Source organism: Nicotiana tabacum, chromosome 11, assembly GCF_000715075.1.
Source record: "Nicotiana tabacum cultivar K326 chromosome 11, ASM71507v2, whole genome shotgun sequence".
Taxonomy (NCBI): domain Eukaryota; kingdom Viridiplantae; phylum Streptophyta; class Magnoliopsida; order Solanales; family Solanaceae; genus Nicotiana; species Nicotiana tabacum.
Window position 1 is genome coordinate 7271494 of NC_134090.1, and position 144179 is coordinate 7415672.

Sequence of the window (144179 nt, forward strand, 5' to 3'; positions counted from 1 at the left end):
CAGAGGTATTCAGAGTGGCGGGTCGATGATCTTACTGGGTTATATTTACGTATAACTCACTTCTTACCTGCATATCCATGCAGATACTATTGGTGAAGACGAAGCTAGTAGCCGACGAGTTCGCTAGAGTTGATTCAGTTATTGAGGTGAGCCGCCGCATTGTTCGTGGAGGCTGCCCAAAGAGTCTTTATCATTTATTCATATGAGGTCTTTTGTAATTCTCTTAGATGCTCCATGGTCTAGTGTGGGATTTGGGCTAGAATGTTAATCTTATATTTTGAGATATAATTGTTCGTAATAGTTATCAGATTATTTGGATACTCATTTAATTAATCAAATGCTGTAAATTAATGGCTAAGGTAAGAAAGTATGGTTCGCCCGGCAGGTGGTGTTAGCTGGGTGCCGGTCACGTCTAGGGGGTAGTTTGGGACATGGTACATAACTGGTAAAGTTGCCTGCATGTGACTAGAAGGTCACATATTCGAGCCGTGAAAACGACCTTACGTAGAAATGCATTCCCTCATACAAAGTTAGGCAAGATACTTATCTTTTTGAAATTAGGTCGATATTCCAAAATAGTCTTCTTGCTTGAATTGACATCCGGACGGCTCAAATATGTCCAAATTAATTGTATTACTTCATTAAAATTCATCAGAAACAATTTCGAATAATAAAATGTCGACTTAAAATTTTTCACATTAAAAAGTCAACCAAAAGTCAAGGCGGGACCCACCTCTCGAAACCCGACAAAATTTTCATGAAATCTGAGCACCCATTCCGATACGAGTTCAACCATACCAATTTTATCAAATTCCGATAATGAATCGATAAATATTGTGACTTACAATAGTTAAAATTTAGTTTCCAAATAGTATATAAATTTTATTTTAAAAAGTTTGACAATTTCATGTCCGAGTTTACATCGAAAGCTAGTCCGTTTGACCCTCCTGCTTTAAAAAGGTTTACATAAAATGAAACGGAAGGAGTATAACTCTTGCAATAAAAAAAAATCATAAAACAAAAACGAAATGAATGAAATTTATATTGACAGCAGCTGAAGAAACCATATTAATTGAAGTTCAATCTCTCTTTTTCCCCTAAGTTCTTATTTTCTATTGAGTAAAATTTCGAGTAAGCCTTGGATGAGTCCCTCGAAATCTTGATGCAAATAAATAAATTTTTGACATCAATTTTACTACATTTTCTTTTCAAAATTTCTGTTAGGTTGGTAAAAGACATGAAATGAGAAAATGAATCTCAATATTGTCACGACCCAAAAATTCCTCTAAAGAAGTCGTGATGGCACCTAGTCTCTAAATTAGGTAAGCCTAACATTTACTGTAATAATATGGGTATTTAATTTAAATTAAATTACTCTGAATAAATTACAATTCCCAAAACCGGTAGTACAATTAAAGGTGACTCCGAGGCCTGCAAACGCTGCAACAGGTTTACCTTGAGTCTCCACCACGACTATCCGTACAACCACTAACGATCAATTACCTGGATCTGTACAAAAAAAATGTACAAAAGAGTAGTATGAGCACACCACGACGATGCCCAGTAAGTATCAAGACTAACCTCGGTGGAGTAGTGACGAGGTACAGTAAAGACACTTACTAGTCTAATAACTTGTGCAATATAGCATACAAAAATAATAGAAAGCAATTAACAACGATGGAAACATTGTTCAACCAGTAACATAAATAGCATGGCAACAAGAACACCATAAATATTGCTCAACGAATAATGAATACAAGTGTAATGAATTAGTGAAGTCCCTCAAATATAAACTTTTCGACTATAAATCCTTCAAGTAATAATCTTCAAGATATAATACTTTCCAATAAATATGTTTCGAATATATTTCCTTCAAATAAACATCTTTCAAATATATTTCTTTCGAGTAAAGGTCACCTTGTGACGCCTCATTTCATAATCATAAATAATATAGGTCTCAGCCCACTTTCATATTTTCACGGCATCTCGTGCCCATATGTTTCTGTCTCACATTGCGCAACAACGTTCTCATGTTACTCAGTTCATAGGGTCCATAACCCAATACAATTAAGAATGTTCAAGGGGCCTCATTTACTTAATATAAAGTAGAGTACAACTTCCAACCCAATTAGGAAATCAACAAGAAAAGATGAAGTTATTTTTAGAAATCATTACCTTTAACACGAGAAATAAATAAATCAAAACATAATAGAAATTCCATTTTAAGTAAAAATACGACTTTAGATGTTTTAAGGAGATTTAATTATGAAGCCAATTGAATTAAAGGTATAACAATTATTGAAAATTTAAGTATTGAAAGCTTTATATAAACACGACGAAGTATTGAAAACACTATGGGTTACAATACAAAGGATCACAGCGATAAAGGAATCTGAACAGTTAAAATACTTGAATTGGTAACAACAAATAAACATAGCAGACAAAAAATGTACGGCATCACCCTTCATGCTTTTACTCTCGTTCTCACCATAAGAATCAATATTCACTTTCATTCTTTCTTGTTGCAAGCGTGCAACCCAATCCCATTATAAATGTTACCGTGGCGGCGTGCCACCCGATCCCATTTCATATATCTTGTTGCAGGCGTGCAACCCGCTCTCATTTCATATATCTTGTTGCAGGCGTGTAACCCGATCCCATTTCATATATCTTGTTGCAGGCGTGCAACCCGATCCCATTTCATATATCTTGTTAACACCAACCACAAAAGAATTCCGACAAGGAAAACAATAACATCCCGGCAAGGGAAACAACAAGTACATAATAAGAGTCACAGAAAAACTAAGAAGCACGATAATCTCAACAAACAACAAGACATATTAAGCACGTGATAACTACTCCGGTAACCCGAACAATTGGACATGTAACCTATTTGCACGAATTTATAGAGGAACTCACAATCAAGAAGTATCAAAACAATAAGAAAGACAATCACTTCAATTTAGGCAATTAAGGGTCAAGTAACACGTACGAATTAGAGAAAAACTAATAACATCATATGGAGCTTAGGGAGGCAATTTAAGCCATTGGGAAACCTAACCATAACGGGATAATTTCCACATGAACATAAAGACCTAATAATTCTAGAGGCAAATTTCCCACAATTAAGTCTGAGCACACACTCGTCACCTCGTATGCATGGACTACAATTAGCATAGAAAACTCAAATCCTAAGGGATAATCCCCCACACAAAGTTAGGTAAGATATTTACCTTAACGGAGTTAGTCCGATATTCCAAAATAGCATTCTTGCACGAAACGACCTCCGGACAGCTCTAATCTTTCTTGAGCTTTTCTTACCTTACTACAATGTTTCCGAAAATTCTAGCAACTTCAATCTATTTAGAATCATACAAAAGTGAACAATAATTAGGAGGATATTCGTGGGTTTACCTCATTTAGGCATTTCATCAAACACTATGTGTGCACATTTGACTACATCTCTTAACCATAGAATTAGTACATCCAACTACTAAAATTTACCAACAATTCATCCCACTATTATTCTTTAATAATTTATACTCCTTACATCACATGTGTGATCAACCATTCACACCCAACCAATAAAATTCCATCAAATAATCATCTTTAAATCCCTACCATGATCATGTATTTAAATTGGGAATTTATGGCTTTCAATCACCATACCATAAGTTGTAATACTTGATTCATACTCATAATTCCATAATAACTCCATATATGTAAGTCTAAGGGTAAAAGATTACCTCTTGTAGACCAAATCTTGAAAGACAACTTTTGGGTGTTTTTGAGATTTTGAAGAAATCCTATGAAATCCAATCAAAACTATGTTGTAACTAGTGATGGAGAAGTGAAATCACCATGAAAACACACTTAAAAACTCACCTTAGGTGTGCAATTGGATGCCTTGGCTGGATTGGGGATGGAGAGGATGCCCTAGTCTTGAAAAATGACTTAAATCCTCTCCTTTCCCATCCTTAGGTGTATTTAGAGGTCTTCTACTAGCGCGCCTGCACTAAGGCCGCGCTCGCGAGGCAGAAACTTCTGAATATGCGCGGCCAAACACCTGGACGCGCATATGATACAGGTCCAGTAAAATGGTCATAACTTTCTATATACACCTCCAAATGACGAACGGTTTGATGCGTTGGAAACTAGACTCATAGAGTTTTAATTTGATTGGTTGTGCATCACACAAACTCTTATATATATGTAGATATGCTCGTCCAAAGTGAGGTCTTGTGCGTACTCATTTGCAACTTTAGTCTATTATGAAATTTTCCAACTTGGCTTAGACTTAGAACTTTCCTTGGACCCCATATATCTTGTAGTACACTTGCTATAATATCCAATTGATATATATCATAGTAATAGACCTCTTCCACATATAAAATAATATAATCAGAACACGTCAACTTTCTTACTTCGCCAAAACGCGCCGAATTGTCCTATGGACTTCCAAATCCAATTTCGGACACATGTCTAAGTCCGAAATCACCATACGAAGCTATTGACATCATTAAAATTCCAATTTGAGGTCGTTTGCTCAAAAGTCAACTCTCCGGTAAACTCTTTTCATTTGTGCTTCAAAAATAAGATTTTAATTTTTCTTTAAATTTAACTCCGAATCTTACGAAAATCAAACTTGGCCATACATGCGGGTCATAATGTGTATTACAATGCTTCTCGGGGTCTTAAGCTGTTGAACGAGATGCAAATTCTTAAAACGAAAATTCGGGTCGTTACATTCTCCACCTCTTAACGTGCTAAGATTATTCTGAGGTTACCAAATTGATGTTTCTACTTTTACACATATACTCGTGGTTGATTCCACATTACCACATTCGAAATAAGTTCGACAATACCATTTCAATTGAGGCTATTTCTCTTACTCATAGTTGTAAACTTTAAGACCAAATTTCTTATACTCCCAACATTTTCAAAAAGATCTGATTTTCACATCATCATACGATCTTAGTCTCACCTAACTATAGCAACTCGTACCTACGCACGCATCAACTTTTTAATAGCACTTAACGGTTGTTACAAAATATGACAAAGTAATTATTGCTCTAGACTTAGCTACTGTTAGAAAAAGTAAACCTTCTGCTACTAAAGTTAAAGTAAAGATTGAATTTAGCAAACAACTACAACAGCAAACCCAGCCTTATCCTTATCATATAAAGGCAATGAGGATATTTCCGATAAACCCTCGGCTTAAGGAACAATAAATGAATTTAGCAAACTGGAAAACATTATAAACATAAATGTTAATATTTCATGGCACAAAAGATCTGACAACTTAAACTGCTAATAATTAAGACCTTACAATATGACAATTAGTTGCCAAGTTAATCATAGATATATAACGCTAAGTTAGAATACATATTATAATACAGAAAAAAGAGACGAATTACATAGGAAAACACCAACTTTCGATGCTTTCAAGAACCAAGTAGCCAAATCTGAAATTCTTGGGGTTAGCTTTTACATTAATTCCACCATATTAGTAGTAAACAGATACAAAAAATAGTCACATATTTGCTTTTAATTGTAATTTACTTTTCTCTTCCCTTCAACCTGAGTAGGGCAACCTGCCATATAAAAGAAAAAATAAAACCAGCTGGAAAACAACTTAAAAACGACAAAAAGTTATGAATTCAATATTCCTTAAAAATTATGGGGTTAATTTCCTTTTATAAGGGGGTGTTTACTATTTTTTTTTAAAAATGTTTTCCACATATATTTATGGTTTATGTTGAATATGACATGCAATTGAACTCCCTCCTAACACTGTAAGGGGTCGTTTGGTTCGATGACAAGTTATGCTATGATTAATTATGCTGGAATTAGTTGTGCAGGTTTTTTTTCCTATTGACTATTTGGTATGTTGTATTAATCTTGCGATTGTCATTTTTACAGCTTTATCCTAGGACAACTTATCCTAATTCCACCCTTTGATAAGTATAAGTTATTCCGATACTATTTTTAATCTTACAATAACTTATCGTAGAATTAGTAACAAAACAAAGGATAAGACATTACTAAATTATTATTCTAGAATTATTTTTATTTATCCATCATTACTAAATAACCAGTAAATCTAGCCTCCGAAGAATGTTTGTGTATGTGTAGGGTTTTTTTTTTTTGACAAAATCAATGTATAAAAGCCTATACGAGACGTAAACCAAAAATCCAAAAAAGACAATAAGTAACATGTTATAATCGATTAACTTGTACTGATAATTAAGAAAATCAGCTAGCTCATTTTTTCTTTCTCATTTCCTCAGTCGCATATTTCCAATAATATTTTATAATTATTGTTTTAATTTATTCTGTAAGTTTTTAACAAAATTTTATTAAAAAGAAAAATGATAAGTATAAGAAAAACTAACCCCAACTTGAGAGAAGTATCAGAACTGTCGTCATCTTGAGGAGGAGGGCCAGTAGAGTTACATGCATTAGTGACAGATTCAGATGATTGACCTTCCTCATTAATATACCCATTTTCTGATTCAACTGCTACTAATACTGCTGCTGGGTTGTTGTATCCATTATTTGATATCTCCATCACCTTCACATACACACATTTAATTTATCAGCAAATTAATATATACTTACTTGATTTCATGCTACGTTGCTCGAACTTTCCTAAAATGTAATCGCGCTTATATTAGATCCTCTAAAAAATGCAATACTTAAAGGAGGTTCTTGTCACGCGGGGCAGATCGCACTACCGTTATAGTTACGGGTTTGGCAGGAGGTTCCTATAATGACAGTTTTGCCCCTGGAACATAGGTTGCTCGGAGGTTTCTATAACGATACAAAGTTACTGAAAAGTCCGAGCAACCTATGCTCCAGGGGTGAAACTATTGTTATAGTTACTGATTCGGCAGGTTGTTCCTATAATGATAGTTTCGACCCTGGAACATAGGTTGCTCGGGGGTTTCTATAACGATACAAAGTTACTAAAGAGTCCGAGCAACCTATGCTCTAGGGGCGAAACTATTGTTATAGTTACGAGTTTGGCAGAAATCAATAACTTTGGCTCAAATTTTATATTTGCATTACAAAAATTAATATGTATACTTGATCTATGTTTGACTTATCTATACGTTTTGATAGAAACACAAATTCACGTGTTTGAAAAAACAAAGTGTTCATACCTGTTGCTTCAATCTTTCATTCTCTTCCATTAGTTGCATGCCCTGTGGTTTTTTGCAATATATCAGTACCTTTAACGAAAATTAAGTAAAATAATGAAAATTAAAGAGTTCAACTTTCTATTTAGACTTATAGTATAATATAAATAAATTTTTATACTCTATCACTGTCACTTAAATGATAACTAAAAATAATGTCCCTAAAACGTTGGATTATAGGTTAATATACATTGACAAGTTGTACAAAAGTTGAAGTATGTAGTTCAGTGATCCAGACCTTTTGCTGAAGCTGGTTGATCTCTGACATTATTTTATCACCCTGACAAATTAACAAAGCAAGTAGTGCGTAAGGTAACCATGATCATCTGTATAATTCGACGGATTTAACTTATATACACGGACAGTAACGTGACTTTAGACTGACCTTTCTCTCTATGACGCGGGTCAATCCAGCTTCGAGAGACCTCTCCAACTGCTGCAACTCTTCAATACTTAATCCTTGGAGTTCTTCTCCCCTCATTTGTCTGTTAATAGAGGAGATGACTAAATCTTTTGTGGATCAACTTTTCTTAGATGAAAATATTAAGTAAAATATATAGAGTTTCGAATATATACCTTAATCGATGACTTTTCTCAGATATTTCCTTGCTTAGTCTGGAGTAATTGCTGTTCTCTACTAGCTGCAAACAATACATTCACTCTTTAAGAAGAAGAAGAAGAAAAGGAGCAACCTCGTGCACAAAGCATCCCGCATTCACGCAGGTTCCGGAAAAGGGCCCAACCTAAGGAGTGTAACATAGACAACCTAACCTAATGCAAATATTAGAGGCTGCTTCCACGGTTCGAAGCAGACGACTTTACTACTGTTCCAAGGCTTCCCTTCTCGCTCTTTAAGGGCTCGTTTGGTCCGAGAGATAATTAATCCCGGGATTAAATTTGAAATGAGTTTATCCCATATTTGGTTGGGATATAATTGCGGTATAACTAATTCCGGGATTGTAGTGTTTATTTATTCTTATGGAAGGATGGAATAATTAATCTAGGATATATAATTAATCCCTGAATAACTTGTTTCCAACCAAACAACCCCTAAGAAACCATTTAATAAAATGCTTGCTAAAATAATGGACAAAGAAACTAACCTGCAGCTCAAGTGATGGATGGTCTAATTTTTCCAAATTCTTTGAATGCAAATCACACCTCTCAAGAATTTCCTTCATGCTTTTCGAAACAAAAGAAATTATAAGTTTTCATCAGATTGCGACCAAAGTAATAATCTAATCATATGATAAATTCCCTGAATGCTGAATAGGACATAGGGAACCACAATTTTGTGATTGAGGCATAGTTGATTAATCCAAGACATAAATGTGTTAATAGCATGTGAGTTGTGACGATTATAATACGACTCAAAAACTAGAATATAGGTTCTAAATTAATAATTTATACATATTAAATTAATTTCTCAAGTCAAAATATAAAATTTGAATCAAAGTTATCGAATTCAATTGAATCTGTATCTTACACACTAGCTTCGCTCCTTATCCAGACCCTAAATACATTTTCACTTATATGTAAAGATTGAATTTAATATAAAGAATGCACGCAAACAATAATCAAGTTGTATAATACTCCAACTCTTGTTAATTTCTTATTCCTCTAATAATGGTACATTATAGTATTAAGTTTCCCTTTTCTTATTTTTCACAAATTCATACAATATATTAACCACAGTATGTAATATCTATATTGCTCAAAGTTACACCAACTGGTCGTAGTTATAATATTAAACACGTACGAGTAGCTTCAAGGAAAAATCAAGTCTCACAGCAAAATGAAGTCCTGTAGCAAGTAATGGTACGTAGAACACGAAATAAAGCTACAACTTATTGAAGTCTATAATAGTAAATTCTGGATTTATAATGATCTTATAAGTGAACTTTAGTAGTAATTTATAATAGAGATTAGTGCTTCAACTTACTAGTTAACTTGGGGGTTGTTTGGTTCACATACAAGGTATAATGATGCATGCATTTAAAATAAGAGTATAACCAGTAATTATACTCTTATTATGTTAGAAAAATAATCTGATAACTCAAAAAGAGATATGCAAATTGTTGACTAGGTTCATTTTTGTTATATTATATTAATGGATCTTTATTATATTCTTAATTTGAATATATATAATATGTGTAATGGTAAATTTGAATAGCTTTAAATATAATATTTTATTAGCTTTAAATGGTTATTATTATTTATTATGGCTATCAAATCAATTAGTTTTTTGAATCTGACCATTTGAAACGTTTCATGCTTAATGGCCTTCAACTTTGGTTTTAGAACTATTCTTTCTTGACAGTCATATGTCCATTTTGGACTATATATATAAGTATATGTTTGTGTTCATTTTGAAGGTAGAAGAAAGAAAAACTTTTCTTCTATTGTGCTAGGTTGTTTTTGTTAATCTTTGTTGTTTCTGCTCCTAGTTTATTTCGAGGGGTAATGAGCATGCCCCTTCTTCGTTTAAGTACCCAAATTTTGTTTGTAGTAAAGATAAAATTAGTGTATTTTACCCGCATATTACAAATTGCGCTCTTACAGAGGGCTACTAGAGTTACAATCAATTACATGTTTCCATAAGGTTCAATATATTATACACCATAGAATAACCTCAAAGTGAAAGAAAATAGCAACTAAAATAGGAAAGGAAAAGGCTAAATAGACTTGGATCATATAGTAGCTATTGAAACCAAGAGCTCATCAAATTTGTTCCTTTTTGCCAATACCTTACTATAATCCAAATGGCAAAGCATAATATTCCTAAAATATGCTATTTTTATTTATCCGAGAGAAAAGTGGTTTGTCCTATCCACCATAAATAGTTTATATGATAAAACTTATTTTATATTTAGATAAGATATTGCCTTTCTGAAATAGATAAGATATGGTGGCCCTTTCCAAAACAAGATCCAGGTTTGATTCGTTTTTGCTTATAGCCCACTGCAAGTTGAGTCACTAAAAATAAATTTATCACATACCTCTCAACTACTCACTACTTACTACATCACTCATTTTGTGTTTATATATGTGTTTATGTTTTGAGTGTGAGTTGTAATTTATTTTATTTCCTTTTTTTCTTCATTAAACTATACTTTCTCCGTTTCAACTTACGTGAACCTATTTTCTTTTTAGTTTATTGCAAAAAGAATGACCCATTTTCATATTTGAAATAATATAGCTTTATATAATGATTTATAGCAAATATATATATATATATATCATTTACAGTACAAGTTAAATAGTATTCTCTCTTTTTTTAAGCTCGTTGCCCAGTTAAATAGGTTCATAACTTCCAATATTCATATCTTATTAGACAAAAAACTCAGTGTTTCCATTAATTATAAGCTCAAAAAAGAGTCAATAGCGCTAAATGAAAATTTCTTGAGGTGGGTTCTTTTTGACTAGCTGATAATATTTCAAGGGTTTATGTGCATTATCAATGTTAATATGTAACTTAACGAAAATGGTAACTAAACTTAAGCTTATATTATTGGTAATTGGTATATATATATAAAAGTTAAATCATAATTCTTGGGACTATGTTCTGATCAATGATATATTCCTTTCAGTCCATTAAGCATAACTAAAGACACCCTTTTTAAATCCCAATACAAAGTTTCATTCTTTCACCAAATTAAGTGGAAAAAATCCTATCTTATTCAACAAAAAAATCAATCTTTTCCCTTTATTTTTAGCTCAAAAAAGAGTCAATAGCACAAAATGGGAAGTTTCTTGAGGTGGGTTTCTTAGCTAGTAGATCATAATATCAAAAGAGTTTAACTTCTATGTATTAATGTCGATATGAAAAATATTTACATATTAATTAGGTCACTTATAAGCATGATAATCATAAATATGTAAATTTGTAAATGTCAACTAATGACACCCTTTTGAAATCTCAACAAAAAAAATTCATTCTTTCACCAAATTAAGTTTTTTTTTTTAAAAAAAAACCTAAAGCAAAAGATATAAATACCTGGAGCTAGAATACTCAAAGAGTTTTCCAGTAGATGAGAAAATAATGAGAGCAACATCAGCATCACAAAGAACAGAAAGTTCTTCAGCTTTCTTAAAAAGCCCTCTTCTTCTCTTTGAGAAGGTTACTTGTCTTGCTGTTGCGTTATCAATTTTCTTGATCTGAATTTTCTCTCTAGCCATTGTTGTTAATTATTGCTATTTTTGCTTTTCTTTCCAAAAATAGACAGAAAGAGCCTCTCGAGAGAGAGAGAGAGAATTAAGAGGGAACACAGAATAAACTAGAATACAAAGAAAGGTGTTTGTGGGTAAGAAGCCTATATGTGGGAGTTGTGAGTTGTGACCTAAACTATAGAGATGGACAAGGCTTTCTAATTATAGAGATTGTGTATAGAAAAAGGCTTTTTGAGCCGAGTGTGTTTCGGAAACAGCCTCTCTATTCTTCGGGTAGGGATAAGGTTTGTCTACACATTATCCTTTCCATACTCCACTATTTGGGATTTCACTTGATCGTTATTGTTGTTGTTGTTGTGTATAGAAAAAGAAACTTAATCTACATATACGCTGATAATATAAAATAATTTATTGTATTAGATAATCTATATACATTGATAGTATAAAATAATTTACAGTAGCAAATAATATACTTTATTTTAAAAATTATTAATTTCATTTTTTATTGATCGAGAGTAACATGTAGTTACCTTTTAGATAATTTGATCGTGTATTACTCCCTCCGGTCTATTTTAATTAAAAATTTATATTTTTTTGTGGTCCACAATATTGATTTTTTCATATATTAAGGAGAAATTAATTTCTTTTTTTCAAAGTTATTTTTGGAGTAAAGATTTTTGGAGTATCTGTTATATTTTTAATGAACAAATTAAAGAAATAATAAAGGTTAATATGATCAATTTCACTGTTAATTATTAATGTTAAAAGGTAAATTCTTTAATATGTGTGAAAACAGCTAAAAATAATAATTAAAATATACTGTCACTAGAATTAAAACTCATTTTCTATGAGTCTACCTCTATACATTAATGATAATTTTATATAACCATTCATAAAAGTAAAATTAATAAGTTAAAAAATAAGACAAATTAGCTTATATTTAAGGAGGAACAAAAGTTTTTGAGAAAGCTGGCAGTATATTTTTTGCCAAAATTAAGAGGGGGTAAGAGAACAAAAACCCTAGAGAGAAATATCAGAAGCTTTGGAGATAACAAAAACAGTCCTTATTTGGCCATTGATTTTGGTATTTCAGTTCCAGGTAATGAGAGAAAAGAGAAATAAATTAGGAAAGATAGGGATAGGCTGTAAAGAATTAAATGCTTTTTTTAAAACTTAGTCTGTTTTGTCAGGGTGTTTGGTTGGGTCATTGGTTATAGTGCTTTGGGTTTATTGTTTGTTTTTTGGAAACTTAAAAAAGAACTGTTGGGTAAAAGAGTCACCAATCAATGAAAGAATATGTCTTTATTGATTTTGATGATCTCAAAAATACATGTTTTACTAATTCAAGAAAATATTAAAGTATTCTGTAGGATAATATAAAGCAGTGAATTTTAACTTGTAATCCCTCCGATACACGATGAGTGATCATTTTATTTTTTTATTTTGATCCAAAATAAATATTTATTTACATAATCAAGAAAGAATTAATTTTATTTTTTCAAAATTTATCCTTATTTATATACTTCAATGTGTCAAGGTAATAATTAATTAAAGTTAATTTAGTGAATACATCTTTTTTTCTCTAGGAGCTCGTATTTCCTTAATAGGTGTACTAAAGGTAAAATGGTCATTTATTATGGATCAGAGAGAGCAATACTCTCTAAGGGGTCATTTGGTTGGAATACGATTTATACCGGTATAAGTTATGTTTGGACTAGTTATGCTGGAATTGTTGTTTATTCATTGTTTGTTATGTTGTATTTAGAATGACAATTGCATAATTTCTAAGAAGAAGGTATAAGTTATATCGGTGCTAATTAACACATCTTCTATAAGGTATAAGTTATCCCGGTGTTAAAATTAACACCGGGATAATTTATATCTAATTTGTTAACCAAATAAAGTATTAAGGTAATATTAAATTTTTATACCATCATTATATCTTCTTATACCTCATATCAAACGACCCCTAATAGGATAATTTGTAATAACATGTTAGTGACAAAATAAAAAAATATAATTCGGTATACAAAGTATCTCGTGTTTATATATGGTTCGGAGAAAGGTTGCACTTTAAAATATATGTTATAGATAATTTATTTTAATATAAGTATTAGTGGCTAATTCCACGTATCGAACATGCAATGACAAAATCTCTTTAGGAAAAAAGGTTTGTCGTGCAGGTTTTCACTGTTCAGCCAAGGGCCTCGTTTCTCTCCAACAACTTCTTAGAGACTTGCTTGTAAGGCTGATTTCTAGCCAACCAAGTAGTGGTATTTTATTTTCATATTTTTGGCTTATATTACAGTTCAGTCCTTTTTCCATTTTCTAAACTGTCTTTTTTCTCTCTTCGATAATTAGGAAAGAAGTCTAATGCCAGTAAAGATATTTAAGGCTAGTTAGATACGAGGGATAAGGGATAACTAATTTTAAAATTAAATTTGAGATAATTTTATTTTATTTTTGGTTAAAATAAAATTGCAATATATGAAATTATAGTATTATTTTTATCTCTATGAGAAGGTGAGATAATAATCTCTGAATAATTAATTCTGCGATAACTTATTTCCGAATCAGGAACCCTTAGGGTTGTTTGATATAATGGTGGGATATGCTATGGGGTTAGTTATTCCATTTTTTTATATGGGATAACTAATCCCACCATTTTAGTATAAAAGTTATCTCGGACTAACTAATACTCTAAATCAAATATAGAATAAAGTTAATCTCAATTTTTATTTTGGAATTATTTTCCTTATCCCATGTACCAAACGATCCCTTAGGGGTCGTTTGGTTGGAATACGATTTATACCGGTATAAGTTATATTGGGATAAGTTATGCTGTGATTAGTTATGCTGAGATTGTTGTTTATTCATTGTTTGTTATGTTGTATTAAGAATAATAATTGCATAATTTCTAAAAAGAAGATATAAGTTATACCGGTGTTAATACCCCACCTTCTATAAGATATAAGTTATCCCAGTGTTAAAATTAACGCCGAAATAACTTATACCTGATTTGCTAACCAAACAGAATATTAAGGTGGTATTAAATTTTTATACCATCCTTGTAGCTTGTTATAGCTCGTACCACACGACCCCTTAGTTATCAAAGTTAACCTACCTTGGCTACTTTTGTTGATTGTTTTTTGACAGGGGTCAGTGTGTAGAAATTTCCATAAACGAATCTGGTTTCGGAGAATCAATCTTATGGGTGTCATCTAACAGCTCAGAGATTTGAATATACTTATAGTCCCTTTGGCCAAACTGCAAATTCAACTTATTTTGAGAAGTGTTTTTTTTTAAAAGTGTTTTTTTCAAAAGTACTTTTAGTGAGAAACAGCTTGTGTTTGGCTAATTAGTTTGAAAAGTACTTCTGAGCAACAATTAGTGTTTGGCTAAGCTTTAAAAAACTGCTTCTAAGTGTATTTTTCTCAAAAAAATACTTTTGGAGAGAATCTACTTTTTTTTTGTTTCTCCAAAACTACTTCTGTTTCTTCTCAAAAGCATTTTTTTTCCTTCCAAAAGCTTGGTCAAACACCTCAATTTTTGGCCAAAAGTACTTTTGGAAAAAAAAAAATGGACCTATTGTATAGGACGTGATAGAATGAATCAGATCTCGCTACCATTAATTGGAAATCTTGGATTCAAACTTTAAGAGTGAAAAAAATTCTTAGTACGGAGCATTTTCCCTACGCGGCTCAAATCCGAATTAATTGTGCCATTAAAATATTTGTTTAGGATTCTTTGAGGTACCGTGCTCAATAGAAGAGCTGTCATTTTGTAACGAAACCAATATGACCATATTTATGTATATAATAATCTTTTCAAAAAGAAAATATCCTAGGGTGTCGACTAATAACAATCACAGATATAATAGATTGACGTCTTATATATATAGTGACGGATCCATCTTTATTTAAGAGGTAAAATTAACACTTTTTCGTTGAAAAATTACACAATATACTTAGATTTTAAAAAAAATATGTATATAAATTATATATATATAGGCTCCTCTTAATTAGTAAAATACAGTGCACACATAGATCATGTTATGCTAAACTAATTACCAAGTTTATGACGATGGGGTCCTGTTTCCTAACATTTCCCCTTCAACTACATCTAAGTCATATAAGGAAAGGGTGTACCTAATTAATCTCTTCTCCAATTGTTATGCTCTCATAAATCTGTCATTGTCCAGAAAAGACTAACAAAAAGCATTTTCATTCTAAGGTAAGTTTTAGCTAACTAGAAGCTTACCTCAAAGCTACAAAGAGGAAACAAAGTGGGAAACAACCTTCAATATATTGCCAAGAGGCAATCATGTACGACTTAAATATTCTTATCATTATCATTAATTCTCCACCTTTAGCTTTTTTCTCTTCATGACATAATTCGGGTATTCCCACCTTTTAACCGCTTAGGCTCGTTTGGTTGGAATATGATTTATATCGCGGTATAAATTATGTCGGTATAAATTATATTGGGATAAGTTATGCTAAGATTATTGTTTATTCATTGTTTGGTATGTTGTATTAAAAATGACAATTGTATAATTTCTAAGAAGAAGGTATAAGTTATAATTGTGCTAATTACCCTACCTTTTATAAGGTATAAGTTATCTCAGTGTTAAAATTAACACCGAAATAACTTATACCTAGTTTGTTAACCAAACAAAGTATTAAGGTAGTACTAAATTTTTATACCACCCTTATGACTTCTTATACCTCGTACCAAACAATAAATAAAGTAGAGAAAATGATAAAGAACTCCATCCTTGTTTTACCCTAAAAGTGTTTCTTTCTGTACTGTATTTTTGTTTTCTCTATTTTGTTTTGTCTTTATTTTCTAACAAAACTGTTTCACAAAGAATAATGCTAAACAAGAGAGTGCCACCGATACTGAAAGAAAAGTTTTGTAAAACAGTGGTTAGACCGGCCATGATGTATGAGGCTGATGTTGGCATGTTAAGTACTCACATATCCAGAAGATGAAAGTAGCATAAATGAGGATGTTGAGGTGGATGTGCGGGACACGCTAGGATGGATAAGATTAGGAATGACAATATTCGGGAGAAGGTGGGTGTGGATCCCATTGATGATAAGATACGAGAAGCGAGGCTCAGATAATTCGGGCATGTACAGAGAAGAAACATAGATGCTCCGGTTAGGAGGTGTGTGCGGTTGACTGTGGAGGGCACGAGAAGAGATAGATGGGGGCCAAAGAAGTATTGGGTGAGGTGATCAGGCAGGACATGGCGAGACTTCAGATTTTCGAGGACATGGCTGTTGATAGGAAGTTGTGGAGGTCGAGGATTAGGGTTGTAGGTTATGAGACATGTAAATCTTTCCTTATTTCGTACCTTCGTGAGGCTAGTTGCTGATAACTAGGGATTTTGACGTATTTTATACTCCTTCTTGCTTACGCTTTGATTATAAATTCATACAAAATAGTCTCAAAAGGCTCATAAGTTGTGCTTGATTGCAAGTTTGATCAATAAAGTGACAAAATGTCAAAGAGCAGCTCAAAAGGAGTGAAACTTGCACAAGTACCAAAGACAAGACAAACTCAGGAAAAACAGGCCTAGTGCGGTCGCACTACACTTTGTGCGGTCCGCTCTAGGGAGGTTCAGAGAGCTGGTACTTCAGGCATTAAGGCAGTGCGGCCGCAGAAGGTTTTGTCCGGTCCGCACTGAAGGCAATGTGGCCGCACTACCATTCTGTGAGGTCCGCAGAGCCAAGGTTCAGAAAGGGTGAAGTTGGAGATTTAAAGCTTGTGCGGTCCGGGGTCCAGTTTGTGCGGACCGCACTAGAAGCCTCCGCGGATGCGATTCATTCTATGCGGTCCGCGGAGCCTAAGTTCAGAGAGCCAAGTTTTCATATTCAAGAGCCTAGTGCGGCCACACACCATTTTGTGCGGTCGGCACTGACCCCGCAGGGGCATTTTTGTCCAATTTTTCCAGCTTAATATAAATAGAATCTTTGTCCATTTTTAGGGTATCAGACATTTTAGATTAGCTGCTGCGCTCGTGGGAACGTATCTTGTAGCCATTTTGGGCATTTTTACTTACTTTTTATCATTGAATCTTTGTATTTAGCTTAGCAATTAATTAATATGTGTTCATCTTCATCTATTTTTCTATTTTTCTCTTCAAGTATGAGTAGCTAGACCCATTAGCTAAGGTTGTGGCTCAAACCTAGTATGGGTAATTGATGGGTGTTGCAATTTAGGGCTAGATTGACTATGAGTGTTTGTCATTGGGGTCAATTTCATGGTTTAATTACTGAATTAGTGGTTGCAAACACTAGTTTGTGCTAAGTTGACTTGGGCTCTTCTTGAGAAAGAGAGCCTAAGTCTCTGAAATTGATCTAACAAGGAATTAGGATGGACTCAAGAGAATTGATAGTCTCAATTAAAGGGTTAAACCTCGAGAGAGTAATACCCGACTTGAACCCTAGTTGCTTGAGCAAATATACATACCCAATTGGTCTTGAGAAAGTCAATTGGACAAAATCATTCTTTCTACCGAGAGGTGTGAGAGTGGGTAATATCGAGCAACGGTTATAACATATTCCCCACTCATGTCAATCATGTCAATCGAGCATTAAGTGGTTGGATGTCGGTGTTGTGTACCCCATTTTTGATAGCTCATGGACTTCTCTGGTGCAATGTGTACCTAAAAAGGGTGGTATAAATGTGGTAACAAATGACAACAATGAACTTATTCTCACTCGGACAGTTACCGGATGGAGGGTATGTATGGACTACCGGAAGCTATACAAGGTGACCCGAAAGGATCATTTCCCATTGCCATTCCTTGACCAATTGCTTGATCGTCTTATGGGGCGTGCTTTTTATTGCTTTTTGGATGGATACTCGGGGTATAATCAAATCTTGATTGCTCCGGAAGATCGAAAAAAGACCGCATTCACTTGTTCGTATGGCACATTTGCTTTCTCTAGGATGTAGTTCGGGTTGTGTAATGCTCCGGCGACCTTCCAAAGATGCATGATGGCTATTTTCACCGACATGGTAGAAGATATCTTGGAGGTATTCATAGATGATTTCAGCGTGGTTGGAAGAGAGGGTATCTATTTAGGTTGAAATTGCGTATTGGTTCCAAATATCATACTATTAAAGAGTAGCGTGATAGCTTTTACCCGATTTGTGGGTCAGGATCGATTTCCACAGAGAGCTAGGAATGGAGTCGGGTGTCTATTTAGGTTGGAATTGTGTATTGGTTCCAAATATCACTTCCAATTATTTTTGTTTTTTTTAATAATCTACTATTATCAACTACTAATTATAATTGCAACTAGATTATGCTAAGCAAGAATTTCTATAAGTTGTATCTAATGGATAAAAAGCCATTAGGGTAGTGGCATCCTCCTAGGTGGTCAATTGACTGGTGATTGAACCTAAGACACGATTGACATGATTGGGGAGTATTCTATAACCATTGCACGATTTTATCCACTCTCACACCTCTCGGTAGAGAGAGTGATTTTGCCCAATTGACATCCTCAAGACCAATCGGGTAGGCAAATTTGCTCAGGCAACTAAGGTTCAAATCGGGTAATTACTCTCTCGAGGTTTAACGCTTTAATTGAGACTACCAAATCTCTTGAGTCCATCCCAATTCCTTGTTGGGTCAATTTTGGAGACTTAGGCTCTCTTTCTCAAGAAGAGCCCAAGTCAACTTAGCACAAATCAGTGTTTGCAACCACTAATTCATAAATTAAACCATAAAATTGACCCAAATAACAAACACCCATAGCCAATCTAGCCCTAAATCACAACTCCCATCAATTACCCACACTAGGGTTGAACCACAACCCTAGCTAATGGGTTTAGCTACTCATGCTTGAAGAGAGGAACAGAGAAATAAATGAAGATAAAGACATATTAATTAATTGCTAAGGTAAATACAAAGGTTCGATGATAAAAACTAAGTAAAAATGCCCAAAATGGCTAAGAAAAGTCTTCTCACGAGTGCAGCTAACGTCTGATAATATCAGATACCTTAAAAATAGAAAAAGGTTCTATTTATACTAAGCTGGAAAAATTGGACAAAAATGCCCCTGCAGGGTCAGTGCGGACCGCACAAAATGGTGTGCGGCCGCACTAGGCTCTTGACTCTGAAAATTCAACTCTCTGAACTCAGGCTCCACGGACCTCACAGAATGGACTGCGACCGCGGAGGCATCTAGTGCGGTCCGCACAAACATGACCACGGACCGCACAGGCTTGATCTTCAGAACTTGGCATCTCTCTGAACTTTGGTTCTGCGGACCGCACAGAATGGTAGTGCGATCGCGGTGCCTTTAGTGTGGGCCGCACACTATCTACTGCAGCCGCATTGCTTTAATGCTTTAAACTCTAACTCTTTGAATCTCCCTAGTGCAGACCGCACAAAGTGTAGTGCGGCCGCACTAGGCCTGTTTCTCCTGAGTTTTGTCTTGTATTTGGTACTTGTGCCGGTTTCACTCCTTTTGAGTCGATCCTTGACATCTCGTCACTTTGTTGATCAAACCTGCAACCAAGAATAACTTATGAGCCTTTTTGGACTATTTTGTATGAATTTATAATCAAAGCATAAGCAAGAAGGAGCATGAAATGCGTCAAAATCCCTAGTTATCAACTCCCCCAAACTATGTTTTTGCTTGTCTTCAAGCAAACAAACTAAGACCTACCCCTTAAGGGAAAATCCAAGAATTTTCAGCTATCCTAAAGTGACCTCAACTAGCATCAATTGGGACTAACAATTATCCTCAATACAAATGAATCACTAACAACTTTTAACTTTTGAAAAACCATGGATCAAGTGTGACACAAGAGAATCAAGAGTTGACTCAACACATCAAAGAACTCTCTCAATTTCATTGGTCATTGTGGAACCCAAACTCACACATCCTCAACTCTTCCTAAGCAAACCTCACCTTTTTAAATATTGATATACAAACCGAGATTAATGGAAATTCATTCATCTCTCTCAAGAAAAAATTGCAAGTCCGACTCTAAGTACCATATGCTTACCCCTTATGTAAGTATCCACTAATGTAAGTTTTATTCAACTCAAGATCCTATAGGGCTTTTGTGGAGTCATTGTGAAGGCTTTTGGTTCAGGGTAGGAAATGTTTTAATCTAAGTGGGTTCCATCTTCCTTTATGCACTTCTTTTGATTCATTTGGCACACATTTTCTTGACTCTTTGAGTCATCTCACTTCTTTCTAAGGGGTTAGAGAGACACGTTAACACTCTTTCTTATGCAATTCAAACCGTTTCTCCTTTTTCACCTTCCATACCTTTCACTCTTTGCTTTTCTTGAATCATTTTTTTATTCTTTTTCACATTGAATATTCTTTTTGTCTTTTGCTTTTCTTTATTTTTCATTGCCTTTCCTTTTCTTCATTTTTGTGTTTTTTACCACTTTGTTGCCATCCTCGTCTCTCCCCCCCAAACTTATACTTTTGTCGTGTGCTCAAGGAAAGATCGGGTGCCAAAAGAGGGTATCTTTTAGAACGGGTATAGGCTTGTATCATGGTTCTTGAAAGAAAAAGGTCTAAGGCTCAAAAGGGTTAACTAGGGATTATATTATTGGTAGACTATGGAATTTGTTCAAACTATCATTTGGATCAAGGAGAGCCTATAATCACGTCTCAAGTCAAAATTCACTTAGGATTTCGCCTCAACAAACATTCGGGGCAAGTTCTAGACCAATGGCCCGGGACTTGGATTTGCAATTCAATTTCTCACCACACGAGCTAAAGGATCGCTAAAGACATAGAGTTGGGGGCCCACAACAACCTTAGATACGATTTGAGCACACTATGATCCCGAAAAACCACTTGATGATTATCGGTCAACACAAGAGTCTCAAAGTCACGACTTTCACCATCCTAAACACAACATTTTGTCTTTGACCATGGGATCAAAGAGAAATGTGCTAGGCCCAAGTGAAACTTTGCTTGAGGTACCCTTAACTACATCTACTAAAATCAAAGACAAAAACGGACTCAAACCCTTAAGACGGTTGTCACGCTATCCATTATTGGGAAGAGCCACCCGGTTCACACAACACTCCACCTTTGGAAAGAACCATGACATTAAGAAAACCAAAGGCTTATTGAAAACGTCCAAAATAAACAAAAAGCTACGAACATAAATAAGAAGCTAAAAATGAAATTTTTTTGCGGAAAATAGAATGAATATATACAATAGGGAGTTTGAATATACAACGGGGGATGAATATATACAATATGATGTAACTTTATATACAGACCCAAGGAAAGATAAAAATAATGCGATAAAAGTAACTAAATATAAAATTATATACAGACCAAATGAAAAATCAAGAAAGCATAAAGTTATCAATATATACAGTGATCCATAAATGTGTAGGCTCCCCCCTCAAATAAAAGCTGGCATTGTCCCCAATGCTAACAAGTTTAAATAAGCACCAAAAATAATAGAAAAAGGATATAAAAAACTCTCTAAGCCGTGTCTGTCTGCATAGGATCATGGGTGGTCCCTGGGTCCTCTGTGTGCTCGGAAACCTCAGACTGGTTCCCGGTGGTCTGCTCTGCTGCCACTGGGACCTGGGCCTGGACCTCAGCAGGCTGTGGAATTGGTGCATCCTGTGGATGACTGGAGGAAGCCTCCGGTGGGTCCACCAACTGGAAGATGGCATCATCTGCTCTCGGGATCTTCCTCCTCTTCGGAGGCCTCTAGGTTTGCTCTGGCTGTGGATGAGCTGTTGGGACTGGATCATCAAGTAACAGGTCCAAAGGCAGCTGGTCTGCCTTCAATCTATCTACATCTGCCCGCAACTCCTTCACGGACTCCTTAGAGGCACATGTCTTTCTAAGTTTCTTGTGCTCCCGAGCAAGCTCCTTGAGAGGTCTGTTGTGTGAATCAACTGCCTTGGTCAGTGTCGCTTGAGTAGTGAGGATTTTCTTTTGGTTCTCAAGTATCTCTTTCAAAGCATCCTCTATCGACTAGGGCACCTGAGGGGCTGGAGGAGCCGACTGAGCCTCTATCGTGGTAGTTAATGTGGACAACTTGGATGAGGCAGTCTGCATCCAGTTGTTTATACTCGCAGGGCCTAGCTCAGCCGGTAGGCAGTGGTGGTATGGGCCTGGGTAGATGGGATCTCTAGGCCTGCTAATGTGGAAGGACCAGGATGAATGGCTGAAGATGTGGAAGGTCCGGGAGTCATGTCAGCAGAAATGGAGTTAGGCTTAGTAGGGTCCTCTACCACAACTGGCTCTTCAGACTGGCCAGTTGGGGCAGAAGTAGGGGCTTTGTAGTTCTTGTCCTTAGGGTTGTCATTCCCCTTCAAGCTATACCAAGAGAACGGGGTTGTCGCCTTGACCTTGATATCATATGGCCTCGGCTCCACATCTAGATCTGTGAAGTACTTAGTGAGGAAGCTGGGGAACGGGTAGTTCCGGTCATGCTCTGCTCCCACAATGGTGATAACTCTGGACATCACATTCCCCACGTTGATGGGGTACCCCACCATAATGGAAGCAACCAAAACAACCCGGTGGAGAGGAAGGGTTTGGCCACGGTCCATTCTGTGCGGTCCGCGGAGCCTGAGTTCAGAGAGACAAGTTTTCAAGTTCAAGAGCCTAGTGCGGCCACACACAATTTTGTGCGGTCCGCACTGACCCCGCAGGGGCATTTTTGTCCAGTTTTTTCAGCTTAGTATAAATAGAATCTTTGTCCATTTTTAGGGTATCAGACATTTTAGAATAGCTGTTGCGCTCGTGGGAACGTATCTTGTAGCCATTTTGGGCATTTTTACTTACTTTTTATCATTAAATCTTTGTATTTAGTTTAACAATTAATTAATATGTGTTCATCTTCATCTATTTCTCTGTTTTTCTCTTCAAATATGAGTAGCTAGACCCACTAGCTAGGGTTGTGGCTCAACCCTAGTGTGGGTAATTGATGGGTGTTGCAATTTAGGGCTAGATTGACTATGGGTGTTTGCTATTTAGGTCAATTTCATGGTTTAATTACTGAATTAGTGGTTGCAAACACTAGTTTGTGCTAAGTTGACTTGGGCTCTTCTTGAGAAAGAGAGCCTAAGTCGCCAAAATTGATCTAACAAGGAATTGGGATGGATTTAAGAGAACTGATAGTCCCAATTAAAGGGTTAAACCTCAAAAGAGTAATACTCGACTTGAACCCTAGTTGCTTGAGCAAATATGCATACTCAATTGGTTTTGAGAAAGTCAATTGGGCAAAATCATTCTTTTTTGAGAAAGTCAATTGGGCAAAATCATTCTTTCTACCGAGAGGTGTGAGAGTGGGTAATATCGAGCAACAGTTATAACATATTCCCCAATCATGTCAATCGTGTCTTAGACGCAACTACCCGTCAATTGGCCACCTAGGTGAAAGTCACTACCCTAGTGCCTTTTAGAATATTTGAACAACTTGTAATATTTTACTCTTAGCTTAATCTAGTTGTAATTATAATTTATAGTTTGATAATAGTAGAATTATAAAAAAAAACAAAATGAATAGAAGTGCAATTTGGAACCAATACGTAATCCCAACCTAAATAGATACTCAATTCCAATTCTAGCTCTCTGTGGAAATCGATCCCAACCCAAAATTGGGTAAAAGCTATTGCGACCCTCTCTCGCTACTTATTAGTGGTGCAGAGTTGGTTGCGATCCGTGGCAATGTGGTGTCTTATTGCTTTTTTGTTTCTTATAGTGCCGGGTCTATTTACTGTCTATCGCCTTTGTTTTGCATCTACCTTTTCTATCTTCTAGTTTCCATATTGTTGTTACTTTTTATACGAACTCTGGGGTGATACTGCTTTTGTCTTTGTCTTTTTGTCTTCTCGAGCTGAGGGTCTTTCGTAAACAGCCTCTCTACTCCATTGGGGTAGGGGGTAAGGTCTACGTATATACTACCGTCTCTAGACCCCACTAGTAAAATTTTACTGGGTCATTGTTGTTGTACTTTTGTTAGATATAGAGTTTAATTGTGATACACTAACATTGTAAAAGAACTTTTAAATAATGGTACTCGTGTTGATGTTTCGGGTACCATTATTGAGGACCTGGGTACTCGTGTTGAGGTTTCAAGTACTCATGTTGAGCACAAGTAGGTACCAAATATCATGCTAAGGTTTCGAGTATATGTGTTGAGGTACCAAGTATTCATATTGAGGTCTTAATTACTTGTGCTAAAGATCTAAGCAACCGTGTTGAGCACAAGTAGGTATCGAGTACTCATGCTAAGCAGAGGTAGCTATCGACTACTCGTGCTATGGGTATTTACTAGTGGATAATCTTACAACTTTCTCTTCCTCGTTATTTCTTTTTGGCAGAATGGCCTAAATGGCACCTATACTTGTGCCACTTTGTCATGCCGGTCCTCCTACTTCACTTGTTTTCATTCAGACACTTTAACTTGATCAAAGCTTATTATTTAAACCTCATCTGACCGTTGACCAAGCACATGTGATAAAATAATGGTTGAACTGGATAAAGTGGGTGTAATTCACACGGATAATGAGTGTGAATATGTACATGTTGAACCAGAAATAATTAAAATAAGAAGAAAAAATTATTAAAATAAGAATGAATAATAATTGTAGCAAAAATCCGTGATGATAATTTTTTCTTCTGTCTCTAAGCAAATTGATTAGGGCAAGGGAACAATCGGAGCCATAACTTGGCGGGGGGGCCCGGACGGTGACGACTTGCAACCGGTGTTTGCAGCCATGGTGGTGTTTCCAATCTCTTGCCTTGTCTTCAATATTATAGATTTGAGCCTCAATTGGAAGGTTATTTTCTTAAGTGCAAACCTACAAGCTTTTTTCCGTTAAATTTTGAAATTCGGAGATAAAAAACCTAGAAAGAAATAAGACAAAACAAAGAGTATTGGGATTTTCATTAGAAAGGTGGTTGGTCCTCCCTGTTACGCCATTGATTTTCATCTATTTTCAAAAAAAAAAAAAAAAAACCTTGTTTCTGACAAAAGCAGAAGCAGACAGGATTTAAGTGGGCTTTGGACATAAAAATCCCGGCAACGATGACGGAGAAAAGAGGAGAGCAGAAGTAGTTCATACTTTCTAAGCCTAACTAAGCGGGTAAGTGTAAAATGAGGGAAAAATTTGGGTTTGGGGGGATAATAATCATTTATTTTCCTATGTGGCCATAATAAATGACCTGGAGCCTACGTGATTCAATTTTCTTGACGTGGCGTACTACGTCTAGGAGATTGTATTACACACACTGACAGTCTCGTGTCATAAGCGTTTATTATACATGATTTGAAGGAGTGTAAGTATTTAATTAGCAAATTGTTAAGTTTGGGGACCGCCATGACAAAGTGGAACAAGTATAGGTGTCATTTAGGTCATTATGCCTTCATTTTTTACGCCAAACAGTATCGTTGGAAATCTCTCACACAATTGATATCGGTTAAATTCACCAATAAAATCTTATTTTCCGGAATTTATTTATTACAGGACAAAACTATGACGACGAAATTGAACACTGAAGTTACGGACAGGGGCCATTCCAGCAGGGCCCTAAAGATTTGGGGACTGAAATAGTAATTATTGCACTTTGTCACAAAGACAGCGAAAAATTGAGAGTATAAAGGAACTTCTCGTTTGTTATTATCTCGTATCTCATCTAATATCGTCGCACGTGGGTGTATATTATAAACGTATCAAAATCACCTGCCCGTGAGCTTTTTTTCACGTCACCAATCAACTTTTTTACCGCTTTTAACTGAATTTCCCCTTAGCAATTTCGTGACACTTCACTGACATTTTGTACCATTTTTTCTTTAATTGAGTACTCTCGCACAATTTATTTTCCCTTTTATAACAGCTTTTATCCTAATTTGTTTGATATTTTTAAACTTCTCAAAAGTTGATTTGACTAATTCCTAAAATTGAGACAGAAGAAATAATTAATTTTGTTAACCTAAATTTTTGTACCCTAAGGGTCGTTTGATACGCGAACTAAATTATCACACGATTATAATTCCAGGAATAATTTATACCACATGAGAGATGGGATAAAATAATCTCACAATTAATGGGACAAGGTAGGATAAGATGAAATATCCTGGATTAAGTATGAGATTAAATTTATACCTTATTTGGTTGGAGGTATAAACCAAACAATGTATAAATTTAATCCCATACTTAATCCAGAATATCCCATCGTATGCTACAATATCCCAGGGTCGTTTGGTATACTAGCTTTAGTGTACGTGCGTTGCACGTGTATTTCGCGTCAATGCTTAACATCAATCAATAAAATATATGTACAAGAAGAACAAGTAAATGAAATTATCAAATACTAAGTTTTAAAATGCCTACATTAAGATAATATTTTACAATAAATAACTTTGTACGTAGAAAAATATAGAGAGTTGTCATTTGTTTAAATGAATATCGAAAGAAAGAAAAATAAGTAATGACAACTCACTGAGAATATATTTTATCGCTAATGGTTCATCTTATTGTATAATGTTTGTATTTTTAACAATTACCTATAACCGATTTATATGATGAATTTTAAAAAGAATGACTTGGATTTTCTACACATTAGTAAAATCAAAGACTTTTCTGGTTAATTAGGATTTAATTATTTATTCTTAACATTAAAGAGAATAATTATTATTCTTAAGTGAATTTTCTTAATAATAATGTTTGATCATATTGAAATCTAGTTTTAGGATACGCGTAATGCGCGTGTATCCTATATCAATAAGTATATATATTTTAAAATTATATAAATATTATTAAATAATGTGTATGAGTTATAATATAAATTTTAAAAATATAAGTTCTTGAAAATGATGAATATTGATCTTATTTAGTCAACAAAATAGAAGATGACCTAGCTAAGCATGAAAACAATCAAGATAATTTTGATAACTTAGTGATCTATCATTTATCCTTCTTTTGTTTTAACTTAAAATGAAAATAATTGTCTAGGTAATATGTATTTTAGACAGAGCAACTAAAAAAATTATGACAAATAAATTATGTAGCTAAACAGTAAATATTAATTTCTAAGTAAACTTTAGCTATGGATTAGTGACAGATTATCAAAAGAAAATTTCCATTAGCTATGAGACGAATTCCATACCTAATTTCTATTTTTCTTAAAGTCAAATTATGTAACAAACTTTTTTTAACCCAAAAAAAGTCATTCATCTAGTTGAAGGAAATATGCATTATAGTAAATTAAGGTATTGCCTTAGAAATAAAGTGTTTTAATTCAGTATTTTCTGATATATATTTTTTTCTTACAGCTTTTAATATATGGTGAAGTAATTAACTTTTTTTCTAGAATAAAATAAATTTTCGATTATATAAGATCAAAAGATCTTTAAAATATAGAGTGAAAATTCATACTATATACTTTAAATGTAAATATTAATTTATTTAAAATTAAAATACTAAAGTCTTAATCGATTCATGGTCTTATAGTTAGTATATATCCTTAGTATCATCAACCAAATATACAAAAGAATAGATAATTAATTTTGATCTCCTTGCAGCAATCTTGTTAAATTTATTTATTATCACCATCTTCTAATCAACACGACCATTAAGAAGTTCTAACAAAATTGGAAACATTAATTTTTATTTAAAAAATAATAGAAGAAAAGAACGTGGTAAAAAATTAGTTAGTTTAAAAAAAGAAATAAAAGTAAAAATATTTCGAGTAATTAGGAGTTTTTATATAGTTCAAATAAGAAAAGGTTTAATAGTTAAAATTTTACTAATTTAAAAGTTTTAAATATTAAGAAATTTATTAAATAATAATTTTATAATGTATTTTCTGTAATCCAATGTAAACTTTATTTTTAAAAGTAAACTTATAAATCACCTAACTCTTTGTCCACGTGTGAAAAATTAGAATCAACACAACTGATATTCTCACGTAGGATACAGTATATTTCATATATTCACAACAAATTTATTACTATTATTTAATTTAGAATGAAAATTAAACAAAAGGAAGTCGACAAAATATTAGAATTCCAGTAATTGCTTAACGATTCTTATGTGTTAAAATTTGAAAACTTGGAAAGGATTTTCTTAACATTACCATGCAATGAAATAAAGGTTCTTATTGATTATTAAGGTCATAAATTCTAAAAAAAGTTAAAGTCATTTCTATCTAACTTTATTACCGAACATCTATTTTAGTCTAAATATGATTAAAATAATTTTGACAAAAGAAAAAAGAAATATACAAAAACTTACGGCTTGTTTGGATGGTTGTTACCCATTGTATCGTATTGTTACGTTAAATACGATATTTGTTTTGATTGTTACTTAAATTTTATTGTATTGTATCGTTAAATTTCTCGTTACATAACGACGAAATGTGTCACTTTATGTAACGACCAATTTGGTGTGGTCGCGTCGTTACCTTGTCTTTTTCTCTCAATGTCACCCTTCATTATTATTATACCTTGTCTTTTTCTCTCAATCTCACCCTTCATTATTATTAAATAGTTTTATTTTATCATTTACCCTACCTTGTTATATAATAATTTTACCTGTATCATAATTTTTCTTTATAATATTGTAAGTTTATTCTTCATATCGCTGGTGTGTGATATCATGAAACGATGGAAATAACACAATCTATCCAAACATTATATTTGTAAAACGATACAGTACAATACAATACAGTACGATACGATAAATTATAAAACGATATGTAACAGTAGATGATTTCCAAATGATTCCTATTTAACTAAAACGATCATAATTCGAAGGAACTTTAAAGAGGAAAAGTAGGATTCTTAGTTTTTACATCATTAGAACCGTGGCAAATTCATAATTACATAACAGACCACAAAACAAATTAATATTTGTATTTAATTTTCATATATCTGTTTATGAACATATTGCTATTTAAATTGAAGTTTACTTCAAAATGAAGACAAAAGCGTTAAAAAAAGAAGCTTTAATAACAATCTGTAATATTGAAAACCTTAGAAACGTGAAAGTATTGGATTTAAGGAAAATAGTTGCGCAATTAAATAAGGTAAAATCCTACTCAAATTTAAAGTCCTTAATATTAGAATTTCCTACGTGGAAAGATTTAGTAACTAAAATTTTAATAGATTTCAAAATACTAAATATTAGGACGATAATCAAATGACTATTTTGTCCAGTGTGAATTTTATTTTTAAATGATAAAAAAGGTGAACGACATTTCGCTAAGGGTCTTCATGCTTTTAATATAGTATAGATTAAACAAGCAAAAATAATTCCGGGATAAAAAATAATTTTCGCCTTATCTTTTGAGTGGTTACTAATTTTCAACTTTGCAAATATTAAAAAAAAAAATTACATTTTAATAGTTAAAACTCACTTATTTTGTATCTCAATGAATAATTATTTTAAATAGTTCAGTCAAGTGAAGTAAAATATTAGCATTAATTATATCATATTGGATGTGAAATTATAATTTTGGGGTTATAATCTTTGAATAACTTTGTGCGGAACCAAACGTCCCGTTGTTCTTTACATAATCAATTGTTGTTTGGCTAATCAAAAACAAAAGGCCCTTAAGATTTTCAACAACAATTATTTTTCATTAAGTGGGCGTCTGAACATAAGAATTGTAAGATTTCAAAAAGAGGTGAAAACATTTTATAAAAGAAAATGGTATTTGAATTTTTGAGTTGTGTTTGGGCATGAATATAATTTTGGGTTATTTTTGAAGTTTTGTGAGTGATTTGAGTGAATTTTGAAATACATGTTTTTGGAGTTTTTCAAATTTTCGAAAATTTTCAAAGTGCATCTTCAAGTGAAAATTGAAAATTTTATGAACAAACGCTGATTTAAAAAAAATGAATTTTTTTTGAAAAAAAAAAAGAAAAAAATTCTTATGTCCAAACGAGCTATAAATTTGGTTAAAGTAACATCAAGATAACATTATTTTTCATTAAATTTCGTTAAAGTTAAAGATCAGGATAACATTATTTTTTATTCTTTTTAATTTAAAGCAATTAAAGATCAGGAAAACATTATAAACTTCCAAAAAGAGATACTGTCAAGTAGGGGTGTTCATAAAAATTCAAAAAATCGAACTAAACCGAAAAGCAAACCAAACCGGCCAAAAAAACCGATATTTTTTGGTTTGGTTTGGTTTTGGTTTTGAATTTTAAAAAACCAATCAAATTTGGTTTGGTTTTGGTTTTAATCAGAAAAAAACCAAACCAACCCGACTATAGGAGTAGCTATTTCAAATTTATTATTATTATTATTATATATATATATAGAGAGAGAGAGAGAGATATGTATGTATATTTTTATACAAAGTTTCAAAAATTTAATGGTAAATGTTAATAGTTTGCATTTTTGTATAGTTCTTTACCTTAACATTCTAGTTTGATTGGTAGTTTTCTTTTGTTAAGTGTAAGAATCCATTCTGTATTAAAAATAATATATTTTTAATTGAGTCCTTAAATTATTCATCACTATTTAATTCAATTATCATCAATATATCTTGGTAAATAATAAATTTCTCAAAGGGCAATTGATTTGATAGTGTTACATTGAAAATGTGGTCTCCGAAATATGTGTTTGTTAGTGCATGTCTTATATTTAAGAAAAAACCGACAAATAACCGAAAAATCGACAAAACCCGACATAAACCGAATAAAAAAACCGACTTAATTGGTTTGATTTGGTTCTAATATTTGAAAAACCGACTTACTTAATTTGGTTCCTTTTTAGGGAAAAACTGATACAAACCGAACCATGAAACCCTACCGGCATGGAAGCATGTTGGAAAACAGTAATCACTGAAATAGCTATAAGCCTAGAACCTGAGAGCTTGAATAATTACTGTCATTTTGTACCTATTTCCCCCTTGTTTTTAGTTTTTCTATTTTTTTTTCTTACGTGAAGGTACTACTCTGTATTTACTTTTATCAGGAGTTGTTGAGCTGATCTGCAGTACTTACAATAGTTGATTTGACTTGATTTGACAAATTTTAACTTAATTTATTTGTCCAGATAATAACTTACCTGTTTGGCCAAGGGGAAAATTTATTAATTTTGAGAAGTGTTTTTTTAAAAGTGCTTCTAAAAAAAGTACTTTTGGTGAGAAACAATTTGTGTTTGACAAATTAATTTAGAAAGTACTTTTGAGCAGCAATTAGTGTTTGACCAAGGTGTTAAAAGGTGTTTCTAAGTGTATTTTCAAAAAAAAAGTGTTTTCGAGAGGAGTTACTTTTTTCTACTTTTCAAAAATTGTTTGTGATTCTATTCAGAAACACTTTTTTCCTTTTAAAAAGCTTGGTCAAATACCTTAACTTTGAAGAAAAAATACTTTTGACAAAAAAAATACTTTTGTCAAGAAAAAAAACTTGGCCAAACAAGCTATTATACTTACTCTGTTTCAATACCCCATATATTGTTGGACAAATTAATGGTATTTCAAAAGGGAATGTCTATCATTTTGATTTGGAAAAAATGTTCTTTAATTTATTATCGTGGAAACAACCTCTTGTAGAAATACAGGATAAAACTGCATACGATCGATTTTTGTGGTCCGGTCCTTCTCCAGACCCCGCGCATAGCCGGAGCTTAGTGCACCAAACTGCCCTTTTTGTTCTTTATAATTTTATATCAAACTGCCCTTTTTGTTCTTTATAATTTTATATCAAACTAGCCGTTAATTAGCCATTAGAGCAACACCTATATAAACATGATTTTTGGGGAGCTAAAGACACATTTTTCCGACACAACTTTCTGAATCATCTTCTTCCTATGATAGGTTGGGTTTCTTTTTTGAAAATTTTGCTACTTCTGCTCTCAGTTTAATAATTAAAAGAGCTTGTTGAATCCTGTGGGATATGCCTAATTTTATTCATTATTGTGTGAGCGAAATATCTTCAAAAACAGTATTCTTGACACGCCTCAAGCTAAATCTTATTCTCCACCCAAATCCGTAAGCGATGGTCTAGCTCCGCCCCGTTTATAGAGAAGGAAACCTGGGTCTACACAAGTACTCCAAGTCCAATAGGAGTCTCCGATGATAGAGACGTCAAGAATTGCATCATCAGTAAGTTGTGTTCTTGACAGTTGGAGCTGTGGGTCGTGGCTTAGAGACGGAGTTAGTGTGTTCGTTACGGGTTCAATTAAACTTATAAATTTTAAATCATGACTTTGTGTGGTCCAGAAATTTCTCTGTCTAGTTTTCCGAGCGTGGCACCATAGATGGCCCGAGATAACGGGCTGGTGACAAAGGTACAACAGGGGGCGAGCCCAACTAATGAAAGCCCAAATTATGTGGATGATCGTTGGTGTTTCTTTTATTTTTTTCTTTTTCTTTTTGGAAAAAACTTAATATCATGAAAGCTTTTAATAAATCTGAAAAAATGGAGTGAAGATAAATGTAACGCTTGATTTTTTTAAAGAGGAAGAGAGACTTTCAAAGAAAGGTAAAAAAGAAAAATCAAATCATAAATATTTAGCATAACTTTTATCTTGTGTCCCCTCTTGATTATCAAAAATTACATTTCTTCTTCTCTAAACTTGTATATTTGTACTTTCAAATTTATCTAATATTTTTCAATTCCCTTTCTAGTTCATCTAAAGATAGACCCGTGGGTTCAACCGATGGATACTAACCACCATAGGATATGGTGCAGTGGATGAGACTGCTCTTCCCTTAATCAGAGTTCTCGAGTTCGAGCTCTGAATATGGAAAAATCCTTGGTAGAGAGCGCTTTCCCCCGAATTGGGCCCTATGCGGCGCGAATCCGGATATAGTCGGGCTCCAATGCGAGTACCGAATACCGGATGGAAAATCCAAAAAAAAAAACGATGGATACAAATGTTAATGCATCCTTTTAGTATGTTACATTAATGGATGTGAACTTAGTATAATTATTGTTTGAGTTTTGTTCATCTTTATAAATGATTAAAGTTAATCACAGTGAATGCACAAAATTTTACTAGTGGTAATCGAAACGAAATGGAAGTTAATGTACATAAATTATTTACGTATTCATCATGTTGCATATAATATTCCTGTCATTTCAGATGATTAATATGGAAGCATAGTGAGCGCAAATAAAAAGATTAGAACATCAAATTTCTAGCTCATAAATATGTTTTTTTTTTAAATATAATACACATATATGTGATTTACATGGGTGGTCCAATAAATGAAAGACAATATAAATTGCTCCAAAAGTTTCCAAAGACCAAGTGGACAACTAAAATTAATTGATAGAACAAATTAAACTAGTCTTCATACTCAGTGAAGAAATGATTTTGATCAATTTTACAAGTGTAAAGACGAGCTTGTGGACCTACTTACTAACTTTAGGATATAGTTGCATAATTAACTTGTAATGATTATTGTATTGGTCAAAATCTGACCATCACGATCAGGTTGCCCGATACCCCACCTCAGTAACTGGGCAGTCAAAGTCAATAGAGTTCCCTCCATTTCTCCTCTATGACACCCGACGAATCGAAAAGAGTAATGCTTAAAATCACGATCGGGACACATTAGTGACAAGAAAACGTCGAGTCAAGCAAAAGGTAAAAAGGTCTCGACTATATATAGCCAAAGAAAGCTCTCAATCAGGGGCTCTCCATTCCCCCACCCCGGGGCTCTCCATTTTTTCTCCCCAAAAAAGGATGACAAAAGCTCCTTTTATATATCTTCAAAAAAGAAGAGGAAATGACCTCGAAGGATATATGTAAATTTACTTCCTCATTAATTGACGAGAAAGACAATGTTGAATCTTAACAAGATCAATCGTGCTTCTTTCGTCCCATATGTAATCATTATTGTCAACTCTTCGATCCGAAATTAATTATGTTTGACTAAGATTTACCCCTTTATCTTTGATTGATTTGCTCAAAAAGGTTTTAGTATCTTTTGAGTCAAACAATTTGGTGCCGTATGTGGGGATTTCTTAGTAAAAATTTCCTAGTTTCTCCCAGATCAAAACCAAGAAATACAATCACTCACCAAAAGGAACGCGGAGGAAAAACCCAACCCACGTGAGACTCAAGAGCAGCGCAGAAGAGGAAGAAGAGCCAAGCAAGATCACTGGGCTCGGAAATCTTCGCCCCATCAACCATCAATATACTAAACAAAGCAAACGATGCTACCGACCTGTATTCCCCAGCCGGACCACCGGGCGGGAGCGAAGAAAATCTCATCCTCACCTCTCACTCTTTGTCCAGGCAAGCACATAAGACCCGCGTGGACAAACATACACAGGAACATCTCGATTGAAGGACAAATTGCTTCAACACAGCTGAAATACCTCCTGCCGGCAATATCTCCGAGCTGGACGGCAGGAGTCAGACAAGAAAACCATAAGGCGTACACAACACGAACCTAAACGAAACATCAACACCTCATATTCACCAGCATTGCTCCATCTGGTGCAAGCAATACCAAACAGACTGGGACTCCCACGAAAGATGTCCAACTTTCCAGAATCCGGGACTGACGACGGGCTATTATTTCGATAAGTTCGAAATAACACCCTTTAAGGCTAAGGGTCTTCGCCAAAAGAAAAGAAGAGTTCGACTTTGATCAAACGACGACGGGTTGTTATTTCGATAAGCTTGAAATAACACTCTTTTAAGGCTAAGGGCCTTCGCCAAAAGAAAAGGAAAGTTCGACCTCGATCGAACAACGACGGTCTATTATTTCGATAAGTTCGAAATAACACCATTTAAGGCTAAAGGCCTTTGCCAAAAGAAAAGTAGAGTTTGACCTTGATCGAACGACGACGGACTGTTATTTCGATAAGACTCGAAATAACACCTTTCAAGGCAAAGGGCCTTCGCCAAAAAAGAGAACAGTTCGACTTCGATCGAACGACGACGGGTCAACATTTCGATAAGTTCGAAATGACACCCATGAAGGTCGACAACCACCGGAAGAAAAGGAGAACCGGGACTCGTCAGACGCACCCTATCTTGCACAAAAGCCATGAACAGTTGAAATAAAAAGTGAAGTACAAGGCAAATAAAGAAGAAAAGAACTTTTATTATGCAAAGTCAAAATGCGGGATACCGCCGCTTACATATGGCCTAGGCCAACTAAAAAAAATGATCAAACGACAGTCAACAGACAAAATGAAAATAAAAACAAAGGACAACATTCTTCATTCGGCATCATCACCACTGTCACCATCACCACTATTATCACCGGATCCAAGAGGTTCTCTATTACCATCATCCGCATCCCCATTAACTTCGAGCGTCGCCGCGTCATATCCATAGTTAATGCGAGCCTCCCGAGCTTTTGCTCACGCTTCTTCATAAGCAGCCTCAGCCACAGTGCCCGCCTCCCACAAACGCTTATATATGTCCTGCTAGGTTTCAGCATAAACCCAGATCTCATGCATTTGGCGAGGAACAACAGCGGAAGATGACTCAACCTGAGCCTATAATCGCTCATTTTCTGCCTCTAGGGCCGCGACCCAATCTCCCAGAACCGATGCCTCCTGATCAATCATGCCAATGCGCTCCTCGAGTCTCGCCTCCCTAAAGGTAGATGTTGCTCTCTCCGACTCATATTCGGATTGGAGTACGCAGATGGTGTTCTCCAGGGCCGTCGCCCTCGCCAAAGCCTTGGACCAGGCATTGTCAATGTTCTCCAATCCAGCGACTTTGCTCTCCATCGCGGTCAATTTTCTCATCCATTCCATGCTCATTGCCTCGACCTTGACCAAGTTCTGGTCCATCTCCGACTGCATCGACCTCAACCTACCCTGTAAATGCTCACACTCCGATGTGACCCCCTTACCTAACTCGAGCTCCTCGTCCTTAATGCGAAGTTGCTCTTCGAGTTCGCTCTTGCTGTGGATGGTCTGCATCAACTCCTGGTCCCTTTTCTCCAACTCCTCACCAAGAGCCTGATTACGAGGATTCATCCTCAGCCGCTCATGTATCTCGCGATACCTGTCACAGTAGCGACGGTATTTCTCCAGCATCTTCAAGAAAACCCTTGCCCGGATGTTGGCCCAGCGAATGCTTTCCACTTCCACCATGTATGTCTGGAAAACGTAAAGACGGGGTTAAACTAGTGCTTTCAAAAAAGGCGAAAGCATAAAGCGAAAACGAAATGTAACGTACCCTTAAGCCCATGACGGCCACCTCGTCCCTCAACTCAGCATCAGGAACATCAGAAGGGACTCATTCTCAGCTTCGTAGCATAACAAGCTGAACTGCGGTACTAGATCTTCCCTCTCCGCCAAAAGATTAATGCCGGAAGGGATCTAAAGAATATGGGTCGATCCCCCCGCATTAACCATCGAATGAGTGAGACCCTCCTCAAACATCCTAACATCTTCGAGGTCCAGGTCTGACTCAGACTCATAGTCATCAATCACCATGCCTTTTCCCCTTTCAGCTGCTGAAGAGGAAGCGCGACCCGCTGCAGAAGATGAGGGCACGTCTGAAATCATAACAGGAGCCCTAGAGGTTTGGTTCTCTACTGCGACAAGGTGTTGATCATCAACAATGGCAGGGACTTCTGATTGAGCCAAGACGACGGGAAGAGTTTCTAATTGTTGATCGTGGGCACAGACAACTCCAACGGTTTGCTCCGCCCCTATGGAAGGAGCCGCAGTAACATCCTCTCCGGAGCCCTTCGGGGGAGAGTCGTCCAGATTAATTATTGTTGGGGGCGCCGTCTCAAACTATACTCTCCGTTTCTTCGATGGCCCCTCTTCCTCTCCAGTATATGGTGACTCATTCGTTGGGCGAACGACATTGGTAGGGACCTAGTCCTGGGAAGCGGCCCTCACTGGAGTAACTAAGGCCGTAGATTCAACTAAAGAAGCCCTCGACAAAGGTCGTACAGTGGATACTGCGATAGGGCGAGCAGATGCGGCCGGCTGGCGTAAAGCTAGCTGAGGAGCCCTTGCTCTCCGCACCCTCCCTGGCAACGACGAACGATGCATAAGAGGCTAAACAAAAAAAAGAGCAGTAGATAAAGGCGTCATCTCACCTGTAGGGGGAATGCGTCCGAACTAAAGGTGTCTAACGGGCCGGGTTGACCCATAACCGGACCAGCTCAGACCAGTTAAAAAAGAAACCGGACCGCCCCGGTACATAGGGGGCCGGGTGGGGCTGGGTAGGAGGGGTAGAGGGGGTTGGTCCGTTTAAATTTTGGTAACGGTTAACCGGACCGGTCAAACCCGGTCCACGTGAATAGTACCGTGTACCGGTTAAACCGTCCTGGCCCGGTACAAACATTTTTTAATTTTTTTTAATTTTTTGAATTAAGTGGGGCCCATTAACCGGTGGCAACGGTCAGACCTGGCAGGGATCCGTTGCCCAATGGGTTAATTGTATTAATAGCCTCTTTTTTCTTTAAAATTTAACCTTTTTTCAATTTACAAAATTAACCTTCTCTAAAACTATAAATACACCCCCTCTTTTTCATTTCTTCACTCAACTCTCATTTCTCAATCTCAATTTCTCTCATTCTCTCATTCTCCAATTTTCAAGATTTCAAGTCTCAATCTCAAATTCTCAATTCTCAAATCTCAATTCAATTTAAATCATGCCTCATACTTCTAAAGTGCGCTCATATGTTTGGCAACACTTTGAGGTGGTAGAAGAAAACGAAAAAGGTCAGAAAGTAAAATGCAAGAACCGTGGTCAAGTCTTAAATTTTCGTTTAGCGTCTGGCACATGCAGTTTAAGGAGGCATATAAAGTATTGTCTTGAGCGTCCTCCGGAAATTCATATTTAAGATTTTAAGACAATTTGTGTTATATTAAAATTATTAGACGTATTTATATTTTATACTTAATGTTTTAGTTTGTTAGATTAATTTGAAGTATTGTTAATTTATTATGCATGAAAATTTAGTTTTACTATTTTTTGTTAATTTACTTTTTAAATGCAAACTTTAATTTTGAATTTTGAAATAAATGTAGCACTTGCAATTTATATTAATACTTTTGTATTAATATAACTTGTAATCTTTAAATTAATACAAAGTATTAATATAACTTACAATAGTTATACAAAATACAAAAAAAATTAAAAAATACACTAAAACCGGCCCGACCCCCTTAACCCGTAAGCTTTACGGTTCAATTTTTACCCAGAAGAACCCGAATCCGTTAAGCCCCAACCCGTAACCGGCCCGGATCGTAACCCGTACGGGTCCAAAAAATAGCAACCGGACCGGCCCGCCCGTTTAACACCTATAGTCTGAACCTCTCATGAAAGGTCAACCATGTGCAAATTCCCACTATATGGGGAAGAACGACCTCCACCCATTCACGAATCCCTTTGACAGGTGGCGGGGGCAATCTCTCAGCTGCAAAGATGAGACAATTTAGTACTCGCAGAAAACAGTCGAACATTTTACTAACTGAAAATGTAAACTTACGTGCGAAGTTCCATCTCTCAGGGAATCCCATTGGATCCGCCACAATGTGTTCTGTCCGCACATAAAAGTAGTTCTCGTAGAAACGACGGTTGGTCCTGTCGTCCATTTTCACCACCAGACTCCTCGGCCCCCGAGGACGCATGTGAATCATCGAACCACGGATCAGTTGAGGAGCAAAGATGCCGAGCATATGGTCCAAAGTGACTTCACGGCCAGCAAGTTCTGCATACTTGAGCAGCATAAGGAATAACTTGTACAAATAAGGTAAAAGTTGGTCGGGGCACACTTCATAAAAACGACAAAAATCTACCACCAACATAGGAAGAGGAAGTGTGTACCCTACAATAAAGGGGTAGGCATAGAACATGCAGTACCCAAGACGGTCAAAGTGAACTATGTCGTTCCCCTCCACCTGGGGATTCCCCACCTTTCTTTCAACTCTACAATCCCCATTTCCCTCATGACGGAGGGGACAGGTTCCGGTTTGGCCCCGCCGCTAAAATTGAAGCCAGTCGCCTCTCTCCCTAGGCGAGGCAAGATCTCAGCCACTGAGGGAATCTCCTCATCCTCCGCCGCATCCGCCCCTCCGGTGACCTGAACAGAACTCTCCGTTACCGGATTAACGGCAGAAAGATTGTCGCGGGGAGAATCATCAGCCATTTTTAGCAGAAAACGCACCAAAGAGGTAATAAGAAGAAGAGATGAAAGATTTTAGTGGACAAGAAGGTAAGCCGAAATTTGAGGTATCAGAAAAAGCTATATCTGAAGAACTCTCTCAAGCGAAAGATGAAGTGGATCAATCAAGTGACAAGTTCCCTTTATTTATAAGAGACATAAATTCCCCGAGCACGAAACCCAAGAGTCGCCATTCGAATCTAATAGGGCACGAAACGTTTCAGTCTCCCAGGAACGTACGTCATAACGGTGATAACCACGAACCAACGCTTCAGTGCCAACCGACGTTTCGATTCCAAAACCGCCGCAACGGTCCACGAGGATCGAAAAAACACCACCGCTCCGCTAAAACCCCACAGAATGAGACTAAGGAACGAAAGTTATAGGTCAGATTTCTCTCGACTTCGTAACGAACATGATCCGTCTGCCGCAATCCCACACAGGATGACCTCGACAGACGGAGGGACTAGCTATATTGGCAAAATCTAACCACCACGACCAGGTTGCCCGGCACCCTATCTCAGTAACTGGGCAGTGAAAGTCAATAGAGTCCACTCCATTTCTCCTCTGTGACGCCCGACGAATCGAAAAGAGTAATGCCTAAAATCACAATCAGGACACATTAGTGACAAGAAAGCGTCGAGTCAAGCAAAGGGTAAAAGAGCCTCGACTATATATAGCCAAAGAAAGCTTTCAATCAGGGGGCTCTCCATTTTTTCTCCCCAAAAAAGGATGACAAAAGCTCCTTTTATATATCTTCAAAAAAGAAGAGGAAATGACCTTGAAGGATATATGTAAATTTACTTCCTCATCAATTGACGAGAAAGACAATGTTGAATCTTAACAGGATCAATCATGCTTCTTTCGTCCCATATGTAATCATTATTGTCATTTTTTTTTATCCGGAATTAATTATGTTTGACTAAGATTTACTCCTTCATCTTTGATTGATTTGCTCAAAAAGGTTTTAGTATCTTTTGAGCCAAACAATTATAACCAATGGATGTCTTGGTTGGCCTAAGAAATCGAAGAATCACTGCTTACACATCTATATTCACTAGCTCATGTATGCAGTAATCGGATTTTTCTTACATTTCACTCGATATTCCGTACTCACATTGAACCCAACTAAATTTGCATCGAAAATTTTCATATTGGGGTAAAGCATCTTCTAACAAAGATCTTTATACAAAGGACGCGAACCTCAAACTTCTAATTAGGGGTGTTCATGGTTAGGTTTGGATCGGGTTTTCCCTAAAAATAAACCAAATCAAATAAGTCGTTTCTTCAAATATTGGAACAAAACCAAACCAATTAAGTCGGTTTTTTATAGATTCGTTTTTTGTCGGGTTTTTCGGTTATTAATTGTCATTTTTCCCCTTAAATATGAGACATACATTATCAAACACATATTTCGGCGACTACATTTTCAACGTAACACTATCAAACCAATTGCTCTTTCATAAATCTGTCATTTACCAAGATATATTGATGATAATTGAATCAAATGGCGATAAATAATTTAAGTACTCAATTAAAAATCGATTATTTTTTAATGAAATAAATTCTTGTACTTGGCAAAATAAAACTACCAATCAAATTAGAATGTAAACGCAAGGAATTAGATTATTATAATATAAAAAAAAAAACTAGACAAACACTACAAACGGCTAATATGTACCATAAAATTTTAGAAACTTAATATAAAAATATAGATATATATCGGTGTAATAATAAATTTAAATATCTACTTTTATAGTCGGTTTGGTTCGATTTTTTTCCCGGTTATTTTTTGATTAAAACCAAAACCAAACCGAATTTGATCGGTTTTTAAAATTCAAAACCGAAATCAAACCAAACCTAATAAGTATAGGGTTTTTTGGTTGGTTTGGTTCGGTTTCGGTTTGGTTCGATTTTTCGGGTTATTATGAACACCCCTACTTTTAATAAAGGATGAAGGAGTACTTATCGTTCCACCACAACCATTATTGGTATTGAAGATGTTGTTTCTCGCGAGTCATTTCAAATATATTGTATTGTTGTTTCGTAATCAAAACTGACCAAAACTAGCGAAAGTAAATCATTACAAACTCTAAATATACAGTAAAAATAACATGGTATAGCCGGTTTTCGGACTGGTTATTAATAGTCAATGTTTATCAAGTCAATAAAAAATAGCCACTATTTTGCTGCAACAGAGACCGGTCCAGCATAATATACTGGAGTTTGGTGCACCTGTGTATAAACTCCAGTATATTATATTGGACCGACACACTTTGCTGGCTCCAGTATAATTTACTGGAGACTGGAGCACCGGTACTCCAAACTCCAGTATATTATGCTGGACCGATATACTTGCTGGAACTCCAATATATTATGTTGGAGTTCTAGTGTACTTATGCTGGAACTCCAGTATAATATGCTGACGTATTTTTCGGGTTTTGAACAATGTTTTCGCTCAGATTTATCTTTACATGAAAAGTGGTTAAATTTCGATTACTTTTGAAACTGGACTAATTTTGAACGACCAGTTGTAAATCTGGCTATTTTTGAATTTCTCCCAAATATACAACTACGATTTACTGGTACAATATTATAAAATCTCAAATATATAATTAGTTTTATCTTAGCTAATTAAACTTTTTAATAATGGCAAAATGCCTTAAGCCACCCCTAAACTTGACTAAGATTATTAGTATCCTCTCCGAACTATGTCGGTCTTAAAATACCCCCCTCAACTTGGCTTTTTGAGGGCCATTACCCCCTAGATGTTGATGTGGCAAAAAATGTGGGTGCACTCGCCTGCCACGTGGATCTTTCTGTCTATGTGACATTTCTTTGAAAAATAAAATAATTTTTTTTTACCTTTTTAAGCATATTACTTTTTAGATAATTTTTTTCGAATAAAATTTATAATAAAATTTGGATATAACTACATTATTTAGGCTAAATATTTTTATTTCGCCAAAAGTAATAAAGTTTTAGTTAATCTTTTTTGAATTTGACGTGAAAATAAAGATTTATACAATTGAAATAAATAGTCAAAGCATCTAAAAAGTTATAAAAAATAAATAGTTGAAATAAATAGTCATTGCATCAAAAGAAGAAATAAAAAGAGTGTACAATTGCACTTGTAATTTCTTGCAATTGTACACTCTTTTTATTGCTTCTTTTGATGCAATGACTATTTATTTCAACTGTGTATTTTTACTTTTTTAGGTAAAATCTATAAAAAATAAAATAAAATTAGAGCACCGTAATTTAGAGCTATATAAAAAATTATAACCAAAATAATTAATTTCAAACTATGTATTTTTATAACTTTTTAGATGCCTTGACTATTTATTTCAATTGTATAAATCTTTATTTTTCAGGTCAAATTAAAAAAAAGATTAATTAAAACTTTATTATTTTTGGCCAAATAAAAATATTTAGCCTAAATAATGTAGTTCTATCAAAGTTTTATTATAAATTGTATTCGAAAAAAATAATCTAAAAAGTAATATTTTTAAAAAGGTAAAAAAAATATTTTATTTTTCAAAAAAATGTCACATAAATAGAAAACTCCACGTGGCAGGTGAGTGCATTCACACTTTTTGTCACATGAGCATCTAGGAGAGTAATGGTTCTCAAAAGGCCAAATTGAGGAGGTAATTAAGACCGGACATAATTCGGGAAGAATACTAATAATCCGAGCCAAATTTAGGGGTAATTTAAGATATTTTGCCTTTAATAATATAAAATAACAAGATGTGTGTGCTAAACTTCAAACTATGACCAATGGCAAGGACCACAGAAAGCAACTGCACGTTATCCAACTAAGCAAAAAACTGCAGTTACATGGCACCACTTATTATTCCCTCCGCCTTATCTTTTAAAAACTTGACAAATTAAATATTAAAAATATATATTTTTAGCCGTTTCCATCTTGGATTCACGTGTCCTCCTTTTAGCGAGCCACATGTCATATCATATTTTACCCTATACATAAATATAATTATTTTTGGTCAATTAGTCAATTTTATATTTTGCCCAAAGTTTCCCAAAACTATAAGTAAAATCAAAACAAGACATAAAGACAAACATCATTGCTGAGAGTGAGTCCTTGTTTCACGAGAAACGCATATTTTCTTGTGAATAATAAAGCTTTAAGGTGTCCCTCTTTTATATCACCAGAATCACTACGACGTCATTTAGTATCAATTTCTATTTTTAAACTTTACTTTTCGCCCCTCGAGGTTTTGCGTAGTTTCGATTGTGCCCTTCTTGTTTTCGATAATTTCAAATGCTTCGTGATTCTTATAGTGTATAAAATAATTGTTTCCTAATTCTATTTATTCACCTTTTCTCTTTTCAAATATTTCTTATCCAGCTCGGAACCATTCAATCTTTTGCCGTATTACTTGTTTGATATTATGTAGTTTAATTTCTTTAAAATCTTTACTACTTTCTCTAAAATTTGTCTTTAGTTGATCAATTTTTATCAATTTCTAAAGTTTTTTTTTTTTTTTGAAAAGATCAAATTTATCACCAAATGATTTCTAAACTTAAGCGATATTTTCCAACATAACTATATTGAATCATATTATACGACATTTGATTCAGCAAAAATGAGATAGGAGGTTGGATTGTAGAGTTATAAACGAGTCAGGTCAAGTTAAGTTTAAATGTTTTAAATTTTGACATGAATTTTATATGAGTCGAAATAAAATCGAAGCCAAATATAGGCTCGACTTGTAGATTTAGTAAAATTCAATTATTAAATGGAGTAAAGTTCGAGTTGCTTTTGTATAAAATGATGTATATGAAATAAAATTCAATAACTTCACGTGTTAAACTTAGATTATGATATAATAATTTACATTATCATCTCTCTGTATTAATAATGTACAATGTACAATAACATAAATTATCCATATTTCTATAACCCTTTTCATTTCATTGATAGTGGCTGCTAACATAGTATGAACTTCTAATGTATGGCTGCTAATATGGTATGGACTTCTAATGCAGTCACAAATGGGAGCTAGTGAAGTTTATTAGTTCTAAATTTGATAGGTTCACAATTGAATATTTACGCATATTTAATAATTTTTATAATATAAATATAAGGTCGAAACAAAAACTTCTAGGTTTATTAGAACCCAAGGTAAATAAGTAAAAGAAAAAAGGGAACAAACCCTCAAATCCAAAAGGACTAAATTAATACAAACAAAATATATAGGGACAAAAAATGCAAATATTCTATCATTCCCCCAATTGAAATTCAAACAACCACAAATTCAATTTACAGTGAGAGAAATAAAGGCTCAGACAAAGCAAAAAGCAAACCTTAGAGAGAGAAAGACAGAAGAGAGCTCTCAAAATCTCTCTTCTGCTCCATTTCTTCATAAATTTATCCCATTATTTCACTAATTTATTTATTTTTATTGTATGGTCTGCATATAGTTTTGATTTAATTGAAAACCTTATTAGAAATGTCGGAGCAGAAGAGCAACAACAATAATAATAGGTGGAGTTGGGATGTGCCAGGGTTTCAACCTCGGAAGTCGACGACGGAGCACGAAGAATATCAGAGACCGTCGCCGGCGCCTTTGGCTCGCCGGTACTCGATCTCTGCCGCCGCTGCTGCCGGTGCGCCGCCGCATTTTGAACTATCTAAGCACGCTCTCAACTCAAAGCTCTTGAAATTGAAGGACAAATTAAAGGTCCCTATTTTACATGCCAATTTAGTACTTTAGTACTTTATTTGTAGATATTAATGAGGTTTTGTATAATCGAAGTGCTCTAATATACAATGCATTTGGAACTTTATTTCCTTTTTTGTATTTACTCAGAGTTCGAAGTTTTTTTAGAAACTAGTGGTAGAGGATTAATGGCTATATTCATTTTTGTAGCAGTAAGAGTGATTAATACTAATGTACAGCTAGCCGCGGATGCAGTGAATTGGCTACAAATTCAACTGAACCTAGTATCTTTGACAAGAACATTGATATATATATATATATGTGTGTGTGTGTGTGTGTGAAAACTACTAAAATTTTAACAAATTTCAAAATTTGAAAGATATTAATACGTAAAAAAAACTACTGAAGTTTTAACAAATTTCAAATCTTGAACCTGTAATATTACAAGTATAACGTATTCAGTGCTAGGAACCTTAAAGATGAACACAACAAGTTTTTCTGGATCCGTCCTATTAGCACAACGATGTTATTGAGAGGTGGAAAAGTTAGTTATTGAGTTCTTAATTTATTTGGTAGCCAAGTGTTCAATTTTTGAAATTATATTGGATTCTTTTTTTGGTCCTTTTTGTTGGAAATGGTTAGTTTGCTACTAGATTATATGTCTATTTTGGAACTAGTATACAGTTAAAATCTTATAGAGATGGAAAAGTTAGTAATCAAGATTCTAAATTTGTTTTATAAGGTGAAATTTCTTAATATTAACTTTGGCATGTGGAACTAAGAGATGTTAGCTAGCGGTAGAGGGTATATACCTATGTTTATTTATTGTGGTAGTATGCGTGATTGATGCTAGTGTACAATAACAACATAGGGAGATGGAAATTTTGATTATTAGATCTTAATTTATTTGATAAGCTAAAATTCCTTTTGACTTATGTGGTGAAGTATTCCATTTTGGAATTATGTTGAACTACTTTTGATCCATCGAAAATGGTTGCTTGGCTACAATTCTATGTATGTTTGGTCATGTTTGAGAGAGAGACCTCTACAGATTCTAGTATTTACGTCTAGTAATAACTAGCAGCCTAAAGCGAATTCATTTCTTAGATACACAATTAAAATATTAACTTTGGCATGTGAAACAAAGAGTTCTCCTCTAGTTATTACTGAGACAGTAATTAATAGAGACAGAAGATATATACAAATGGTTAATTATGGTGGTCGTACGAGTGATTGATACTAGTGCACATTCATATTCTTGCGAGGTGGAAAAATTAATCATATAGGTTCTCAATTGATTTGATAAGCTAATTTCTTTCATGTTATATAGGGTGAACAATCCCATTAAATTTCTCCCAGTATCCAGTAATGGTATGTGGAAGTATCTGGGAGGTACAGCAAGTTTTTTGCTAGTTGTTAGTGTATTTTGAAGAATCTGCACAAGGTTGCCACACCCTTATAAGCCCATAGACAGGGCTACGTCAAAACCGATGAAGGTTCCGTGTAACATAAGGCATAGTGCCATAATAGTAAGTAAACTAATAGAAGGAAGTGGAAAGACCATAGCAAGCCATTTTCTGGAAGTTAAGATTCTTCTTGGGTTTATTTACTTATCTTATCAAAAAAAGATTCTTCTTGGGTTTCTGTAGATATATAGATGATACCTGAATTGATGAACAGCTCGGGTTGCCCATTGTTGTATGGTGTATCTCAGGTTTTTGTTTTCGCTCCTAAATAAGGATATAAACTACTAACATTTTCCGGGTGTATTAGTGGAAAATGATGAGTTTCACATGAGGAACCTTTGACAGTTTGCTTGCTTTCAGAGCTGATATTTGATGGATTAGTAACTTTCTCGCATGCCACGTACCAAAACTATAAGTTAAAACCTGGCAGAGACAGTAGTGCAGATTCTATATTTCGTAAACAAAACTCTTCTTCATATTTGGGCAGAGAAAGAAACAATGGAAGTGCTTACTTATTCTTTTCCCTTCCTTCAGTTGAACCTGGAAAACTTGTGAGGATTTGCCTGGTAAAAGTTTCAGCAGTTGCTGTGAGTTTATACTAATCAGTAAAAGCAGAAAGAGAGAGGTGCAGTAGGCGAATGAACTTTGAAGATACCCATATCTAGGAGAGAAAATAGGGAGTTGCATCTGTTTATAGGCACTGTGATTTTTCTTCTTTAAATGTACTTATTGCTATCTAACCTTTGAATTAGCAGTGTCAATGTATAAACAGTTGTGAGGACAGTCATGACGAAGAAGGGCATTTATTGCATCTCAAGAAAGGGCATACTGGAAGACAAATGGATGCCTTTTTGTCTGTTCCAAAAAAAAATTAAGCTAAAAGATATGAAAAGACCCTTATAGCTGTTGAAATTTTTTCATCCAAGTCAAACTTTGTAGCCATAGACAATTACAAATAAACCCCTAAAAAAATCTTGGATAGCCAATTCTGAATATATGTATCTCCGACACCCTTCAGCACACGGGACTTGTGGTTTAGACGTGGATAATGTGGATTTTACAAGTGTAAGAACAAGCTTTCCTAAGGTCAAATCTAATAGCATGTCAGAAGCTCTAAGCTTCACCAAAACTCTTAAGTCAAAGGTGGTATTGTGGTTCAGGACCATTATAGATACTCCAATTCTCAAACCATTATGTAATTGATGTATTTTATTGTATATCTTCACTCTATATTTTTATTACTTATTGTTGAAATGCAATGAAGGGGAGCCTTGGTGAAACTGGTAAAGTTGCTGCCATGTGACCAGGAGGTCACGGGTTCGAGCCATGGAAACAACCTCTTGCAGAAATGCAGGGTAAAACTGCGTACAATAGACCCTTGTGGTCCGACCCTTCCCCGGACCCCGCGCATAGCGGGAGCTTAATGCACCGGGTTGCCCAAGAAGATTGTTGAAATGCAATGCCAATATCCTTCCAATATTGGACATGGCTGAGTTGACTGGACCATGTTATGTAGTGAAGAAGCAAGAGAAATCAAGAGGAAGACACATTGGAGACTGATTTCAGTCTATTCATGCCAATAGAGTGATATAAACTTTGTATATGGCATGTTTTTCGAGTTACTTAAGGACATCCTAACTAAGAATTAATCACTTTCTAAAAAGTTGTTTTGATGTTATGCATTAGCATGGCATTGGAACTCCATGATTACCCGTACTATGTTAAGCACAAGGCTTTAAATAAATTGCTGCTAGATTCTTTTGGAGGAACTAACGTCATTTTACCCCTTAGGGTAATTTAGGCGCTTCTTCTGGAAATCGAAAAGATCTTATTCCTAGATAATGTGACCTGTTCAGGGAAAAGCAATAAAGTAATTTCTTACCACACTTGTTTTTTCTTTCTGGGCAGCTTGTCAGGGAAGATTACACAGAGCTGAGACAAGAAGCGAGCGACCTGCAGGAATATTCGAACGCGAAACTAGACCGTGTGACACGCTACCTTGGTGTACTTGCTGATAAAACCCGCAAGCTAGGTAAATGACCAGTACTTTATCTATGTTTGTATTTAAATGTACAACTTTATATTTTGAGGCTTGCTAGGGCAATCCAGTCCAACCCAACTCAACCCAAATAATGCATAGCCGCATGCATCTAGGAATTCTTAAAGTGATTATAACTTTATCTTTCCTCAAAAGCCCCAACATTTTTTAAAGATAAGTTGTAATATCCTCGAGAGTGCCTAAAAGCGTGTGGCTATGCATTAAGCATCTTGCGATGCCTTTTGCGCTTCATTTTAATTAAAGTAGGTTAATAAAGTTTAGATTTGATGTAAAAGCTTATCGCAATTATTTGTTTCAGTATCTTGTCCTTAAATCGACAATGATATTTGAGAAATCAAAATTGAAGACTTAGTTAAGAGTCTATTTTTGTACAATTAAGATGTTTATCATTGCTAACTTGTTTGTGTAAGAAAAAAAGATTAATCTTTATTACTATGAATTATTATATTTCAACAATTGTTCTTCTTGTATTTTTTGTTTTATGCATATGAGTGCCTTGCTACTACTATGGAAGTCAAGTAATGTGTCATCATTAATAGTATACCATATTGGAAAAGTTCAGTAGACTAACTCCCAATGCCCTGTTCCACAGATAAAAGTACATTACTAAACTCTATAAATTGCATATTCAAGTATTACGAATTTCTCTTTGCATCTTCAGGAAAAATGATAATTTACGGATTAAGATAGGTAATTGAAATTTTATCTTGTTTAGAAAGTTCAACTTAAAAGTATTTTATGCTTCATTCTTTTCATTCCCTCTCCTTTTATGCCGCTTTTCTAACATGACCTTTTGGAGTGGGAAACAGTGTCAAACACATGTAAGTTATAAGCTTTTTGCACATTTTGTCTTGACTTCTGTAATAGATGGATTAACCAAAAAAAGACACAGACGCAACTTGAAGTTAGTTCACAACTTTTCATATGTTTAATCAAGTTTCAAAGCCTTTGAGGAAAGATCACTACTGATCTTGTACAGCTGAATTCTTTTTATCTTTTCTTTTGTCTGGTCCTGTCCTTTTGTCTAAACTCTAATGAGTTTTGGTTATGGTGGCTTCTGATTTCCTAGCATTCTGATCATAGTTTGCATATCTGTTTTTTCTCTCTGCTCATTCAGATCAAGCTGCACTTGAAACAGAAGCTAGAATCTCACCTCTGATATTGGAGAAGAAAAAGTTATTTAATGACCTATTAACTGCCCAAGGTATTTAGTTATCTACACTCCTGGCTTTATTATTCTAGTTTCCAACCTTGTTACTTAAAATGGGCATATACGATTTCTTTTGATAAGTAAGAAAAATAAGCATATACATTTTCACTTACACACACATGTATTCTCAATATACATGAACTGTTCAAATCTAGAAATAAACTATAATATAGTCTAGGGAGAAAGTCTTTCAGTACTATGGCAGAAAATGTTTATTGCCTTCAGCTAGGCATAGTGATATATCATATATGTGTATGTAGTGAAAATATATAGATAAGACCTTATAATTTTTTATTTCAGGAAACATAAAGGTGTTTTGTCGTGTGAGACCTCTTTTTGAAGATGAAGGTCCATCCATTGTCGAATTCCCCGATGATGTTACTCTTCGTATCAGTACTGCTGATGATAGCGTAGATAATCCGAAGAAGGATTTTGAGTTTGACAGGGTTTATGGACCTCATGTAGGACAAGGTACTGGGGATTTACCTGTTTCCTTTCTGTACTAGTTCTTGTACGAGTATGTAACTTTAGTAACATTTTTAGTTTCTCTTTGTGCAGTTGAACTTTTTAGTGATGTTCAGCCATTTGTTCAGTCAGCATTTGATGGATACAATGTAGCTATATTTGCTTATGGGCAGGCACACTCAGGAAAGACCCACACTATGGTCTCTCGATCATCTCTTTACTTCTTTTCCTTCTCTTCTCTTTATCTGTTTATTTGAACAGTGTATACATTTCTTCTCTTTATGCCTTTCGGCAAACTGCAATGGTAATCTGCTTTAAGCTGGCCAACATTTAAATGCATAAGATTTTATGAAAACTTCTCGTTAGGAGGTTAGTTTTCAAAGCTTTGTATATTTGGTGTTGGTTATCGAAATTCAGTGTTGACAGTGTATTTCAGATAAAGTTTAATAATCTAAGTCATGTTGAGCGATGATACAATTGAGACACATTGAATACTTTTGGCCTTTACGAAAGTTTTGATCTTCCATATACCCAACTCTTTAAGCTGTTGGTTTTCTAACTTTGCCCCCTTTGTGCAGGAAGGATCCAGCCACGATCGTGGTTTATATGCTAGGTGTTTCGAGGAGCTCTTTGATCTATCCAACTCTGATGCAACGTCTACATCCAAATATAATTTCTCAGTTTCCATTTCTGAACTTCATAACGAACAGGTTTTATTGATGTCATATTTATCTTATAGATTTAATTGTTTTCTCACTTTCGGCATTCTCTATGATGATCCTTTGAGGAATCCATATCTGAAATTTCTGATGTTAGGGCTTTCCAATACTGCAGATGCGAGATCTGCTCATACATTCTGGAACTGATCTGCCGAAGGCTCGCATGGGATCATTGGATTACTTTGTAGAACTTCTGCAGGAGAAAGTTGAAAATCCAATGGATTTTGGCAGAGTACTCAAATTGGCTTTTCAGAATCGAGGAAGCGATACGTCAAAGTTTAGAGTTTCTCATCTGTATGGTCTAGAACCCTTTCACATTGGTATCTGTCTGTTGCAGTTGATCCTATGCTTTTTCTCATCTATGTCACCATTCTGATCGCTTAATGGTCTACCCATGAGTTAATCTGAAGTCCTCTAAGCAAGCTATCCGTGGAAAATTGAGATATTCTGTCATAAACTGTTTGCAGTTCTAGAAACAACTGTGTTTTTCTGCTGAATAGAATTATGTTTTTCTTCGTAAAAGCACTTCAACAGAAAAAAACAGAATTGTGTTTTTCTTCATAAAAAACAATTTTGTTTCCGTGTTGAGCATGTTCACATTCAAATGGTGCTTTTATTGGGAAAATAGACATGCTCAACATACAGGGGCAGATATATAGGATAATAGGAGAGATTATGGAGCACGTGAACCCATGGTCTCTCAAAATTAGATATTTTATGTATATATTTTTTAAAATTGGTATAATATTAACTGTTGGCACACATGCTATAAGAAGGTTGAATGTGCACTTGGTTAAAGGTTGAGTTATTTACCAAGAGGAATAAGGATCAATTTCCACTTAATACATTTTTCCTCCTTTTTTTTAGTAGTGCACCCATGTACTGAAAATCCTAGATCCGCCTCTGAGAACATATATTTTACTTGATCGAGGTATTACTCATGACATAATATATTATTGTTGTAACCCTGATTTTCTTATGTAAAGTACTGAAAGGAAAGAAAGAAAAACAACTCTGTCTCTATTATGTCTCTGTATGACTGTGTCTGTGCTTCTTGCAAGGCAAATGCAGTTTCTTTTAGTCAATATGATCCATGTTCTTTTGTCTAACTGTTCTAATTGCTTGGAGAAAAAATTTGATGTGTTTTCCATTTCTTCTAATTGTATGTTTCATTGTTCTTGCATTCTCAGAATCATCACAGTACATATACATTATACCAACTTGATCACTGGAGAGACTTCATACAGCAAGCTCTCTCTTGTTGATTTGGCTGTAAGTGAAAGTACTGTTGAAGAGGATAGGGGGGAGCATGCAACAGAGTTGCTTCATGTCATGAAATCACTTTCTGCGTAAGTGGTTCATGTCAACTTTTTGTTATCAATAATACTTTTATTCTCAATCCGTGCATGTTCACTTCCCATGTCTAGGACATAGTGGTATGGAGTTTTTGATGTATTTGTTGGATCACGAATGACATTTGGTGGAGCAGTTTGCATTTCTGGTCCCATGATGACCTTCTTTTTGTTCTCAGTCTATTTCCGTTTATGGATTGAAACTCTGAATGCCTTTGTTTAGCTGATGGCATTCATGTGATAGTTCTTAAACTAGAAAACAAATATTTGCTTTTTACAACCTATTACATGTTTTATTTCTCAATTTTTATACATGGAGGATCGCTGGGAAAGTTCTAAAGGACAATGCTTATAGGCATGGAAGCTTAAAACAAAGAGGATAGTTGGTCCCACATCAAGCATGTGGTAAGAGCTCCCTAAGTTGCTCGGACACAGGTGCAAGTATTCGACACGGGTGCGGATCTAGAGGTCGGATCCTTCGAGATGTAAATTGTACGATTCAGGGATATGGATCCTAGTACGGGTGCGGGGCTTCCGACTATAAATAATTAAAAAAAATAAAAATGTAAAAATACGCTAAATTATGAGAAATTTTGTGGAATACTTACGTATAGCTTATAAAGTGTGAATTTCTTTTTTATTCTCAAGTTGTAGATAAGTAAATGATTAATTTCATCGATAAGGTGTGCTGTTTTCTTCAAATTTATCCTAGTTTTGGTTCTGATTTCTCGGGAATCAAATTGTATCTTGTCTCTAATATTTCTGTCCGTCGTGGTCAAAGTACACAAAATTGTTTGACCAAATCCGGTCCGGATCCCATACCCACACCCATACTAGTGTCGTGGGTGCGACACCTAAACTGCCGTGTCGGAGGGGGCTGGTTACATCATAGCTTTTGAGAACATAGTTGGACGAGGAAAACCAATTTGTTAAAATTTGTTTCTAAGATGATGCTTGTGAAATAGTAATAATTTGGGTAATACCCTCATGGAACAATTACCAAATGATAGGAAACGAAAACTGTGATACTGCGTTTTAGTGCTCTTTCTGTATATATACTCAGCTTTGATACTGACATGCAGATTGGGAGATGTTTTGAATTCCTTGACATCAAAAAAGGACATTGTTCCATATGGAAATTCAGCGCTCACCAAAGTACTTGCAGACTCACTAGGTAACTCATTGATAATTATACTGGTCAATATGTTCTTTAATACTATTTTGCCATGTATTGTTCAATATTTTGTTTCATGTTATTCAATTTTGTGATATTGGTAATAGTAATATAAATACATGCATAGAGACATACACATACACGCGCGCACACACACATGCTTATGTGCAACTGTTTCTGCTTTAGTAGTATTAGTTTGTTTGTGTTTTGTTATTTTAAAAGTCAACCTGGATCGCTTGCGACGCTTCTTCTAGAGATTACTTGTAAACCACTGTTTTTTTCTCATCGTTAGAAGTAGGTCTCAAGCTATATGACTTGGTAATGCTCATGGACTAGAGCTTGACACACTAGACAAGGTCATTTTCTTCTCTATGGTGAAGGGCTCTACCGTGATATTCTGTTAACTGATCTTCCGTGAGATTGGAGAGCTCTACTTAGTGTGCTTTTAGGTTGACAACATCTGCTTATCTTTTTATACTCTTCTTCTGTATGACTAAAACTAAATTATTATATTTGCTTACTTTATAACCACCCCAACTAGCTTTGGATTGAGGCGTCGTTGATTAATTGAGATTTATATTATTGTAATTTCTTATTAGCTTTAGATTTCTGCTGTATCATGTTGGGGTTGGAAATAATTCTAGAAATCCAACTATCAGATTCTTATGACCGGTGCAACTATCTAAAGCTTAAACATTAAAAAGAAAAGTCTTGAGGACAGTCCTTGTGAGATATAAAAGAAACTGCAGCTCAAATTAAAGCCACAAAATGCGGGGGTGGGGTGGGGGGTGGGTGGGTACATGGGACAACTGTCTTTGGCTAGGAGCTTTTAACATCTTTATATGATTCATATGTTTCAACACGGGACACCATTACAAGTATTTAAACATGTACCAATTCTAATAATATACTCCCTCCATCCCCCTTTATGTGGCGGCGTTTGGCTTGGCACGGAGTTTAAGAAAGAAAGGAAAACTTTTGAAACTTGTGGTCTTAAAAAACCCATAGATATCTGCGTGGCCGTAAATCAATTCATTAAGGGTAAAGTATGAATTCTAAAGATAAATTGTTTCTATATACGGAAAGGTGACATTTTTTTGGGACTGACTAAAATGGAAAAAGTGTCACATAAACTAAAACAGAGGGAGTATATCTCAACGCCAGAAAGATGGACTGTGGATACTGGGAACAAAGAGCGAGACCGTTGCCTCTGGTTTTCCGAGGCATTAGTTTGTCACCTAACAATAAAGTAGATGACATAGTGTATGATAATTGAGATATGTATATTTGGATCGATCCACCTTACATTTTATCATAAAATACGTGTTTGGCTGGATCTACCATGGGTTGACCAAATAAAAGGGCTTTCTGAAGAGTGCAATTTCTGTATTCTGCTGTTGGACTTACTTTGAGCAAGAGCCCTTGGTAGCAAGTACCTACTGCTTTTCAGAAAATGCTTCTTTAGTCCAAGATGCTATTATGCTTTCTTGATAAAATGTATTGGTCCAACAAACTATCCCAAGGATAAATGTAACACTCTCTTTAACCCTGCATTCTTTACTCACTTTTACCCTGCATTTTTTCTCCTAGAGCTGTGACTTGAGTAGCCCAAGATTCGGAACTCACTTAGTGTGCAAGTTGGTGAAGATATAATTAAGTAAATTAAATTTTCCCTCTCTATTAAGTATTAACCTAAGCTTCTATATAAGCTATCAAAGGAACAGAGGCAGATCTGGAGGACTATCCCATTATGCATATTATGGACCATTTGGAGTGAAAGGAACAGTGCGTGTTATGAAAACAAAAGAAATCACATTTCTAGAATAAAGAATTCTTGTCTGCATAACTTGTCTTTTTTGGTGAAGAGGTGTTTATTAGAGAAATATGGATCATTATATGGAATTTTTGGATCTGCTATGGAAGATGTAATTGGAGGTTCTTGTAGGTGATGTCTGTTTTTTATGTAATCTTCTGTACCATTTTGGTACTTTTATCCGTAAAACCTTACCTTATTAAAAAAAAAGAAAACAAAAAGCTTTTATATAAGATGGCCACACAATTCAACACGGTATCTGTGGAGGGTCCTGAGTTCAATTCCCAGCTCCACTCATTATCAGGAAAAATTCCACGTGCTTGGCTCATGAAAAAAATCAAACCTGCACGCGTTGGGAGTGTTGAAGATATAATTAAGTAAATAACATTATGCTCTCTCTAACCATTTAAGCTTTTAAATGAGATAGTCACACAATTCAACACAAGTGATGCTTACAATTTGAAGCTGCATATTGAGCGGATTAGTTGATAATCGAAAACCAAATAAGTTGCGTACGATTTCTTTGGCTGCCATCGGTGTTTGCATCATGGTGGAAAGAGTTAAAATCTTTTGCCTTACTGTATCTTGTGTAAGTGCAACACCACCTTGTAGATGTTTTAACTTTCGTTATTCTGTTATCCCTTGTAAAGTTTATTTGCAGGCTAGATACCTCTAATGTCTTTTCTTCACTTCTTTTTGCAGGTGGAAGTGCAAAAACACTTTTGATTGTTAACATCTGTCCGAATGCTTCAAATTTGTCTGAGACGTTATCGTCCCTCAGTTTTTCTGCTAGAGCTAGAAATGCCATACTAAGCCTTGGGAATCGAGATACAATCAAGAAATGGAGAGATATTGTAAGTGTTGATTTGTCGACCGTGGACACTCCAACAGGACTGTGGTGGATGATCCAAGTCCTTGTTCATTTGTTTGCTTTTCTTATTTGGGGGTAGGGCAATGCTTTTTTACTTTGATATATATAGGTATCTTACGTGGTGACATTCAGAAGTTGAAGATTGATTCACCCGCGAATTCCAAGTGATCTGTGGGTTGGTGAATGCATACGGATATGACACGGTCTCTTGACGAAATAATGGATTTTACTCTTTCCCTTTTGGTAGGCCAATGATACACGCAAGGAACTCTATGACAAGGAGAAAGAGATTATTGATCTGAAGCAAGAAATAGTTGAGCTAAAACAGGAACTGAAACAGGCCAATGATCAAGGAGTTCTACTCTTCAATGAAGTTCAGAAGGCATGGAAAGTTTCTTTTACACTACAGTCAGATTTAAAGGTTTGTGACTATATATGCTCTTTCTTGTTGTTGCCCGTTCTTTTTCATCATTGATCAACTTAAACTTCCGTATATTTTGTTTCCTCCTTAATTTTTTATACTTCAAGGTGGTTCTTGTTAGGATAATAGAAGAGGAAAGATGTTATTTCTGTGCTATGAAAATTGGACTTATCACTAGTTTGTTGCATGCGTCTCTTAAGAGATTGTGGTGCTATTTTTGTTGTGTGAAATCTGCAGAAAATTTACTTTATCTAAGATAAAGTGCGTATGGCTAACTCTTCTCAGGAAAAGTGTATATGGTTAACTGTTTTTAGGGTCTATTGAACGATATATGCTTACTTAGTGGGGCTTTTGGGTCTTCTACATTCTACCTGAGACACTTACCTTTTAGTCTGCCCTACGCTGTTCTCAGCAATATAATGGTGCATGCTCTCTCTCTCTCCCCACCCAACCGGGGATGGGGGTTTGAGAGGCACACTAAGGAGCTTAAAAATATCTAGTGAGACCCATGAAAATAGTTGAAGCCATGTGCGAAGGGCATAAGATATTGATGCAACCAGATGATAAGAAGAGAAATCAAACACAATGATATAGGTTAAATAATTTGGTTCAATGAGACAATCACAAATAGTGGCCGAGGAAGCTGAAATTAAAGAAAAACACAATGATATAGGTGCTTAAATAATATAGTTCAAACTGATGTCATATAGAACTTCCACATATATTTTACATCCCAGAGGGGCTATAATTGGAGATACCATTTTTTCTGGTACAAAAGTTCCTATAAAAATGGACAAGAAAATGAACCTCTCCTCAACTCATGGTCAACTTTTTTCCTGTGATACAAGCAAAGTCTAAGCATAAGCACTTCTCAACAATTTAGAAGGCCTCTGCTAAATGGACCTTGGACCTAACTTAACCCCAAAAGCTAGCTTATGAAATTCTCAAGATCATATAAGGAAACCAAGGACCTCAAATCTCACCGATATGGGACAACTCAACACCCCCCCTCACTCCCAAGCTTGCAAACTAGATCGTAGACAACATAAATGGGGGCCCCACATTGGTAACAATAATTGGGATGGGCCTGGCTCTGATACCATGTTAAATGGAGGACCTTGGGCCTAACTCAACCCCAAAATCTAGCTTATGAGGTGCGGTTTGCCCAAGACCATTTAAAGAGACCAAGGACCTCAAATCCCACATATATGGGGGACAACTCAACAGCCTCCTTGATGCCTTTTCAAATATCCAAGTTCCCTAAAATCTGTGTATATATGGAGACGTGCTATCTTGAAAAAACTGTAATATCCTTGCGTGCCTTTATCCTATGACTGAAAACATGCTAAATTCTGCACATTTTTCTCCTTCAGAGACTGCAAGCAGACCTTTGTTTTTTTTTTTGTTCTTCTTCTTCCTTCAGCTTTTAGGATTTTACTAAGATATAAACGTCCAGATACAAGCTGATCATTCTCCACCTTGCGTAAAATTTGGCCTACAAAGACTGACCAGTGACCATACGACACCTTCATCATTATCCGACCTAATCAAATTAGCCTCTAGCTAAGATTAAGCAGCGTACACTTTCTGTCACAATTCTCTCCTAGTCTCCTTCTGCCATGAAGTATGATTTAGCACCAATTATGCTCCTTCAAAGTTCAAATTCTTTGAAGTAAGCTCATTGCCATACTTTAATTCCCTTATGTTGGTACACCTGGGTAGAGGACCAATTTTTGACTTCTATGATTTAATGTGCATACTCTGGATATGTGAATCGTATCTTTGTTTTTAGTTGCCATTAGTGAACCTAACCAATTTGAGAGACTTTCTAGTAGTTGGCATGGAATATACCGTGTTAAAACTACGTATTTCCCTAATCCAACAGAATACAGTTCGGGCTTCCTCTATATGTGCAGACTGTAGACTTGTGGTGTTCTTCATAATGCACAGTGGTGCTTGACTATGCATTCTTGCTCTAGAGTTCTACATATTATACTGAAAATCCCATCTTTTCAACATCGCATAGTCTAAGATGGGGAAAACAATCCCATCCCATAGTCAGTCTGCAAAAGCCAAGAAAACTGTATTCACAAATTATTTACGTATTGAGAAATTTCTTTGCATTGTGACAAAAGGTGGAATTTGTTTTTCCATAAACTTGATCATCTTTCGTTGGCAAGATCAAGACGAGAACCAAAGATGAATTTAAATGGTCGACATGGTGATGTCTGTTACTTGGTGCTCAGTGCTGAAGAATTCCTTTTTACGTGTTTGGGGATAAGGTTTCTCATTGTTTATGTCATTCTTGTGATGCCCAATCAAAGTGGTGGTTGCAATAATTACTTGGTCCGCGTTATTTATCGTACGACCGAACTACTCAATAATTAAAAACCTGTAACTTGTCCTGCTGATGTTACTGCTATTACATGTTCTACTCGTATTCTTTTACATCATCAGGGAAAATATTTCTTCTGAAAATATATTGGTGCACTCTCTCAGAATATGCTAATTTCTTTCCTCTGTCAAACTGATAAAACTCAAACCTTATGTCAAGTCCGGAAGCATGTTATTAAGAAGCTCCAGTGTTTTCCCTCTGATGTAGGCTGAAAATGTTATGATTATGGATAAACTTAAAATAGAGAAGGATCAAAATGCTCAAATTAGAAATCAAGTAGCTCAACTCTTACAGTTGGAGCAAGAGCAGAAATTGGAGATACAACAACGTGATTCAACTGTTCAGATGTTGCAGGTTAGTTGCTTGATATACAAATTGCCTTTTGCTCTGTTAGCCATATATCTGGTATAATTGTAGATGTTATCTTGCTCCATTATTCCACTCATTGTTGCATACTGCTTGCTAATTTCAAATTGTTGCTAATACCTTTCTCGGCCTTTTGGCTAAGATCAAGTGTAGTATATTCTTATTAGTTTAATATATGATACGATATTAACTCCAATTTTTTAGGGGGAAGGTCCATCAAGGTAGCTTGCTACCTGGGCCTTCGCACGTCGCTCGGGCGTTGCACTATATCCCAGGGCTGACGGACCCCACCAAAACAAAAGAAGTTCAAATTGTTATTACGTCAGCCAACAATGGAAAAGGGAAATACCTTAAACCTATCATACATTTTTCCCTTGAGGCTGAGGGATTATGATCCATTACGATCTTAAACAAAAAAATACAAGGGGTTTATGATATATGTAGACAGCAATGAAAACATTTAAGAAAGAACTTCTCAAACATTTTAACCATTTAAATTGGCTCAGTTCAAGATGCTTGGAAGCTTTCATGTCAAGCAGGTTAAAATTTACTTTTGTGCAGTTTCATCCTTGTATGCTAGAGAAGCTATTTTTCTGCGACTCAAACTTGAAAGAGGATATCATTGCCTTGAGGCTCACTGTTTTTAATTTTGTGATGGATGCCTATTCGGTCAACATTTGATAGTGTTATTTTAGTTTCTGCAAGTTTACTTGCATGATGATATTTCTTGCATTTTCTGCGGTTTATTCATTTTTTAAATAATGGAAACGGTATTTCACCTCTTATTTTGTGGTAGAAGAAATACATATTCCTGCTGCACATGATTCTGCTTGAAGTTTCTGATCACAGCTATATCGTAGGCCAAACTGCAAGCTCTTGAATCACAGTTAACTGAGGCAGCACGTGCCAGTGAGGCTAGGTTAAAAGATGGGTCAGAGTCGAGATCATCAGACCAAACTGGTTTGAAGGCACCAAGGGATGGCATGGACTCAACAGCTGTTACCAAGAGGCTAGAAGAGGAACTTTTAAAACGTGATGCACTTATTGAGGTAGCGTATTCAAGCTGACTGTGTATAAAGTAGTATATGCTTTTGTATTCTTTAGTTAAATTTTGTTAAAAGGATTGACAATGAGGATGATCAGGCTTTGGTCCTTGCATAAGTCTTTCTGGGCCACAAATATGCTTAAATAAAAGAAATTTTATCTATACTTTCAATTAGTATCTTCCAGAAACGGAACTCTGAACCTTTTGGGCTTTTCCTGGTTAGATATATCCTGCTATTCTTTCAGTCAGTAATGTGTCTTTTTGACAGAAATTGCATGAAGAAAATGAGAAGTTATTTGATCGTTTGACAGAGAAAGCCTCTCTAGCTGGATCAACACAGGTAACAATGGTGTCCCAAGTATTTTTCTTGGATGTGCTAGGGTGTTTATTCTTTAGTTCATTTGTTCCTTACCGTTGAAGTGTGTGACCATCTCATCTAAAAGTTTAAGTTAGAGAGGGCACATTTTTATTTTCTTAATGTTATCAACATGCCCCCTTACGTGCGGACCTAATTCTTTTTGATGAGCCAAGCACGCGGAAATTCTTTTTGCTAATGGGTGCAGTAAGACTCGAACCTATGACCTCTATCTGCTCCGATACCATGTTGAAGTGTGTGACCAACTCAACTAAAAGCTTAAATTGTTAGATATGGCACTCTTTTATTTCTTAATTACGTCTTCAACACTTACAATGTTGTTTTCTCTTGATATGATGGGTTGAATGGACTCAAAGGTACCTTATATTTATTTAGACATCACTGATTGGGAAGCAAACCTGGGATTGAGATTTAAAATTCTCCAAAGAAAACGGAAGTGGCTAGGAGATCCATACAAATCGTCAAACCCATCATCTAAAAGATAAAATTTTGTCATGAGAAAGAAAAAAGGGTACTATTTGACAGATTTACCTTACTGGAAAATGGTACCAAGGAACAGAGTGATATTGATTTGTGGGAAAGAACAAACCGAATATATCCTGCATAATGATGTTTAGCCTGACGGGGAAAATGAAACTCCTTTAGCTGCCTATCAGATGTCTTTGGATACCTTAGTAATTATGATTTGAGATTTTTGCCATGAAATGAATCTCTCGCTGGTGTTCAATAATCATCCTTGGATTTGAATCTTAAGATTTCTGGTATTAGTCACTTGTAATTATCATGTGAATGCATTTTACTTTTGTTTATTTCTGATCATCTATGCTAAACTGATAGATCGTTTGGCTTCAGCATTTTGCTCTTGGTGAAAGGGTGTGCTTTAGTCTCATCTAGCTGTTACCAAATAAATCTCGTCGGTGCTCTTTCTGCAGGTGTCTAGTCCGTTACCAAAGGTTCCAACCGCTCAGAGTAGAGAAACTGGAAGGTGTACATTGTTAATTGATTATGCATTTTCTGATTTCCTTATTGTCTCTCTACTTTCATGGTTCTTAATATCTTTGCTTTGTGGGTAACAGAAATGATATCAATGTCAAAGGACATGCTACAGATGTGCTAGCATTGCCATCACCAACTGATAAGACTGATGGCACTGTTGCTTTAGTTAAGTCTGGTGGTGAAAAGGTCAAGACTACCCCAGCTGGCGAATATCTTACTTCTGCATTGAACGAATTTGATCCTGATCAATTTGATAGTCTTGCTGCAATCTCTGATGGAGCAAACAAGCTTTTGATGCTGGTAGGGTTAAGAATTGATTTTTTTTTTTGACCTTTTTGCTCTCTGGAGTACGCATTAGGTCTTCATAGTCTGTCCAGAATATGCTCTATTTGGAGTCTTTATGGAAATATCAAGCTCTATACTCATTTTTTTAGCAACTATTTTTTTTTAAATATCAAGCTGGACTTCTTGATCGGAAAAAAAAATCAAGCTGGACTTGTTTAAGTATGTGCCTTGATGTCAAAACAAGAAGTAATTCTTTATATCTGTATCAAACTGGATGTTGTCAAATATTTGAATTGATATCAGGTCACTTAATCTTCTCTGAATGATGGTGTGGTGAAATCAGCTTCAATTTATTCTACAAATAACTGACCACTTTCTCTGAAACTATCATGAAATCTATCCTGCTATAACTACAATGTTTTGGTCTTCATACAGGTTTTGGCAGCAGTCATCAAAGCAGGTGCCTCTAGGGAGCATGAAATACTTGCTGAAATTCGAGATGCCGTCTTTGCTTTCATTCGTAAAATGGAGCCAAAGAGAGTGATGGATACCATGCTTGTTTCCCGTGTTAGGATTTTGTATATAAGATCCTTGCTTGCAAGGTCGCCGGAGTTGCAATCTATAAAGGTAACAGATTCTGGGTGTTCTTCTAGATGTTATTCCAGTGAATTTCTGTGCTGCCTTTATTTGACTGTCAAAAGCAACTGCCAATTGAATTATCTAGGTTTCTCCTGTTGAGCGCTTCATGGAAAAAGCCAATAGTGGGCGAAGCAGAAGCTCTAGCCGTGGTAGTAGCCCTGGCAGATCGCCTATTCGTTATGATTCAAGTAGGAATGCACTGGTTGATGCTGAACATATTCAAGGGTTTAAAGTAAATTTAAAGCCAGAAAAGAAATCAAAATTATCATCTGTTGTACTGAAGATACGTGGTATTGATCAGGTGACTTATATGAATTACAAGCAATGTGCCTGTCCCTTTTCCCAGTCTGCATCTTTTTTTGGTAATTGTTTGGTTTATGTGTTATCTTTGTATTTTGTCTGGTAGAGGAATGAAATACTTCTTCGGTAGTTTGTGTTGGTAGCTTCTGTTTTCATGGTTTGCATAGGCTAGTGTCGCATTTAGTATGATCCTAGCCAATGGCTAGCTAGATTTCAAGTTCTATGAATTGAAACTTGAAAGGATGAACATCATCTTCGATTCTAGTTCTGCAAATCAGCTCTCAATGCTTTCTCGTTCCATCTGGTAGTGCACTCACGATATTGTTCGTCTAGAGCACCTTCTTCCTTTTAAAAACAACCAATCTCTGCATCATTTCATAATATTGTTTGATGCCGTGTGAACATGGGGTGATAATGAAAGTGGTTCTTCACTTGGTACACTAAGCTAACCTTTTTGTTCCTCTTGAATGTGGTAACTACCAGCACTTTGAGACTAAATATGCAGATATTTTTTTTAAATCAATTTTCATGTTTGGCTGGCCTAGTACTAACTGAGAAAAGCTCTATATGAGTAGGCACAAGGGCGTACGTAGCATATAAGCGATGGGTTCAACTGAACCCATAACTTTCGATGCGGAGCATAAATTTATGTGTAAAATCTATTAAAATTATGACAAATAATAGATTTGAACCCGTAGCTTTATAAATATAATGAGTTCAATGCTAAAAAATTTAAAAGCTGAACCCATAGAGTTTAAATCTTGGATCCGCCTCTGAGTAGGCAAATATACAGGATACCAATACTGATTAGATCTTGAACTGAAGCTAGAGTTTGGAAAAACGAATTAGGGGCTTGATCACATGTTAGTTAAGCCAACTTCAAAAGTCAGGTACTTGTGTTGGTGGAGGTAGCAGGTACCTGGTGCAGTAGTCAAGGTGCACTCAAGCTGGCCCAGACACCATTATAATTAAAAAAAAATATTGATCATGTTGCTTGTATTATTTTGATGTATTTATTTGTTTTTTTTTCCCTCTCCTGTCTCTAGCTTTTTATTTGTGCATGTTAATCTATTTAACATTTACTTGTTAATGGCTTATGTGACTTAGATTTTATCATATAGGACATACAGAGGCAGCATGTAACTGGTGGAAAGCTTAGGGAGATTACTGAGGAAGCTAAAAGTTTTGCGGTTGGGAACAGAGCTCTTGCTGCTCTGTTTGTACATACTCCGGCTGGCGAGCTTCAGCGCCAAATCAGAAACTGGCTCGCCGAGAACTTCGACTTTCTTTCTGTCACTGATGACACAGTTGGTGGAGCGACGGGTCAGCTGGAGCTTCTCTCTACTGCAATAATGGATGGATGGATGGCTGGACTAGGTGCTGCAGTGCCCCCTAACACTGATGCACTTGGTCAGCTCTTATCTGAATATGCAAAAAGAGTTTATAATTCCCAACTCCAGCACTTGAAGGTACTTCCATGTGATCTTTGGATTTTACTCCCTGCATCTCATACTACTAATCTCTTACTTTTTGGCTATGCCTATTTGCTTGAGCCCTTTCAATGAGAAACTTTTCGTTGGGAAATTCAGACTGTATACGAGAGTTGTGCATTATATCATCTTAATCTTCAAGTGTTATCTTTCTATTTGCTTCTACTTCTTTTGCATTTCGAGCTATTATATTATCACTTGTTTATCCCAATTTAATTATCATAATCTGTTCACAATATACTATTTATACTTGTTTATCTTTTAGGGATGCTAAGATTTTTACTATTAGTATTATTATTGTCAAGGCTACATGTTCATCTCAACATGCAGCTTTTGAGTTTTCTTCGACGAATTGACATACAAGCTTTTGAATTCTTCTCGAAGAATTGACATACACTAATCGTTACATTTTTCTTTATAATTATAACATTTATATTGTTTGTCATGTGAATCCAAATCTTGAAGCAGTGTACTAATTTTGGCTTACGATCTGTTATAGTGACGTAGGGGGATTTTAAGTTAAAGAAACTGCTTGTCAGCAATACTCTAATGTAATGGGTATAGGTTTCTTATTGATTTGGATTATGCTTCTAAGATCAGTATGTGTTTGAGTTTGAGTTAGCTTGTATTAGTCACTTCTGTTGTTTGCTTGGTGTGTAAAATGATTGTTTATCTATGTCTTCTGTATTCTCTTTGTTTTGGAAGGAGTAGTGATTTGTGGTTTTGAGCTATTTTTGATCTGAAATTCCTTGCCATCTCTTAGACATGATGGCAGCTTCTGAACTTTAAATATGATGGGAAAAATAATAAATTCTTCCTCTTCCTCTTCTCACTCTTTCATCCCTTGGCACAAAATAAAAGTCGGATGGGCCACCAAAACTTCTCTCTTTCCTGCTTTCTCCCTGACAAGTTGGTATTCGCATGTCTATGGTTGCCAAAGGCCGAAGAAGCTTCTTAGTGAAGATGTCATCTGCTTAGAAGTTCTTAACTTACTAATTACTATGCAAACACGAGGATTTGGTCCTCCACGTGAGACACAAGAAAAATCTAGAGTTGTATCCAATCTTACTAAAAATCTTAATTTTGCCTGAATGGGCTCTTGGTAGGCAGATTTTGCTCATTCGTGGGTGGTCTTGTTAGCTTATCCTCACTTATCAAAGAAACAGCATAGCTTTAGCATCGGCTGCTGAACACTTTTAACTCAGGGCAACTCTTTCAAAGCCATATTTTACCATTTTATCAAGTAGTGCAATTTGGTTGCATGTATAAAGCCAAATCTTAAATTCCGACCAGCTTATGCTATTTGTCCCTCTGGCAGCTATTGCAGGAAAAGGTTTCCTGAACTACGACCCCCCCAAATTTGGGGGTAGGGTTGGGGGATAACCCAACATATATTTTTGGAAAAAAAGAGAGGAAAACACACTGCAGTGTTTGTCCAGCACAACCTTAATATGGATTAGTTAGTTTTAATAGCTTAAAATTTGTCGTGTTTTTATACAGTTTTAGGCAAGAAAACTAGATTGGATCTAGTTAGGGGCTCTCTTTTGCCTTGTTTCCTGCTTGTGCTGTTTTAATTCGATTCTTTATCAGGACATTGCAGGTACACTGGCAACTGAAGCAGCAGAAGACTCTACACAGGTGGCGAAGCTGCGTTCAGCTTTAGAATCTGTTGATCACAAAAGAAGAAAGGTGTGTTAGTAAATTGAATTGCTACTCTTGATAATATATGTAATCTCCAAGTGATACTGATCTAATTGCCCTTAGGTACCGATGAACCAACAAAGCTGTAGATTATCTAGTATATTTACTATTGATCTCTTTTGATTAAGAAAGCCGTATTACATGACATTTTCTTCTATTGGTGACTTAATTAATACTTTGAGTGAACCACAATTGCTCGATAATCTGTAAAGCAAGAACTTCAGTGTAAGTCTATTTCCTGAACTGCTGAAAGATTCCATGAGGTGTTAAAAAATTGGTTTGAGGATGATTATCCACAGTATCCTTATGCCTAGGCTACTTAATATCCCACAGCTTGTCGTATAAACTCATTATTCTTGCATGTAGCATTTTATTTGAATTGAGATGGTTGGAAGGCAAGTATGACTCATGTTACTTTCATAATCAGATTTTGCAACAAATGAGAATAGATATGGCAATGTTGACATTAGAAGATGGAAGTTCACCAGTTCGAAATCCTTCCACTGCAGCTGAAGATGCCCGACTTGCATCCTTGGTTTCCCTTGATGGCATTTTGAAACTAGTCAAGGTTTTCTATTAATTTGCTAGTCTCTTTCCTCTGCATCTTTTGTTTTTTAATTGTTCTGGTGGATCAAGAGGCAAGACCAATCTGATGAATTAACTTTAACAGGACGTATTGAGGCAATCCTCTGTGAACACCCTCAGTAAGAGTAGGAAGAAAGCTATGCTTGCTTCTCTAGATGAACTTGCAGAACGAATGCCTTCCTTGCTTGATATTGATCATCCATGTGCTCGGAGGCACATTGAAGAAGCTAGGCATGCTGTTGAGGTACATGGCTACTTTAATTTCCCCGGTGGTTGTTTAATATCTGGTGCTTCTGTTTGTCATCCCTGAAGATAGGAGTCCAAATGTTGAGATTATTAGACAATGTTTTAGTAGCAAATTTTCCAAGGGGAGCCTTGGAGAAACGGTCAAGTTGTCTCCGTGTGATCTATAGGTCATGGGTTCCAGTTGTGGAATCAGTCATTGATGCTTGCATCAGGATAGGCTGCCTACCTCACACCCTCTTGGGGTGCAGCCCTTCCTCGGACCCTGCGTGAAAGCGGGATGCTTTGTTCACCGGGCTGGCTGTTTTAGTAGCAAATTTTCATGAGCACTGTAGCTGTGCAGCTCTTCAATTAGCTGAGGAAGGCATGTTTGCTGTTACCTGCTCTGAGGTTGGGTGTAGATGTGATAACATTCTATTTACTTAAGTGAAAATACTGTTTTTGAGAGACTCACTTGTTTCTAGTTTTGAGTATGTGAGTGGATACTATTTGCCAACTGCGGCTGAGCTGTCACAAGGGAATTAATGATACCAGAGCTAAACGCTGAAGATAATACGAACATAAATTGCTGAAATGATATAGGAACTATCATTTTGAATTACAAAAATCTAGTCCAACATTATTTGTAGATATATGAGATGGTCATTCAACTAGGATACTCTTTCTGATTTCAACTAATGTATTTTATCTTGCTAATTATTTGACACAGTCGATTCCTGAAGAGGATGACCCGCTTCATGACACCGTACATGCTTCTCGACATCCTGCGGATGTGGGATTAGGGGGTGAAACTGACGTGGCACAGTGGAATGTTCTTCAGTTCAACACAGGTTCAACAAACCCATTCATCATCAAATGTGGAGCTAACTCGAACTCGGAACTGGTTATTAAAGCTGATTCACGAGTTCAGGAGCCTAAAGGGGGTGAGATTGTCCGAGTTGTTCCAAGACCAACCGTTCTTGAAAATATGAGCTTGGATGAGATGAAGCAGTTATTCACACAGCTCCCAGAGGCTCTAAGCTTGCTTGCTCTTGCAAGGACAGCAGACGGAACCAGAGCTCGATATTCCAGACTCTACAGGACTCTTGCCATGAAGGTTCCAGCATTGAGAGACCTTGTTAGTGAACTTGAGAAGGGCGGAGTGCTGAAGGATGTCAAATCATGAGAGGTCTTATTGCTTTGGAATAGGGTCTTCGTGCACATTTTTCAACTTTATTGAAACAATGCCAGGTTGTATCTCTTGTGCAACAACGCTTCAAGTGTGCTGATTATTTCAGTTATGTTGCCTACATGGCCTGTAATTTTGGTAAAAATACGCGGTAATGTTGTCCCAATTTTCAATTTTGGGTTTCAAGTTGTGTATAGTTGTATCATGTGTAACAGCGTAGAAAGATGTATAAGGTATGTGAAAAGTAAGTAATATTTTAAGTAATTCGGGGCAATTTTTAAATTATGCGGGTAATAGAACATTACCCATTTAACTAATAAGCGGACAAAAATTTAATCAATTATCCCAAGAGGGAACGTGGCAGCCCCTCCTTTTGTATAAATTGAGTCATTGATTCATGCTTACTGTCATGGGCTGCTTTCCAGACACGCCCCATGACCCCTTGGTCGCGCCCCATGGCGGCCTAGCAAGCCTCACAATGCCTAGCGCCATGGTCGGCCCCGTGGTCTTGGCTGCGCCAAGTGACAAGCGCGCATGCGCCTCTGTCGCCCCATCGATGCCTCTCGCCAGCGCCTAAGGGTTGGCCAATGACAACAGCGCCGCGCGCCCTGACAATGCCGCGCGCGCAGATCCTGATGCCTTGCCAGCGCCCAGCTGCAGGCCCATTCCAGCAGCGCCTCGCGCACAGACCCTGATGCCAAGCTCCAGCGCCCAGCCTCAGGCCAACACAGCAAGTGTCGCGCGCGCCCACAGCAACGCGCGCGCAGACCCTGACCCGCAAGACAAAGTTGCTGCCATCGGACTTAGTTCTACCTTGTAATAAACTAAGTCCTTTTCATTGTAATTATAGGCTAGTTTACATCATTTCCATTTCAGTGTGCTTCTACAGCTTTATTAGGACTAGTCATGTAATGTTGGTTTATTTTTTTTAAGCATTATTAAGGGGGACCAAACAATCAAACATTTCAAGCAAGCATTTTTCTGGTGTCTCTCCCCCTCGACACCACATCTTTGTAATCAGCATTTCAGTCATCAATAAAATCATCATCATCATTCAAAACCCAATTCACTTAGCTTCCGCAATTGCTCATGACATTGGTTTTCCTGCACGACACTGACAATCTAGTCTAGCGTGCGGAGGGGACCTCATTGGCGGACCGCAATCGCACTAACATCGGTTGCTTAGCCTTACGTTGCCTTTTCAAAGAACATCAGGAAGGCGTTGCGTAACAGTTGGTATCAGAGCCTAGGCTCGACATTGGACGAGGGAACACATTTTCCATCATCACCATTTCTGACCATGGTGAATCATGGGGAGCGTCTAGCATCCCTAGAAGAGACGGTTGACCGATTACGACCCATCGTGGATACGGTGCCTGATCAAAACAACAACCTAGTGCAAAGGTTGGACGACCTGGAGCGCCGAATGCGGCAGGCAGAAAATGACATTGCAAACATCAGTCGTGACTTTGACGATGACCGACAAACGGCAGCCATCGAAACTGCCAATATTCATGGCAAATTTGAGGACCTCCAACAGGAGTGTGCCGACGATTTGGCCCATCAGCAACAAGAGGCAGACAAACTAACTGCCATGCATCAAACCATAAACGACTTGACAGGCAAGCTCAATGTTGTCAATGCTGCCCTACAAAGCCTACTTCGAGGAGGCAACAACCACATCAGGGGTGCAACAAACCTTACCCCCATTCCACAAAAGCTTAAGATACCGGAGCCAAAGCCATACGACGGATCCCGGGATGCTAAAGAAGTGGAAAACTTCATCTTCGACATCGAACAATACTTCGATGCCGTAGGCCATTTGGAAGAATCCAAAAAGGTCGCGACTGCTGCTATGTATCTTCAGGGCGATGCCAAACTTTGGTGGCGGGTCAAATACGAAGCCATCAAAGCCGGTGAAGATACTCTCCAGACATGGGATGAATTGAAGGTAGCCATACGCCTGCAGTTCTTCCCCGAAAATGTGGAATACAATGCAAGGAGAAAGCTACGGGACCTCCGCCACACCAAATCAGTGCGAGAGTACGTGCGCGAATTCTCCGCACTCATGCTAAACATACGCGACATGGGGGACAAAGACAAACTCTTCGCATTCATAGAAGGTTTGAAACCTCATGCCCGTATGAAACTACAGAGACAACGGGTAGACACCCTGCCCAAGGCCATTCAAGCTGCAGAATGCCTTGGCAATTATCATTTGGGAACTCAGAACGACAGGCCCCAACCATCCGTCCGAGGGGGATTCAACGGGAACCATCCCAGCAATGGTGGCCCAAGCAAAAGTGGGGGAGATCGGAGTGCATCCAAAACTAAGACTCCTCCCTCCAACAGCAACAGTGCTGCATCCATCAACAACAATCAGGGGAGAAAGCCTCCCTCAGAATGTCGTCATTGCGGCGGGGCACATTGGAACAATGAATGCCCAAACATCAAGGTCAATGCTCATCAGACTGTCGAGGATGAGTCAGACGCATCAGACACATCCGAAGACGACCAGGTAGGCGCCTTCAATGCAATTGTTGGCTCTATCCCGCATGCCTTAGCGGGGACCAGTGCATGTCCTCCTAAGAAAAAATCAATCCCAATCACCAAGAAAGGGAAGGAAAAGATGGACGAGAGGCCTCCTAAACAAGCGAGGACCCTAATGTTCGTCAAATTGAAAGTGAACGGCAAGCCCCTTCAGGCATTGATAGACACGGGTGCCACCCACAACTACTTGTCATCAACGCAAGTAGGGCGCCTAGGTCTTGTTGTGCAAAAGAGCAAAGGCCGCGTCAAGGCTATCAACTCACCACCTCAGACATTGGGTGGAACAGCTACAAATGTCCCAGTGAAACATGGCCCATACAAAGGAAGCATCGACCTGCGCATCGCAATCATAGATGACTTCGACATCATAGTGGGTTTGGAGTTCATGAGGCAAACCAACACCATACCGGTACCATATGCCAATATGCTCCTGATGATGGGAGAAAACGGGGCCAAGCCCTGCACCATACCATGTTTTCCCATAAAGATGGCCGCTGAAAACATCTCGGCTATGCAGTTGGAGAAGGTAGTCGACAGACATGAACCCCTGGTTCCGGCTACTCTTCGCAGCAACAATCAACCATCATGTCATCGGCCTCAAAAGACTGGTGACGCTCCTCATCGTGTGAAGACTTGTCAGCCATGCCACAAGGACAAGTCGGATCACTCATCACAGACGGGACCCTCGCAGCCATTACATGTCCCTCAGAGACCATGGGAAAATGTTTCCCTCAGATTCATCACGGGATTGCCCCAAGTCGGTAATCTTGCATCCATCATGGTTGTCATAGATCAGTTTTCAAACTATGCAACCTTCATAGCAGCCCCGCAGAACATCTCAGCAAAAGATACAGCTCGACTCTTCTTCTCGCACATTGTCAAACATTGGGGCCTGCCCAAAGACATTGTTAGTAGGCGCGACACACGCTTCACTAACAAATTTTGGACCCATCTCTTCAGGTGCTTTGGGTCAACATTGAGTCACAACTCAGACATCCATCCACCATCGGATGGCCAGACAGACCGGTTCGATGACATGCTGGAAGAATATCTCCGCAACTTTGCAACCGGATCACAGAAGCATTGGGTGAAGCTCCTGGATGCTGCTCAACTGTGTTTCAATTCTCGAAAAGAGCCATCATACAAACAAAAGCCCTTTTGAAATTGTTACCGGACAACAACCGCTTCTCCCACAAACGGTGAATGCATCAACCATGCCGAAATCTCCTCGAGCTGCCAACTTCTCGAGCGAATGGGAGCGCAACATGGGGATAGTGCGGAGCTATCTCATCAAAGCCCAAAAGCGGGCAAAAAGGTTCACCGAACAAAATCTTTACTTTGCCCAACATCAAATAGGGGACAAAGTAATGCTATGCATCCCAAAGCGGTACTTGTTTGCAGAAAGGACCCATGACCCTCGCCTGCAACAAAAATACATCGGGCCCCTGCCCATTGAAAAACGCATTGGGAAGTCCACATACCAGGTGAAAACTCCATCCTGGTGGAAGATCCATCCAGTCTTCCATGTTAGCCGCATGAAATCATTGCGTCGCTACAACAACAAGCTCACAGAACAGAGGGGTGCAGACCTCCCATCCAACAACCATCAGAAACATCATCATCATCATCATCATCATAAGGCTCCGAGGACGGCGCCAACTCAGGTGGGGGAGAATGTCATGGGCTGCTTTTCAGACACACCCCATGAGCCCTTGGTCGCGCCCCATGGCGGCCTAGCAAGCCTCACAATGCCTAGTGCCATGGTCGGCCCCGTGTCTTGGCTGCGCCAAGTGACAAGCGCGCATGCGCCTCTGTCGCCCCATCGATGCCTCTCGCCAGCGCCCAAGGGCTGGCCAATGACAACAGCGCCGCACGCCCTGACAATGCCGCGCGCGCAGATCCTGATGCCTCGCCAGCACCCAGCTGCAGGCCCATTCCAGCAGCGCCTCGCGCACAGACCCTGATGCCAAACTCCAGCGCCCAGCCTCAGGCCAACACAGCAAGTGTCGCGCGCGCCCACAACAATGTGCGCGCAGACCCTGACCCGCAAGACAAAGTTGCTGCCATCAGACTTAGTTCTACCTTGTAATAAACTAAGTCCTTTTCATTGTAATTATAGGCTAGTTTACATCATTTCCATTTCAGTGTGCTTCTATAGCTTTATTAGGACTAGTCATGTAATGTTGGTTTATTTTTTTTAAGCATTATTAAGGGGGACCAAACAATCAAACATTTCAAGCAAGCATTTTTCTGGTGTCTCTCCCCCTCGACGCCACATCTTTGTAATCATCATTTCAGTCATCAATAAAATCATCATCATCATTCAAAACCCAATTCACTCAGCTTCCGCAATTGCTCATGACATTGGTTTTCCCGCACGACACTGATAATCTAGTCTAGCGTGCGGAGGGGACCTCATTGGCGGACCGCAACCGCACTGACATCGGTTGCTTAGCCTTACGTTGCCCTTCCAAAGAACATCAGGAAGGCGTTGTGTAACAGCTCTCATGTTAAATATTGCTAAATAAAGAACCAATTTCGTTCGTTTTATTATGCCTTAACAGTTTTGTATAGGGTATCTTCGCATCAATCAACTAGGTCCGAAGAGTGATCGACTAAAATATTAGAAAGGCTATAATTCATCCCTTCAACTTTGAAGCCGATCTAAAAAAGATTGATACTCCTTTTTATAGTATTTAGTGATAGCTTAATTTTAAAATTTTTACTTTACCTTTGATGTAAAAATCTATACCGAAATTTTTATGATTTGTTTTGAATCACAAGTTTAATTTGTTTTTTCAATTCTCATTGCCCCCAATTTTAGTGTTCACTTTTACTTTTTAATATTTATCTTCAAATTTTAAAAGCAAACAAGTAAAATCCGTTATGTTTGGATTAGAGGTGCATTCAAAGAAAAACCTTAGCATAAGAAGCCAACCAAATGCGTAAAAATATAACGCTTTGTTTTGTGTCTTCAAATATCATCTATAGGTACTTGTCACGTCCTTAGTTGTCAACTAAGTACATGCGCGACACTTGACAACCGCTCACGATCTTGCACAATTTGCTCACGTTTTTGCTATGCCAAGTCAGCCTTACTACACTTAAGATCGCTAAGAGAATGGTAGAAAGAACACAAGAAAATTGTTAAAGGAAATTTTGTAATAGAGAGAACCTGAATTGTTTGCTTGGTGATTTACAAATGAGTGCCCCCCTTTATATACTAGTTTCCTAGGGGCTAGTGTGCAAATTCATAGGGATCTAGGGTCTTCCAAAGGAAATGCCCATACTTCTTTAGAATTTTCTCACAAATGCTAGCCTTCCTCCTATCTAAGCTTCCACATAGAATTAATATATGCCAAATGGCACTATGTGACATGATGACATGGCAGGTCATCACACTCTCCCCCACATAATGTGGCGACAACCACGGCGCAATGCTGCTGCATAAACTCTCAGATTTTATCTTTGAATTGCCATAAGTCTTCATATCTTTCCCATGTGACCTCTTCCGATGATTTCCCCTTCCAATGGACGAGGAACATAGCGGTAGCTTTCTGCCCTTGTTTTCGCCTGTCCTGGTAATCCATGATAGCCTCAATCTCCCGATTATGTGAGGCGATGATAGTAATAGGTGCTCGACTTGATTGACCCCTACTCGAATCATCCTTATCTTCATGATATGGCTTAAGCATGCTAGCATGGAAGATAGGGTAGATCTTAAGATACGATGGCATGCCAAGCTTGTATGAGATCTTGCCTACCTTGGCAACGATCTTAAATGGCCCCTCATACTTGCGAATCAAATTCTAATGCATGCCCCGTAGTGCCTTGAACTGTCTTGGGTTAAAATTTACCATGACCATGTCCACAACTCTATAGTCCATGGGATGCCGCTTACGGTCTGCAAATGTCTTCATCTTTTTAGCTGCCTTATCCAAGTAGGACTTAGCAATGTCAAGCTGCCCCTCCCATCCTTTGGCCATATGATAAGCCCCCAAACTCTTTCCCTCGAATGCGGCTGGTAATGAATGTGGAGTTTGTGGCTGTTGGCCTGTAGCTAGATCAAATGCTGTCCTCCCCGTGGACTCACTCCGCTGCAAGTTATAAGAGAATTGGGCGATGTCTAGGAGCCTTGCCCAATCTTTCTGATGCGCGCTTACATAATGCCTCAAGTAGCATTCTAGTAAGGCATTGACCCGTTCCATTTGTCCATCCGTCTGTGAGTGTAAACTATTGGAAAACTACAGTTCCGTACCAAGTATGTCGAATAACTCTCTCCAAAAATTTCCAGTAAAAGGGTCTCGATCACTAATAATATGCATTGGTAAGCCCCAATACTTCATCACATTCTTAAAGAATAGCTTGGCGGCTTCCTTGGTAGTGCAACCTGGTAAGGCGGGCATGAATGTAGCATATTTGGAAAATCTATCTATGACCACCATTATATTACCATAACCGTCGGACTTTGGTAGGCAAGTGATAAAGTTCATATTCCCGCTCTCTAAAGGACGCTCTACAATTGGTAGTGGCTTTAAAAGTCCTCATGGTTGTTGTTACTCAACCTTGTCCTGTTGGCAGACAAGACAAGTCTGCACATAACACTCTATGTCATCTCGCATGGGTGGCCAATAGTAGACTGACTCAACCAAGGCCTTAGTGCGACGTTGGCCTGGATGACCAACCCGCATTGTGTCATGAATTTCCCTTATGATCTGCCATCTAATGTCTCCAAACTTAGGCACGTAGACTTGTCGACCCGTAGTAAGTAATAAGTCGTCTTCTATCCAAAAATGTCTCGTCTTGCCTTGGTTGGCTAACTCGATAAGCTGTTTGGCTGCTGGATCATGATCCATGCCTTCTTTTATAGCCTCACAAATGTCCCAACTTGCTGAAGTGATGGCATCAAGCTCGGTTTTCCGGCTTAAGACATCGGCTATGACGTTACCTTTGCCCAGCTTATATTCCAACATATAATCAAACTCGGCCAAGAAATCCTGCCACCTAGCCTGTTTTGGTGTGAGCTTTTTCTGCATCTGGAAGTAGCTAGTAGCCACATTGTCGGTCTTGACCACGAACCTCGACCCAAGCAAATAATGTCGCTATGTACGAAGGCAATGCATAATGACAATCATTTCTTTTTCTTGCACCGTGCAACGCCACTCAGTCTTATTTAACTTGCAGATCTCAAACGCTATGGGGTACTTATCCTACATGAGGACACCCCCAATGGCAAAGTCTGAGGCATCTGTATGCACCTCAAATATCTTGGCAAAATCAGGTAACACCAAGACTGACTCTTCTATTACAGCTGCCTTAAGGCCTTCAAATGACTTTTGCCAATACTCGGTCCAAACCCATAACTTGTTCTTCTGTAGCAACTCAGTCAATGGTGCGCCCTTGATTGAGTAGCCACTAATAAACCGATGATAGTAGTTAACAAGGCCAAGGAAGGAACTCAACTCAATTACCTTATAGGTGCCTCCCACTCCTGGATAGCACGTACCTTAGCTTCTTCCATGCGTAGATCGCTATTGCTAATGAAATGGCCCAAAAAGTGCACCTTTGAATGTGTAAACTTACATTTCTCTCTCTTGATGTATAGCTCGTTCTCCTGCAAGACTTGGAAAACCTTCCTTAAGTGCTCCATGTGTTCCTTTAAGGTGTTGCTGTAGATGATGATAGGTAGACTACCACAAATTGATTAAGGTAGAGATGGAAAATCTTGTTCATAAGGGTGCAAAATGTGGCCGGTGCATTGGTTAAGGCGAAGGGCCTCACCAACCACTCAAAGGGTCCATATCTCATCACACATGCTATCTTCGGCTCATCCCTTTTTGCAATGCAAACTTGGTAGTAGCCCTTGCGAAGATCCACCTTGGTAAAGTACTTGGCTTGCCCAAGTCTATCGAACGAGTCATCAATAAGCGGGATTGGGTACTTATTCTTCACTATGACCTTATTAAGTGCTCGGTAGTCAATGTACAAGCGCAATGATCCAACCTTCTTCTTTTGGAACAATACCAGTGCGCCGAAATGTGCCTTTGATGGGTGAATATGACCAGCATCTAGTAGCTCTTTCAATTCTTTTCTGAGCTCCTCCAGCTCGGGCGGTGCCATACGATATGGGGAAAATGGTGGTGGTTTAGCCCCTGGATCCAACTCAATCTTGTGATCCAACTCTCGCATAGGCAGCAAGTGATTAGGCAACTCTTCGGGCATGATATCTTTATTTTCCTCAAGAAACTTCTCTATGCAAGGCGGTAGCATCTCTTGAAAACTCTTGTCTTCCACCAGGTAGGCAATGGTTGCCACAAACGCCGGTTCCCTTTCTTGATCCCCTTGACAACCTGCATAGTTGAGAGTTGTTCTTGGCTCTGTCCATATGGCATAGTTGCTATAAGTACCGTGCTAGCTCCTTCTCGCTCCATAACCAAGAGACGTTGGAGTTAGGGTTCGATAAAAGTATGACAATGTCTAAAGAAATCTTGCTCCAGTATGATGTCAAAGATATCAATAGCAGTTACGGAAAAGTTTGTCATAGCTTTCCAAGTTCCCAATTTGACACCAACTTCATTAGCTACCCTACTAGCATTTTGTAGCCCGGCATTCACGGTCTTGACATGAGAGTTGTTTGGAGCAAGCTTCAATCTTAGTCTCTTTGTGGCAATTCTTGGTCACGAAATTATGAGTTGTATCAGTATCCACCATTGCACGAGCGAACTTGTTATTGATGGTGAGATCATTGATTGTCGTTCTTGTTAGGTTGGATAGCTTGCTTCGTGACATCACCATATAATCCGATCATACCCAACTGTTTGGTTCCCGAACTCTCTCCTTACGACTGCTCCTTCCGTTCACAGACCATGGTACTGAGGCTCTTGAGGTCAGGACAATTCCTGAAGCTGTGCGGTCCTCCGTATATATAGCATCCCTTCTTTTCGGCCTGCGCCTTCTTCTCAGCGTAGCCCTAACGGCCACTCGACTTTTTGGAATCTTGACTCTTGGAGTATTATTGTTGTATATCCTTGCCTTTGCCACGGTCTTCCCCACCTTTGATATTGCTAACCTTTAACTCCTTGCCTTTGGCTTTTCCGTGCTTGTCATGCTTGAAATCCATCAATGATTCAGCCTCCACTATGGCTTGGTCTATATCTGCGACTTGCCGATGTTGTAACTCCTGTTTAGCCCAATTTTGCAATCCGCCCATGAAGTGGAACAACAAGTCATCACTGGTCAGGTTGGTAATTTGAAACATCAAGGTAGTGAACTGCTTGACATAGTCACGTATGCTCCCTGTTTGCTTCAACTCCTTAAGCTTGCGCCTTGCCTTGTACAAGACATTATTTGGAAAGAACTGTCGCTTGAACTGGCTTTGAACTGATCCCATGTGCTAATAGTACATAAACCTTTATCCACGTCACCCATCTTCCTTCTCCACCATAGCATGGCAGTCTCTGAGAGGTACAACACGACAATGTTGATCATGGCCTCGTCGTCCCTCACTTTGCCGTGTCTGAAGTAGTTCTCTAAGTGCCAAAGAAAGTTTTCCACTTCTTGTGCATCGAGAAAAACTTTGAATATCAGGGGTTTGGGAGCCTCGATCTTGGCCTCCCTCGTCACCACAACATTGTTGGCTACCTCGGACATGCCAGCATCAACATGCTCATCGAGTGACTCTATCTTTGCCTTCATAGCATCGATAGTACTCAAAGCCTCCATAAGTCTTCACTTTAAGGCAGTGATGGTTTGCCTTAGTTCCATCTCGGTCTGTGTACGTCCCTCCAATTTATTTTGGATACTCTCAATTTCTTCAAGAGTGTGTCCTTCAAGAATTCTAAGGATGCCTTCCACTTTCCCCATTGGCCAAAGATCTCGACGACGTCCATCCCCGTGTTGACCTTCATCACCCGCTCTTTACCGGGTGAGACATCCTCGGGCAGGACCTCCACTTCATCCTCGCTCGCCTCAGTGGCAGATGGTTCTTGAGATGTAAGCCCTTCATTTGACACAACCTCGGGTGGCATATCCCGACTCTTGTTAAAAGCAAACAAGTAAAATCCGTTATGTTTGGATTAGAGGTGCATTCAAGGAAAAACCTTAGCATAAGAAGCCAATCAAATGCGTAAAAATATAACGCTTTGTTTTTGTGTCTTCAAATCTCATCTACAGGTACTTATCACGTCCTTATTCACCAACTAAGTACATGTGCGGCACTTGACAACTCGCTCACAATCTTGTACAACTTGCTCACGTTCTTGCTATAGTCAGTCTTACTACACTTAAGATCGCTAAGAGAATGGTAGAAAGAACACAAGAGAATTGTTAAAGGAAATTTTGTAATAGAGAGAACCTAAATTGTTTGCTTGGTGATTTACAAATGAGTGACCCCCATTATATACTAGTTTCCTAGGGGCTAGTGTGTAAATATTAATTGTTATGCAATTCCTTAGTATTTACAAGATAAGAGCTTTCTCCAGAATTCTCTATAAGCCTAGAAGATTCCAAAAACTTTCCTAGCAAATCCATAGGGATCTAGGTTCTTCCAAAAGAAATGCCCATACTTATCTAGAATTTTCTCACAAATGCTAGCGTTCCTCCTATGTACGCTTCCACATGGCATTAATATATACCAAATGGTGCCAATGTGGCATTATGACGTGGCATGTTATCAAATACTTCTTTGTTCTATTTTATGTAATATTTTTTCCTTTTTAGTCTAAAAAAATAATATATTTTTTATTTTATGAAATAGTTTTATTTTAATTTTTTTATTTTATCCTGAATGATATATTTTATAGGCACAAAAATGTCATGACATGTTAATCACCATAAATTTCTAATTTTTAAATATTTTTTCTTAAGCTTTTGGCTCAATCAAATACTATTCCATAAAACAAAACTGAAAGTATTAAGAACCTATCATAATTATTTGTTAAAGACTAAAGTATAAGATATAAAGAAATAAAAATTCTAAACAGTCTTTTAAATATTCTTCTACTCCCCTAGTTTTAAGGAAGGGGTAAAACTTAAAAGGAAAAAAACAGAACATAAACGGTAGCTCAGTTATGTGACCCAACAGTAGAGAGAGTTCAGGATCTTGAAGAAAACACACACACACACACACAGAGTGAAGCAGAAGAATGGATTCATCTTCATTAACATGTAAAAAGCTAACAGTAATTACAGTATTAGCTGTTTTAATCCAAGTAATTGGCCTTGCTGTTTTTGTTCTTGGTTTCTTCCCTGTAAAGCCAGCACTCTCTGGATTCAGGTACTCAACAATTAATTCCTTTCACATTTTATATAAATGAAACAAATTAGATTTTTTAGTTTCATTTTAGAGAATTCAAGAATGTAATTTTGTATTCATATTTTCTTCTTCTTCTTATAAGAGGTTGGGAGTTTCATTTGCATTCTAGAAAATCCAAGAATTGAGGTATTATTTATTGTTTTCTTAAATTTCTTGCATTGTTTTAATTTAGAAAAGACCTTTTTTTTTCCAGTGGGGTAGAGAGTTTTTATCAACCTGGAGCAGATTCAGCTAAGTTTCAGAATACCACCAATTTATCAGAAAGTCAGCTCAAATATTTGTACCAGGTTGGTTTCCTTTTTTTTTTTTCGTGGCTTGGGGAAGGGATTTTTGGATTAAGAAGATTATATTTGTAGTTAAAAGAATTCATTCATTCATATTGTGTCAGCTTAGATATTGTGTTATCCCATTTATATGAAGTAGTACTATATATAACATATTTTATTGTGTATTATGCATAATTGTATACCATTTGGTATGTTACTGAATTTGTTAAGGTTCTTGAAAATTTGAAGCTTTTTGAGATTTTACAATGTCTGTTCCAATAGCATGCCATGTTGTTTTCTGGTGTACATTAGGTATTATTGTGTGTGTTATTATAAATACAATTTGGCATGTTACAAAATTTGCTAAGGTTCTTGAAAGTTTGAAACTTTTTGAGATTTTACAGGAATGTATGTTCCAATAGCATGTTATGTTGTTTTCTGGTGTACATTTGATGCCATTGTTTTCTTGCCCTTAACAGTTATGGTCGTGAATTTGGTAAAACTGCAGGAATTGTCTTTGGTGCCTCCTTTATTTGACCGCTTGATACTCATGGTGAGTGATTTTGTTAGTTTAATCTTGCCCAAAAGTGTTTTAGTGATGTTTGAAATCTAGGGGGCAACTTCTGGATGTTGCCATGCTTTCTTGTTAGGAATAAAGCTTATATTTTTTGCTGATAAAATCAAATTTCTTAGGTCATTGATGGTCTTCCAGCCGAATTCGTTCTTGGGAAAGATGGTCAACCTCCGCAGAAAGCTTTCAAGGAAGCTATGCCATATACTCAATCATTATTGAGTAAGGGAAGGGCGATTGGTTATCATGCGAAGGCTGCACCTCCCACTGTCACAATGCCTCGCTTGAAGGTAACCAAAAGGATTTTGGAGAAACTTTCTGTTTGGAAAAGTAGGCTTCTCAATAGTTGTGTGTTTGCAGGCCATGGTTTCTGGTGCTGTTGGGGGATTTCTGGATGTTGCTTTCAATTTCAACACGCAAGCTCTGTTGGATGACAACATAATTGGTTAGTTGGAAAATCCTTGTTAAGATTCTATTTGATAAAGTAGAAAATCCGTGTTAAGTTATAGTTTATTAATTGATTAAGCGGTTTACAGATTAGATGCCTTAACATGGCCCATGGTTTCTCTTCCTGTTACAGTGCAATTTCTAAAAGTTGGTTGGAAAATCGTGATGCATGGTGATGACACATGGCTTAAATTGTTTCCTGGAATGTTTTCGAGGCATGATGGCGTTAGCAGTTTCTTTGTAAGTCTGCTTTAATACCAGGAAGTTGAAGCATTCTTATTCAATAACACTTATTTCTCTCCTTTTGCTATTGTGGTGGTGTAGCTATTTTCTCCCCTTTGCTTGTGTAGTTTGTTCTGTCACACTCATCTGTTAAGTTAGTTTTCTTTCCAGTTTTGTGTGATTTTGAGTATCATTTCCTTCATTTATTCTCTTTAATTTACTTGATTTGCGAAAACATAGAAAGTGTCTTCAGCCATGCTAGTGAAATACCATTCTTTCAGTTATTTGTTGGATTGGATATCTTGGAGGTGAAGGATGTAATCTACAACTAGGTTAAGATCAGAATGCTGCTTAAGGTGTAAGATTTAAATCTGCTTGTACGTGGTGCTGAAAAGTTGAAGTTGTTTAGCTGCTTATGGAATTCATCCTGCAGGTTAAAGACACTGTCCAAGTAGATCAAAATGTATCTCGACACTTGGTTGATGAACTTGGTCGCACTGACTGGAGTCTTCTGGTAATCTAGTTGTCCCTTCTATTCTACCCTTTATTTGTTAAGACATTTTCTAGAACCGGTTAAACGTTGCATGTGTAGATATTTAAATATCAGGCTTTGGTGTATATAGCCCAATCCTGACTTTTGAGTTTTGCTTTGGCTGAATAGGAGGTCTCTCAATTTTGGGAAATACGGTGCTACAAGGCTCCTAGGCCCGCAATGAGCAACACTTCATCACAGTCTTCAAGAAAAAATGGCAAGCAAATATCTAGTATATATGGGCTTAGTCCCAGTGTTATCAAAGGCAAAAACCGCAAAAAGCTCTAAGATCCGTTGAGACTTTAAGCACAAAGTGCAAATAAAGCGTGAGCTTTAACGAAGAAAGACGCAAATGGAGAAAAAATACAAATATGTATATGTAGTCAAAAACTAATAATTATAAGTATGAACAACAAATGTATGGACAAAGAAATTGAAAAAAATTACGACAAAGTGAAATATCATTTGCTTAGTGTCACCTCTTCAGGATTACACTCATTGGAAAGGAAAAGTATGCCTTAGAGCCTTGATGATGACACTGAAATACCCACTAAGCGAGGTGAAGCGATCAACATGTTTTGTACCTTGCTTCAGGGCTTAAAAGCGCCTTTGACAACACTGCTTAGTCCTTATACTGAATATGTCATATAATCTCACTGCAGTCAGGAAAAAAAATTAGTATATAAAATCAACTGAGAGAAAACAAAAAGAACATAATAGGAGTAATATAGTTAAAGAAGAAGCAGACCCAGTGGCAGCAACCAGAAGAAAGAAAGCAACTGCTGGCTTTCTGTCTAACGATAAGCAGTAATTATTGTCCTTAATCCCAACTCAGCCTACGAAATCATCATTATCATCATCACGTTATTGTGTACTTTTGTCTAGGTTTCATCGTCATCTCATCATTATTGATGTTTGTAATTTAACAAGGTTTATATACTTTGACATGTGATCTGGAAAATGCCTATCCCAAGCAAATTAAGTTTTAGCTTAGCTAGCGGTATGAAAAGTTGTTCCTTCCATAAACTGAGGCAATCTAAGTTTTGGTTAGCATTGGAAAGAGAGATCAAGATCAATTGCTGCAAGTAGAGGAAGAGTGCTTCTCTCCCCTAGGGCTTTCCTCGACGTAGAAAGTTAAGTGAATGGAGCTCACTTCATTGAACTTGCTATTCTTGTGAAGTGATCTTCGCTACATGCTTTGCTTTTGACGAAAGTGCAAGGCCTCGCCGCTTAAGTTTTGGCCAACTCAGCCTCTAAGGCATTGCTTTTTCTTTGCCTGGTTTAAGTGAGGACCTAGTGCTTCTTACAAACTGATTATCACTATTTTTACCACTAATCAGATGCTGAAGTAAACAAATTTTCCTTCTTGAGTATATAGTGAACTGGTCTTCATATAGGATTTAGTTCCAGAATCTGTTGCTTTGAGAGCTCAAATTTTCAACATGATTCTTATGTCTTATATTCTAAGGTCATACATGTATAGTTCTCCTTCCATTGAATAACTATATTTGCATCCTAATTGCCGGTTTTGTGAACATGCCCGATTGATGTTTCAAATTCCAACTAACTCTAGTATTGAACAGCTTCCTTTTTTGAGAATAATTGTTTCCTACATACGTGGAAATCATTATTGAACTAGCAGATACACCTAGATTTTCTAGTACAAGATCCTTTTAAATTAATTTTACAGAGAGTCTATCTTGCATATTGTGTTCAGAATTTTCCTTTCAAAATAGCTGAAAGTAATCCCTCCTATCAAAATGGCTAAATCATTTCCCTTCTGAATGTGGCTTGCGTTGGTCAGTTATATTCTAAATGAGGCATCATATGAGATCCATGAACATGTTGCTGATGGTTCATCTGATTCTTTCTGTGGAATTACTTTTTTGTTTGCCACTACTTGATTTAACATAAGCTTGCACTATTTCAGATTCTTCATTATCTTGGCTTGGATCATGTTGGACATCTTGGTGGACGCAATAGGTGTTGCCATGTTACTTTTGGATAGAGTTTTTGAAGAAAAAAGACGATAATTCATTCATAACATATTCTTTGGGTGTTTATTACAGTGTGCTGATGGCCCCCAAACTTGGAGAGATGGATGAAGTGATCAAGACCATCGATCTAAATTCTTTACCTACAAATGATAATAATCAAGGACGGACACTCTTGGTTCGTGCTTCTTCCTTCTCTCCAAGAGTTGTGTAGATTACTTAATAAGCTAACAGTTTGCTGCTATATTCCGGACGTAGGAGCATTTCCTTGTTATAGATATGAAATAGTAACAAGTGGTCAATTACTGTTGCTTTTAACTTTGACATTCAAGTACTTGCCTTTTTCTTTTCCTTCTCCCCTTTTCAATAATTAACTAATTCTGAAGCTTACAGCTAACATCATAACAATGTGTGCGATTCACAATCCGATAGAGACCAACTGTTTAAAATGCATCAGGCCTTCGTCATGATACAATTATAGTAGAGACATCTGGCATCATGTGTTTATTATTCCTTTGGATTTTCTCCAATGTGACTACTCATAACTGTATCTTGGATCATTGAAAGAGAAATGTAAAACCTACATCACTGTTGTCATATGCAAAACGGTCCAAAGTTTGCTAGGGCTTTATGCGCAAAGTGTAATTAAAGTGTGAGATTTAGTAAAGAAAAGTGTAATGAGGAAAAAATAAAATATATACATGTAATGTGCACAAAAAATGTAGGCACAAAAAATTATATGAACAAGAAGTCGCTGCAGTATGGTGGAAAAATCATAACTGTGGAATCTTGCTGGAAATGTTGCTAGAGATGTGATAGTTTTGGAAATAGGGGTGTCATTGGAAAGAGATGCGGTATCACTGGAATGGTGGAAACAGGTGCAGTGCAGAATGCCATCGATAAGGAAAGAAACACAGTGAAACGTAGTGCCACCAAAGAATCACCCGAAATAGATATGGTGCTGCAAAATGATCACCAAATATAAGTGTCTTTCATTGGACCACTTACCAAAAAGATACAAGAATAGCAGAATTCCAGAAAGCCTCGGGCCTGACATAAGCTTTTTTACTCTTCATCATGATCATAGAGGCTCTGATACCATGTGATTAAATGGAAGAAAAGTAGGTCTCAAATACAATAGACACATGATATTTGTCCAATGAGGGACTATATCTAACTTAAGAATTTAACAGAACTATTATTCCAACACTAAGATTCCAATCCTAACACTTACTGTTCCAGCTTTCCATGTTAAGAACTACAATCCTTTCTCTTAAACCACAGGGCGACGAGGACTTTTTTGCTAAAAGGGATCAAAGGGGGTGATTTAGACTTATCTGCTTCTTTGGTAAAATGTTACTACGGTTTAGTCCAATAAGCCAGCGCATCCTTGACATACCTGTGGATCCAAACACGATTTGGATTTTTATTGGCCCCACAGCCAATGTATTTGCAGAAAAAGTTTCTATAGCCATATAGCGTTTAGCACTGAAACAGGATCAAGGCAGACAAGCTCCATGTGTAGTTGCTAAATGGAGGAAAACCAGTTTACTTTTCTTTTCTGAAATTTTATGCTTATGTAGATTTTTTTTCTTCTTTATAGCTTTCTTAACATCTGTCTATGGTAATGTGACAGTACTCACTTAATATTCCTGTTGAATGATGTAAGTGCTGTGGCATACTCTAGTTTTTGAAGATATCATTTGATTATTCAACAAACACCATACTATGGTAATCCCTTGTCTTTTTTATATTACGCACCCATCTGCAGTTGGTAGTAAGTGACCATGGAATGACTGAAAATGGAAATCACGGAGGATCATCATATGAGGAAACTGACTCTTTGGCACTTTTTATTCGTTCAACAAATTTTGGAAGTACATCAGGCACCCCTAATAAGGCCAACCAGGTATGTGGCTATGAATTTTACAGTTGATGAATATTTAATGGACAATTTCATTAGTAGAAATTGGAATCACAGCCATTTCTTACCATTTGCGTGTTTATCTCAAGAAACAGTTATTTGTGCTAGGTGGATAAGGGCAGCAGTACCTCCATTCTGATTAGTATGCTTTAAGAAATAGCCAAGTTAGCAGAAAGTCACTAACATATAGCTAGTGTTTCACCCATGTTTTGCGTGGAGTTAATACAAAACGATGCAATATTGGCTTTTCAAAATAGAAATCGAAATAAAAGGATTGGTAGAATAAGAATTGTCAAAAGTAATTTTATGAGTAGTGATTTTATGCCATAGTCTTTATTGAATGCTTAGGAGGTTTTCATTTAAAAAAGAAGAAGATATCTTTGATAGTAGTTGCAGGTTTCCTTAATTGCATTAATAAGACTGATGCGATCATCAGCTTATTTATTTATTTATATTTATATATCTGGTGTTTCAGGTGGACCTTGCTTCAACATTAGCTCTTCTTTTTGGTGTTCCAATACCGAAGAACAACGTTGGCATGTTGATGGCAGAAACTTTCAAATCATTAACAGGTCTGATTTGGTAGTTTATGTTGTTAATGTCTGAGGCATATAGAATGTTGATATTCTGGTGATAATTGTTAAGTGTCAGAATATGTGTTACATTGTGTTGATGACTATCTAAGTAGGAGAATCTGTGGAGCCTATGTTTGGAAATCCTGTTGCCTTCTGCATTCCCAAGTGAGGCATGGTCTTGAGGAATTGAAATCTGTATTTTTTCTTCATCTGGTTCTGTGTATCGGAACAACAAATGAAAAAGTTTCTAGCACAGTTGTTCAAGTTACCTGTAATTCATCCAATGACTAGTCCAGACTTCTGAATTGTTTCCACTTTTATCAAACTGGTTCTAAGCTTACTTAATATATTCTGACTGCAGTCTTATTGGCTGTTGTTGATTGAACGTGAAGTTGAGATGGCACAAATTATGTCATGTTTAATCATGGGAGTTAAAGGGAATTTAATCTAGTTTGGTTGCTAATGATGCAATCAAAGTTTTACAAGGGGTGCTTTTCCTATGTTCCTCACAATTTTTGAAAGCTTTCAGAGAATCCCAGTTTATACATATGCCTTGTGGTTCGAAAATTATCACAGGCTGTTAGCTTGATTTTCGACTGGAGAATGAAACTGGTTGCTGCTATATGCAGTTTCCCACACTCAAAAAATCACTTTTGGATATTGGCATCTATTTTATTTAACGATGGATACTAGAATGGACATTTTGAGGGCTTAATTCTAACATGACTGAGATGGAGAGTTTTCCCTGATGGCTCATGATAGTGAATGCTAGTTCATTCGAGGGTGGAGTTCCTCAGAGTAAAATGGGCTTCACCATGGATCAAATTGAAGTATGCATTTTTAATATTATACAACAACAACCCAGTATAATCCCACTAGTCGGGTCTGGGGAGGGTAGAGTGTATGCATACCTTACCCTATACCGGAGGGGTAGAGCATTTTTAATATTATGAAGCCTAATATTGAGAAGTTATACTTTGACTCCTGAAAACTTGTCGTTGGAGTACCTTGAATAGGTTCAGGCTAATGGGAATGGTCGAAATTATCATTAACCTTGGTGCTCAAGTCCGACAAGATAAAACAGGCTAGATTGAATATCCTGATCGCGGCACACTTTCTATTAAATGGAAGACATAAATAGCAGCATATATAGTTGTCTGAATATATTTTTTAGTCCTGTCATTTTTCGTGATCGTCTTGTGACTCTTGTTAAAATCATGTATTATCGTCATCTCTTGAAATGTATATGGCTAAAGTTAGTCACTTTCCTCTCTCATTTTCTTCTAGTATTTCAGTTGAACAACAACTCAGGTTATTGGAGTTGAATTCCTGGCAATTGCTTAGGCTACTTGAAGCGCAATTACCTGGTTTAGTATGTGAAAACTTCTTATGCGACGTCTTCAGGGATGATGGATCTGGTCGAACAAGAGGTTACAGTAGTGTGGAAGAGACCTTTTGTTGTTTGTATTTGAAGGCTGCAGATCTTCACAGATTGTGGAAATCTGGGGAAGAGAAAAGGTGGTTGACGGTTTGTAATAAGCTATCTGACACACTTTTTCTCAGAACTTTTATTTGGGGAAAATACTAATTCTTGTGTTGCTTTCTTCTCATATTTGGTGTAGATCTGCTAATGAGGACAATTGTCACAGTATTCTTGTGGCATATCATAATTTCTTAAGAACTGCAAGTGAGTGGCTATCTCATAGGGCAACTGACGTGAGTTTAACCTTATAAAAGTTTTCTTTTGCATTTCCAGAAAGTAGTAGACCATATATAACTATCTCATGCAAGACCTAGTGAATAGAAGAGTGTTCCACGACTTTTTTATTCCCCAGTATTACTTCCTTTTTGAAATATTCTTATAGTTTTTATTTTATGTTTTTTTCAGAAACCTGTTGGCCGACTTATAATTGGAGTAGCAGCTATACTCGTTTCATGTTTGATATTGCTAAGCCTTCTGTTTCTTCTAGGGAAGCAAGTCTTCTCTGAGCAGAATCAGCAGCTTTTTAACGCCAAGAATGACCTGCGATGGTGGCATTTGGATGAGATTCTTATTCTGGTAGTAATTATTATTGTTGTCATAAGCATGGGATCGAGTTCTCTGGTGGAGGAAGAACAATACATATGGCATTTTGTGACATCCTCGTTTTATTTGGTATCTCTCCGAAAAGTAATGCAGCATATCACAACAAGGACAAAGCAAAATACAAGTGCTACCTTGAGTCAGAAGAGGAATAATTATATCCAGATTTGCTCAATTTTTGTGATTCTCATTTCCGGGAGACTTTTGAGAGGATGGCATCAAGGTGGCGTTAATTGGACTCATCTTCCTGACATTTCAAAATGTTTGGAGCAAGCCGGAAGCACTTATATAAAGTTTTTCCAGCTGGTGTCGGGTATCCTCCTAATCACTATAAGCTTAGTTTCTCTTCTGTGGTCCCAATGGTCAAAAAGGAATATTGTGACTGTGGTTTCCTTAATGCACTTGTTCCCTGGGTTTCTGGTTCTATATTATATCATTAGATATCAAGAACTTTCGTTCGGTACAGGTAGCTATGATGCTACTTTAATGGCTCAGATAATTTATGTCGTCCTAGGTTTCTGTTCAACGACTATTGTTGTTGCTGTACCATGGTGTATACCTCTCCAAAATCATACGCTTTCTGTGCATGAAGTCCGCTTGCCCAGCCAAAGAAAGGTTTGGGTTTTAGGTTTCAGGAATTCTGCCTATGTGATTGGCTTGAGTTACGTATATTATTGGTCTCTTTTACAGCTATTGTTGCAGCAGCCCATAAACTCATTGCCTGTACTAACTCTCTTCTTGCAAGTACTAGCTAGCATTTGGTATTCTTCCGGTTCCGACCAGCATCTCAGGCAATGGGTTGAGGTCAGTTAGATCTTTTAAGTATTCATCAAAGTTCTCTTTTTTGCTTCTGCCTTTTTTTGTATTTACGATGTTTTCTTTGAAATATCACGAGCAACTTGTAAATTCCTAGTAGACCTAACTTGTCCTTAAAGTAAGAATCTTCAAACTCATTGCGAAAACATTTCAATTTGCAGAACATGTCAATTAACATGGATAGTCCTATATTAGTAATTTCTTCTAAAAAGCACGCCAGTTCACACAGACTTATCTTTGATTTTTTAAAGAAAAATCATAATGTTTTGACTATCGAAACAACGTGTAATAATCTTCCTAGATGTTTCTTCCCTAAATATTTAAGTTTTATAGTCAAAATTACATTTATGCTATTACTAATCTCTCTTAAAGTTGGTTGACTGTTGGAAAGTGAATAAGGTTAATTCAAATGGGAACAAAGGGAGTAATGAGAACATAAATATATGACTAAAGGAAAAGAAAGCAAAACAAGAATATCATCAATATTACCAAATAAAATATGACCAAAAAAAAAGAAAGAAAGAAAAAAAAGGCAAACATCATTTGATGAAGATGACCATGATTATACTTGTGTTTTCCGTACTACGAAATTCAACAAATATCTTTGTTCATCCTGAATTTGTTTTAGTACTAATGCAGGGAAATATCCTTTGCTTGGATGAGGGTTGACATTTAACTCTTTTAGATTCTGGAACAACTAAATAGATGTTTAGCTTCTCTATTGCTATCAATTTCTATAATTCTATTCAATGTTCGCTAACATTCAACTTGAATTAGTCTGGTCATGTCCACTATTGTTTAATATACATAATATTTTATGTGGTATTAACAACTCTTGATACTCTAACTGCTCAATACTAGTATCACAAGTCTTATTTTTCTCCTTTTTCCGTGTCAGGTGGCTGCACTTTATTATATGGGAATGGCAGGCCATTTTGGTCTCGGCAACACCAACACCCTAGCTACAATCGATGTTGCTGGTGCTTTTATTGTAAGTCTCTTGCCCAAAAAATCTTTAATGTTGTGGTTTCATGCTAAAGTTTCTGTGCGCTTCATATTGGAAATCATCCATATTGAATCTGATGTTCCTCATTGATTTTATTTCCAGGGTGTCTTGAACCACTCGACTATACTTTCTGGCATCTTAATGTTCATTATTACATATGCTTCACCATTGTTATACCTCCTTAGCATGGTGATGTACACTTCTGTGAAGGACACAAGTGGTTGCGACATCGGATCTTTGCTTAAGAGGACACTTAGTTTTCCTTGTCTGGTTCCGTTGGGCTTGAATTCCATTCTTTTGATTGCTTACACAATTGTGTTGTTGCTAATGAGGAATCATTTATTTGTTTGGAGTGTATTTTCTCCCAAGTAAGTGCCACCAAAAGTTGAAATCAAGATACACACACATATATATATATATATTCTGCTTTGTCATATATCCAACTTTTTCTTTGTAAAACAACGGTACCGTTGTCTCCGTGTGACCTATTGGTCACGGGTTCGAACCGCGGAAGCAGCCACTAATGCTTGCATTAGGTTAGGCTGTCTACATTACACCCTTGGGATGCGGCACTTCCCCAGACCCTGCGTGAACGAGGGATACCTTGTGTACCGGGCTGGCCTTTTTTTTTTTTTTTTTTTTTTTTGTAAGACAAGTTGTTTAAAATAGTTATGATCCTTTGTTATTCATCTGATTTTGAATTTGCATGGTGATTAAAGTGACCTTTCTTTGTTCAGGTTTTTGTACGTTTGTGCTACGACGGTTTGTGTCTGTCTTGGGGTATCTGTTGTAGCATCAACTGTGATCTATATTTGTTTGGTCTTGGCGTTCCGTGAAAAGTTGCAGACTCATACAAACTAGTCTCAAGAAAGAGTATGACATACAACTAACCCGATCCAAGAGGTATGCCAGTTGCTTTAGCCTTTAACCTGATCTGAACGTTCCGGGGAAGTTGTGGATTAAAAGGAAGCATGCTATGCCACAATCTAGCTTTCTCTATATAGCGATCCTTACTTTAACCAGAACAAATTTGACAGGAAAACTTACACCATAGCAGTTAAATGATTCTTTTTCTGCACAGCAGCCAAAACAGTTGACTCAGAAAACTGAAAATATTGAGCTGTAGATTTTAATTACTAATCGAATTCTTTTTTCTTGCTATTCTCCTATAGGTTAGAACAAGTTTTGGCATTTTCAATGTAATATCTGTGGCAGGTTGACTCTGTGAATGCACCTTTTAGTCTTGAAAGGCTTTTGTAAATTGTTGTATTTCTTTTTATTTTTCTCTCTTTTATCAATTTGGATACATAATATAGATTGTTCATGGCTCAATTTTGGACTACCAAAAGTGATATGAATACAACTATGTTTGAACTTCTTGTGTGAGTGTGATATTCTTTGGTTTTTTATTCATATGGGTTTTTTAGTTTTATATGTAGTACTTGGTCATATCTCTCCAATGGAGACGGACCTATGCTAAATTGAGAGGGGTTACCAGCACCTATAAAGTTCGGCAAAAACTTCATATATAGTTATATACATGTATATGTTTTTAGAAAATAAAGGGTGGTGGATTTGTGTCTTAGGTCACAGGTTCAAGCCCTCACACCATGCAAAGCAAAGCCTGATATTTAAGTGGAGATGGGTAGAGGGGCGAGCTCATTATCCACCGAGTTTCGAAGGCTGCGGTTGGTCCAAAGGATCGGTCCCAGACGGATTTCTCGGTCATCAAAAAAAGAAAAAGAAAATAGTGATATATTAGTAGGGAACACCCTATATATAAAGTAGATTTTGGTTTAATCCAAAAGTACGCCTTCGACCTTGCTTTGGTCTCGATGTTTATGAGTTAATACAAGATGCTTAATTGATAAATTTTCAACTCTTCACTAAAACTAAAATTTTAGAAATTATGACCACTCACAAATTCCACTATTCCAGTAATCTTATCAAGAACCAAAAATGTGAAAGAATAAGCCTTTTGGGTTAATTGCTGCCCAAGAAAGCATTTGACAGTTATACGTCCTCACACTTTGGTTAGTTACCAAGTTTACCCTCATAGTTATTAATTTTAGATTGGTTGGCTTTTACATTAATTATTATCGTTATACCACTTAAATAAAATGTTAAATCATTTCCATTATACTACTTCAAAAATTTATATTTATTGAGTTTACGTATTATGTAATTTTTGAATGAATTACGTCAACTTCCCTAGTTTCTATAGCAGAATTTTCAAAAGAACTTCTCTACTATAAATTTACGATAATAATTACTTCTTACATAATCTTCAGCCAGAAAAATGAAATAAGGTGATTAAATGGATTAACTCTCATATTCCAAAACCCATTCTTTTTTAGAACAAAAAAAGAAAAAAAGAAATTAAGAACTATTAATACTGCCCCAAATCCCAAAAATAAGCATGTATTTGAATAAACTCTTTTCCAATTATAATGTCAAAAATTTACGTAGAGTTAATCCAAATAACAGCCCAGCTAATCGCTTAAACTAACAAAAGTCACAGAATATACAATATATGTATAATTCATATATTATATGTGTATAATTATATATAATTAATGTATAATTTATGCATATCGACTAAAAAAAGTAAACAATGAATTTGGCTGATTATTTGCATTAAAATTATATATAAAAAATTTACACTGCAAGTATTTTCATATTTTAAAAAAGCTTACATATACATATCATTTAGGTTATCTAATAATGTAAAATTTTTTTTACACCGACTTGTACTATATAATGTAAACTCATGTTAAATCAATTATATATAATTGAACTAATTTTACACTAATCACTAATTTAACCGCAATTTGTAGCAAAAAATTATAAACCCTTCTTCCAAAATCTCCATGTCCAAAATCGTCATTTTACTTTTTCTTCCGATAACATCCAAATTTCACCTCTTCAAAAAATAACCCTTAAGCTTCCTCCCCTCCACCTTCTTCTCTATTATCTCTGCAACCAAAAAAATATGGAGCAAAACGGCAGCAGCTCCAATTATTCAAAAGCTCAAACTTATCTCACTGCCTCTAAATCCTTTCTTCAACATCGAAATTTCCAAGACTCCATTAAATACGCTCTTAAATCCATTCAAAATGACCCAAATAACCCTTCCCCTTCACAAATCCTCGCCATAGCTAAAGTCCTTTCTTTTTCCTCCATTGCCGAAGACACAAATTACTATAAAGTCCTTGACCTTCCTCTTTATACCCAAGATCAACAACTCATCAAAACAAACTTTACGAATATAACTAATCTCTTAAACCCTAGTAGAAATCAGTATCCTTTTGCGTCCGAGGCTTTTCAGGTTGTACTTAAAGCTTGGTCTGTGCTTTCTAAGCCGACCCATAAGACCCGTTTCGATGACGGGTTGAAAAAAGGCGGGAAAACTGGTACTAATTTTTGGACTGTATGCCCGTACTGTTACTATGTGTATGAGTTTCCTAAGGTTTACGTGGATTGTTTGCTGAGGTGTCAGAATGACAAGTGTAAACGTGGGTTTCACGCGCTGCCTATTGTGGGTCCACCTCCGCCGGATGACGTGGCGGAGAAGGGCGAGTATTATTGTTATGGGTTCTCTGTTTTGGGTTTAGAAGGAGGAGGAGGAAAGTCTTTGTGGTCACCTTTTGTGAAAAAGAATGATGACGTCGCAGTAGAGGAGGATGAATTTGATGTGGATGAGTTTATTGAAATTTCTGATGGTGATGATGATGACGTGGTAGCAGAGGGGGGTGAAAATGGTATAAAGGATGAAACTTTAGGGGTTGAAAAGACATTTGTGAAAAGTAATGGTACTAGGAAGAAGAGGATAAAAATGATGGCAAAGAGTTTAAAGAAGGTATTAGGAAAAGGGAATAGAGTTAATATGAATGAGGTTGTTTATTGTGAAGGAAATAATGAAAATGATGATTTTGAGTTTGTTAATGTGGAAGGAAAGATTAAGACTAATGAGAGTAATGTTGAGTTTTTTGTGGGAGATGATGATAATATCTATGTTGGTTTGCAAGAAGATTTTGATGTGGGAATTGGAGATATTGAGACTTTTTATAAGTGATTAAGGAAGTTGTTTTCCTCTGTTAATATGTTTCTAATACTTTTGTTGTTGGGGGGTTGGGGGATACAATTTAATGTTACCAAAATTGGCACCTTTTTGAATAGGTGGATACTGATGCTAAAAGTCTAATGCAAATATGATTGAAATGGTAGAGAATTGACATGAATCTTTATTTTCATTATTGACTTGCAATGTGTAGCTTTTTGGTTCTTTTTTGAGTTAGTATAAACAGCTTTAGAAGGTTCTTGTGATGAGTAATGATAGGAGTGAAGGTAGTCTTGATGTAACTGGTAAAGTTGTTGTCATGCGATCAGGAGGTTACGGGTTCAAGGCGCGGAAACACCCTCTTGCTGAAATGCAGGATAAGGTTTTGTACAATAGATACTTGTGGTCCGATCCTTTTCTGGGCCCTGCGCATAGTGAGAGCTTAATACACTTGGGCTGTCCTAGTAATGATAGGAGTCTTTATTGATTAAGATGCAAATATGCCTACATGACAGAATTGACTTGGACCTTTATTTCAGGCAAGTTTCTTGTAATGATATGGTACACTATTGAATTTAAAGTAGGTAGGAACTTGGTGGTTCCCCTGTTTGTATGCAATTCTTTCTACTTCATTGCTGCAGCAGGAACAAGGTGCTCTTGGCAAATAGTAAAGAACATAGTATACTTATTTCTTCTGATCAGTCTAAGTTTTGGTGGATACTGGTTCCTGTGCTGGTGAGAAGTAGTGTTTTGACATTTGCAAAAATGGACCCTTTTTTAGGCTACTCTTTAAATTTTATCCTCAGTAATCCAGTGGCCAGTTTCATAGTATTGTGATTGTAGTTACTTCTTTCAAAGCCCTTTGGTTACTTTATGCATTTTAGCATCAACTAATTCTGTTTATTTTAAAATTTCTGCTCAAATAAAAATAGGGATAATGCGGTGCACGAAGCATTCTGTATTCACGCAGGGTCGGGAGAAGGACCGCATCCCAAAAGATGTGTGTAACAAACTCTTCCATGAAAGACCAAGAACAAGTATGCACCATATAACTATAAAGACATAAATCTTGGAAGTACATGACTCCCAACACAAGCTCTCACAAAAACAAAAAAAGTTAACAATCAAATTATAGAAATTAATAATGACCAAAGTACATTATACTCCATATAAAGATAAAAATAAAGAACTCAAGGATACAACTTAATGATGCAGAATTACATATAAGATAAGTACTTGGTGTGATCATTAGTTTGAAGGGGGTGGTGAGAGGGTTGGGATATTTGGGATAGTGGGAAATGAGGGAATAGTAGTTGGAATATTTGGCACAGGAAAATTAGCAGGCAATGGAGGTATGCTCATAACTTTTGGGACTGAAGGAATAGTTGGTAAAGATGGCAATGTAGTGGGGATATTTGGGATTTTTGGCATTGTAGGTTGTGGCAAAGATGAAATTTGCAATAGGCTACGAGCTGCAAAGCTATGGCTAATGCTTGTCAAGGACAAAGTAATGACAAAGAAGAAGATAAAGCAATTCTTGAAAATGGCCATTTATGCAAAAGATGATTTGGAATGAATGACTTGAGTTCTTAAGGAAATTAAAGGAAGTGGAAATTGTTGTTTGGATTGAGTTATGGGTAAGTGTAAATCCATGTATGGTTATATTTGAGTATATATAGAGAAATTTATGTTGAAGGATTCAAAAGTTAGGATAAAATGTGGTTGTGGAATCTTGGAGGATTGTGTTGTTTGTTCACCTTCATAACCTAATGCAAATTATGGTTTGAAAGATATGTCAATTCTTTGAAGTTCGAAAATGACTTCAAAGAACAAGAGACGCATTCATTTTAAGGTTATTTTTAGAATTAATTTCCACAAAGTTTGTTTGAACCATATCCAATTGATATATCTAATTGAATGACAATATATATGGCTATTGGCTTGCCTACCTATCATCATAATATATTATAAAGATCAATAATATATTGCAATTTTTATAAAAATAGTCGGCGGATTTATTGTTTACGTTTTTTTAGCGGATCCAGAATTTAAACTGTATAGGTTCAAACTTTAAGGTTCTTAGTATTGAACTCATTATATCTTTAAAGTTATGAGTTCACATCTACAATTTATTGCAATTTTTGCGCACAAATTTGTACTCCGCGTTGAAAGTTATAAGTTCAATTGAACTCGTTGCTATATATAGGGCTACATTTGTCCCTGGTTATACACATATTATCAGAGGCGGATTTAGGATTTCTCGTAGATGGGTGCACTACAAAAAAAAAGGAGACAAATATATATAGTGGCAATCGATCCCTATACCTCTTGGTAAATAACTCAGCCTTCTACCAAGTGCACCATTCAACCTTCTTAGAGCATGGGTGCCAACAATTAATATTATACCAATTTAAAAAATATGTACATAAAATATTTAATTTTACGGAAAGATCATGGGTTCACGTGCCCCATAATTAAACCTATAAATCCACCCCTGCATACTTACATCCGCCATCTATTTTTAGTTTAGACAGTTTCACATCTGGCTATTTGGATTAATTCTTCTTTTTATTTTTGAGCATACAATATTTCTTGTGTAAAGTAATCTCTGAGACATAGGGATGTACAAAGAAAACCGATAAACCGCACCAAATCGATAATCCGAGTCAATCCGAAAAAAAGAAATCCGATAGTGGTTTGGTTTGATTTGGTTTGGTATTGGAAAAAAAACCCGACCATAATTGGTTTGGTTTGGTTTTAACTAAAAAAGTCAAACCAAACCCAAACCAACCCGATAGTATATTTATACAATTTTTAAAAATATTTTATATTTATGAATATTTATTGTAATGTAATTTATAAATATTTTTTAAACTTTTTCACAGTTTTATCTTTTAACGTATTATTTCAAGTTTGGATTTAACACTCTTGAATGGTGAATAAATTTTATAACCCATAAATATAGTAACTCAAATAAAGTTCAAATCAATACTAATGCTAACAAAAGATTCAATTCAACACTAGGAATGGGTGGATGACGATTGTGTTGGATATATACTTTTTAGTTTTACGTTGATTTATAATAAAAATTCATAACTTAGTTTATCTTTTTCTTTAGTGCTTAGTTATGTAATTAATAGTACTTATTAGCTAGAATACTTATTTTAACATGATCTATATAGTATTTTTAGATTATGTTAATTTTTATTATGGCTCATTAATTAGCAATATTTGTTTTATGTAATTTTATTATCTTTGTTATTGAATATTTTAATATAAAGCTATGACTTATCTCATATTATTATGTTATTTTCTTGCAAAACATATTATATAGTTGTATCTTACTAAGACTAAAGAAAAATTTGGAACACAGGTTATATATTTTGTGTTAGGAAGACTTTACTAGAAAAAAACCCGAAAACCCGAATAAACCCGAAAAAACCCAGATTGAAAAACATGATTTTCTTGGTTTGGTTTATAAATTTAAAAACCCGATACCATTAGTTTGGTTTGGTAATTGAAAAATCTGAACCAATCCGACCTACGTAGACCCGTACTGAGACATACGTTGCAAAGCACCCTACCCAAAAGTGAAAGTACAAGAGGGGAGGGGGGAGTGAATTATATATTTTTAAACTTAATCTCTTATTAGTTGACTAGATGCAATGACCTAACATTTATAATAACAGAATGTAAAACACAGAAAGTAAGTGAAGGAATTAAAGACACCAGAATTTTATACTGGTTCGGATTCAATGTGAATCCTAGTCCAGTCCCCTTCGTTTGCAAGGGAGTCCTCTTTAATAAATGCGTTTCTCCGAGTACAATGGAAATGACTTGGTAGCTCAGTTCCTATAACACTCCTCTCTTTTGATACAATGCCTCACCAGTGTTGTACTCTTTTTTTTCTCTGACTTGTTACACAACAGATCATAGAGAACTACAATGTTTGTTTGCAGTAAAACAAAGAGAGGGTTTTTTGGTTCGATCAAAGTATATTTGTCTAAGGCTTGAAGCTGAGTATAAATACTTTGGTGAAGATCGTTTGTTGACAAGGCTTGACAACCCAAGAGATTTGATCCTTGGAAAGAAATTGATTCTTTCCAAGAATAAGATTGCTTGCCGTTGCTCTTCCTTGACAACTTTCCTTCTACAGTTGTTTATGATGAAGGTTTACTCCTTGATTGTTGGTCCTTCCGAAATTAGCTGCTCAGCTACTCTTCACAGAGTCTTCGATCTTCCGGATTTGAATATGCTGGTCTTGATTAATGCCTTAAGTTTAGGCTTGCTTGATTCTTTCCATCGCAGCTGTCCGTAATCTTTGCTGATTGATTTCTTTCCTTAAGCATCCAGGTTTTCTGATTGATTCGTAATCTTTGTTGATTGATTTATTTCCTTAAACATCAATATTGACTTCAACGATCTTGTAGTAGCTCCTTGATTCCTTTTTCTTCTATAAATACCAGTTGACTTCCATGTGTTTTACTCCCCCTCAATGTATGTAGTTGACTAGTCCATGGTACTCCCCCTCAGTTCATGCAGTTGATTAGTCCATGGTTAGAGTCGACTCCTGCCATAAAGGACGCTACTTTTGCCACGATCAACTATACCTGTACAGATATAACATATACGTTTCTCCCCCTTTTTGGCATCAGTAAAGAGGGAACAAACCAAGAAATAAACAGAATATATAGCATCAAACAGTAGAGTTATAGTCCAAAAAAAAGAAAAACAAAAATTGTCCAATGACTGAGATAACAACCCAAAAACAGCACAACAAGATATTGTCTTAAACAACCACATTAACGTCGCAGAAAACAAGTCAGGGTGTTGCAGATGGCCTCCTTCAATTGTTCAAAGCTAGCATTGGCTGAGATGTTCACTCCATCAAACCTATCATGAATTTCCCTGAAGGCTTTGACAACATTCTCCCTAACTCTGAGAACAACAACTCGAATCTTGGACACATCAGACCCTGTTTCCTTGGAGATGGCATGAATGTCACCAATAGTAGACTGAGTGGCTGTGAGAAGATTTTTTATTTCAGAGAGTTGAGAGTCAATAGCACAAAGCTTTTCACCAAGATCAGGATCACCAGGGTTGGGATGAGGTACAGAGGGTTTAGATTTGGGCTCTATAGGAGCATGCTTTGCTTCACCTTCATGCTTCTTAACCCAGGAGCCCTTCACACTCATATATCCCATACTAGCAAAGGCTCTAGAATTGTAAAACTTCAAAACAGTGATGAAGGGATAGTTGGACAGGAAAATTTGATGAGCTTCCAGAATGTGAGTGATTGCCATGCCATAAGATAGACTGGTGGGATCTTCAGCACTTTCAATCATGAAATTAATAACCCAGGAGGACAACTTGATTTTGAGTTTGGTTACAAGGCAGTATACTAAGAAAGTGTCTCTTTGAGAGAAGGTTGAAAAGGAACCAGTGCGGGGAAGCAGAGTAGTTGCTACAATGTGGGCCAGAACTCGAGTTTCGAAAATAACATCACTGGGACCTAACTGGTTGGGAAGGGAATCAGAGGGATACTCAGCAATACACTGTTTGGCTTGGTCAAAAGAAATTTCAAAATCATCAGGCTAGGTGTTTTTAAAAAGTATAGGAAAACCAGAACATCAACACTGAAAGAGCGAATCAATTAGGGAATAATTAAGAACAATGCGCTTACCTAACACTAAAGATTCCAACCTATCAGGCTTACTATAACGGAGATTAGCATAAAATATCTTTACTAGGGGTTCATAGACCTTAGGCGGAGGAATAAAGAGGAACTTAACCCACCCTTGATGAACAAAGAGGTTTTTGACCTTACAATTGAGGGCTTTCATGTCGTCAAGGTCGACTACCCTTCCATGAGCAACGGGCTTGTCCTTCAGAGCAATGAAAAGATCCCTATTTGGAGAATCCCAGAAATTTAGGTCAAATTCGAGAGAGCTAGAAAGATCAACCTTGGATTTCTTTGGGGTAGAGGAAATAGGGGGTTCTTCCATGGGTCGTTTTCCTAGGGCTTTTTTCCTAAGAGTTGAGAGTGATAAGTGAAATCTTCATGAGAAGAGGAAAAACCCTCAGAGTGGTCGGACCCTAGGTCTACTTGTTCGCATAGAAGGGGGTTTTGCTTTGGAGCGGGTACTTTTTCTGGTAGAAGCAGAGGGATTCCTGGGATGTTTGGCCATTGAATAGAAGTAGTTTGATCGGAGCTTTGGAGAGGGGATAACGATGAAAGTGACTGAAAGGGGTTCTCCGCCTTAAGAAGAAAACTTCTGATGGTTGAGTACAGAAAAGGAAAAGGCGTCAGTTGAAAGGACGCGATGATTGGCTTTCCAACTTTGAACGACGAACTGATGTGAAAGAAGGAAAAAAAGAGAGGGAAAAATGGAGGCGTAATTAATGCATGAGTAAAGGACAATCATTACACCTGTAAAAGTATCAGCAGTACACACAGGTCCTAAAGGTTATTAGTTAAGCAAGTAATGCCAAGTAATTTTCTTAAAGCACAAAATCTATCCTCTAATAAAGGCTTAGTAAAAATATCTACTAATTGATCAGTAGTTCTAACAAAAGATATTTCTATGGCTCCCTTAAGAACATGATCTCTAATAAAGTGATGCTTGATATCTATATGCTTTGCTCTAGAATGATGCTCAAGATTTTTTGAAAGACAAATAGCACTTGAATTATCACAAAAACTTTGTATATGTTTAAAAGAAAGTTCATAGTCACCCAGTTGATGGGACATCCACAGTAATTGTGTGCAGCATTGTCCACTGAAAATGTATTCAGCTTCAGTAGTAGTAATACAACTGATGCTTGTTTTTTACTTTTCTAGGATATGAATGCCTTCCCAAGTAATTGACATGTACCGCTTGTGCATTTTCTATCTTCCTTATCACCTGCATGGTCAACATCTGAAAAACCTTCTAATTTAAATGAGTTAGAGCGGGATACCATAGCCCATGAGATACAGTCCCCATGAGATATCGAATGATTCTTTTTACTGCTGTCAGATGTGATTCCTTAGGAGCTGACTGAAACCTGGCACATTTACATACACTGAACATAATATCCGGTCGACTTGCTGTCAAATACAGTAATATTCCAATCATTCCACGATATTTAGTTTCATCAACAGGAATTCCCTGTTCATCTTTGTCTAGATTTGTGGAAGGACTCATTGGTGTGCCAATGGATTTTGCATTGATCATGCCAAACTTTTGAATCAGTTTTTTTTGTATTTGGTCTGACATATAAAGGTTCCTTCTTTAGATTGTTGAATTTGTAGTCCAAGGAACAATGTTAGCTCTCCCAGCATGCTCATTTCGAATTCACTTTGCATAAGATTTGAAAATTCCTTGCACCTAAGAGGGTTAGTACTACCAAATATAATATCATCAACATAAATCTGAATAGTGAGATTACCTTCTGATGATCTTTTAATAAATAAGGTAGTGTCTATTTTACCTTTTATGAAGCCATGACCAACAAGAAAAGAACTAAGTCTATCATACCAAGCACGTGGAGCTTTAGTCCATACAACGCCTTAGTGAGCTTGTATATATGGTAGGGAAACTTTGAATCTACAAACCCAGGCGGTTGTTTCACATATACTTCTTCCTCAATAAATCTGTTCAAAAAGGCACTTTTGACATCCATCTGAAACAATCTAAATCCTTTAAATGATGCGTATGCTAGAAGAATTCGTATGGATTCCAAACGAACTACCGGAGCGAAGGTTTCATCATAGTCGACTCCTTCCTGTTGTGAGTAACCCTGAGCAACTAGTCTGGCTTTATTTCTTACGATCTTTCCATCCTCATTCAATTTGTTTCTAAAAACCCACTTTGTTCCGATTACAGAAACATTTTCAGATTTGGGTATCAGATTCCACAATTGATTCTTACTGAACTGATCTAACTCTTCCTGCATTGCTTGAACCCAACTTGAATCTTTTAGCGCTTCCTCTATCTTCTTTGGTTCAACCTGAGAGATTAATGCAACATTTGCTTTCTTTTTGAGAGCTCCCGTGGTTTTCATTCCTTCATTTGGATCCCCCATAATGAATTTTTGAGGATATTCAGGCTCGCTTCTCCATTCATTTGGACGCACTATATTAGCAGTTGACTCGATTAGTTGATTTGGTACACTGCTGCTGATTTCACTAGTTGACTCTATCGTAATAGATATATCAGTCGACTCTTGAGATTTACTTGTCTCCTGAATTTCTTGAGCTTGATCTTCATCACCTGCAGTAATTCCTTTCTCGACCAAGGGATTATTTTCATCGAATATAACATGTACCGATTCTTCCACACATAATGTGCGTTTATTATAGACTCTAAAAGATCTACTATTTAATGAGTAGCCTAGAAAAAAACCTTCATCACTTCTTGGATCAAAATTTCCAAGGTTATCCTTACCGTTATTGTGAATAAAACACTTACTTCCAAAGGGATGAAAGTAACTGATATTGGGACGTTTACCTTTCCATAATTCATATGGAGTCTTCTTCAGAACAGGCCTTATGAGACATCAGTTGAAAATGTGACACGATGTACTTACACCTTCTGCCCAAAAGTGATTTGTAAGGGAATGATTTAGTAACATGGTTCTTGCCATATCTTGGAGGGTTCTGTTTTTTCTTTCAATGACCCCATTCTATTGTAGTGAGCGTGGTGCAGAGATATTATGAGTGTATCCCTGATCATTACAGAAATCTTCAAATGCTCTACTTTCAAATTCTCCTCCATGATCACTCTGAATTATTGAGATCAGATATCCCTTTTCTCTTTCAACGTTTTTGCAGAAAACTTCAAAATTTCTTAATGCTTTATCCTTATGAGATAAGAAAATTACCCAAGTAAAACATGAATAATCATCAACAATAACAAAAGCATACCTCTTTCCTCCTATACTAGCAGTTCTAGTTGGCCCAAATAAATCCATATGAAGTAATTGCAGAGGTTTGGAAGTAGATACTATATCTTTATTTTTGAAAGAGTTTCTGATCTGCTTACCAATTTGACATGCATCACAGATATGAGTTCTAGAAAAATTCAGTTTGGGTAGGCCAACAACTAACTCATGTTTGGACAATTTTCTATCAAATGCATGCCAGCATGACCAAGTTTCCTATGCCATAACCATGGATCATCAGACATAGAAGTTAAGCAAATATGACCATCTATCTTTTCAAAACCATCAAGGATATAAATATTTCCATACCTTTTTCCAGGAAGGACTATTTTACCTGATTCGTCTTCAATAGCACAACCTGTTTTATTTAAATTTACCTCATATCCTGAGTCACATAGTTGACTTATGCTCAGGAGGTTGTAGTTGAGTCCATCGATGAGATAAACTTCAGTGATATCGCAGTTGTTATTGAAGTGAATTGTTCCAGTACCAATTATTTTACCTTTTGAGTCATCCCCAAACTTAACACTTCCTCCATCAATTTTTATAACTTCTTTGGACAGGTTTTTGTCGCCTGTCATATGATTGGAACACGCACTATCTAGACATCATTTTCCTTTGCGGCTTATTTTGTGGTGTTCCTCACTTGTTTCACCTCGTGCCATGAAACAATTTTCATTTTTTTCATCTGAAGTGTCCTTATCTGTCCAGTATCCTGAAGATTTGTTTATTTCGTTTTCCAGAATCGTCATGAAGTAAAGATTTGCTATCTCTTCGTGGTCTGAACTGTCCTCATCACTCCAGCTTCCAAAAGATTTGTTCTTGTTAAAGCCTCTAGAGATCTTCCTTTTTAGTTCTAGGCACTCAGCTTGAATGTTCCCAAATCTTCCACACTCATAGCACTTTCCATCATTCTTGTCATGTTCGTTGTATTGCCTGGATTGTCTTGGTGGAATTCTTCCTTTCTTTATATTTCTGAATCTTCTATTAATCCATCCATGTTTCTTGAAAGCATAGCAATCTCTTCTTGTAGAGCTTCAGGATCATCATCAATTTCGTTTTCAGCTGTTTCAGTTGAAGTCTTGAATGCAACTATTTTTTTTCTTCTTGACTAGTCTTCTTGAGATGCGTCTTTTCAGAGGCTATGAGTTCTCCTCGTAGTTTATCATAAGATAATTTGTTTAGATCTTGAGATTCCAGTGTGACTACTTTGGTCTGCCAAGTGGTTGGCAGGCTTCTGAGAATTTTTCTAACTTGATCACCACTGGTATAAGGCTTACCAAATGTCTTTAGATCGCTAATTATTTTGCTAAACCTGACAAATATCTCTTCAATAGATTCTCCTTCTTTCATTGAGAAGAGTTCGTAATCATGAACCAACATGTTAATGTATGTTTCCGTTACTTTGCCAGTTCCTTCATATGTGATCTCAAGCTTGTCCCACATTTCTTTGGTTGTGTCACAACTAGAGATTTTCTCATATTCTTCACCACTTATAGCATTGTGAAGCAGATTTCTCACTTTATTGTTAACTTGTACCACTTCCATTTGCTCTTTTGTATATGAATCTATATCTTCAGGATCAGCAAGTGGTGGAGTAGCAGCTGGTAAGGGATAGTTCCCCTTTTTGATGACTCTCCAGACTTTGATGTCATAAGCCTTGGCAAAGATCTCCATCCGCACTTTCCAATGAGAGAAATATTGTCCATTGAAGTATGGTGGTCTAACTTGTGAAGTTCCTTCCTGGAAGAGAGCTCCTATGATAACTTGATTTGCCATGATCTTTTCTCACAAGCTGTTAAGCAAAAGTAAAATATGAGCCTTGCTCTGATACCAATTGAAAGTACAAGAGGGGGTGAATTGTATATTTTTAAACTTAATCTCTTATTAGTTGACTAGTTTGTCAATTAGTCGACTAGATGCAATGACCTAATAGTTATAATAGTAGAATGTAAAACACATAAAGTAAGTGAAGGAATTAAAGACACCAGAATTTTATACTGGTTCGGATTCAATGTGAATCCTAGTCCAGTCCCCTTGGGTTGCAAGGGAGTTCTCTTTAGTAAATGCGTTTCTCCGAGTACAATGGAAATGACTTTGTAGCTCAGTTCCTATAACACTCGTCTCTTTTGATACAATGCTTCACCAGTGTTGTACTCTCTTTTTTTCTCTGACTTGTTACACATCAGATCATAGAGAACTACAATATTTGTTTGCAGTAGAACAAAGAAAGGGTTTTTTGGTTGGATCAAAGTATATTTGTCTAAGGCTTGAAGCTGAGTATAAATACTTTGGTGAAGTTCGTTTGTTGACGAGGCTTGACAACCCAAGAGATTTGATCCTTGGAAAGAAATTAATTCTTTCCAAGAATTAGATTGCTTGTCGTTGCTCTTCCTTGACAGCTTTCCTTCTACAGTTGTTTATGATGAAGGTTTACTCCTTGATTGTTGGTCCTTCCGAAATTAGCTGCTCAGCTACTCTTCACAGAGTCTTCGATCTTCCGGATTTGAATGTGTTGGTCTTGATTAATGCCTTAAGTTTAGGCTTGCTTGATTCTTTCCATCGCAACTGTCCGTAATCTTATTGATTGATTTGCTGATTGATTTCTTTCCTTAAGCATCCAGATTTGCTGATTGATTCGTAATCTTTGTTGATTGATTTCTTTCCTTAAGCATCAAGATTGACTTCAGCGATCTTGTGGTAGCTCCTTGATTCATTGTTCTTCTGTAATTAATTTCCTGCACAGATATATTATTTGCATCATTAAAACTAGATCTAACAAAAAGGATGTGCAAAAGAAAGTTAATAAGATTAAACAGCTACTACTAAAATAATAAAGCTTTTTAGTCTGTATGTTTCCACGTGTAATGTTGCTTGCAAATACCAAATGAAGTTAGTTATGTTATTCACCTAATATTTTGAATCCTTATAACCGAATTGATTACATGATTTCAGTGTTCCATCATCTAATTCCTTCGAATAAGAAATCACAAATTCAAAATTCGTTAAAGAAGCTTTTAGACTAAGTTGCATTTCTCCTCACTTTCGTTTTCTAGAGTACTTGAAATGCTCTCTAACACGACATAATTAAACAGTTATGTGCTGTTTGAGGACTTTTTCGATTATTTAATCTGTCAAATAGTTAATATAGGTTTACATTAACGTTAATTGCAAGTAACTATATGAAGTAGCTTGGTAAATTTTATTAAAAGAGCAAAGGTAACTCATATTATCAGATTTAATACTGTAAACCTCCAGAAATTTTCATACTTTCAAACTAATTGACCAGTCTTGTTCAAATTAACGTTTCCAAAGGCAAAGTGGAACTCAGTCTAATTATTGCAAAGGCGACCTTAGCCAACCTCGTGCCATAGTGGCCTGCTACGGCCTATCTCGTGCTATTTACTTAGGCATGACAAGACCGACCTCGAGCCATAGTGGTCTGCCACGGCCAACCTCGTGCCATTGACAGGCATGCTACGGCCGATTTCGTGCCACTTACGTAGGTTTGCCACGGCTGACCTCATGCCATATAGTGGCTTGCCATGGCCGACTTCGTGGCATTGACATAGGCCTTGAATTTTAGTATAGTATACCACTATAACTTACTATATAATATGCATATTATGCTGCAGTAGTATAACTGAAATTTTTTTATTGCCTTAGAGTTATTCGCTCTATATAAATGTCCTAAATTTTTTATTGCATCACGTTTTAAGTTACTTTAAACGGATAATATGTTGCATCAATTAATGTATATTTAAGTACTTTCGTATCATTTTATGACGCATTATTTGAACCTTGATTCTATGGCTGCTCATAATTGTTGTATCTGGACTTTTCAAATGCAATATTTCATCCTTAACATAAAAAAGGCTGAGCAAATTGAAAGAGATTGAAAAGTAAAATCGAACAATAATAGTATTATTACTGTTTGAACAAAAACGTTTGAGACTCTTTTATCACCCTCAATTATCGATAATAAAGAAGGTAAATCTTAGCCTCCGCATAATCAACTTCAGATCTAAGTATCGATAATAAAGAAGGTAAATCATAGCCTCCGCATAATCAACTTCAAATCTACAAGTATATAATGAGAAAAAAAATGAAAGGTAGGAGCATCTCATATTTATTGATGTCATAATCTTGTCCCTCCTAATAGAAAAGTGAGTTTACATAAAAATAGAAATTGTAGGAAAAAGAGTCGAGAACCTGATCCCCCTTCCCAGAAATCTCCCCCTCTATATATAGCTTCTGGAATCTTTCATTCAGTGGTCTTTGACTAACATGACCCTTTTCAACGGTCCTCCTCGTCGTTACTTAAGTACAGTAACGTCTTTGATACATGTTGTCGATGACTTGACCCAAAGATCGGTCATGGTGCCTTTCACTATTTCGCCACCTGGGTTAGATCCCGACTCGATCGACCGCTATGGTCAGATTTTAACCTATATAGTTACTAGTAAAATAATGCATGCACTAGTACAAACATGCTAAGGATATATATAATCACGCTGCTCAAGTACAAATATATATCCTCAAACTCAACACCAAAATCCAGTAATCCTTAAAGCTCTAAGAACACAATGGTCACATATTCTGTCACGACCCAGACCGATGGGCCGCAACGGGCACCCGGTATCTTACTCAACCGAGTACCAACGTAACGTATCTTTCTTATTACATTATTATATACACGTGACATACGGTCCTAGTAGGCCAACATAATCATTTATAAACTCAAACATAGGCCGACAAGGCCGTACAATCTTTCACGTATACGATATATGTCTACAAGCCTCTAAGAATACATAAATGTCGTAGAGGTCGGGATAGAGTCCCGCCATATCAAACAATACATGTCTCAATCATACTAACCAAACAAGCAACTCCGAAGCAAATGGAGCGCACCAACATCTTCCGCCGAGCTGATAGCCTACTTGGAGGGCTCTCGACCTGTCTATCGGGACCTGTGGGCATGAAACGCAGCGTCCCCAGGCAAAAGGGACGTCAGTACGAATAATGTACCGAGTATGTAAGGCACATAAATAAATACATAAGAGACATGGAAGACATATAGAGTACATGACTCAACCTGTAAGTCTGAATAACTTTGTAAATCATAAATTACTTTTAATGTCAGCATATGCGTATGAATGTCATCTCTTGCATAGGTACATGTTTCATAACATCATCAGTCTCTGAGGGCATCCCATCATATCATATCGGCCACTATGGGCAAAATCATCATCGTATACCAGCTGATCAGGTGGTGGTGCGTATATAACGCCATAACCTTTCCCATATCCCATATACATATATATACATACATATATACGCGTATGTAATGCCGTTTGAATACATACATATATATATGCGTATATAACGCCGTTTGAATCATATTTCAGCCATTGTGGGCAACATCATCATCATATACCAGCTGATCAGGTGGTGGTGCGTATATAACGCCGTAACCTTTTCCCATATCCCATATACATATATTTACATATATACGCGTATATAACGTCATCTGGTCATGGGTCAATGCATATGAATGCAGTACATAAAAAGTATGTCAATAAAATCATTCGGAATATCATAAGACCATTTTGCCTCTGAGTAATATTATAAAGTAAACTCTTTTCAACTTTCGTATTTTTCTGAGACCCATGAACAGATGATAAGATATTATAACACACGGAAATTCAAGAATATAGATATCTCTAATACTTCAATGAATAGAGTCATTCATGGAATTTGTGCATTTGCACGTTCCGTTCGTATCGTATAGATCATGCCAAAAGAAAGAAGGGATAGCCTTAACATACCTGGAGTAGGAAAAACTCCGTATCATTATCCCGTTGGAAATCTCCGTGGATTGAATCTTAGAACCCAAAAATCGGATTAGGCTCCTACGGAAGCCACTCTTTTAGCTTAAAAATCATGGTTTATCCCAAAAAGATGTTGTTCTCTAGATGTAATATATATGGCTAAATCTCAAAAAGCATAATGCATTATGACCGAGATATCGTCCTTGCCCTTTTGTAGCAGGAAATAGTTTTTGAGCTTATCAACTAAGAACTTCACCCTTATCTTAGCTTCTTGAAGACTATTAACGTCTATGAACATGCCCAAACTCATTCCATGTAAGGCAAGAATTTCCTTGAATTTGAAAGAATTTCTTTGTTTCTGCCCCATCTTTCCTGGCTTTTAAGCCAAAGGCAATTGTTGTTTGATCTGAGACAATAAACAATGTAGCTTATAACCATATATTACATGTAAGACTTGTAACTAAGTCTTGTTTGATAAGACTTAATGTAATCCCTACAAGTAGCCACATGGCTTGAATGACTAAGAGTCATTCTTAACCTTTGTGGCTTTGTGCCACGTGGCTTTGGGTTACTTAATTAAATTTTGTCCGCTTATTAGTTAACTGGGTAATATTGTGTTACCCGATAATTAATCTATTACCAGCATAATTTAAAAATTCCCACAAATTATTTAAAATTCTATTTATTTTTAAAATACTTCATATATACTTTATATATTATACTACCGTGGTCATATGGTACCTTGCATGGTACTAATTCGTAATTATCGGGTATTATCGCTTGACCCGTATTTTATTCTAAATTGACCACTTCTAACGAAACTTGTTTTCGTTAATCCGCGTACTCCTTTATCCTTTATAACACTTATTTATCGCTTGTTATAAATAACATAAGTACGTTAATGTCAAGATGATCTAATCTCCGAGTCTACGTCGGTTAACTGAAAATGAAATTGTAACGTATGAAATCGCGAGATGTAACATCCTTCCCCCCTTGGAAACATTCGTCCTCGAATGTTCAACTCCCCGTGATCTATATAACTTTGGAAAGGTTGCCTCTATAATAACACCACTACCAACTCTCCCCATAGAAGCTTAATAATGACACACAGGACCATGATTATAAATTACGACAATGGCCTCGCATGACCAACGATAATAACCAACACAAGTATTTATAATTGTACCTTATGATTATGATGTCTCAGTCGGACCCTTCTCTAGATGAGGAAATAAGTAGGGATATCTAGAATTCATATTTTCCTCGGCCTCCCAAGTCATTTCTTCCACATTGTTGTTCCTCCAAAGTACTTTTATGAAGGCTACCTCCTTATTCCGCAACTTGCGGATTTGTCGGTCTAGGATGGCAACCGGAACTCCCTCGTATGATAAGTCTTCTGTAATCTGTACATCATCCGTGGGTACCACTCGGGTAGGATCGCTAATGAATTTTCGTAACGTAGATACATGAAAACCGGATGGACAGACTCCAACTCTGAGGGCAATTCTAACTCATAAGCTACTTGGTCCACTTTCCGAATGATCTTATAAGGCCCAATATACCGTGGGCTTAGTTTGACTTTCTTTCCAAATCTCATCACACCCTTCATAGACGACACCTTTAAGAATACCCAGTCATCAACCCTGAACTTTAAATCTTGACGCTGCACGTCAGAATATGACTTCTGACAACTCTGAGCTGTCAATAGTCGATCCCGAATCAACTTTACTTTTTTTCTATGGCTTGCTGAACCAGGTCTGAACCGTGTAATCCAGATTCTCCAACATCAAACCACTCTATGGGAGACCTATACTTCTGTCCGTAAAGAGCTTCGTATGGAGCCATCTGAATATTGAAATAGTAACTATTATTATATGTGAACTTAATAAGTGGCAAATGATTATCCCAGCTACCTTTGAAGTATATTACATAAGCTCGTAACATATCCTCCAGTGTTTTAATAGTACGCTCAGCCTGTCCGTCTGTCTGGGGATGAAATGCGATACTACGACTTACTTGAGTCCTGATCCTTTTTGGAAGGACCTCCAAAAGTTAGTTGTAAACTAAGCCCCTCTATCTGAGATGATAGACATAGGGACACCATACAATCGTACTATCTCCTTGATATAAAGCCTCACATAATCCTCTGAGGAATATGTAGTTCTAATGGTCAGAAAATAGGCTGACTTTGTAAGTTTATCCTTTAAGTATAAATCTCAGCCCTTCAATGCTCCTTCATTACTGTTCGTCTTATGAATCATGGCCTAATCTCATGTCATACTTTGTAACTTGTATTTCACCATTGTTAATTCGCCTCAGTGTTGATCTATAATCCTCTACTTGAAGACATAAAACTTCTTACGTAATACATTACCGCTAGGGCTTATGTTGCATTGAGGAATATTTGAAGTGATTCCCATAATCGTATTTAATAGTGTCTCAATATGATTCACCTTATGGGGTATCTTAATTTCGTGCCATCCGCGAAATCCTTTTCTCCTCCTCTTCTTCTATTTTTTTCAAATCATTATTCAAACGAAGGCCCAAACTTCATCCTTTATTTGTGACAACTATACCCTCATTTTATTACTGGGTCAGCATTTCATTCTTTCTAAATGACATTTGTCTTTGACTTCTTTGAGTTCATTCAGGCTACACTAAGCTTTGTATAATATAGAGAAATCATATGCTCTTATTGTTTTCATGGGCTTACTTCTAAGTACTTATCCATTTTGTTACTTTCTCATTCACACATTCTTATCCCTGCTCATGTCTTCTAGAACCTTGTCGCTTCACCATACAATAACTTTTGACCTACACATCTCTATTTATATTACTTGCAACATTTCAACTTGCCTGCATCATAGATTTCCTTATGTTATTTGGAACATCAAGCGAGACATCGCATCGTCTCTAATTCTTCTTTGCTCTGTTAGTCAAGCTTTTCGATACCTAAACTATAGGTTGGAAGGTATGCTACTAACGATGCCGCTATCATTCCTGGATATTGAATCTCAGCACTTCTAACCTTTTATCTGAAGTATGGACTATGCACATATTCTGCCTTTGAGTATCTCGTACGTTATTCACCTTTACCTTACTTACCTTAAAATCTCGCATCATATCTTCTATCTCTTTCCTGACCTCCCGTCCACCTAGGTGTAATTCATGTCCATAACTTTAGGTTCTATTATAATACTCGTACCTCTGGTACATACACAATCCGGTGGGAGCTTCGTACTGACTTCTTATGAGGCTGATACTTCTTCTAACTGGCTTCCTTGTAGAGCCATTATAGATTATGGTTGTTGTGTTATTTCTCTAGAACATCTGATATTAAGAGTGATTCTGTCATGTTCTCAAGCACAACTTCTATAATTTTTTTTCTAGGTCCAATAATCAGACTCCTGATTTACTTGGGTGATGTAATTCTTTAGTTTCCTCTTCCTTCTGATCAATCTTTACGTAGGCTTAAGCCATCTTCCGATCTATGGCTCATGGTATCCGTTATTACCTTAGCCTTTCATGGGCGTTATGGAATATCCATGATACAATCTTCTAACAATTCAATCCTTTATCTATGCCCTGGGCTCAGTTCTTACTTTTAACTTATACCGGAGTCTTCTATGGATGTATGATTGTCAACAAATATACTTCTTGGATAATGCTCCAAAATCTTGAGTGTATCCATAACGTACTAACTCTGGATCATTGATCAAATAATTCTTTCGTTCCATCTTAGCTTTCTTTCAACGTAAGCTATTAATTTTCCTGGCCTTCCGGCCCCCCTGTTGCGTCCATACTTAGATTATCTTAGTGCCCACACTTGCCAGAGTTTTCATACAACTCATATGATCTCGAATATTACTTTTAATTCTTACTTCCCGTTCATTAGCCACAGTAGGTGCCACTTTCCTTTGGAATGCTTACAATGTTATTACGAGATTGTTGTTACACGACCATTTCCTCTTTAGGTCATTGTGCTTAAGTTGAAGCCTTCTTTCTTATCTCCTCAGCTAGTCTTTCGTTGTAGTACTTAGGGAGAACCCTTGACTCTCATAAAGCTATGACCTTATTACGGACCTTTTTGATGTCCTTACTTGCCTATAATCATCCGTAGTTGCTTACTTCCATGCCCTTGTGTTTATATGGTTGCTTCTGAACTGATATTTTGATTACCTTCCCAGTGGCACTTTCTTTTATCCCTGTAACACTCACACGATACCTTTAACTACCCCGGCTCTTGTTTGAATATATCTCAAGTATTATAATGATATTATTCGATGCTGAATTCTCCATGTTGGGTTCTACTATGTTTATCTTACACGATCTGATGACTTGTCTGTAACCTCCTGTTTAGCCATAACTGGGATCTTCCTGACCAATTTTTAACTACTCGTTGGCCCATTCTCATATCAATTTTCCTCGTAATCTTTCTTGGGTTATTTCCTTTGTCTTAAGTTACGTCTCGCACTGGCTCCTTATTTATTAATCACAACTCGGGTGGGAACCTTTACTTCCCCTCCTTGACGTCGTGCTAGCACAATATTATGGAATTCTATCATGTCTGTGGGATTTAAATAAGTGCAATCTCATCCCTTTGACATGACTGCCAATTTAAATTCTTTGACAACTAAACAACGTTTTGATATGTTAGACGATTTATTTGTATGAATGTACCAAGGTGTAGGAATATCTAAAATGCAAAAACTCAGTAGCACTCTATAAATGTAGGGTACTTGAGAAATCTATGAGGAAACCTATTTCATTTACATTTGGACTTTTCCTGCAGAAAGACAAAATATAAGTGCGTTTAAGGAGGTTTTTTTTTTTAATAAAATAAGAAGCCAAATTCAACGCCATTCAAAATACTATCTCTAATATCAATTTCTGGATGTATTTTAAACCTTATATTTTTCCATCTAATCAAATAAGACTTAAAGTCACTAATTTGCTGCTAAAATTTCACACTCCCTCACGGAGGTTGTCTCCTTGTATTTATCCAAAATTCTTACTTAATCCCCACTTAATCAATTATTCATATAATCAAGAATTCTTTTAACTCACTAAAAATATTACTTACTTTTAATACACTTTGTAAACCTCACTATCATGGTTATGTTGTACCATATAAAATTAATACATACACTATTATTTTATTAAAATATCCACGTAAAAAAATGCACATATTTTCTCAACTTTTAATTTTTCTAATCTCATATAAAGAGTAAAAAATTTCGTACACTTTATTCTTAAAATGATAAAAAGATAACTTTCTTTTTCTTGTGCGAAAATAATTTCTATCTTTACAATAAAGAAAATCTAATAAACTTTCTCATATTATGAGTATAATTTACTATATTCGAAAATAGTAATATTAATAACTATATAAAATCATACTTTTCAAACTTTTTATAAAAATGTTCCATTCAAAATACCATATCAAATATACATATAACGATAATGTTTTTATCTTCTTAATCTCTCATTGTCTTTCACCATAAAGATGAATAGGCATTCTTGCCTTAAGGCTTCTTATCAGGAAGCTTACACCTTTCAGTACACACATGATCTGCTAAAGACTTCACATTTACTTATCGTAGGCATCATACAAAAATCCAATTCCTCTAACCCAGCTTTTTCCACAACAATTTCTCTTTCCAACCTTCTTTCCGGATATAGGTATCGTCTTATTACAAATAGGATTTAGGAATTTGAATTCCTATGACTGAGCTCTACCACATGATCTAGAGTAAGAAGAAAGAGTGACAATCCTAAATGCCCTGTAGCCTCCTGCTTATAAGTGTGGTGCACAACACACCCATAAATAAGACTCTACTAGACACGACTTGTAGACTCTCTAGGACATAACTGCTTTGATACCACTTTTGTCACGACCCAAACCGATGGGCCGCAACGGGCACCCGGTATCTTACTCAACCGATTACCAACGTAACGTATCTTTCTTATTACATTATTATATACACGTGACATACGGGCCTAGTAGGCCAACATAATCATTTATAAACTCAAACATAGGCCGACAAGGCCGTACAATCTTTCACGTATACGACATATGTCTACAAGCCTCTAAGAATACATAAATGTCGTAGAGGTCGGGATAGAGTCCCGCCATACCAAACAATACATGTCTAAATCATACTAACCAAACAAGCAACTCCGAAGCAAATGGAGCGCACCAACATCTTTCGCCGAGCTGATAGCCTACTTGGAGGGCTATCGACCTGTCTATCGGGATCTGTGGGCATGAAAAGCAGCGTCCCCAGGCAAAAGGGACGTCAGTACAAATAATGTACCGAGTTTGTAAGGCACATAAATAAATACATAAGAGACATGGAAGACATATAGAGTACATGACTCAACCTGTAAGTCTGAATAACTTTGTAAATCATAAATTACTTTTAACGTCATGCATATGTGTATGAATGTCATGTCTTGCATAGGTACATGTTTCATAACATCATCAGTCTCTGAGGGCATCCCATCATATCATATCGGCCACTGTGGGCAAAATCGTCATCGTATACCAACTGATCAGGTGGTGGTGCGTATATAACGCCATAACCTTTTCCATATCCCATATACATATATATACATACATATATACGCGTATATAACGCCGTTTGAATACATACATATATATATATATATATATATATATATATATGCGTATATAACGCCGTTTGAATCATATTTTAGCCACTGTGGGCAACATCATCATCATATACCAGTTGATCAGGTGGTGGTGCGTATATAACGCCGTAACCTTTTTCCATATCCCATATACATATATTTACATATATACGCGTATATAACGCCATCTGGTCTTGGGTCAATGCATATGAATGCAGTACATAAAAAGTATGTCAATAAAATCATTCGGAATGTCATAAGACCATTTTGCCTCTGAGTAATATTATAAAGTAAACTCTTTTCAACTTTCGTATTTTTCTGAGACCCATGAACAGATGATAAGATATTATAACACACGGAAATTCAAGAATATAGATATCTCTAATACTTCAATGAATAGAGTCATTCATGGAATTTGTGCATTTGCACGTTCCGTTCGTATCGTATAGATCATGCCAAAAGAAAGAAGGGATAGCCTTAACATACCTGGAGTAGGAAAAACTCCGTATCATTATCCCGTTGGAAATCTTCGTGGATTGAATCTTAGAACCCAAAAATCGGATTAGGCTCCTACGGAAGCCACTCTTTTAGCTTAAAAATCATGGTTTATCCCAAAAAGATGTTGTTCTCTAGATGTAATATATATGGCTAAATCTCAAAAAGCATAATGCATTATGACCGAGCTATCGTCCTTGCCCTTTTGTAGCAGGAAATAGTTTTTGAGCTTATCAACTAAGAACTTCACCCTTATCTTAGCTTCTTGAGGACTATTAACGTCTATGAACATGCCCAAACTCATTCCATGTAAGGCAAGAATTTCCTTGAATTTGAAAGAATTTCTTTGTTTCTGCCCCATCTTTCCTGGCTTTTAAGCCAAAGGCAATTGTTGTTTGATCTGAGACAATAAACAATGTAGCTTATAACCATATATTACATGTAAGACTTGTAACTAAGTCTTGTTTGATAAGACTTAATGTAATCCCTACAAGTAGCCACATGGCTTGAATGACTAAGAGTCATTCTTAGCCTTTGTGGCTTTGTGCCATGTGGCTTTGGGTTACTTAATTAAATTTTGTCTGCTTATTAGTTAACTGGGTAATATTCTGTTACCCGATAATTAATTTATTACCCGCATAATTTAAAAATTCCCACAAATTATTTAAAATTCTATTTATTTTTAAAATACTTCATATATACTTTATATATTATACTACCGTGGTCATATGGTACCTTGCATGGTACTAATTCGTAATTATCGGGTATCATCGCTCGACCCGTATTTTATTCTAAATTGACCATTTCTAACGAAACTTGTTTTCGTTAATCCGCATACCCCTTTATCCTTCATAACACTTATTTATCGCTTGTTATAAATAACATAAGTACGTTAACGTCAAGATGATCTAATCTCCAAGTCTACGTCGATTAACTGAAAATGAAATTATAACGTATGAAATCGCGAGATGTAACATATTCCATAAAAATATTATAAGTAATAAACAATATGGATAGTACATAATTATCCTATTAGGGTTGTAGCAGATTACAACTCCAATGTGCATATTACGAGATGCAACCTTATACTTTGAGAGGGTTTTATAACCTTCATGTGCTTGTTAGATGCGTAATAAATACAATCTTTTAAACTGATGTGGCATAGAGAGTGGAAATCCCTCTCTTGAAGAGAGTGGGAGGTAAAAAAGTTATTAATAAGTTATTTTTATCAGCATTTCTCTCATTAAATACTACTACTATTTTTCTAGTTTTTTTTTTTTTTTCTCTTTCTTTCTTTTTCTTTTCTTGTTTCTCTTTGGCGTAAAACCATGGCTTCCTTCAGCCTTCTCCTTCTTCATTACGCTCTTTTTCTCCCATTTTCTTCGCCATTATTAATCCGCAAACATAATATAAACAAGATCTATTTTTTTTCTAGTAAGGTTACTTTCTGTCGCATTCAGTCTTTTACTCAGGTTTTGCGTTGGGGCGCTCCGTTTTTCTTAGAATCTAAATAGAGTTTCTTTCTATTGATAATTTTGGTGCTTGTTAATATTTTTTCTTTGTGCAATAGTTTGATGGTGCTGAATTACTCGGATTTTCTGCGAATTCTTCAAAATTCACCATGCTAACAAAATTACGACGAACTCTTTGCCAGAAAAAATGGGGACCAAGTACAAAGATCTAAAATTTGAAGCAGTCACTTACTTGGAGATCTGAAATTTCACCAATTGCAGAGAATGAAAAGAAGGGGAAAAGAAAAGAAAAAAGAAGAAAATAACAAAATCGACTAGTCGGAAAGGACCCATCGGAAAGGGAAAAGTACCTTGGAGGAGAAGATAAACATTGTATTAAGAAGACTATAAAATAAAAAATAAAAATAGAAAACAAAAGAAAATAAAAACAACATTAGAAAGGGAAAAGTTACGTGGCAATTTATTATTGGTGCGTGAAACATACAACATTCCTTGAATCTAGAATTAGTCGTAAAAAGTGGTATTTATATCATCCTGAACAAATATAGGGGATCCTGCAAAGTTTAGGTCTTATTCTTGAAAAACAGGTCAATTCTAAAGGGGGAATATGTAATTTCCCTAAACAATAGGTACATGTAAATAGTGATGCAACAACTCAAAATTAGTTCGATGGAGAAGTAATATTTGGAATAGAAGGCATAGGAGGCAAAGTGACCTTAAGGATAGTAGTATTTGAAATTGTTGGCAAAGTAGGGAGAGTTGTGTTTGGCAAAGATGGCAATGATGGCAATGTTGTTGAAATATTTGGCAATTGTGGCAAAGATGGAATACTGGGCAGTGGAATTTGCAATAGGCTACGAGGTGCAAAGCTAAGGCTAATGCTTGAGATTGACAAGGTCATGACCAAGCACAAGACAAAGCCATTCTTGAAAATAGCCATTGTAAAAATGATTGGAAAAGAATATTTTTTTTAACGGCAAACTGGTCTGGATAACACGGTTATAAAAAAAATACTTGTTTTTCTTGAGGAAAGGAAGTGGAAATTGTTTGTTTGTGTTATGAGGTAGGTTATAATGAGTATTTATAGAGAAAATTATGTTGAAGGATTCAAAAGTTTGGGATGAGATGTGGGTGTGTAGAAGCATGGAAAATTAGGAGTTTGTTCATCTCGTTACCTAATTTCTTTTTTAATTTTGAAGTTTCTCGAGTTAGCTTTGTATTACTTGAAATTGAGTATAAGAGGAGGACTTGACCTTATGATCCGTCACTTGATTAGCTTCCCTAAAAAAATGTATAGTCTCGATATTAGCTTGATTCAATACATAATGATCTTGTTCATTATGTAATTACTAGCCTTCCTGTTTAGTAGTATCGAGCAAAAGCAATTCATTTTTTCTAGATCCACTACAGATAAGCCTAGGGCAAGTTAGTTGGTCAGTTTGGTCAAGACCCAACTCCAGATCATTGAAAGTGATCGAACATTTAGGTTAATTTGGAAACTAAAATTTTCCATTTCTGTATTTCTTTCTAATGTAACGGGAAAAAATACAAGAGGTTAAGATTTATACATTAACGGTGTAAGAAATATTTATACATTCAGGTCATTTATAAATTCATTAACTATAAATCTCGAATAGAATATTAATTAGAAACATGGTAAAAATAGTAATTTACCTGCTAGCTATTATAATATATTAACTTACAGTAATATTATATACAATCTTTATATCATAAATATATATACCTTAACTATATGTCACGAGTTAAGCTGCACTAGATATATATATGTGGACATCGTGGTTTGTGTTCAAGCTTACTTTCCTCGCTAGATATATTAATAATGTCGAGTGGTTTGGTATATGGGTGGAGCTAGGGCGGAAGAGATTTATTCGTACCTCTTTTGCCGGAAAAATTACACTATCTATCTATCTATCTATCTATCTATCTATCTATCTATCTATCTATCTATCTATCTATCTATCTATATATGTGTGTGAGATTAAACTTGTTTTTTATGTATATATAGTAGTAGATATTGAATTCCTTTAACTTCTTCTAGTGTTTACTTCTTTATATTTTGAGTCTGCTTAGTAAAAATTCTGCTCCCCGTACTAGTTTGATAATTGTTTGAGAGAAGCAAATGTTTGGTCGCCAGCTTGATCAATATGAGAAACACTTGGAATACATATGCAATGGTGAAACCAGAAATATTTTTAAGGGTATTCAGACTTGAAAGAAGTAAATAAAATTTTCCGACAAGGGGTGTTCAATATATGTTTATACATCTAAAACCAATATTTTACTTATATACACAATGTACGTTTTTATAATATTTCGGCAAAGGGTGGTCAGTTAGGTGACCTCGCCCCTGTACATGTCACACCTCCTTTTTCGGCCCCCGCAGGGGTGAAGGAGTTTTTTCAATTAAAGGACAATCAAAACGGGATTTGTTTATTTGTTTCAGAGTCGCCACTTGGGAGATTTAGGGTGTCCCAAGTCACCAATTTTAATCCCGAATCGAGGAAAAGAATGACTCCATATTACAGTCCGCGAACCAGAAATCCGGATAAGGAATTCTGTTAACCCGGGAGAAGGTGTTAGGCATTCCCGAGTTTCGTGGTTCTAGCACGGTCACTCAACTGTCATATTCGGCTTGATTATATGATTTAATACATATTGAACCTATGTGCGAATTTTAACTTTTAACCGCTTTTGTCATTATTATTATTTTTATCAAGAATTGCAACATCGTGGAAACACATCTTGAACCACGTCACAATCAATGCACCCGTGGTTGTTGGCATATTTCAACTCTATTGAGATTTGGATTTGGGTCACATAAATGAGCACCCGAGTTTAAGAAGATTAAATTATTAAAGGCGCGCCTAAAGAGACTAACGTATCATTTACTTTAGGTAGGGCCGTGAAATTTTGCTAAACGGTCCATCCCGAAGTCTAAGCAATTTTAAAGAAAATATTTACCGAGGGCCCCACAATTTTGTATTTTTATTCGGCGAGGCTCATCTCGTTCTTATTTTTTAAAAGGAATTTGCAACGTCATGGACATGCATCTTGGACCACGTCACAATCAATGTACCCGTGATTAGAGACACATTTCGACTCCGTTGAGATTTGGATTTGGGTCACATAAATGCGCACCCAAGTTTTAAGAAGGTAAGATTAATTAAATCGCACCTAATGAGTCTAACGTATTATTATCTTTGGGGAAGACGGTGAAATTCACTAAACAGTCCATCCCAAATTCTAAGTATTTATTATGATCAATTATTGAGGGCCCAGCAATTTGCATTTTTATTTGGCAAGGCTCGTCTCATTATTTTTTTTAAAAAAGGATAATCTTAGAATGACTACATTTTCTATTTTTTGTTTTATCTAAAATAACTGAAGAAAAGGTCCTACTTTATTTACATACTTTCGGGTTATTATAGTTAAGTTTCGAAAGTGAGACGTTTAAAGAGTTTACATGGGCAACGCATAGAATGCTCTACATACAGACAGTAAAAGAAAGAAAAGACTACATTAAACTACAACTTCAAATCTTTCTCATTTTTGCATTCATGCTTCGAGTAGCTTACAAGATGAACCAGTGTATCAGTTTGTGTACCTGGGTTCGAATGGCAACCTCGACGCGCTGTAACTCGATGAACTCGACTGCGTATGAACTGTTTCGACAACCCCGACCAAAGCTCGAATAAACAAAATGGTGAGGTCTCGTTTTGGTTTTGGACTGAAGGCGACGAAAACAAAAGTGAAGCAGCTGCGATTTGGTTTTAAAACCAGATGCTTGACGAGGCAGCAGTATCGCAGCCAAAGCAGATGCTGGACGGGCTAGGGCAGCAGCAACGCAGCAGAAAGAGCTTGGTTTTGGGAGTAGCAGCGACGACACAGTAGGGTGTTTGGTTGAAGACGATGACAATGAGGTGAAGCAGAAGCAGTCAAGTTAGCTGGAGGTAGCAGCAGGGAGCTAGCCATGGCAGCTATGGGAGCCCGAGCTTGAGCTTGACGACGAAGAAAACGAAACAGTGGCAGCGGGGTCGTTCGTGGATGCTCGTCGACGATGGGTTATTCGACGAAGAAGTAGCAGCCATGGGTCCTGTTTGGACGTAGCAAAGGCAGTCAGTAGTGAAGACGACGCTGGTCGTCGAGAAAGAAAATCGCCATGGAAGCTCGAGCTTGAGCTTGGCGACGAAGAAGACGAAGCAATGACAGCGGGGTCGTTCTTGTGGCTATGGAGGTTCGTGGCCGGGGGGTGGGGGGGATGCTGGACGATGGAGGGGTTGTGCGTGTGTGTGAAGGTGAGCAACCATGGTTGGCTAGGGTTTATTGTGGTGTTTGGGATGGTGAAGGAGAAGAGAGAAAGAGAGGGGGCCGGATGGGATTTTTAGGGTTTTTTTGTTTTGTTTTTGGTGAAATGTAAGATAGGGAGATGGGGTGTTGGGTATTTGGGTTATGTACTGGGTCGACCTGATTTGAAGTGGACCGGGTCATGGGGAAGGTTGGGTATTTTTTGGGCCTGTGGCTTGAATTTGAAGAAGAGCCAATTCCGATTTTCTTTATATTTTTGCTCTCTTTTCTTCTTTTATTTTTCTAAAACTAAATTCTAAAATTCCTTAAATTATTATATAGAACTAAATTAATTTATAAAAGCGCAAATTATCTCCCAATAACAATTAACACATAATTAAGTAATAATTAAGCATAAAATTGTACAATTGGACATTAAATGCTAAAAATACAAAAGATGCCTATTTTTATAATTTTCATTTTTGTAAAACAAACTTAATTAATAACAATTGTAAACTTAAATCCTAAACACAAATGTGACGTATTTTTTATATTTTTTTATTAATTTATAAAATAAACATGCACAGACAAATACAAATAATTATCCAAAATGTCACAAAAATTCTCAAAATTGCACACCAAGGAAAATCGTTTTGTTTTGAATTTTTTATGAGTAATTCTTTCATATGGAAAAAATCACGTGCTTACAGCTGCCCCTCTTTGCCTGAAGACACGAAGGGTTTTCTTGCAAAGATAAAGTGAGCGATTTTTGCCCATCCAAGTACTCCGTGTGAAGCATTTTTTGAAAAAAGTTTAACCGAACCTTGCTTCAAAGGTTTCCTACATATCCCTAGCTAAAGGGGAATCAGGTTAATGTAGTTCGGGAAGTTTTGGTAGCTGGGACTACCATGGGACTGCAATGTTGTTGCTGTTGCATGCTGTTATCACTGCTTACCGATCTCCTTGTTACACCGTGCTTAAAAGAAAACAAAAAGCTAGGCTAGACTACGGATCATAAGATCTCATCTATCTTCAACGTGTTCTTGTTGACTTGCTTTCTTGTCGGCTTGTGTTTCTTCCGGTGCTTTTCTTCCGAGAACTTGGGGATGACACTGGCCTTTTGCTTTTCTGAATACCCGTTTTCATCATTTTGTTCGGTCCGCTGGGGATATGGCTTCCTTCATTAAGCTTTTCGGTGGTTCCTTTGGGAATACGGCTTTCTTCATCAGATTTGTTATGCTGGTCATAATTTAATGTTCACAGGCCGCTTCTTTCAAGACGCGTCTTTTCTTCCTTTTGACTCATGCGCTTGAATTTGTGCTGAGACCTCTTGTTGAAACCTTCCGCTTTCCGGTGCTGGGGATTTTTATTGTTTCCTGCTGAGGATTCCTGTTGTAACCTTCTGCCTTCCGGTGGGTTACTGATTTCAGGATCTGAAGTATAAGACTGAAAAGTATTCCTCTCGTTATACAGGTGGGCGCCTGAATGCAAAAATATGAAATGTATTCCCTCGTTATACTGGTGGGCGACCTAGGACATGAAATGAAAACAAAAACGTTTGCCCGCATTATACTGGTGGGCGACCTAGAACATGAAATGAAAACGGAAACGTATGCCCGCATTATACTGGTGGGCGGCCTAGAAATGAAAAAACAGAAATGTATGCCGACATTATACTGGTGGGCGACCTAGAACATGAAATGAAAACAGAAACGTATGCCCGCATTATACTGATGGGCGACCTAGGACATGAAATGAAAAAACTAGAAAGTATTCCTCTCGTTATACAGGTGGGTGCCTGATTTCAACAACAACTTTGAAAATAAAATGCCATTCCTTTCTTTAGGCTGGCGAGATTTAAACCACTTTGAAAATAAAACGCCTTTCCTCTCTTCAGGCGGGCTCCTGACTTCAACAAACAACTTTGAAAATAAAATGCCATTCCTTTCTTTAGGTTGGCGAGATTTAAACAACTTTAAAAATAAAACGCCTTTCCTCTCTTCGGCGGGCTCCTGACTTCAGCAAACAACTTTGAAAATAAAATGCCATTCCTTTCTTTAGGTTGGCGATATTTAAACAACTTTAAAAATAAAATGTCTTTCCGTTCTTCAGGGGGGCTCCTGACCTCGACAACAACAGAACATTGATAATCTTAAGAAAACTAAAAAAATGACTCCCTTTTTTTCAAATTCAAACTTCTTCTTTTTTTCAAATTATCCTAGAAGAAAATTCATCAGACTAGATTTTGATCATAGGAGAAGATTCATCCGACTAAGATTTTGTTATATTATCTTGGGAGGAAAATTCCACCGGACCAAGATTTTGACTCTAGGAGATAAATCGTCAAACTAGGTCCATTAAGACGTTGATCCTAGGAGAAAATTCATCAGACTAAGATTTTGTTATATTATCTTGGGAGAAAAATTCCATCGGACCAAGATTTTGACTCTAGGAGATAAATCGTCAAACTAGGTCCATTTTGTTGTGATCTTAGGAGAAAGATTCATCGGACTAAGATTTGATATCTTAGGAGAAAATTTCATCGGACTAAAATTTCTATCTTAGGAGAAAAATTCATCGGACTAAGATTTGATATCTTAGGAGAAAGATTCATCGGACTAAGATTTGATGTCTTAGGAGAAAATTTCATCGGACTAAAATTTCTATCTTAGGAGAAAAATTCATCGGACTAAGATTTGATATCTTAGGAGAAAATTTCATCGGACTAAGATTTGATATCTTATCTTGGGAGAAAAAAAATTCCATCGGACCAAGATTGTGACTCTAGGAGATAAATCGTCAAACTAGGTCCATTTTGTTGTGATCTTAGGAGAAAGATTCATCGGACTAAGTTTTTTATCTTAGGAGAAAAATTCACCGGACTAAGATTTGAACTTAGGAGAAAAATTCATCGGACGAAGATTTGATATCTTAGGAGAAAGATTCATCGGACTAAGATTTGATGTCTTAGGAGAAAGATTCATAGATTTGATGTCTTAGGAGAAAGATTCATCGGACTAAGATTTGATGTCTTAGGAGAAAATTTTATCGGACTAAAATTTCTATCTTAGGAGAAAAATTCATCGGACTAAGATTTGATATCTTATCTTGGGAGAAAAAAATTCCGTCGGACCAAGATTGTGACTCTACGAGATAAATCGTCAAACTAGGTCCATTTTGTTGTGATCTTAGAAGAAAGATTCATCGGACTAAGTTTTCTATCTTAGGAGAAAAATTCATCGGACTAAGATTTGATATCTTAGGAGAAAAATTCATCGGACTAAGATTTGATATCTTAGGAGAAAATTTCATCGGACTAAGATTGTATCGGGAGGGAAATTCATCAGATTAGGACTTTTTATCCTAGGAGGAAAATGTAAAGATCAATGATTTGAGAAACTTACCTTTGTAATTTCTTCTTTTCTTTTCTTTTTCCTTTGCGCTGCTTTGTTCCTGTTTTAACTCTCAAGCAAAGAAAAATTTATCAGTTTTAAAATGGTGCCCGATTTGTGGCCTTGCTGGGGATGGCTTCCTACTTTAAAAGCTGGTGTTGTATTCCCACGAGACTGCTGGGGATAATGATGTTGGGGAATTACTTACTTGCTTGCTGGGGATAATACCACTGGGGGAGTCTCCTTTCTTCCCCTCCTTCAATTTATTTTTTATTTTTTATTTTCTCTCAACACTGCTGGGGATAAAAGTGTTATCTTCTTGGGATAACGTTGTTGAGGATAACGCTGCTGGGGAATTTTATCCCTTCAAATCGATGCTTCATTCTTCTGGAAGCTGCTGGGGATGATAATGGCTTTTTCTTTTTCTAAACACCAGTTTCATCTCTTTGGTTCTGTCCGGTGGGGATACAACTCCTTTTATTAAAACTCGTTATTTTCTTTCTTTCAACACTGCTGGGGATAACACCGGTTCAAAAACCCACTTCCCTTAAGACTGGTGTTATCTTTCTTCCTCCCCATGTGGATACCGGACTTCCAGAAAATTTTCAAAATGAAAAGAAAATTTTCTGCCCCAGTTTGATAATCTTCTTTATGGCATGCCTTTCCGCCATCAATGCCATTTCCTTTAAGATTCAACTGTGGTGGTTGATTGTGATACTCATACTGGGGATGACTTTTCCCTTTCTCCTTCCCTGCTCTGCGTTCCAAAAAACTTGCTGGGGATGATATTATTTGCTGGGGATGATCCCTTTCTGCTGGGGATATCCCTCTTCTTTTGTGGCACAGCTCGGAAATTGGCAATTCCCTGACCTTTTAGTCTCATATGAATTTTCCAAATCATGCTCATTGCTCTCCTTGATTTGTCCACGGGCCTTGGCCTTGAGGTTTATAACCTTTGATTTTGGCAAGGGTATCCCTCTTGACACTCGTCAATCCTTTTGTCAATTCCCTTTTGCTGGGGATATCTTTCTTGACACTGGCCCCACGCTTGTTCCTTGTTGACTATACCACTTGGATGTACTAGTCAGATCTCATCTTGCATAATTGGAAAACTGATGGCATATTTTGAAGTCATTTCTCACTTGTTCTGACCAAACAGACTCTACTGGGGAATTTTTCTATGAAAGGAAAAAGATAAAAAGGAACAGAATAAAAGACAAAGGAAAAAGATAACTCTTTAACAAAAGAAACTATAAATAAAAACCTATCAAACACAGATACCGACTCTAATGGTCATGACATGCATATGTGGCCTATCCTCCGCCGTCAATCGTGTTTCAAGATTTTCCCTTGGCGATTCCCCATCTGATTCCCAATCTTATTCGACTTGTAGTGCTCGAAGGGTTTTCACTATCAAGCCTCTCTCATTTTGGTTTTTCTCTCAGCTTTCCTCGCTGTATGGTGTCCGTAAAGATTTTCACCGATAAGATTCTCTCATTTGTATCACTTTCCAGCTGGGGATTTGGAGTGTTGCCGGTATGACTCTCTCTGCTGGGGATTAGAGTCCTTTTTGTTGTGGAACAGAGTGTTATGTTCACCAGTAAGACTCTCATTTGTCTGACTTGGCATTTTTTGAAGACTGATCAGAAGGTCTTTCTTTGGACCGTAATGTGGCTTTTTGGATAGGCTAGAAAGAAAGGGTATTAAAGGCTCAAAAAACAAATCAATTTGGGGTTCAAAATTACAACCTTCGGAACCATATTTGTTTACAACAAGCGCAACCCTTGCCCCAGTTTCTTGCTTGGGGATTTTTTAATTTTTTGTTACACTATGTTACACTATGCACACTATGCACATTATGCACCCTATGACCGAGCCGTGAAGCGCCTACGTATCCTCCTTGAGGAATCAGGTCAAACATAGTTCCCAATTCCTCTTTTTTCATTTACCTATTATTTTCTTTTCTTTTCTTTCTTTTTCTCATTTCTCCTTTCTCTTTCGTCGTTTTGTAGTTTTCTTTTCTTTCTTCTTTTTTTTTTCTTTTCTTTACCTGCCATGTTTGTGTTTTCTAGTCGTTGCTACTGATTCCAAACGAGGGGTTTGAAAGAAAAATAAATAAGGCTCAAAAGGGGTAACGAAGGATAAAGTGTTTAGGTAGCAGAACAAAATGCCTTCGTCATTCCAGTCTTCAATACATGCCAAGTGCAAACAACACAATTAAACAAAGATTTGTAACCTCTTCTGATGGTGCTAGACTTGACAATTATATTCACACATTTGCTTTTTTCCTTTGTCCTCTCTAAAGCACCGTTTGGCGACACTCTCATTATCATGAACGACCCTCATGTCAATTTGGCGAATCCTGCCTTTAACGGTTTTTTTTATGTTTTAATTGCCCTAGTTCCGCATGACTCGAGCTCCGAATAATCCCAAACCGTCCTTATTTCTTTTAAATGTTCTGATCACCTCTCAATGGTTTTATGATTACCTTTTAAGATTAGGCCCAAACTGTGTGCGCATGTCTGTAAGCACGTGATTTTTGCTTCACGGACAATCGCTCCAAAAGAAAATAAAAATAGCGGCAAAGGGCTTCGCTGTACAATTTTTCGATCTTTCCGTGACATGTGTTGTTAGTCGTTTGTGAGTCTGTCCATTTTTGCATTTAATCATTAACAAACAAAAATACAAAATATGCATGTTAGGATGATTAAACCATAATTCGGTCAGTAAAAGAAAATTCAAAATATATATATATGTGTGCATCGCTCGTTCTAGGCTTTTAGTTAACTTACTTAAATAATTTTTGTGATAATTGTGTTAAAATGTTGCATTGTTGTTTAGTTTTAATTTCGTTATTTTGTTATTTATTATTTTTATTTTTGTTTTAAAAGAAAAAAATGAAATTAGAAAAACAAAAGAGAAGGAAATCGGTTTGGGCCAAAAATTAAACAAAATAACTGGCCCAACCAGCACGCAGGCCCAGTCCAAATCCGGTTGCCCAGACACCTCCTGAAACGACACCGTTTCAGGCCAATCCATCTCAGCCGTTCCAATCAATCCAATCCAACGGTCCAGGATCATTTTCAGCAACCCGTGTTCAAACCCGACCCAATAACCAATCCGATCCAATCCCCCACTTAAACCAAACGACCTCGTTTAATTACCAAACGACCCCGTCCCATTTCTCAACATCAGATCTAAGCCGTTGAGATCATCTGATCTAACGGCTCAGATCCGATCAACCTCACCATATATAAACCTTCCCTTACACCCCACGCCCCCTATCCGAACCCCACCCCTCACTCGTCTCCTTCCCTGAACCCTGAAACCCCCAAACCCTAGCAGCCGCCCTAGTCTCCTTCGCCATTAAAGCCGGCGGCACGAACGCCGGTGACCACCCCCTGAACACCCTAAGACCCCCTCACTCCCCTGAACACGAATCCACTAACCACGAACCTCGAATCATCTCCTATCGTCTCGAATCTGGATTTGAAGATTCGAGACAAAACTCGATCTACACCAAACCACCCCATCTTCATACCAGACACCCCCCTGACCTTCCTAGTGACCAAACCAAACTTGGTTTGGTCCGAATCTACCCACAACTCCTAAAAATCCAGATCTGGAAATCCAGAACTGGAAACACATGCACCTGGGGAACCCGGCCAGTTTTGACATAGGTTTGAGGTCTAATAGACCTTAGTCAAGGTGTTCTCATGTGAGAACACCCTGACTAAAGTTTGTTCGGCCTCAAAAGTTCGAAGTCGAGTTTGATTTGGGTCTGTTTGGTTTAAACGTTTTGGTAAGTTTTCCGTTCTTTTGTTTTATTTCCAAATAAGTTGTCAGCATATCTCTTTGTGTTTGTTTGTTATTTTGTTATTTTTCATCCAGATTTCTTTCATCTCTGTTAAAGACCTTTTATTTGGTCGTTTGTCTTCTATTTGTATTCTGAATGTACTCTGTGATGAACCTGTTCGATTAGATTGGTCGTCAAATGAATAAACTTATATAGGTCCCCAGTTATTGAACATAGAATTGTCTGATGCCCTTTAGGTCCCTAAACGTATTGTTTATGTGAGCGATCGATTATTACCTGCTATAATTAGTATAGTCGACTCGATAAATGTCGTCGATTAGTTTTCTATAACTAATGAATCGAAGGAGTTAGGATTGTCACATAACTAATTAAACTCGGACACTGGCTGGATGACCTAGTAATGTTTGAAATGGTCTGTTGGCATTATAAAAATGACTAAAAGGGTTCAGTCTAGGCAGTCCTGAGCTCGAGCTTTCATCAGTGCAAAAAATGCCCTAATGCTGCAATAGGCAGGGGCAGTAATAATCAAGGTTGACAGGGGTAATCTGGGGTGCTAAAAAGAACAGAAGTAATTAGTTTAAGTGAGCTGACAAGTAGGGTACTAACTTAGGATTAAACTAATACCAATGGGGAACAAGACACAAGGGTATGGGGGCTCAAAATGAATAAACAAATGAGCCCATAATTCTGGATTAAACAAAAACCAGGCGTGGGGAATAAAGGTAGCTGACACCAAGCATGCTTAGGATGGGCTTAAAGGGTATGGGCATTCTGCCAATTGGCAGGCAGGGCAGCTCAGCTGTAATGGTGCATTTGGCCTATAAATAGGCCATTGGACAACTAAAACAGGGGCTGAAGTTTATGGGTCTGAGGCTGGACTTTTAGCTTTCAGAGAGAAAAAAAAAGGGCTGTAAAATTTTTAGTCCAAAGAGAGGTCTAGTGAGTTCAAAGAAAACTGAAAAAACACAAGTTAGCTTCCAATAAACACTGCAACCAAACACTGCCTGAAAAGTTGTATAAGAGTGCATATTGGTCAAGCTGTCTTGGCCAAGTTCTTGGTTTGCATTGGTTGAGCTGTTTCTGGTTATTCAATTGGTAGTGTTGCTGCATTGAATACTCTGTTGTTGCTGTTTGTTTCATCCTTCTTTTCTGGGTTCATTGGTTTGGTACTCGACTATTTGTTGGTCCTCTTTGTTCTGGGAAATATTGTTGGTCGTCTGAGGTTTGTGGAAAACATTTGGTTTGGTTTGTTGCTGTGCTGTTGCTGTGTATCTGCTGCTGCTGTGTTTGTGGCATACTGCCCAACTGATCATTCTTTTCTTCTTTTCGTTCTCTATACCAGGTACATGACTAATACTCTGTCAAATGTAATTGGAAAGTTGAGCATGAATACAAAAGAAAAGACCTGAAGAGTGACTTTTATGCATAAATTGTTACATTAGACATCATGTATTGTATAATGATTGTCATTTTTGTTTGGACAATAGAAACAGCCTACATACTAAGTATATCAATGTAGGTTAACGAATGCTAGCTTTGTATGTATACTGCTAAGTGAGAATACGCCCAGTGTAATAAGTTGTATTTCAAACTTAGTCTGATGGTATAGTATATTCTCTAATGTAGGCCAAATAGGAAAGCTATCCATTTTAGTTAAAGTTCTTTCTCCTTCTGCCATATTGTCCCATAAACTGATAAACTCATTTCACAAAATAAAGAATCAGTTCAGGGCCTCGACCTCATGAAGGTCGAGCCCAAATCGAAGCAAACTAAGTAGGCCCGCGTAGAACAGGCGAAGGCCCAGGTCTGGTCCATCGCGCATGGGCTGGATTTGGGCCCAGAATTGTTTGTTCGGCTGATTGCATATACAGCCCCATTTCTGAAATTTTTTTAGCTTTTCTGAATGTCATTACAAATAGCTTGCAAGCATTTAATTAATTAGGACTATATACTGTTTTCAATTGATAAGGACAAACGCGATAAGAAACGTAGTTGCTATAGGATAACCTTTTAAAATAAGAACGAGATGAGCCTCGATAAAAATAAACACAACGTGCAAATGCGGGGCCCTTGTTAAATGTATATTGTTGGAGCATTTAGTTTCCGGGATGGGTTGCTTAGCAAATCTCACAACCCTCCCTAAATAACAACACGTTAGTCTCTTTAGGATACGCTTTAATAAAACCTTACCTTCTTAAACTCGGGTGCACATTTATGTGACCCAAATCCAAATCCCAGCCGAGTCGAGATATATCAATAACCACGGGTGCATTGATGTAGCGTGGTTCGAGATATGTTTTCACGACGTTGCAAGTCCTATAAAAATAACGGTGAACGATAAAAGCGGATAAAAGATAAAATTGGCACATAGGTTCATAATTGTATTAAAAATCAGATAAATAAGCCGAATATAACAGTTGAGCGACCGTGCTAGAACCACGGAACTCGGGAATGCCTAACACCTTCTCCCGGGTTAACAGAATTCCTTATCCGGATTTCTGGTACGCAGACTGTAATATAGAGTCATTATTTTCCTCGATTCGGGATTAAAATTGGTGACTTGGGACACCCTAAATCTCCCAAGTGGCGACTCTAAAATAAATAAACTAATCCCGTTCCGATTGTCCTTTAATTGGAAAAACTCCCTTGCGCCCTCTCGGGTGCGGAAAAAGGAGGTGTGACAGCTCTGGCGACTCTGCTGGGGACATAAAACCCAGAACCAATGGTTCAGGGTTAAGAAGTCGAGCTTAGAATAATTGTTATTATTTGGCTTTATTTATTATCTGATTATTACATGTTTTTGAGACTAATGTGCTAAATGTTGCTGTTACCGCTTTGATATTATTTGAACTGTATATAAACTGTGCCGAAACCTTTCTCTTCTCACCTCCGGGGATGTGCTCACTGGTTGAGACTCCTTATTCTGTTAGTGTCATACCCTAAATAAAAGAGGTTCGGAAAGTTTCTAAGCCGGCTGGCCTTTTGGTTCCCGGAAAGGAGCTCCTTCCTCAACTCGAGTTGTCCGCTCGGGTACACTGTCTAGAACACCGACCCAGGTTTTGAACATAGAATAACGTGACTTCATGCCGGATCCCTAGTAGGAACGCTTATTTGCATCACGTTGCATATGACTTAGGGGACTCAACACAGGGGTTGGGTCCGTCTAGGACTAGCAACCTGATATGAAAAGACCATTCTGGTGCATCCCACTGTTTTCCGTGCATTTATTTGTCTCATGCCCGCATGCTGACCGGTGTTTGAATATTTGGAATATTGTGAAAAAAAGGGAAATAACGGTTAGGAATTGATTGTTTATTGTTGAAAAAAAAAAACAAATACTGTCAAAACTCTGCCAAAATTTTGAAAAGTCGTTGTTCTGCCTTTCATAATAAAAAATATATCAATAGAAATATAGAGTTGTCTTGTCATAAAAATAAAAAAAAATCTTATTTTAAAATTTTTTTTATATAATAAAAAAAAAGTCTTGTGTGGTCTTTACTTTTATTATTTGTTACAAATATATGTATATATATATATATATATGAAAAATTCAAAAGTTTTGCTTTATTTCAAAATGTATATATCTTTATTTATGGCAAAAGTATTTATCTTGTTAAAGGTCTAGAAAAGTCCTTTCAGGCTCCCAGTTTTTCGAAAAAAAAAAAAAAAAAATCCAAAATATTTTCCGTTATTGACTTCTTTAGAAAGTTTTATATATATATATATGAAAATTCAAAATTCACAAAAAATCGCATATATTTTTGTTTTTAGCAGGATAAGTGTCGTTTGTTAAAATCTTGTTAATAAATGTGCAGAATGAGCACGATTCCGAATGAACCCTTTTCAATCATGAATAAAATTCCCCTCCAATTGCGGCTCTGGTGGAATGATTTGGGCAAAGAGGGGCATGACGAAATCAAGAAGTATCTGAAAGGCCTCACGAGTTTGTTGGATATCAGGTCACGAGGAGATATCATAAGGGCACTAGTCCCCCACTGGGATCCTGCGCACAATGTCTTCCGCTTCTTAGATTTCGAACTTACCCCAACTTTAGAAGAAATAGCAGGGTATATCGGCAGCACTGAGACTCCTTTGAGGCACAAATATCTGATTGCTCCAAGAGCTGTAGCAGTACACCGGTTCCTGGACTCCTTAAAGATAGTCAGAACAGTTCATAACCCTGACTTGGCAAAAGGTTTTTGCAGCACGAGTTTCATATATCAAAGATATGGTCACATAGGAGGATTCGACAAGCCAGAAAACCAGTTGTGCAGCAAAGGTAATCGCCAGAAGTGGGAAGAACATAGACGAATTGCTTTCATGATAACTTTCTTAGGACTACTAATATTCCCAAGAAAAGATGGGAATATTGACATAAAGATAGCAGGGGTCGTCAGTACGTTGCTCACACAGAGTGATAGTACGTTGGCGCCCATGATAGTATCTGATATATTCCGAGCACTCACTTCTTGCAAAGCCGGAGGAAGCTTTTTCGAGGGTTGCAATTTGTTGTTGCAAATGTGGATGATCGAACACCTATGTCACCGAGCCCAGTTTCTGAGCCATGGATCCGCTGGAAAGACCTGCATAGAGGAATTCTATACCAGAGTTGATGAAACCGACCTACCAGAAGGAGTTGTAGCATGGACCTCATATTTCCAAACCCTCAACGCCAGTCAAATACAGTGGGCGCTAGGATGGTTACCGATCGACGAAGTCATATACATGCCAGCAGCCAGGCCCCATTTTCTTTTAATGGGACTTAAGAGCATTCAACCATACGCGCCACATCGGGTTTTAAGGCAACTTGGGAGGTATCAGATAGTGCCGAAAGACGAGGATCTGAGCATCCAGGTAATCGAGATCAGTCCCGACGGCCAGTTTCCTGAAGCAAGGGTTCGTCAAATTTGGAGCCAATGTCAATACTTAGAAGCAAATACTTGTGTATTGAATCGAGCAAAAGGGGAAGTTTCGCCCGGGTATCAGGCCTGGTACAAAGGGGAGACATCATCTGGAAGACCGACCAAAAGACCTCACCTGCAAGAATTTGCCAAATCTTCACAAGAACAGTGGGACTGGTTGGCCAAAGAGCAGGAATATCTTGTCAAAGCAGGCAAACTGAAGCAACAAGTTCAGGATATGAAGTTTGAGTGCCAATTACAGTCTGCTGCCCACAAGGGAGAAAAGAACAAGTTAATCAGAGAAGGCGAGATCCTCAAAACTCAGATCCGGAGAATGAAAAAAGAGGCTAATAGCCAGCTAGGAAGCCGGGCAGATAAAAGATTGATAGCAGGGTTAAAAGATCAGGTTGCGGAATGCCAGGAAGATTTGGAAAAAGCCAGGGCCAGCACAGCAAAATTGCGAACCAAGTGGGCAAAGGGTGCGATGGCTCGGAGGCAGCACCTGCAACAAGTCATAAGGGAGTATGAACTGAGCATCGGGACATTAAGGGAAACGAATGCCTCTCTTCGAGAAAGGATCCTCAAGCAAACACGAAATGCCCAAGACGACAGAAGGCATTATTACGATGCAATGACCAGAATGGAAAGGCAAATGGAGATGTTCCAGGATCAGCTTGCCAACAATGCGCAAACACTGGGATTGAAGAACCAACAGATAAGGCATTTGTTCGCAGAAAGGGACAACATCCGGGGAAGGATTGATGAAATAGGGCATTACATCTACATGAAATGCTTGGCATATGAGCGAACACCTCGGAAGACCCTCCTTGTTTCCATCATGGGTTGCGTCCGCCGGATTATGAACGAATTGAAGAGCTTGCAAAGAGACCTTACACCTAGAGCCGCAAAAAGGCCGGATGATGCCTCACGGCCCCTTAAATTGGAGAATTAGTTTTGGTCAAGTCCTGTTTATTTGGCTTGGGTTGTTTTTCCATATGTTGTTTTCTTTTTCGTTAAACCGAGTTTGAAACCGTCGAGTTTGTACTATTGCTATTCCTTGCTTGATATAATTTGTAATAGCAAAATTTTGAGAATGAATTCAATGATTTCACAAAAATTGTGTGTTTTTACTTTAAGGCAGAACTACGCCTGGTCTGATTCACGCGGGGACGTGATACGTAGGCAATCCCCATAAGATTCGACCGCTTTTAATAAATAAAGAAAAGAAAATGTAAATAAAATAAGACGCGGGGTTTCGCAGAATACTCTAAAAGAGACAAATGAACAAATCGGGATGACGCATGTGGTTTGAAGCAAAGCATGTAGAAACGGTTAACTGCCTAGGTACATTGCATCCTCTATGTGTTATGATCAAATCTGTTAAGCTCTAACACTAACAAAGTTTGTTGTTGTCTGATAACCAGACAGTTAGTTGTTAAAGAATTCTGGCAACACATTCATACCAAACCAGATCCAAAGGACCGGTAGCAACAAGCATGACTACTTCAGAGAATAGTAATGAGGAAGAAAGGCCGATGAGCCAGTTGCTAAAAGAGGCAATGGAAAAGATTGAAAGGATGGGACTAGAGATGCATGCAATGCAGCTAGCCCTGGCCAAAACACAAAAGAGCCCTGAGACACTGGGACACGTACCGGAGTACCCTCACTCTGGCCCTTCCACAAGCCGCCCAAACCCCCTCTATCATCAGGAGAGAAGCCCTCATGATTCCCAAGCTCCACCACCCCACCAACCTCTCCCAACATCCAACATTCCCATTTTTGTGGGACCTGCATCAGCCCCTTTGCAGCGAACGACCAGGGAGCCATTGTTTCAGGCTCACGATACACAATACTATCCCCCTGAGCCTACATTCCACGCACCGGAACCACAGGTTTACAATCCCCATTTGGAAGTACCGGCAGAGGTTGAGAAGCCTGTTAAGGCCCCTGAACAGGATGAAGTGTTAAGAAAGTTCAAAAGCCTGGAGCAATCCTTCAGAAACTTGCACGGGCTGGGCAATCAAGTCAGCGTGGCATACAAAGATCTGTGCCCTTTCCCAGATGTCCAACTCCCGGCTGGGTTCAAGATGCCCAAGTTTGATTTATATGAAGGGCACGGTGATCCCATGGCACATTTGCGGGGATTCTGTAGCAAGATGAGAGGGGCAGGAGGCAAGGATGAGCTTTTGATAGCTTACTTCGGCCAAAGTCTGAGCGGATCTGCACTGGAATGGTATACCAGGCAGGATTTCAGCAGGTGGTACACGTGGGATGATCTGGCACAGGCTTTTGCAGGTCATTTCCAGTACAATCTAGAGATAGTCCCCGACCGTCTCACATTATTGAGAACTGGGAAGAAACCCGGGGAAAGTTTTCGCGAGTTCGGGTTCCGCTGGAGAGAACAAGCAGCTAGGGTCGATCCTCCCATGAGAGAGGGAGAGATGGTAGACTACTTTTTGCAGACATTGGATCCAACCTACTTTGGTCACTTGGTGACAACGGTTGGAAAATCTTTCAACGAGGTGGTCAAAATAGGGGTCATGATAGAAGAAGGTTTGAGGTCGGACAAGATCTTAAACTATTCGGCACTTAAGGCCACAACCCAGGCTATTCAAAGCGGCACGGGAGGTGCGCTAAGAAGAAAGAAAGAAGAGGTTGCCACGATCGAGGCAGGCAGTTGGCCCAGGGCTGGCAGGCCACACTACAACCAACCCAGGCCTCACAGGTCAAACTATCCATACAACCCACCACAAAATTTCTATCCACCTCGAGAACCGCATTGTTCCGTACACCAAGCCCAGATATACACTCAGCCCCCGGTTCGCCCACAATGGCGCGCACCGGCTCCCCAGAACATATATGCACCACCACAAAACACTTACCCTCCACCAAGGGCATATAGAAATCCTTCAGGGGCAGGTTTCCGGGGAAATCCAGATGCCAGAAATGACAGGTTGCGGAAGCAAAGAACCTTCACCGAACTGGGAGAAACCTACACCGCTGTGTTCCACAAGCTGCGACAATTGGGTTTGGTTAGTCCCGTCCATACTCGGGAATCAAATCCCCCGCCTCAGAATTTGGACCGTTCAATCAGTTGTGAATACTGTTCAGGGATGCTCGGGCACGATACCGAGAAGTGTTGGAAGTTAAGGCATGCCATACAGGATCTTATTGACACCAATAAGATCGAGGTCCAGACACCGGAGGCTCCTAACATCAACCAAAACCCGCTGCCAGCGCACCACGAAGCTCACATGATTGAGTTGGTGTGTGAGGGAGGTGAATTAAGAAAACCCTCACAAACAGTGATGATGATCCAAGCTGCCCCAAAAGAAGTCTTAACCAGGGGAGGAACAAATGTACAGTCGCAGGGAGAAGGTGTCAAGCCGGTAGTAATATGGGGGAAGAACCCGTCCGTCATAACAAGCAAACCCGAGCCAAGCAAATTGGTAATACCAGGGATCCTGCCCACACCGGCAGTCATGTTGAAAGGGGTATGTAGAGAACGGGTGACCATAAAGCCGGTGGTCCAACTGCCTGTGCTTGACAGCAGGGCTGTGCCCTGGAAATATGAAAAAGCAGTGGTAACGTACCAAGGAAAACAGGTGGAAGAAGTCAGTTGTGAAGCGCAAGGTTTGACTCGATCAGGTCGATGTTTTGCTCCGGCGGAGTTAAGAAAAACCAACCCAGTGGCAACCAAGAAGCCAGTGTCAGAAGAAGAGGCTGAAGACTTCCTGAGGAAGATGAAAGTACAAGACTATTCTGTGGTTGAGCAGCTGAGAAAAACACCTGCCCAGATCTCACTATTGTCATTACTCCTCCATTCCGAGGAACATCGTCGGGCCCTGTTAAAGATATTGAACGAGGCTCATGTACCCAGTGAGATTTCTGTAAACCACCTGGAAACCATTGCTAGCAAGATTTTCGAGGTGAACAGAGTGACATTCTCAGATGATGACCTGCCGGTGGAAGGTACGGAGCATAACAAAGCTCTATACCTAGCTGTCAAATGTGAAGACTCGGTGGTAACCCGAGTATTGGTGGATAACGGCTCAAGCGCCAATATTTGTCCATTGGCCACCCTGGACCAGTTAAAGATTGACCGTGGAAGAATCCGGGAGAATAGCATCTGTGTCCGAGGGTTTGACGGAAACGGAACAGCCACTGTGGGGGATGTTGTACTTGAACTAACCATTGGCCCGGTCCTGTTTACCATAAATTCCAGGTATTGGACGCCACGGTATCTTACAACTTGCTGTTAGGACGACCCTGGATTCACGCAGCTAAAGCGGTGCCTTCCACCCTACATCAGACAGTGAAGTTCGAGTGGGAAAGACAAGAGGTCGTGTTGCACGGTGAGGATACAACATACACCATGGGCGGAATCATTGTGCCTTTCATAGAGACCAGTGATGACAAGGGTCCTTGGGTCTACCAGATTCTCGATACAGGGTCGGCCAACAAAATCTCTGAAGGAGAAATCATCCCGCACCCTAGGGTAGCTGCCGCAACAGTCATGATGGTATCGGAGATGCTGGGTAACGGATTTGTGCCGGGAAAAGGCCTGGGAGTTGAACTTCAAGGGATAGTCCAACCTGTTTCCCTTCCTAAGAATCTGGAAACCTTCGGGTTGGGGTTCAAACCAACCGCAGCAGACAGGAAGGAGGCGCGAAGAATGAAGAAGAAGGTCTGGTTTCTGCCTAAACCAGTGCCACGCCTCTCAAGGTCTTTTGTTAAAGCAAGTGCCAAGGGGTCAGCGATCCCAAAGATTCGAGGACCTTTGATCGGTGTAAATGAAGACCTGAATCAGAGTTTTGAGAGACTATTCGCAGATGTCAGTATGGTGGAAGCTGGAGAGGGTTCCAGCAGGGCAGAGATACAATTTGTGGGGCCTGAGGCCAAGACCAACAATTGGACGATTACTCCTCTCCCTGTCCGAGGGGAGTCTTGGTAGTAGGCTTTGATTAATGTTTTGTTTGTTTGTTTGTTTGATCGGATTATCCAAGGGTGTAATCCCAATTTTACTTTCGTTTTGTAAAAGTGTGAACCCTTTTTATCCTGCAAATTTAATAAAGTTCTTTTCTTTTGTCCCATTTTAATTTCTGGTTTTGTTTTCTTTCTGAACAGTTCTCTTTTTACTGGTCCTAATGACATGGCATGCACAACGGATCTTCGACCTAGTCTAATAAATCAATCTGAATCTGACTCAATGATGCAAGAGGTCGTTTGTGATAATGAATCCGAATGTGACGAAAGGGAAGCCTTCGAAGAAATAAATCGAGAACTATGCCAATTTGAAGAGAAACCCAAGCCTAACCTAAATGACACTGAGGCTGTGAACCTAGGAAACGCTGATAACATCCAAGAGACCAAAATTAGCATCCACATTGAGCCGAATGTCAAAGCAGAATTGATCGAAACTCTCAGGGAATTCAAAGATGTTTTTGCATGGTCATATGATGATATGCCTGGATTGAGCACCGATTTAGTGGTTCACAAATTGCCCACTGACCCGGCATACCCTCCGGTCAAGCAAAAACTAAGGAAATTTAAAACAGAAATGAGTGTAAAGATCAAAGAAGAGGTGATTAAGCAATTACAATCTAAGGTCATTCGGGTCACTCGGTATCCCGAGTGGCTGGCCAATGTGGTACCAGTCCCAAAGAAGGATGGAAAAATCAGGGTGTGCGTCGACTACCGCAATCTCAACAAAGCAAGTCCCAAGGACAATTTCCCGTTACCCAACATTCATATCCTGATCGATAATTGCGCTGGGCGCGAGATCGGATCCTTTGTGGATTGCTATGCGGGTTATCATCAGATCCTAATGGACGAAGAGGATGCTGAGAAGACAGCGTTTATTACGCCATGGGGAACCTACTGCTATCGGGTAATGCCGTTCGGGTTAAAGAACGCCGGGGCAACGTACATGCGAGCAATGACTGCGGTGTTTCATGACATGATACACAAGGAAATTGAGGTGTACGTCGATGATGTGATCATCAAATCTTGGCGTCAGGAGGACCATGTAGCAGACCTAAGGAGATTTTTCCAAAGACTCCGGAGGTATGATATCAAGCTTAACCCGGCCAAATGCGCATTCGGGGTTCCATCAGGGAAGTTGCTAGGATTCATCGTCAGTCGACGGGGGATTGAGTTGGACCCATCCAAAATTGAATCCATCCGAGATTTGCCACCGCCAAGGAACAAAACAGAGGTAATGAGCTTGCTGGGTAGACTCAATTATATCAGCAGGTTCATCGCTCAACTCACAGCAACTTGTGAGCCCATATTTCGGCTACTGAGAAAGGATGCTGCAGTAGGTTGGACGGCAGAGTGCCAGGAGGCTTTCGACCAAATCAAAGGGTATCTGTCTAATCCACCCGTATTGGTCCCGCCTAAGCCCGGGAAACCCCTAATCCTTTACCTGACGGTCTTGGAAAATTCATTTGGTTGTGTACTGGGGCAACATGATGACACAGGGAGGAAGGAGCAGGCCATCTACTATCTTAGCAAGAAATTCACAGTGCATGAGGTCAAGTACACTCAACTCGAGAAAACATGTTGCGCCCTGACTTGGGTAGCTCAGAAGTTGAAGCACTACCTGTCTTCATATACTACTTATCTCATATCCCGCTTGGACCCATTGAAGTATATCTTTCAGAAACCTATGCCCACGGGGAGGTTGGCAAAATGGCAAATTCTGCTCACAGAATTTGATATCATCTACGTGACAAGGACGGCCATGAAAGCCCAGGCACTGGCAGACCATTTGGCAGAAAATCCCGTTGATGAAAAATACGAGCCCTTAAGAACGTATTTTCCTGACGAAGAGGTGATGCATACGAATGAGTTGGAATTACCCGAGGAATCAGGTTGGAAGCTTTTCTTCGATGGAGCTGCAAACGCAAAAGGGGTTGGAATAGGGGCAGTACTCATTTCTGAAACAGGACGGCATTATCCTATTACGGCCCAACTGCGCTTCTACTGCACTAACAATATGGCCGAATATGAGGCTTGCATTCTGGGTCTGCGCTTGGCTGCTGACATGGATGTCCAAGACGTCTTGGTCTTGGGAGACTCGGACCTCTTGGTACATCAAATTCAGGGGGAATGGGAAACACGAGATCTAAAGCTCATACCATACCGACAATGCTTGCATGATCTGAGCAAGCAATTTCGATTGGTGAAGTTCAAACACATCCCGAGAGTTCACAATGAGGTTGCAGATGCCTTAGCCACCTTAGCATCAATGCTGCACCACCCTGACAAAATGTATGTTGATCCTCTGCATATCCAAGTCCGTGATCAGCACGCCTACTGCAATACCATAGAAGAAGAAGCAGATGGCGAACCCTGGTTTCATGATATCAAGGAATACCTCAGAATGGGGATATATCCAGAACATGCCTCGAGAGACCAAAAAAGAGCCCTTCGGCGTTTATCGAATGGTTTCTTCCTCAGTGGAGGAGTGTTGTACAAAAGAACCCCGGATTTGGGATTGTTGAGATGCGTAGATGCCAGTCAAGCAATGACGGTTATGGAAGAGGTACATGCGGGAGTTTGCGGACCACACATGAGCGGATATGTATTGGCAAGAAAGATCCTTCGAACAGGGTGTTATTGGCTCACCATGGAACGCGACTGTATCACTTTTGTGAGGAAATGCCATCAGTGCCAGATACATGGAGATTTGATTCATTCTCCGCCAACAGAGTTACATACGATGTCAGCACCTTGGCCGTTTGTGGCCTGGGGCATGGATGTCATCGGGCCCATCGAGCCAGCAGCATCCAACGGTCACAGGTTCATTCTAGTGACCATTGATTACTTCACCAAATGGGTTGAGGCTAAAACCTTCAAGTCGGTAACCAAGAAGGCAGTGGTGGACTTTATTCACTCCCATATCATCTGCAGATTTGGGATCCCAAAAGTGATCATCACGGATAACGGTGCGAATCTTAATAGCAGCTTGATGAGAGAGGTATGCCAACAATTCAAGATTACACACCGCAATTCCACCCCATATCGTCCTAAGGCAAATGGAGCAGTCGAAGCAGCCAATAAGAATATCAAGAAGATACTGCGAAAAATGGTGGAAGGGTCCAGACAGTGGCACGAGAAATTGCCCTTTGCTTTGTTGGGCTACCGCACTACCGTCCGGACTTCCATAGGCACAACTCCTTATTTGTTGGTGTATGGGACTGAGGCCGTGATACCAGCGGAGGTCGAAATTCCGTCCCTCCGAATTGTCGCTGAAGCCGGGATTGATGATGATGAATGGGTCAAAGCTCGATTGGAACAGTTGAGCCTGATAGATGAGAAAAGATTGGCAGCAGTGTGCCATGGTCAGCTGTACCAGAAGAGAATGGCAAGAACGTATAATAAAAAGGTGCGCCCCAGGAAGTTTGAAGTAGGGCAGCAGGTATTGAAGAAGATCCTCCCACATCAGGTCGAGGCGAAAGGCAAATTCGCCCCAAATTGGCAAGGGCCTTATATTGTGACCAGAGTCTTGGCCAATGGTGCCTTGTGTTTGACAGATGTCGAAGGTGGATGTGTCGACATGGCTATCAATTCAGATGCAGTCAAGAGATATTATGCGTAATTTCTTTAAATTATGGCAATTTTGGTTTATTTGTTTGTATTTGGCATTTGTTGAATAATGAGATGACGGAGGCAATTCTTTCTCCTATCCAAACACTTTTAACCTTCGCTTTCCCCTTTGAGCCTTGAGCAAATTCTTTCAATACCCCTCTTTTGGAATCACTAATGGGAAAGATATATAAAAAAAAAAAAAAAAAGAAGAAAGGAAAAGAAAAGAAAAAGAAAAAGAAAAGGAAAAGAAAATGAAAAGAAAGAAAAGAAAAATCAAGGAATATAAAACCGTGGGAACTACGTTTGACCTGATTCCTCAAAGAGGATACGTAGGCGCCTCACGGCTCGGTCATAGTATGCATCATAGCAAATATAGGATGCATAATGTACATAGTATGCATCATAGCAAATATAGGATGCATAATGTACATAGTATGCATCATAGCAAATATAGGATGCATAATGTACATAGTGTGCACAATATAGCACAATGTGCGTAACGCACGTAACTCAACATAAGCATAAAAAATAAAATTCCCCAAGCAAGAAAACTGGGGCAGAGGTTATGTTTTAAGTTCCAACAAAGGTTAGATTCCAAAAGTTGTAGCACATCACCCTTCAAATTGTTTTCATTTTTGTAGCCTTTCTTCAATCCCACACCAAAACCAACGTCAACATCCAAAAGACCTCCCGATCAATGTTCGAGAGATGCCAAATCCGGAAAATAAGGCCGAGAATAATACACCAAGCCCCAGCAAAGAAGAGGATCGTAAGATTGGGAACGAATTGATTAGTCAAAGGAATCTCCAGAAAAGAGGGTCGTATCTACAACACCCCGATTCCTCGAAAGAAATAAAATGAGAGAGTCTCATCGGTGAAAACCTTCGCAGGCACCGAGAGGCGATGTAAGATGAGGGATATAAAATGAGAGAGTCTTATTGGTGAAAACCTTCACAGGCACCATAAGGCGCCGGGAGATGAGAGAAAAGAGAGAGTCTCAGTAGTGAAAACCCCTCGAAGGGCACTATGAGGCGACGAGACAGATCAGCGAAGCTACCACATTTGCAACAAGATGAACATCCATTTATCATCCCCAGCAAGTCAGACCGTCGGACAAATTGATTGATACAAATAGACT

The 144179-nt window shown here is 37.4% G+C and overlaps 3 protein-coding genes and 1 pseudogene across 5 annotated transcripts; 3 read left to right on the plus strand and 1 right to left on the minus strand.

Moving 5' to 3' along the window:
* Positions 1 to 5217: 5217 nt before the first annotated feature.
* On the minus strand, positions 5218 to 11544 carry LOC107807098 (MADS-box protein JOINTLESS). Its single transcript, XM_016631392.2, has 8 exons — positions 11200 to 11544; positions 8306 to 8384; positions 7779 to 7843; positions 7588 to 7687; positions 7441 to 7482; positions 7167 to 7208; positions 6396 to 6574; positions 5218 to 5594 (listed from the first exon to the last, which is right to left on the minus strand). The coding sequence occupies exons 1-8, from the start codon at positions 11379 to 11381 to the stop codon at positions 5576 to 5578; spliced, it is 708 nt and encodes a 235-aa protein (XP_016486878.1). The 5' UTR covers positions 11382 to 11544; the 3' UTR covers positions 5218 to 5575.
* Positions 11545 to 44741: 33197 nt separating this feature from the next.
* Positions 44742 to 68497, plus strand: LOC107796397 (kinesin-like protein KIN-14B). 2 transcript variants are annotated; one of them, XM_075224735.1, is made up of 23 exons: positions 44742 to 45177; positions 48531 to 48654; positions 49799 to 49885; positions 50192 to 50362; positions 50450 to 50556; positions 50935 to 51066; positions 51191 to 51369; positions 52266 to 52424; positions 53510 to 53601; positions 56117 to 56268; positions 56533 to 56706; positions 59309 to 59455; positions 60328 to 60516; positions 60781 to 60852; positions 61821 to 61873; positions 61965 to 62184; positions 62605 to 62796; positions 62894 to 63109; positions 64230 to 64577; positions 66189 to 66287; positions 66727 to 66867; positions 66970 to 67153; positions 67782 to 68497. In XM_075224735.1, exons 1-23 carry the CDS (start codon positions 44947 to 44949, stop codon positions 67793 to 67795), a joined length of 3483 nt encoding a protein of 1160 aa, XP_075080836.1. In that variant the 5' UTR covers positions 44742 to 44946; the 3' UTR covers positions 67796 to 68497. The 2 variants fall into 2 exon arrangements, with proteins under 2 accessions (XP_075080836.1, XP_016474639.2); XM_016619153.2 differs by having other exon boundaries at positions 66970 to 67128; positions 67837 to 68497.
* On the plus strand, positions 59584 to 59758 carry LOC142166749 (U2 spliceosomal RNA; annotated as a pseudogene).
* Positions 68498 to 79860: 11363 nt separating the features above from the next.
* Positions 79861 to 91971, plus strand: LOC107796395 (uncharacterized). 2 transcript variants are annotated; one of them, XM_075224736.1, is made up of 17 exons: positions 79861 to 80119; positions 80352 to 80445; positions 80933 to 80977; positions 81118 to 81285; positions 81356 to 81440; positions 81576 to 81682; positions 82098 to 82178; positions 84127 to 84179; positions 84266 to 84368; positions 85962 to 86099; positions 86590 to 86686; positions 87985 to 88207; positions 88312 to 88405; positions 88578 to 89576; positions 90487 to 90579; positions 90697 to 90962; positions 91332 to 91971. In XM_075224736.1, exons 1-17 carry the CDS (start codon positions 79989 to 79991, stop codon positions 91453 to 91455), a joined length of 2901 nt encoding a protein of 966 aa, XP_075080837.1. In that variant the 5' UTR covers positions 79861 to 79988; the 3' UTR covers positions 91456 to 91971. The 2 variants fall into 2 exon arrangements, with proteins under 2 accessions (XP_075080837.1, XP_075080838.1); XM_075224737.1 differs by having other exon boundaries at positions 79926 to 80119; positions 80904 to 80977.
* The last annotated feature ends 52208 nt before the right edge of the window (positions 91972 to 144179 follow it).

Bases quoted from the DNA above. Each gene is read 5' to 3' on its own strand.
- LOC107807098 (XM_016631392.2), bottom strand. From the start codon at position 11,381: ATGGCTAGAGAGAAAATTCAGATCAAGAAAATTGATAACGCAACAGCA. The intron at 8,385-11,199 runs GTATTTATATCT...TGTTTCGAAAAG, and splicing joins TTTGAGTATTCTAGCTCCAG to CATGAAGGAAATTCTTGAGA. The intron at 7,209-7,440 runs GTCTGGATCACT...AAAAAACCACAG, and splicing joins TCAACCAGCTTCAGCAAAAG to GGCATGCAACTAATGGAAGA.
- LOC107796397 (XM_016619153.2), top strand. From the start codon at position 44,947: ATGTCGGAGCAGAAGAGCAACAACAATAATAATAGGTGGAGTTGGGAT. The intron at 51,067-51,190 runs GTTTTATTGATG...CCAATACTGCAG, and splicing joins CTGAACTTCATAACGAACAG to ATGCGAGATCTGCTCATACA. The intron at 51,370-52,265 runs GTATGGTCTAGA...TTGCATTCTCAG, and splicing joins AAGTTTAGAGTTTCTCATCT to AATCATCACAGTACATATAC.
- LOC107796395 (XM_075224736.1), top strand. From the start codon at position 79,989: ATGGATTCATCTTCATTAACATGTAAAAAGCTAACAGTAATTACAGTA. The intron at 88,406-88,577 runs GTGAGTTTAACC...TGTTTTTTTCAG, and splicing joins TATCTCATAGGGCAACTGAC to AAACCTGTTGGCCGACTTAT. The intron at 90,963-91,331 runs GTAAGTGCCACC...TTCTTTGTTCAG, and splicing joins TGGAGTGTATTTTCTCCCAA to GTTTTTGTACGTTTGTGCTA.